At 47.2% G+C, this 121,896-nt stretch overlaps 1 protein-coding gene and 1 non-coding gene across 2 annotated transcripts; one reads left to right on the top strand and one right to left on the bottom strand.

Moving 5' to 3' along the window:
• Nucleotides 1-1,736: 1,736 nt before the first annotated feature.
• Nucleotides 1,737-64,108, bottom strand: NWD2 (NACHT and WD repeat domain containing 2). The gene is made up of 7 exons (XM_038751947.1): nt 63,853-64,108; nt 35,844-35,932; nt 25,227-25,343; nt 16,441-16,644; nt 14,303-14,447; nt 11,237-11,826; nt 1,737-7,762 (listed from the first exon to the last, which is right to left on the bottom strand). The coding sequence occupies exons 1-7, from the start codon at nt 64,106-64,108 to the stop codon at nt 3,791-3,793; spliced, it is 5,373 nt and encodes a 1,790-aa protein (XP_038607875.1). The 3' UTR covers nt 1,737-3,790.
• On the top strand, nt 10,319-10,483 carry LOC119933760. Its single transcript, XR_005452634.1, has one exon. It is a non-coding gene; the product is annotated as a U1 spliceosomal RNA (small nuclear RNA).
• Nucleotides 64,109-121,896: the final 57,788 nt, after the last annotated feature.

Below are 121,896 nucleotides of genomic sequence, written 5' to 3'. Positions count from 1 at the left end.
CTTCCAGTTTCATGGCCTCAGTCTAGATAGGGATGGGGCAGTTGAACAGAATTCCAGAGTACCAACTTAACTTTACTCTGCCCTTCCTCAGGACTGAGTAGTTTCTCTTGGACTGCTCCCCACTTTAGATTTAAAAAGAAAGAAAAGGTTCATTTCTATGAACCCGAGCTCAGCACAGATCAATCAATCAATCGATGGTATTTATTGAGCGCTTACTATGTGCAGAGCACTGTACTAATCATTTGGGAGAGTACAATACAGCAGAATTAGCAGACATGTTCCCTGCCCATAACGAGCTTACAATCTAGAGTCTAGATAAGAGGCAGTCCGGTCTAGTGGAAAGACCAAATGTCTGGGAGTCAGGAAATCTGAATTCTAATCTTGCCCCTGCCATTATGCTGCAGAGGGACCTCACTTTAGTCACTAAACCTCTTCGAATCTCTGTTTCCTAAACTGAAAAATGGAGGTTAAAATACCTCTCTCCCTATTTCAGAGGGAGGCACGACTGAGACAAGTCATGTGAAAGTGCTAGGAAAATAAAATGCTCTTAGGCAAATTCAAGGTTCACCTAGTTCCACTTCTCTTCCATTTCCTGTTACTCTGGAAATTTTCACTTGAAAGGACTACTCTCCCAGAACTAAAGAGAGGCTTGGTTGTTTTGGGGGAATGGTCCTTTACTCTTTATTCTTTGGTGTTTTCAGCTTTTTTCGTGAGAAAAAAATAAGTGAACAGAGTGGTCCGTTGGTCTTTTATTCATACAAACAATGCATCCACAAGACGGTATATTGTTTGAAGACAAATAGTTTTCTAGGTAACAACTCTGTAACAAAATTTAACTAAATTGAACATTTATGAAAATATAAATCTCTGATTGGGTCATTGCTCCCCACGATACAAAGTTTACATAAAAACATTCAGTCTGAACTATTAGTTGCAAACGAGTTAGGAAAAGTCAGTAAGTCACTTGGAATACTGGACTAGCTTAATGGAAAACAATCACCCACACACAAATGCAGCTTGGCCTTTGAATCCTGGAAATGGAGTGGCTCAGTGGTCTCACCTCCATAATGGTACTAGTACTAAGGATGACGGCGATCCTAACTGGGCTCTTAATTCCCACTGGATCCCTGGGGAGGCGGAGAGGAATGGGTCCTGGATGACCGCAGTAGAAGTCGCGGGAGAACTCCCTGTCCGAATCGGTCGAGGTGATCGGTGACCCCCCTGGATCCTGGGCACAGTGCCCATGGTTCCGGGGGGTATCTAGGGCCCCCCAGCTTCCCCCCCCTCAGGGAGGGCCAGTCCTAGCCCTCTCCTCCCTGTGCCAAGCCAGTTCCTAACCTATCCCCAGGGGCTACCCTTGGAGCTGTTCCCAGTGGGACCAACTGGGGAGCTGGAAGCAGGATATGTCATGGTCCATATGCTCTGATGGTTATCTGCGGCACAACCCCCGCTCAGATCTCGCCAGCCCCAGACTGCCACTTGGGACTCCTGGTGCAGGGAGGGCACTTGTCCTGTCCACACTTGGCTCAGGTTGTACTCTCCCCCGCATCCTCCCCAGAGCACCCCCACTATCCCCCCCAAAACTCCCCATTGACCTCAATAAATACGATTGAATGAATTGACCACCACCTGGGCAGACAGAGAAGAGGGCACTTGTCCTGTCCACACTTGGCTCAGGTTGTACTCTCCCCTGCATCCTCCCCAGATCACCCCCACTATCCCCCCCAAACTCCCCATTGACCTCAATAAATACGATTGAATGAATTGACCACCACCCGGGCAGACAGAGAATAGACTCATAAACGGTGATTTGATAATTATATGAATAATGCCTTAAGCTCATAGAGTGCTTCCTCAACTCCTTACTCTGCCCCCACTACAGACGTTGAAGGAAAGAAATGCCCTCATTTTACCCACTGGAAGCTGAACCCAGAGGAGGTTAAGAACCTTGGCACAGGGATCCTGTGGGGGGGCATAGGACTTGAACCCAGGCCTTGGGACTCCCAGGCTAGGGTTCTGCTGGGGAATGTGTCTCCTGCCATAGGCAGCTAAGTCCTTGTGCTGTTCACCTAGGACCAGCCAGGGCCAAGGGAGAGGAAGGGGTACGGTTCACCTGGAAAGACGGAAGTGCTCATTTCTTTCCATCTGATGGGAGAGGGATAAAAAGATTTCCCACTCAGTAGTATTTCCCGGCTTCTGCCTCGAAACGGATAGCCCTAGAGAGCAGAGCGGGAACAGTCTTAAAGCAGGAAGTGGAGTGGGTGCAAAGCACACTCACGGCACAAGGGAGTGAGAAACCGATGACAAATGGGAATGGCCCCAAAGGGGATAGAACATTTCAGCACAGATTACAGGCATATTCTGGTCATCCCAGAGAATTTGGTCATCTGATCTGCAGTCAGCTCAGGAATGATCGTAAGGCAAATGTTCTCAGAATCGAATCCACAGCATGTCTGAAAAGCTTCCTTGCCTCATGCCCTTTGCGGGGCTGAGGACTGACTTCTGAATGGCCGTTGGCCAGCGCCCAGGTGCCCCTTTACCTGATGGAGCCAGCCGGTGCCCGCCTGATTTTCTTCACGATGCCCTCACTGAATTCCTCAACAAAGGGGTGGTTGGAGAGTCACCGGAAAAAAACCAAAATGTATCACCCTGGGACTATGTGAAACTTGTCTGTGGTCAATCAGGGCGGGAGATACCTTTTGCTGAGAGTTCTTTGGGGAGAATCCGAGGCTGCGGATTTGGCGGTGTTAACTTCAGGAAGGCACAGGGGATCCGTGCCCGGGTCGAATGCTGGGTTAACGCGGTGCCCTCACCTTCGCCGGCCTCCAGTGCCCTTGGTCCTGCCTGCCATCTTAGGGCAAGGGGGAAGCCCGGGGCTTTTCTCCGGAGGCTCTGTGGCCCATCCCGGACCCCTGGGGGCACCTGATTTGTCCAGGAAGGAGTCCGGGCCCACGGCCCACTACCGGGGCAGGTAGGGCACGTGGCTGGGCTCCTACCTGTGGGTGGAAATAACTGGCCGAGTGGATCAAGACCAGGTTGAGAGGTCGCTCTTCGGCTTCCCCACCGAGGCTGCAGAGAAAGTGTTGTGAATGGTGGGGAAGGCACTGATGAGGATGCAGCCAGGAGTCCAGCCTGGAGAAGTCCCTTCTCGTCTCGCCCCATCCCTCCTAATCCCACCTTGATTTACCTCACCCCCCCAGGTCCGGCCAGGTCTCACCTCTTCCTGCCTCTTTCCTACACGTTGGGCCTTCTCACCCTCCTTTCCACCTCCACGCCCAGACTGTGTGTGTCTCTTTCTTTCCCCTCTCTCTCTCTTTCAGAGGGGGAGATGGTCTCTCCCGGGCCTGGGGCAGGCCGGACTGGGGCAGAGGCATCTGGGACCTCGAGCTCATCAACTGTCAGTGGGGAATCTCTCTCTCTCGCCCTCTTTTTCCCTCTCCCTTACTCTTTCTCTTCCACAACTCTCCCGGTGAGGGGACAGGGGGGTCAGCCTGGGCTGGAGCTGGAGCATCTGGGACCCTGGGCTGATCAATTGGTGGCAGGGAATCTCTCTCTCTCGCTCCTTCAGAGGGGGGCACCGTCTCTTCTGAGCTGGGGTGCAGGCTGGACTGGGGCCAGAGCTGGGGCATCAGAGACCCCGTGCTGATGAATTGTCGGTGGGGAATTCCTCTCTCTCTCCCTCTCTCTCTTCATCTCTCTCTCTTTCCTTGAGAGGGGGACACTGTCTCTCCCAAACCGGGGGTGGGGGCGAGGGGGGGCCGGGGCCGGGGTCTCTGGGACCCCGGGCCGGTCAGTCGTCAGCGGGGAAGCCAGAGGTCCCACCGTCAGGGGTGGCGCTGGCCCTGTCGCAGCCATGGCTGTGTCTCTTGGAGGGGGTGCCTTCCGGGGGTTCCCCAGGGTGGGCCACAGGGACAGGGCTGTCCCGGGCGAAGACCTCGGTGGACTCCCGCCAGACGCAGTCGGCGGCGGCCTTGAAGCCGTGCCGGCGACGCCGGGGCCGGGCGGTCTGCGTGGCACCGCCGAAGAGCTGCCGGCTGTTGGACGTGGCTATCTTGATCTTGAGGGCGGCGTCCACGCGGTCCACCACGGTGTACACGCCGAGGCTGCCGTCCTCGAAGCCCACGATGATGTTCAGGTGCCTCTGGGAGAGGGCCAGGAAGGTGGGCAGCTTGTAGAGCGAGCAGGCGCCGATGGTCTTCCCGTCGGCCAGCCTGACGACGACCAGGCTGGACGGGCCGCCCCCGTCCCCGTCCTCGTCCTCCTCAGAGTGGCGGAAGCAGACGTAGACCAGGTAGCGGCCGTCGCGGGACAGCTTCTGCCGCCAGACGCCGCCGGAGGCGGGCACCACCCGCAGTTTCCCGCTGTGCAGGTCCAGCACGTGGATCTTCTCGTCGCCGTGGGACAGGACGGCCAGCCGGCCGTTGGGCGAGACCTCGAAGTCCCCCAGGTCCCTGAGGAAGTCCCCGGGGAGCTGCACCCGGCGGCAGACCACCTCGTCGGTCAGGCTCCAGAGGGTGACGGTCTCGGCGGACGTGATGAAGGCCACCACGTCCGGGCAGTCGGGGACGGGCCTGAAGTCGACGATGGAGGCCCCGTCCTCGCAGCAGAAGCGCTTGGTGATGCTCCCGGTCCACAGGCTGACGGCCAGCACCTTGTTCTCGGCCACGCCCACCACGAAGGTGTTGGCCGCCGTGACGAAGGCGTCCCGCAGGGCGGCCAGGATGCGGCAGACCCGGTGGCCGGTGGCCAAGCGCCAGACCCGCGAGGCGCTCTCCTGGCAGAGGGAGACGACGAACTGGTCGTTGTGGGTGAGCATCAGCTGGGAGATCCTCTGCCCGCTGATGCGGAAGAGGTTCTCGCCGCTGCCCGTGCGCCAGACGTACTGGCTGCAGCGGTCATCGGCGGAGACCATGAGGTCCCCGGCGGAGGTGAGCACGCAGTGCTCCGCGGCCCCCTCGTGCCGGAACACGGCCTCCACGAACCCGTGGCCCAGGTGCCACTTGTGTACCGCCTCGGAGCCGTCCAGGGAGTAGACGGACTCGCCCCGGGCCGGCAGGACCAGCCGCCGGATGGGCCGTCCGGTCTTGTCCACGTTGGACACGGCCGTGATCAGGTCCACGTCCCAGAGGGAGAGCACCCCGCCCGTCGAGAGGGAGAGCAGCATGTCGTGCTGGGAGGACCTGACCAGCTTGACCACGTTCCCCGACACCTCCTGCAGGTTGGCCAGGCACTGGCCCGTGTCCCGCCGCCAGAAGAAGACGGCCGAGGTGTTCTCCATGGCGGCGATGATGCAGCGGCCGTCCCGGGCGAGCACGGCGCAGGCGAAGCGCTCGCCGTGCCGGGCCCGGAACTTCTCGGCCACCTTCCAGGCGCCGGTGTCCAGGAGCTCCAGGCCCAGGGCCTTGCAGATCAGCACGGCGCTCTGGTCTTCGGACAGCTCGAGGCCGACCACCTCGCCGTCCCCCCGGCGGCAGTCGAAGTCGTCGGTCAGCTGGGGGTTGCTCATCTCCTCGGTGTTCCACACGGAGAGGCTGCCCTCGTTGTCCACCATGGCCAGCTCCCGGGCGGCGTCCAGGACCAGCAGGAACTGGATGAAGCCCCCCGAGAATTCAGAGGTCACCGTGGACAGCTTCTCCCCGCTCCCCAGGTGGAAGATGGTAGTAGTGTTCAGGCACTGCCCGCAGAAGGCGTACAGCCCGTCGGGCGAGCACCGGACGCAGGTCACTTCGTACCAGCAGTGGAACTGGTAGAGGGGCCACCCGTAGAGCAGGTCGACCACGGCCACCGCCTTGCTGGCCTCCAGCCAGGCCAGGGCGTGGTGGGCGGAGAGGGCGAAGCCGTTGATGAGGCGGGTGCCGCCCCCGGGCCGGGCGCCCTTGACCTCCACCTCGGACAGCAGGCGGGAGTTGGCGTGGTCGTAGATCAGCAGCGTGTTGTGGGCCGTGGCCACCACCAGGTACCTCTCGTCGCCGCTGAGCTTCATGCCCAGGACCACCGACTGGGCCGTGGTGATGCGCCGCAGCAGTTGCCGCGTCTCCACGTCCCACGTGCTGATGGAGCCGTCCTCCAGGGCGGCCAGGACGGTGCCCGGGCGGCCCGTGGGCAGGACCTCGGTCACCTGGACGTGGCTGGCCGCCAGCGGCAGCCGCTCGGGGCTGTAGGCCACGTCCATGGAGGAGTGGAGCGGCACGATGGAGCAGTACTTGGGCCCGTCCCGGTCGCACTCGAGGAGCAGGTGGCGCAGCTTGGGCAGGGAGCCCACCACGGGCAGCAGCCGCTGCTGCAGCTCGGCCGACAGCGAGCCGGGCCGGGCCGTGACCTCGCCCTTGATGCCCCGCAGGGTGCTGGCCAGGAACCTCAGCTCCTTCTCCTGCGAGCAGCCGTAGGCCAGGTCGATGTCCGCCAGGACCCCGTCGAAGCGGCCGATCTTGATCATGGTGTACAGCCAGCTGAAGTTCATGATGACCCCGTAGAGCAGGTCGTCCGTCTTCCCGCAGCGGGTCAGGTGGTGCGACAGCTCCGTCATCTTCCGGTGGTTGACGAAGAAGATGTCGGGCTCCAGCGGGTTGCACTGGAAGACCCAGGGCTGGTCCGGGGCCTGTCGGTCGAAGGCGGCCCGCCCCGCCAACTGCTCCTCCTCCCCCTCCTCCTCCTCCTCCTCCGCCACCCGCGGGTTCCGGCTCCCCCCGGGCACGGCGGGGTTCTCGACGACCCTGCCGCTCCCGCCCCTGCCCAGGCCCTTCCTCCGCCCGCCCGCCCAGACCCCCAGGAAGTAGTCGGCCAGGACGGCGTGCATCTCCCGCAGGTCGGCCTCGTCCCTCAGGTAGCGCTTCTGGGCCACGAGCTGCAGGTGCCTGTTGGCCCACACCAGCAGCGTCACGTTCCTCACGTGGCGCTCGATCAGGTAGCCGCGCAGGCCCTCCTTGAGCCGGGCGACGTGCATGTAGGGGACGCGCAGCGGGTCGCTCGGCCCGCCGTCCCGGCGGAGCTCCGCCATGACGCCGTCGTCCAGCGCCAGGACGTCCTCCAGCTCCATCTCGCTCAGCCCCGCCTTGGCCACGGTGAGGTAGCCCAGCGCCCGGGCGATCAGCCGGGGCCCGCATGCCTCCTCCAGGGAGCGGAAGAGCTGCTCGATGCCCTCGTGCACCGTGACGCCGAGGGAGGACCCGTCCACGTCCCTGTGCGACCTCCAGCTCCTTACCTCCCGGAAGGTCAGATTGACGAACATGGGCAGGGCGCAGCGGGACAGGGCCTCGTTGACGTAGATCTGCTGGCCTGAGGTGACCTTCCTCTTGACGCGCAGCAGCTGCTGCTTCAGGACCCGGCTGCACAGCCGCCGGTCGCCGGGGACCAGCTCCAGGTAGTGGTCGGCGGCCGGGATCAGGCTCCTCAGCTTCTGCAGGAGGCCGTGCTTGTTGGGCAGGGCGGACAGGACCACGCGGACCGAGCGGGGCAGGTGGACTGGCAACCACCACAGCCTCCTGGCGTCGTCGCCCTCCGCCAGCTGCTCCAGCGCGTCCAGGACCAGGACCAGCGGACGCTGGAGCGAGGACTCGTTCAGGAGGTTGACGAACAGGTCGCGCAGGTCGTGGGGCTTCTTGGGGTAGCTCTGGACCGGGCGGCGGTAGTTGGCGGCCAGTTGTTCGCAGACGCTCTGCAGGAGGCTCTTGAGGTCCGTGCTCAGGTCCGTGGTCCCCAGGAACCGCACCACGACCACGGGGTCTGAATCCGGGCCCATTTCTTCATGCAGCCAGCTGTACGCCTAGGAGCCGGGAGCGGAGTTCAGAACGGCCACCGGCCCTGGCGCAGAGAGCAGACACGGGGACGGGGCCCCCCCTTTGCCTGCCCTCCAGGAGAACCCTGGTTAACACGTACCTCTGACCCGGCGCTTAGAACAGTGCTTGATGCACGGGAAGAGTAATTAGCAACATGGCCTCACGGATAGAGCACGGGGCCTCAGAGTCGGAAGGACACGGGGTGTAATCCCGGCTCTGCCACTTGTCTGCTATTCATGCATTCATTCATATTTATTGAGCGCTTACTGTGTGCAGTGCACTGTACTAAGCGCTTGGGAAGTACAAGTTGGCAACATACAGTGACGGCCCCTACCCAACAACAGACTCACAGTCTAGGAGGGGGAGACAGACAACAAAACAATGTGAGCCCTCCCCATCCCCATCACCTTACCTCCTTCCCCTCCCCACAGGATCTGTGTAAATGTATATATGTTTGTACATATTTATTACTCTATTTATTTATTTATTTATTTTATTTTGTTAATATGTTTTGTTTTGTTCCCTGTCTCCCCCTTCTAGCCTGTGAGCCCGCTGTTGGGTAGGGACCGTCTCTAAATGTTGCCAACTTGTACTTCAGAAGCGCTTAGTACAATGCTCTGCACACAGTAAGCACTCAATAAATACGACTGAATGAATGAATGAATAAATGAATGGATGAGTTTGGGCAAGTCACTTCACTTCCCTGTACCTCAGTGACCTCATCTAGAAAATGGGGATCAAGACTGAGGGACAATGGACTGTGTCCAGCTTGATCAGGTGGTTTCTACTCCAGCACTTAGGACAGTGCCTGGCACGTACTAAGCACTTAACAAATACCATTTAAAAAAAAAGAAAAGTAAAGTTTCACCAGTGCCACAAAAGGAAATATAAAATCTTGGCCTCCTGGAAAGACTTCCAATCCCACCAAGCAATGGCTCGATAGCATCCGTACAGGCCACTGTGTGCTAAGTGCTTTGAGAGAGGACAAGACAATGGACTTAGTGGACATGTAACCTCATCCCTCTATACTGTAAACTCATTGTGGGCAGAGTCCAGAACCCCTGGCTTCCATGTATTCATTCACTCAATCGTATTTATTGAGCACTTACTGTGTGCAGAGCACTGTACTAAGCGCTTGGGAAGTACAAGTTGGCAACATATAGAGATGGTCCCTACCCACCAGTGGGCTCACAGTCTAGAAGGGGGAGACAGACAACAAAACAAAACAAAACAAAATGTATGACTTCTTTCCAGGCTAACTCAGCCCAAATAACAGGACAGGCTGAAAGGGAAGCCAAATGATGGATGGCCCTACCAGAAAATCCTTCCATAAAGTACGGCCTCGTATTCTGAGGCTAATTCATATAGGGAAGCAGTGTGGCCCAGTGGAAAGAGCACAGGTCTAGGAGGCAAAGGCCTGGATTCTAATCCCAGCTCAGCCACTTGTCTGTTGTGTGATTGTGGACAAGTCACTTCACTTCTCTCTGCCTCAATACCTTCATCTACAAAATGACAATTCAGTACCTGTTCTCCCTATTACTGAGACTATGAGCCCCATGTAGGACCTGATTATCTCCCCCAGCACTTAGTATAATGCTTGGCACATACTAAGCGCTCAACAAAGTCCACAATCTATCTCTAGCCACATGTTCCCATTTCCCTTAAAAGGAGCAAATCCTACACTGGAGATGTAGGCAAAACCAAGATTTGGGGATTTGTTTAGGATGCTATAAACTTGATTCCGTGGCAGAGCATCCTACAGATGGCCCTGGAGTTTAGGACTCTAATTAGTGATTAATTAAAGACTTAGAGTGGGTCTCAGTCTACCCTATTTACTTGGATAATTGTCAGCTGTGATAGAGTTGGGATCTGGCTCCACCAGTTGTCAGCTGTGTGACTTTGGGCAAATCACTTCACTTGTCTGTGCCTCAGTTACCTCATCTGCAAAATGGGGATGAAGACTGTGAGCCCCATGTGGGACAATCTGATCACCTTGTATCTATCCCAGCGCTTAGAACAGTGCTTTGCACATAGTAAGCGCTTAACAAATGCCATCATCATTATTATTATTATCATCTGGGGTAGGACAACGTGGTAATTTCCAAAGAGGAGATGCCCTCTTGCAGTCTATCTTCCCCAGCATTTAGCACAGTGCTTGGCATCTGATGCTTAACAAAACACTATGATCATTATTAGTACTACTATTTAAAATGCATATGGTCCTGATAGAAAGGGTCAGAAGTTGATAAGGCAGCAGGAAGCTCACCCAGGGGAGGGGAATTACTTCTTTAAGAGCCTCCAGGAGAGGTAGAGGAGAGGGAGGTCACTCAACCAGTCAATTGTATTTATTGAGCACTTACTGTGTGCAGAGCACTGAACTAAACGCTTGGGAGAGTACAGTATAACAATATAACTGATGCATTCCCTGCCGACAATTAACCTACAGTCTAGAGGAGAGAGGTTACTGTAATGTTTATTGTTATATTGTATCCTCCCAAATGCTCTGCACACAGTAAGCCTCAGTGAATACTTACAGTGAATACATACTTACCGGGCAGGGGAGACCCCCTGATCACGTAGGTGGTTTTCCCAGGGCGAGGCTCAGCCACCGCACTTCGGCTGTATTGACCCCTGCGATTTCCCCAAATGCGGGAAACTCGACTGCATAATTTGTGGTAGTGGGGAACTGCGTTCCGCGCTCTCCCCTCGTTTATTAGTACAAGTGTAGATTAAACACCTGTTTTAATTTCTTTCAGTTTTTATCTACTGCGTGGAAGTCTGAGCTTTCCCAGATTTAGTCCCCTTCTTTTTCTTTCTCTATCCCCCCCACCCTACCATCTTTTCCTCCCCACAGCACCTCTATAGATGTTTGAACAGATTTATTACCCTATTTTACTTGGGCCTATTTACTAGTCTATGTTCCTTATTTTGTTAATATGTTTTGTTTTCTTGTCTGTCTCCCTCTTTTAGACTGTGAGCCCGTTGTCGGGTAGGGACTGTTTCTATATGTTGCCAACTTGTTCTTCCCAAACTCTTAGTACAGTGCTCTGCACACAGTAAGCGCTCAATAAATACGATTGAATGAATGAATGAATATGATCGATCAATTGGTTGTCCTCTTCTCCTTTTCCTCCTGCTCCCTTTATTGCTAGCCTTGACTCCCCTTGTAATAGCCCCTTCCCCATTTCGGGCTTGCAAAAATGTTACTCCCGAAGAGGGGCAATCCTCCCAGCAAATATGGGAAACAAAGCAATTACCCATCTATCCCGCGTTGCCTTCATTCCAAAGCCTGGCAGTGCCACTGTGGGAAATCAGTCGATCAATTAGTGGTATTTATTGAGCGCCTACTGTGTACAGAGCGCTATACTAAGCACTTGGGAGAGTACAAAACAACCGAGTTGGCAGACGCATCCCCTCTGCACTACGAGCTTACAGTGTAGGGGAAAGCGGCAGACCCTTACCTTCTTGGCCACCTCGGCTAAGAGGAGCGTTTTTCCGGTGCAGGGCCCCCCGTAAATGACCAGCGGGTGAACGGGGCCCGGTTTCCGGGGCAGGATGTATCTGTGCACGCTGGCCAGGGCGTCACACTGGTACTCGAAGAAGGACGCGTAGGTCCTGCAGAGCGATGCGTGCTGCAGGATTTCGTCGTAGAGGACGTCGGTTTCCGTGTCGAAGTTCTGCTGGACGGTGGCCTGGATGATATCGATCATGTCCTCGTAGAACTGCTTGCAGAGCCCCTCGATGTAGTGGTTCTCCACCTCCCGGGAGTAGCCTAGCTTCATGTCGCAGTGCGTCACGGACGTGTAGACCCGCAGGTTGGACGAGGCCACGATGGTGGGCACGAACGCGTCCCTGAGCCTGGTCAGCTTCTCCAGCGCTTCGGGGTCCCGGATGACCCGCGGCTCGGCCCCCGCCAGGTCCATGTACTTGCCCATCTCCGGGATCTTCACGAAGCGCTCGATGTTGGCGATCTTCCGGATGTAGCAGACGCACTTCTTCAGGAACGCCGGGGTCTGGTTTCCGAGGGCGAAGTCAAACTCGTCCTCGATCGCTGAAACAGAGCCACGGTGCAGGTAAGGGAAGTTTATTTTCCTTCTACCGGGGCAGCGACAGCAGAAATTCTCTCCGGAGAGAGGCAGATTCTTTAATCAAACAATCGATCTCACGGTAAATGCTTTGGCCTCAGGCTTCCCCTGTCGAGTGTCTGTTTTTGTGAGCGGGTGATGTGTCGCCTGCTTGATTTGGACTTCTCAGGAGCTTAGCACAGTGCACTAGATACTAAATATTACTACTACTACTAATAATTGTATTTCTTAAGCACTTACTATATGCCAATCACTGGGGTAGATACAAGATTCTAGACTGTGAGCCCGCTGTTGGGTAGGGACCGTCTCTCTATGTTGCCAGCTTGTACTTCCCAAGCTCTTAGTACAGTGCTCTGCACACAGTAAGCGCTCAATAAATACAACTGAATGAATGAATACAAGGTCATGAGGTCCCACATGGGGCTTCTAGTCTAAGTAGGAGGGAGAACAGGTATCGCACCCCCATTTTGCAGATCAATCGAATTTATTAAGCGTTTCCTGTGTGCAGAGCACTGTACTAAGCACTTGGGAGAGTACAGTGTAACAGAGTTGGTAGACATGTTCCCTGCCCACAACAAGCTTACAGTGTAGGGGGAATTTGAGGGAACACAGTAAGCGCTCAATAAATACGATTGAATGAATGAATACAAGGTCATGAGGTCCCACATGGGGCTTCCAGTCTAAGTAGGAGGGAGAACAGGTATCGCACCCCCATTTTGCAGATCAGTCAATCTAATTTACTAAGCGTTTCCTGTGTGCAGAGCACTGTACTAAGCACTTGGGAGAGTACAGTATAACAGAGTTGGTAGACATGTTCCCTGCCCACAGCAAGCTTACAGTGTAGGGGGAGTTTGAGGGAAATGAGACCCAGGGAAGTGGTGACTTGCCCAAGGTCTCACAGCAGATATGTGGCAGAACTGGGATTAGAACTCAGATACTCTGACTCCCCTGCCTGGGATGTTTATTTAGAGAAGCAGCGTGGCTAGAGAAGCAGCATGGCTCACTGGAAAGAGCACGGGCTTGGGAGTCAGAGATCATGGGTTCAAATCCCAGCTCCGCCACTTGTCAGCTGTGTGACTTTGGGCAAGTCACTTAACTTCTCTGGGCCTCAGTTCCCTCATCTGTAAAATGGGGATGAAGACCGTGAGCCCCACGTGGGACAATCTGATCACCTTGTATCCTCCCCAGTGCTTAGAGCAGTGCTTTGCACATAGTAAGCGCTTAACAAATACCATTATTATTACTACTATTAATTATTAATAATGGTATTTGTTAAGCGCTTACTATGTTTCAGGCACTGTACTAAGCATTGGGGTGGATGCAAACAAATCAGGTTGGACAGTCTCTGTCCCATGCAGGTCTCATAGTCTCAATCCCCATTTTACAGACGAGGCAACTGAGGTACAGAGAAGTGAACTGACTTGCCCAAGGTCACACAGCAGACAAGTGGCAGAGCTGGGATTAGAACCCATGCCCTTCTGACTCCCAAGTCTGTGCTCTAGCCACTATACCATGCCGCTTCCTACTAGTACTACTTCCTACTACAACTAAGCGCTTAGCACAGTGCTCTGCACACAGTAAGTGCTCAATAAAGACGATTGAATGAATGAATGAATGATTGAATGAATGAACTACTACTACTACTACTACTACTACTACTACTACTAGTAATAATAATAATAATAGGGGAAGCAGCATGGCACAGTGGAAAGAGCCTGGGCTTTGGAGTCAGAGGTCGTGAGTTCAAATCCCGTCTCTGCCACTTGTCAGCTGTGTGACTTTGGGCAAGTCACTTCACTTCTCTGGGCCTCAGTTACCTCATCTGGAAAATGGGGATTAAGACTGTGAGCCCCACATGGGACAACCTGATCACCTTGTAACCTCCCCAACGCTTAGAACGGTGCTTTGCACATACTACACGCATAACAAATACCGAAATTATTATTATTATTACTATACTGCTGCTACTACTACTACTACTACTATTGTTACTACTATTAGTACTACTACTGTCACTTCCTTATGCAAAACACTGCGCTAAGCACTTGGGAGAGTAGAAGAGAATTAGTTGACAGGGTTCTTGCCCAGAAGGAGCATACAATCTAGCTGGGGATTGTGAAATAAATTACGTGCAGGGGAAGAAATTGAGTCAGGGACATATTGGGGGATAGATGGGTACGTAGGTCGGGGGACAGACAGTGGCCAATTAGGGTTGGGGAAACAGGTTAGGGAGGAAACTCATCATCATCATCATCAATCGTATTTATTGAGCGCTTACTGTGTGCAGAGCACTGTACTAAGCACTTGGGAAGTACAAATTGGTGACATACTCGTTTTCAAAGGCTAAGTGAGTGGTTGGACCTTGGATGGGAAGGCTACGGAGCCTGGAATTTGTCTGCTATGTTGCTATCCGGTGTTCCAGAGAAAAGGTACAGCCTTTACCTGAAAAGAGGTATCTCTTGGCTTGGCCTTGCTTCATTTTCCCCTTGTCTTGCAGAAGTTTCACCGCGGTCTTAAAAATCTTCTTAATCTCTTCCGATATCTCCTGCCACTTTTTCTCCCTCTCAGTACTCCCAGGAGGATCCACCTGGAAGGGGATAGTATTGTAAACGCATATCGTGGTTTGTTTTTTTTTTTAATGGCATTTGTTAAGCACTTACTATGTGCAAAGCACTGTTCTAAGCGCTGGGGGGATACAAGGTGATCAGGTTGTCCCACGTGGGGCTCACAGTCTTAATCTCCATTTTACAGATGAGGGAACTGAGGCTCAGAGAAGTGAAGTGACTTGCCCAAGGTCACACAGCAGACATGTGGCAGAGCCGGGATTCGAACCCATGTCCTCTGACTCCAAAGCCCGGGCTCTTTCCACTGAGCCACTGGCGTTGGCAGAGGTCATCTGATCGGGCACCGTCCCTGTTCCACGTGGGGATTACAATCTAAGAAGGAGGGAGAACGGGAATCTTATTCATTCAATCGTATTTATTGAGCGCTAACTGTGTGCAGAGCACTGTACTAAGCGCCTGGGAAGTACAAGTTTGCGACATGTAGAGACGGTCCCTACCCAACAGCGGGGACAGTCTAAAAGTCCCATTTTACAGATGAGGAAACTGAGACTCAGAGAGGGTGATTGCTGAATTGTACTTTCCAAGAGCTTAGTACAGTGCTCTGCATACAGTAAGCGCTCAATAAATGCTATTGAATGAATGAATGAATGAGTGAGCTACTTGCCCGAAGACATATGAAGGGTCAAGGGCAGAGCTGGGGTTAGAATTAGGTTTCATTCATTCATTCAATCGTATTTATTGAGCGCTTATTGTGTGCAGAGCACTGTAATAAGCGCTTGGGAAGTACAAGTTGGCAACTTACAGAGACGGTCCCTACCCAACAGTGGGCTCACAGTCTAGAAGGGGGAGACAGAGAACAAAACATATTAACAAAATAAAATAAATAGAATAAATATGCACAAATAAAATAAATAAATAAATAATAGAGTAATAGTTAGTTGTCACTAACCCTGCCCCCCTTCCCCTTAACAAACACCCGGGACTGTGGTAAGTTTAGGGCCGCTTTATCACGTGCTCTCAATGAGATGGTGTTGTCCAGTGGATAGAGCACAGGCCCGAGAGTCGGAAGGATTCGGGTTCTAATTCCGGCTATGCCACTTCTCCGCTTTGTGATCTTGGGTAAGTCCACTTCTCGGTACCTCTATTTCCTCATCTGTGAAATGGGGATTAAGACTGTGAGCTCTAGGTTGGACAAGGTTGTGTCCAACTTGATCAGCTTGTATCTACCCCCGTGCTTAGTAAGCACTTAACAAATACCAGAAAAAAAAAATTAAAAACGACCCAACAGCATAATGTCCCCAGTCCATCTGACCCGCGGTGGATTTGAAAAGTAAGGAGGGCGTGGGTGGCCATCGTGTTGGGCGTGTTGCACGCCTGTGAACCTACAGGCATCGTGGTTGGACACCACCACTGTCTCGTTGCCATTTTCAAGATCCTCCTCGCTCTTGGGACAAGAACTGGAATTTTGTTCGCATTCACGTGCTCACATTCAGATTATTTCTGCAGTTCCAGGCTGCGGTTTTCTGGGTGGGCACCTGTTTTCTAGATCTGAGCTGGTTTTCTGGGCCTGCATTGGTTTTCTGTCTGTGCGCTGGTTTTCTGGGCCTGCACTGATTTTCTAGGTGTGCCCTGGTTTTCTGGTTGTGCACTGGTTTTCTAGGCCTGCACGATTTTCTGGGTGTGCACTGGTTTTCTGGATGTGCACCGTTTTTTGGGGGGGCCTGCGCTGGTTTTCTGGCAGTGCACTGGTTTTCTGGGCCTGTGCTGGTTTTCTGGGTACGTACTGGTTTTTTGGGTGTGTACCAGCTTTCTGGGGGTGTATTGGTTTCCTCAGCCTGTGCTGGCTTTCTGGGTTTGTCTGTTTTTCTGGGTGTGCACTACTTCTCTGGGTCTGCCTTGGTTTTCTAGACCCTCACCGGTTTTCTGGGCTGGCACTACAAGAGTGAGCTGAGCTGGTGAACCAGGCAGCCGGACCGGGATCTGGGATGTCCCACGGAGCGTCCGGGAGCAACTCACCGTCTTGGCGTGGGTCTTCAGCATTTCCGCCTTGGGCCGGAGGTAGTAGGCGGGGGGCACCGAGTTCTCATCCCGGCAGTACCACTCCTCTAGGAGCTTGGTCTCTAGCTTGGCCTCCACGGCCGCATCCAGAATCATTTCGAATTCCGATGCCTCCACTTCCCCCGGGATCCGGATATTCCCGTATTTCTCCCCCAACAGCCCCTGTGGATCAGCAAGGAAGCTGGTTTAGTGTTCTGCCCCGTCCCACCCCTGCCACCATATGGGAGAGGGTGGAGGATAAGACACTCTCCTGCCCGCCTGCCGCCTGCTCTCCAATTCTAATGGAACCGTCCCTTCTCCTTTACCCCGCAACCCTCAGGATTTGGTTTGAAGTCCCTAGGCATGTGAGTCCACTATGGAGATCCAAGCAACCACCTCACCGGTCAACCAGCCGGCTCAGAAGACTCGACGGGGTCACTGTCCTATTTTTCCAAAGATGACTTTGCTTTAGACCACAAAAGCTCAGGCTGTCGTTTATCTTTCCTCTTCCTGTGGCAGGAAACCACGTTAGACCGGAAGATCCTCAAGGGCAAGGATTGTGTCTCCTTAATCTATCGTACTCTCCCGAGCGCTTAGCAAAGTGCTCTGCATTCGGTAAGGGCTCAGTAAATTCCACTGATTGATTGTTCAGCCATCGTCTCTTGGCTGGTCTCAGATGGCTGAATGGTTTAATTGAAATAATGATATAAATAATTCATTCATTCAATCAATCGTATTTATTGAGCGCTTACTGTGTGCAGAGCACTGAACTAAGCACTTGGGAAGTACAAGTTGGCAACATATAGAGACAGTCCCTACCCAACAGTGGGCTCACAGTCTAGAAGGGGGAGACAGAGAAATTCATTCAGTTGTATTTATTGAGCGCTTACTGTGTGCAGAGCACTGTACTAAGCACTTGGGAAGTACAAGCTGGCAACATATAGAGACAGTCCCTATAATAATAATAATGATGGTATTTGTTAAGCGCTTACTATGTGCAAAGCACTGTTCTAAGCACTGGGGAGGTAACAAGGTGATCGCATTGTCCCGGGGGGGCTCACAGTTTTAATCCCCATTTTACAGATGAGGGAACTGAGGCACAGAGAAGTAAGTGACTTGCCCAAAGTCACGCAGCTGACAGTTGGCAGAGCCGGAATTTAAACCCATGACCTCTAACTCCAAAGCCTGTGCTCTTTCCACTGAGCCACGCTGCTTCTCTCTACCCAATAACGGGCTCACAGTCTAGAAATAATAGTAATGTGGTACCGTTGTTGGGTAGGGACCGTCTGTATATGTTGCCAACTTGTACTTCCCCAGCGCTTAGTACAGTTTTCTGCACACAGTAAGTGCTCAATAAATACGATTGAATGAATGAATGGTATTTGTTAAGTGCTTACTGTGTGTTAAGCACTGTTCCAAGCGCTGGGGTCGTTACAAGCTAATCAGGTTGGACACAGTCCCTGTCCCACATGGGGCTCCGATGAGGTAACTGAGGCACAGAGAAGTTAAGTGACTTGCCCAAGGTCATACAGCAAACAAGTGCTCAGTCCAGTGGGCCGCCCTGCTTCTCACAGTGAATGCTCACTCTATTTCCTGTTTCCCAGGCCGAGGCTTGACCACACTTTCCCGAACCCCCCGAATAGGGCAGGGGTGAACTGTCATATCTGAGGGACGACGCCCTCGGCAACATGGCCGTGCAGCACCAGACTCGTGAAACAGCTGCCGACAAGCCTCAGGAGAAGGGATTTGCATGTGGAGTCTGACTTGCATTAATCAGGAAGAGAATAAATAATCGATAAATAACCATGCCATGTTCTCCAGTTAGCCTGCATATAAGATAACCCTTGGGGCATTTTGTTAAACATGTGTTATGTTTCTTACTTGGTAGATAATCAGATAAGATTCAGTTCTTGTACCACATGGGGCTCGCAGTTGAGTTGGGGAGGGAGAACAAGGTGCCCGAGGTCACACAGCAGGTGACTGGCAGAGCTGGCATTAGGAACCAGGTGTCCCGACCCTCTGGCCTGTGGTTGTTCCATTAGACCATGCTGAGAAGCTTTCAGTTCTTGACCGTGGCCATCCCAACCCTCTCTGGTGCTGCTATCTACCATTTCGTTTCCTTGGGTCAACTTCTGGGTAACCTTTGCCCTGGAATAAGATCGAGAATGTAGCCAAATGCTGGGGGCACCCGTCCTGATCTCTGTTTGCTGCTTGCTGCAGGGTGTTCCTGCCCTAAATCCCACTAGAAAATCTGAGCACTCTCACTGTTTGCCATGAGGCAAGCACAGCAGAAAAGCAAATTCCTCTCTTATTTATTCCTTACTGATAAACTGTCACGGTCTCACATTTTCTTTTAGACTGTGAGCCCACTGTTGGCTAGGGACTGTCTCTATATGTTGCCAATTTGTACTTTCCAAGCCCTTAGTACAGTGCTCTGCACATAGTAAGTGCTCAATAAATACGATTGATGATGATTTTCCTCTCCACTTTCCCAGCCATCCCCTGATTATTTAATGGTATTTGTGAAGCTTTCTTTGTGTGCCAGGCACTGTAATAATAATAATGATGGCATTTATTAAGTGCTTACTATGTGCAAAGCACTGTTCTAAGCGCTCGGGAGAGTACAAGGTGATCAGGTCATCCCACGTGGGGCTCACAGTCTTAATCCCCATTTTACAGATGAGGTAACTGAGGCACAGAGAAGTTAAGTGACTCACCCAAAGACACACAGCTGACAAGTGGCGGAGCCGGGATTTGAACCCATGACCTCTGACTCCAAAGCCCGTGCTCTTTCCACTGAGCCACGCTGCTGTACTAATCACTGGGGTAGATACAAGCTAATCGGGTTGGACAAAGTCCACATCCCACACCGGGCTCGTAATCTTAATCCCCATTTTTACAGATGAAGTAACATCATCTTCTAGACTGTGAGCCCACTGTTGGGTAGGGCCTGTCTCTATATGTTGCCAATTTGTACTTCCCAAGCGCTTAGTACAGTGCTCTGCACACAGTAAGCGCTCAATAAATACGATTGATGATGATGATGATGATGATGAAGTAACAGAAGCATGGAGCAGTTAAGTGACTTGCCCAAAGTCACGCAGCAGACAAGCCGTGGAGCTGGGATTAGAACCCAGGACCTCTGACAAGGCCACGCCGATTCTCACTCCCTGATTACGGCTACGTTGTCTCCCACCGCATCTAGGGCCGTGGCTTGTTGGTCTGCCTTTATGAGGAGCTGTGAGATTGTCAGTTTTGTGCTTTAATCCTCATGTCCCCCATCAATCAATCAATCACTCAATGGTTTATTTATTTATTTATTGACTACTTACTGTGTGCCGAGCACTTTACTAAATGCTTGGGGAAGTACGAAAGCGTAAGTACATACAAGATCTGTCCTCAAGGAGCTCACCATCAAGCAGGGGAGAAGAACGTTAAAATATATCATAGGTGGGGGAAGCAACTGGGTATAAAGATGTACGCATAGATGCTATAGGGATGGAAGGTGAGGTGAGTGTTTAGCGGGAGAGAACTCGAGGCATAGGTGATGCCAAGAGGAGGGAAAAAATAGTGGGGAAACGAGAGATTAGTCAGGGAAGGCTTCATGGAAGGGATGTGATTTTACTAGGACTTTGGAGATGGGGAGAGTGTACTTTGGTATTAGAGTGAAATGTGTGTCACTTGATGTGTCACAACTTCTCTGTCAGTTCCCTCATCTGTAAAATGGGGATTAAGGCTGTGAGCCCCATGTAGGTAGATATGTATATATACAGATACATATATACATACCTGTATATATATATATATATGTTTGCACATATTTATTACTCTATTTATTTATTTATTTTACTTGTACATATCTATTCTATTTATTTTATTTTGTTAGTATGTTTGGTTTTGTTCTCTGTCTCCCCCTTTTAGACTGTGAGCCCACTGTTGGGTAGGGACTGTCTCTATATGTTGCCAACTTGTACTTCCCAAGCGCTTAGTACAGTGCTCTGCACACAGTAAGTGCTCAATAAATACGATTGATTGATTGATTGTATCTACCAGAGCACTTAGTAGAGTGCCTGGAACATAGTTAAATAGCTATTGTTATTAGCTTGACGATATAGCTTAACAATGCTTTTTAAAAATGAAACAAAAGAAAGTGTGCCCTAGTGAAATGAAAGTAGGACTGGGAGTCAGAGGGCCGGAGTTCTAATTGCAGCTCTGCCACTTGACTGTTGGATGGCCTTGGGAATGTCCCTTAACTTCTCTGTGCCTCAGTATCCTCATCTGTAAAATGGGAATTCAATAGCTGTTCTCCTTCTTAAGACTGTGAGCCCTATGTGGGCCAGGGACTGTGTCCATCACGGTTATCTTGTATCTACCCCAGCGCTTAGAATAGGGCTTGGCTCACTGTAAGGGCATATCAAGTACTACAATTATTAGGGGGTCGTTCGGTCCAGTGGATCGTAAGCACCTTCCCCAGTACCATCGGCAACATTTCCCGCACCAGGTGAAAACCCCCCAGCTCTGCCACTTGTCTGCTGGGTGACTTTGGGCAAGTCACATCTTTTCTCCGTGCCTCAGTTCCGTCATCTGTAAAATGGGGATTAAGACTGTGAGCCCCACGTGGGACAACTTGATCACCTTGCATCCCCCCCCAGCGCTTAGAACAGTGCTCTGCACATAGTAAGCGCTTAACAAATGCCATTATTATTATTATTATTATTATCTACCCCAGCTCTTAGAATAGTACTTGACACATAACAATAATGGTTATAATTTGTTAAGTGCTTACTATGTGCAAAGCACTGTTCTAAGTGCTGGGTGGGTACAAGGTGATTACGTAGGGCTCACAATCTTAATCCCCATTTTGCAGATGAGGTCACTGCGGCACAGAGAAGTGAAGTGACTTGTCCAAAGTCACCCAGCTGACAAGCGGCGGAGCCAGGATTAGAACCCATGACCTCGGACTCCCAAGCACGGGCTCTTTCCACTTAGCCACGCTGCTTCTCTCATAAGCGCTTAACAAATACCATTCTCATCATCCGTTTTTCCGAGAAGGATGCGTCAGTTAGATACCCGCCGTCCTTTGGTCATCGCAGACATAAATCCCTGGACAGTGAGGCCCGGGGAGCCGCGAACGGGGGCCGCCATGGACCACGAACGTGGCCACTAGATGGAACCTCAGCATTTCCAGAAAGGGATTTCAATCCACTTTCCCAGTGAAGCCTTGAAGACGTGACCCCCCGGGAAATTTTCCAACCCTGTCTGAACCTCATCAGTCAATCTTATTTATTGAGCACTTACCGTGTGCACAGCACTGTACTAAGCACTAGGGAGAGTACAGTACAGCAATAAACAGACACATACCCTGCCCACAACCAGTTTACACCCCTGGACTTTGGACTGGTAAACTCTGTGCGGGACAGGGACTGTGTCCGACTTGATTATTTGGTATCAATAAATCAATGGTACGTTTTAATTTTTTTTTTTTTTGGTATTTGCTAAGCACTTACTGTGTGCTGGGCATTGTACGACATGCTGGAATATATACAAGCTAATCAGGTTGGACACAGTCCCTGTCCCACATGGGGCTCACAGTTTTAATCCCTATTTATAGAGGACTGAACTGAGGCACGGAGAAGTTAAATGACTTGCCCCAAATCACACACGGTCTGGAATTAGGAATTAGGATCTGTATATATGTTTGTACAGATTTATTACTCTATTTATTTTACTTGTAAGTATTTACCATTCTATTTGTTTTGTTAATGATGCAATTTAGCTTTAATTCTATTTGTTCTGACGACATGACACCTGTCCACATGTTTCGTTTTGTTGTCTGTCTCCCCCTTCTAGACTGTGAGCCCGTTGTTGGGTAGGGACCGTCTCTATATGTTGCCAACTTGGACTTCCCAAGCACTTAGTACAGTGCTCTGCGCACAGTAATTGTTCAATAAATATGATTGAATGAATGAATGAATTAATTAATTAGAACCCAGATCCTTCTGAATCCTAGGCCTGTTATCTATCCACTAGGCCACATTACTTCTCTAATTTACTGTGCTGCTTGGAGTGCTGTAATAAGTGCTTTGTTCCATGCTAGACATCTAGTAAGGGCTTAACAAAGCAATCAATTATATTGAGTGCTTACTATGTGCAGAGCACTGTACTAAGCACATGGGAAAGCAGAGTACAACAGAATTAGCACACATTCCCATACCACATATTAATTGGCAAGCAATTTCCTTTCCAGGGAAAAGAGATTGCAAGGTAGAAAAAAAGAGCAGAAATGATTTAATATAGGAAATGCTGTACTGGATGTAATAATAATAATGATGGTATTTTTTAAGCGCTTACTATGTGCAAAGCACTGTTCTAAGCGCTGGGGGGGATACAAGGTGATCAAGTCGTCCCATGTGGGGCTCACAATCTTAATCCCCATTTTACGATGAGGTAACCGAGGCACGGAGAAGTTAAGTGACTTGCCCAAAGTCACACAGCTGACATTTGGCGGAGCCAGAATTTGAACCCATGACCTCTGGCTCCAAAGCCCGTGCTCTTTCCGCTGAGCCACGTTGCTTCTCTGTAGATGTAGAACTCACCCAGATTATAATAATAATTGTACCATTTGTTAGGTCCTTACTAAGTGCTGAGCACTGGAGTATATACAAGTCGGACACAGTCCCTACCCTATATTGACTCAAAGTTTAAGTAGCAGGGAGATGAGGAAATTACTCCCCATTTTACAGATTATTAAGAATTAGAACATACTCAGTGCAGAACACACCACTCCAGCTCTGTTTCTTGGTGATTTCCTGGACCATCCATGGGGCTCAGAATGACCCATGTTAAAAAGGAGCAACGTGCCTGGGAACCTGATTTACAAGAGCCTCAGGAGGGACAGGGCTCGTGCATCCCAATTATCTTATACCTTCCCCAGCACTAAGAACAAGAAGCAGTATGGTCTAATGGTTAGAGCACTGGCCTGGACTACTAATCCTGGCTTTGCCACTTGTCTGTTGCGGGACCTTGGGCAAGTCGCTTAAATTTTCTGTGCCTCAGTTACCTCATCTGTAAAATAGGGATTAAGACTGTGAGCCCCATGTGGGGCAGGGACTGTGTCCAATCTGATTAACTTGTATCTACCAGCACTTAGTATAGTGCCTGGACATAGTAAGCACTTTACAAAAACCATAAGAAAGTACAGTGCTAGGCATACAGGAAGCTCTTAACAAATACCACAACTATTATTATTATTATTATTATTGTTTCTGTTATCGTTATTACTAATACCATTGTCTGTTTGGGTTCACGTCCATCCTGTATTCCCAACTAATAATGATAATGGCATTTATTAAGCACTTACTATGTGCAATGCACTGTTTTAAGCGCTGGGGAGGTTACAAGGTGATCAGATTGTCCCATGGGGGGCTCACAGTTTTAATCCCCATTTTACAGATGAGGCAACTGAGGCCCAGAGAAGTTAAGGGACTTGCCCAAAGTCAAACAGCTGACAATTGTCAGAGCCGGGATTTGAACCCATGACCTCTGACTCCACAGACCATGCTCTTTCCCCTGAGCCACGCTGCTTCTCTATCAACTATCAAAGTCAACTAAGTTGACTTTGGGATGTCTGGTACACATCATCAACAAGCCCTCTGTTTCCACCTCACTGCTGTGTGTGACCACTCAAGTTGTAAATATTTCCATGTCCATCTCCCCCATTTAAGTGTAAGCTCACTGTGAGCAGGGAATGAGCCACTTTTTTTTTCCTGGACTTCATGATCATCTCGTGTAGTGCACCACACTCAGTAGGTGCTCAATAAATCCTGTTACTACTACTACTGCTACTACTATAATTACTACCACTATCACTGCTACTTCTTCGACTCCTACTACTGCTGCTACTATTACTACTATAATTACTATTACCACTATCACTGCTACTCTGATGCTGCTATTTCTACTACTCCCACCACTATTGCTACTACTGCCACTGGTAGGCAGCGTGGCTCAGTGGAAAGAGCCCGGGCTTTGGAGTCGGAGGTCATGGGTTCAAATCCCGGCTCCGCCACTTGTCAGCTGTGTGACTTTGGGGAAGTCACTTAACTTCTCTGGGCCTCAGTTACCTCATCTGTAAAATGGGGATTAAGACTGTGAGCCCCACGTGGGGCAACCTCATCACCTTGTAACCACCCCAGCGCTTAGAACAGTGCTTTGCACATAGTAAGTGCTTAATAAATGCCATCGTTATTATTATTATTACTACTACTGCTACTGCAACTACTATGACTATTACTACTATTATTGCTAGGGTAACTACTATGACTACCACTGCAACTATTACTATTACTATTATTACTACTGCTCCTGCTACTACTATTGCTACTACTACTACTTCTGTTACTACTTCTACACCTTCCTCACCTGGAACAGCTCCCTCTGAACCCAACATGGCAGGTGGCATCGGGCCCCCGTGCTAGAGGTGGGGACAAATTCCAACAGAAAACCCTGCAGCCCCATTCACGGCCAAGGGGACCCACTGGATGAACCCATAAAGATTGTCCAACATGGCTCCATAAAGCATCAGCCGACTTGCAGAGCTGGGCATGATAGATTCCAGGCAGGACCGGGAATATTTCACCATACAGATGAAAAGGGAGAAGACATTTTATAAATAAAACACATCTTTGCAGGAAAACACTTCAACCAGTGAACATCAATCAGCGCTATGCTAGTGAATCAATGGAAAGCATCATTTTTATACCCACAACAAAACATGGACCTGCAGAAGTTTTCAAGCAATCTTCCAGGAGCCTCATCCGTGTCTTCTGTAGCTCTGGACTGTCCCATTCTTCTGGCTCGACTCCCCAGTACAAGTCTATGACCTGAAAGTCAATGACAAAATGGTGTGGATTTAGCTTTTGGAATGATGTAAAGGAGGGGGTTTTCCTTGTGTCTTTTTTTCCTTAGCGGTAATCACATGACGATTTCCTCGGCACCTCTAGCTAAGGAGAGTCAGGTCTGGTCATGCTTCCATATGCTGCAAAAAAAGGGATGGAGTGAAGGGAAGTGTTTTACTGTGGAAAGCTTTCAGCTGAAGATTTTCCCTTTTAAAATAATGGTATTGAGATTTCAGCTTCTCAGGAGAAGCTTAGACAAGGAGCTACTTTGCACTCCTTTAGACTGCAGCTCCTTGTGGGCAGGGAAGGTGTCTACAAACTCTGTTATAGTGAACTCGCCCAAGCACTTAGTACAGTGCTCTGCACACAGTAAGCACTCAGTAAATAAGCCTGATTGCAGACGGTCTCCCTACTGCCTGAAATTTCCTCCTCCATCGAATTTGCCAAATCACATCCCTCGCCACCTCCAGAGTCTCCAGAAAAGCCACCACCTCCCTGGTGGTGCTGTCCTTAACTAAAAACGCCATCTCCCTGAGCAGGTATTTCCATCAGTCACCCTTAACACTTAAGTGCCTAACAGCTTATTTATTCCACAAGTTTAGTCATGAATTCTTTCTTTGCTTCCTTTTGTTGCTAACAAAGTCTCTATGCTTTCCTTCTTGTTCCCATTGTATATATACGATCTATGACTGTCTGTTTCTCCTACTGGATTGTAAACTCCTCAAGGGCAGGAACCTTGTCATGTCCACTGTCAGTGAAGTTCACCTATGGGGAGCAGTGTTGCCTGGGGGAAAGAGTACAGGCTTGCGATTCAGAGGCCTTGGGTTCTAATCCCAGTTCTGCCACTTGCCTGCTGTTTGACCTTGGTCAAGTCACTTAACTTTTCTGGGCCTCAGTTCCTTCAACTGTCAATTAGAATTAAATCTCATTCCCTCCTACTTAGATTGGGAGCCCCATGTGGGATAGGGACTGTGTCCTACCTGATTAATAATAATAATAATAATGATGGCATTTATTAAGCACTTACTTAAATGATGGCATTTATTAAGCGCACCGTTCTAGGCGCTGGGGAGGTTACAAGGTGATCAGGGATGTCCTCCATGGGGCTCACAGTCTTAATCCCCATTTTACAGACGAGGTCACTGAGGCACAGATAAGTTAAGTGATTTGCCCAAAGTCACACAGCTGACAATTGGCAGAGCCGGGATTTGAACCTATGACCCCTGACCCCCAAGCCCAGACTCTTTCCACTGAGCCATGCTGCTTCTCTGATTATTCATTCATTCATTCATTCAATCATATTTATTGAGCACTTACTGTGTGCAGAGCACTGTACTAAGCGCTTGGGAAGTACAAGTCGGCAACAAATAGAGACGGTCCTGGCAAATAGTAAGCGCTTAATAAATACCATTTAAAAAAAAAGAGTGCATGTAAGCATAAGGCTGAAAAGACTTATGTGGGACCTACATTTCCGAACACATTGGACACACAAAAATGTTGTTCATTGTGTTCTGGTGCTTATTATTTGTAGGGCCTGGTGCTGTTTCCTCTTTTGCCTCCTTGTCTCTCTTTAGCCCAAAGAGAATCACTCCCTTCTTGGTGGCAATGCAGGTTTATCCTCAGCCAGGAAACTCCCAGGGGCACAGCCTTTTCTGCATCTAGGGCTGCCTAGTACACAGAAGGAGTCCAGTACAGTGCTCTCTATACAGCAGGCAACCAGTACAGTATTCGGTAGTCACAAGGCACTTAGTCCAGTGTTCTGTATACGATAGGTATTCAATAATACGGGTGATGATGATGATGTCATTGATGATGTCTCACCATTCATGATGACGGCGAGGGTTTAGGAAACAAGTTTAAGAATAGCCTGGCTGATGGAGAAGGGATCAGGTACTCATATTTGAGAGGGAGAAGTCCCCTCTAGACTGTAAGCTCATTGTGGACAGGGAACGTGTCTGCTAGTTCTGTTGTATACTGCTCTGCACAGAGTAAGTGTTCAATAAATACAATTGATTGATAGAGTGGGAGCTGGGCAGACACAGCGTGGAGGGGAAAAGGTTTCAAAGTAGAAAGAGAAGCTTTACAATTGACCTGATCCCCCGGTGGGCAGCCCTGGCAGCTGAGGGCCAGAGAGAATCTGAACCTGATCCTCCTCCACCACAAACACTAGTGCAGCGGGCGATGGATCATGTGACTTCCTCACAGTCGGTATTGGACAAAAAAAGCACTTTGAATTCTTCTACCTGAGCTGTTTACTGAGACAAGATTGATGAGAACATCTTCAAACAATGCAGTTTGACTGTGTTTAATGGCTCGCTTGCATAATAGCTGAAATCCGATTCACCATCTAACTAAGGACTAAGCTGACGGCAGGACAGTTTGTGTGCCTTTGTGTGTCTCATCATTAAGCGCAAAAGCCAGAGAGAGTAATCTGATTTTGCAGCCTATTCACTGAAACCCAGCCTCTTTTGATGGCATGAAGGATGGTTTTGAGGGACCTAATTGATCATGCTCATCATTATGTGGATAAAGTGGACTGGACGACATGGTTGCTGGATTCTTAATAATAATATTGGTAACTGTTAAGCGCTTACTATTTGCCAAGCACTGTGCCAAGTGCTGGGGTAGACAAGGTAATCAGGTTGACCAAAGTGGGGCTCCAGGCTTAATCCCCGTTTTATAGATGAGGTAACTGAGGCCCAGAGAAGTTAAGTGACTTGCCCAAGGTCACACAGCTGACAAGTGGTGGAGCCGGGATTAGAACCCATGACCTCTGACTCCCAAGCCCGTGCTCTTTCTGAATCTGAGAAACAGCAGTGCAAGGATCTGCCCTCCAAACCAAGCCAAATGATTGTCCACCGGCATTTATTGATCACAAAGGACTGGAGATTGGAGGTTTCCAAAAGGTTTTTCTCTCTCAAAAATCTTCTGCCTCATAGCTTCTGAGAAACTAGCCTGGGCCAGGATTTGCCTTCAATTTCTCCCCTCTGGCACAGATAATACCATCCAGTTGCTTCTTGCCTCCATCACATGGAAAAAACCCACCACAGAAACCTCTCCTGGGATTAAGAACAGTCTTAATCCCCTTTTTACCGATGAAGTAACTGAGGCCTAGAGAAGTTAAGTGATCTGCCCAAGTTCACACAGTAGCCAAGTGGCAGAGCTGGGATGAGAACCCACGTCCTTTTGACTTTTGGCCTTTCCACTAGGCCACGCCCAATTGCCTAAAGAATACAAGTGTTATATCATTACTACTAGTGTTGTTATCATTATTATATTCAGATCTTTAGACAGTCCATTTACCAGACATCAGGCAGAAACCCTTTCACTTCTGAAAGTGGTACAGTATTGGGGAGGATGAGATCAGGGATCTGTTTAGGTTTGTGGATGAAAAATGGGGCTGTGCAGTTGAATTGAATAAAGCTCTAGGGACTAAGTCTGTTTCTCTCATGGTTTGAGTGTGACTTGCCATTCAGTGAATGAAAAACATGGCTCCAGTCCGGTGGTTAAGCTTGGCAAGGCGCATGGTGATGATGATGATGATGATAATGATATTGGTGAAGCACTCACTATGTGGTGCCAAGCACTGTACTAAGCTCTAGGGTAGGTATGGATAATCAGGTTGGACACAGTTCCTATCCCAGAGGGGCCTCAGAAGGAGAAGGGAGAATAGGGATTGAATCCCATTTTATAGATGGAAGAAACTGAGGCATGGAGCAGTTAAGTGACTCAAGGTCACACAAGAAGCCAGTGGCAGAGCCAGGATTAGAACTCAGGTCCTGCTGCTTCTTTCGCCACATCACCCGTTCCATTGCCTCTGGAGCCTCCTTCATCCAGTGTGGGAGAAAGTGCATGGAATCCATTCTCAGAGGAAAGTGTGTGGCTGGAAACTGTGGCAGATTTCAGAGTGGTTTGGGTAGACAGACACTAAAATAAATTCCAGTTAGGGGAAGTATCCGAGTTTAAAGATATGTTCCAGAAGAGCACAGGCTTGGGAATCATGGGTTCAAATCCCACTTGTCAGCTGCGTGACTTTGGGCAAGTCACTTAACTTCTTTGTGTCTCAGTTGCCTCATCTGTAAAATGGGGATTAAGACTGTGAGCCCACATGGGACAACCTGTTAACCTTGTATCTACCCCAGCACTTAGAACAGTGCTTGACACATGTAAGCACTTAACAAATACCAACATTATTATTATTCTTCTAGACTGTGAGCCCGTTGTTGGGTATGGAATGTCTCTGTTGCTGTATTGTACTTTCCAAATGCGTAGTACAGTGCTCTGCACACAGTAAGCACTCAATAAATATGATTGAATGAATGAAGGTGCTTAGAGGGATGAACTCAGGCACTCAGGGAATGAGATGAGGAGATGAGATGATTAATCAGGGAAGGCTTCTTGGAGGAGACGTGATTTTCACAGGGCTATGAAGTTGGGAGGGCAGTATTCTGCTTAGTGGAAAATGCATGGGCCTGGGAGTGAGAGGACCTGTATTCTCATCCTGGCTCTGCTGGGTAGACTTGGGCAAGTCACTTAGCTTCTCTGAACCTCACTTTCCTCATCTGTAAAGTGGGGATAATGTTGTCTCTTCAGTCCCAGTGTGAAACAGGGATTGTGCTTAATCTTATTTTGTCTCCACCCCAGTGCTAAATTCAGTGTTCGGCACACAGTAAGCACCGAACAAGTACAATTACTGTCATTATTATTCTGCAGGATGTGAAAGGGGAGGGATTCCCTGTCTGGAAGACTCTCAGGGGTGTTTATTTGTTCCAGGGTTCCCTGTAGATAGCTGAAGTCGGCAGAACCCCAAATCCAGGGCAAATGAGAAGCCAAGCCCTGTGATGACTGTCCTGATGGGAATCAGTCTCCTGGACTCCTTTCCCTGCCAAATGGGCATTGCTCAGTGGTTTGACTTTGTGCCCAGTGAATTCACGCACCCTGGAACACATGAACCAATTAACAGTTTGACCAAACATCCTGAGGAAATACATTGTTATAAATGAGCTTCTCACTTCTGGAAAAACCCAGAATAGTACAAATAGTCCCAAATAGCCCCTAAGCGAATGATGAATAAAATGTGCCGAATTAAAACCTACAACCACCATATTTCGGTCATTCTAACCGTTTCTTCTTAATCCTAAATAGGGCTCTGTTTTTACCCAGGTTTTTGACTATAGTTCAAGGGCAAAACATATTAATGAATGACATGAAGGAAAATTAAATCAGAAATGGGATTAATGTAGTCTGAGTTGTTTCCCTAACTTCGGTGTCTGAGTCCTATAGGAGTATATTTGACACTTTGGGAAAGCTGACAGATCTGATGTTTTAGAACAATTGAGATCCAGTTATCAGCAGCCCCAGATGCTGGGGCCCCAGACATATTGTAATGGATTAAATTTAAGTTGCCGATTTATCAAATAAATGGGGACTAGTGATGGGCCGTTCAATATGCTTTTCATGATAACTGTTCACTGGAGGATGATCTGGGAATCTGGTTCACAATTTTGTAAATATTATTTAAGCCAGCAAACTGGAAAATGTCAGGAGTTAGCGTGAAGTTGAGACACTTCCCTGGAAAGACACATACTGACTTCTGGGCAAGTTTTTCTTTTTAAAGTATTTGTCAAGGGGTTCTTTCTTGTCTTATGCTGTCGACCATAGCGACACCATGGGCAAATAATAATGATGGCATTTGTTAAGCGCTTGCTATGTGCAAAGCACTGTTCTAAGTGCTGGCGGGGGGGGCCTACAAGGTGATCAAGTTGTCACCTGATCCCAGGTTGTCATCATTGTCATCGTTCCCAAAACGCCCCACCTCCACATGCAATCGTTCTAGTGGTGTATCCATAGAGTTTTCCTCGTAAAAATACGGAAGTGATTTGCCACTGCCTCCTTCTACGCAGTAAACGAGTCTCTGCCCTCGACTCTCTCCCACGTTGCTGCTGCCCAGCACAGGGGAGTTTTGACTTGTAGCATTCATTCATTCATTCAATCGTATTTATTGAGCGCTTACTGTGTGCAGAGCACTGTATTAAGCACTTGGGAAGTACAAGTTGGCAACATATAGAGACGGTCCCTACCCAACAACGGGCTCACAGATTGCCTTCCTCTCTCTAGCCACTGCCCAAGCTAGGAATGGAATGGACAGGCCTCTGCTTGACTCTCCCTCCCATAGTCGAGACTGGTAGAGAACTGGAAATTCTGCAGATGCGACCCTGAGTGGTTAGTCAAAGGCTTACTAGGTGTCAAACACTGTTCTAAGCGCTGGGATAGGTACAGGTTAAATTGGTTGGACCCAGTCCCTGTCCCGCATGGGGCTCGTAGGCTAAATAGGAGAGAGAGTAGACATTTAATCCCCATTTTACCAGTGAGGGAATTGAGGCACAGAAAAATTAGGTGACTTGCCCAAGGTCACACAGCAAGCAAATGGGAGAGCCAGGATTAGGACCCAAGTTCTTTCCTCTGGGTCACGCTCCTGTCCAAACTCCAAGGGCATTTTTGTCCTCACAACTGTGGCCTTTGCACTTTGCATTAAGTAGCCGGGCGGAGGGGATCTTAGGGAACATGTGAGATCTACATGTGGATCAGGCAGGAGACAGCATGGCCTGGTGGATAGAGCACAGTCCTGGGAGTCAGAAGGACCTGGGTTCTAATCCCAGCTCTGCCACTTGTCTGCCGTCACTTCACTTCTCTGTGCCTCAGTTACCTCATCTATAAAATGGGGATTAAAACTGTGAGCCCCACGTGGGACAGGGACTGTGTTCAACCTGATTAGCTTGCATTAACCTCAGTGCTTAGTACAGTGCCTGGCTCATAGTAAGCGCTTAACAAATACCATAAAAAAGGCTGCAATTGGTTTCAGGTCTGCTTTTCTTTATGAAATAAGTATATCAGGTGTCTTTGGACTCCAAATATATGCTCGGAGTTTGTGGGCCATATTTGTCCACTGGCAAGCTGAATTATTGATGGAAACTAGTGTCATCTCTGCCTGAACTCTGAGCTCTTAAATCCCAAACCACCTCCTTTGGCTGACATTTCCTTGATGAATGAAAGAGCTTTATATTACTTTGACATTAAAGCCTTTCCTCTCCTTCCAAGCCTCCTAAAAGGTCACCTCCTCCAGGAGGTCTTCCTTATTTAATGCCCCTTCCACCCGCTCCATGCTCCTTAGCCACTTCAGATTCCCTGTTCACAAATTTTTTATTTGTTACTGGTTTATTCATCTACTTGGGCTCTTCCTGCTCTTATAACTTTTATGTTTTCATCTATTTCTGCCTCCTCATCTCTCCCTTTAGACTGCAATCTCCCAGAGGGTCTGGGATAATAATAACTGTGGCGTTTGTTTAGCGCTTTACTAAGCGCTGGGGTGAATACAAGACCATCAGGTCCCATATGGGGCTCAAATTCTAAGTAGCAGGGAACACAGATCTTGAACCCCCATTTTGCAGATGAGGGACAGAGGCACAGGGAAATTAAGTGACTTGGCCAAGGCCACACAGCAGATATGTAGTGGAGCCAGGATTAGAACCAAGGTCCTCTGACTCCCAAGCCCATGCTCTTTCCCCTAGGCCATGCTACGTCTAAGTTTTGTTATTTTTATCAATTCCCCAAATGCCTTCTTGAGCACTTCAGGACTAGGTTAGGACTGCTGTGATAAGGATGGGAATGATGAAGAAAAGCTGGATGATACAGAAATAACACTTCACAGGAAAAACAAAATGGGATGGAAGCATTACCCTAGTTAGGCTAGGAAAGTGGGTGATTTCGTGTTTGGAAGAAAGATTCCTATTTACGCTTTCTCCTCTCTTGTTTTTCCAATCTGTCAGATTACAGCTCTCCCCACATCTAAAACCTTCCTAAAATCCCACCTCTTCCAACAAGCCCTTCCGCAATTAATTTCCCAGCACCTTTAGCCAGCTGTAGTACTTAAGAACTTATTTACCCTCTACTTTGTACTCATATACACGTGTTCCCAATTAGTACATATGTGTTCTTAATTAAACCACTTGAGTTGAATACATTTTTATGTTTGTCTCCCCTGTTAGAGTTAGCTCCTTGTGGGTAGGGAACATGTCACTTCATCATTTTGTTCTTCCCAAGCACCTAGTACAGTGCACCACACCAAGTGGACACGCAATGAATGCTATCAATAATGACAGTGATATCTTGGCTTTTGTATGGCATTTTTATTGCTAAAGCGCTCTCATATTACTTACCTCATTTTTGCTCATACCACAACCCTGTGAGGTAGGTAGGAAGGCAGGTGCTATTATCCCTATTTTACAGATGAATAAAGTGGGGTCCTGAGGGGTTTAGTGATTTGGCTGTGGTCACACAGCAGGAAAGAGGCAAAGGTCTGCCACTACACCATCAATCAATCAATTAATAAATTGTATTTATTGAGCCCTTACTGTGCTCAGAGCACTGTACTAAGTGCTAAGGAGAGTACAATATAACAGAGTTGGTAGACATGTTCTCTACCCACAAAAACCATGTTCTCTCTATAGCAGTAGCAACAGCAGCAGTAGAACTACTACTACTACTACTATTACTACTACTACTACAACTACACCAGGGGCCAGTGTGAGTATCACTTTGGGTCAGTTCAATTCTTCAGTGCTCCAATCAATCAGTCAGTGCCCACTGAGTGTCCTCTCCTGGTTCTCCTCTTAACTCTCTGGCTGTTCATTCTCAGTCTCCTTCGAGGGCACCTCCTCTGCTTCCCACCAACTATGGGGGTCCCTCAAGGTTCAGTTCTGTGCCCCCTTCTATTCTCCATCTCCCACTCCCACTCCCTTGGAGAACTCATTCAGCTATCACCTCTAGGCAGATGCTACCCAAATCTACCACTCCAGCCCTGTTCTCTCTCCCTCTCCAGTCTCGCATCCCCTCCTGACTTCAAAACAGCTCTACATGGATGTTCTCCCGAAACCTCAAACTTAACATGTCCAAAATAGAACTCTTTATCTTCCCACCCAAAACCTGTCCTTCCCTGGACTTTCCCATCATTGTAGATGGCACCACCTTCCTTCCTGTCTCACGGGCCCATAACCTTGGTGTTATCCTTAGAGAAGCAGCGTGGCTCAGTGGAAAGAGCCCAGGCTTGGGAGTCAGAGGTCATGGGTTCAAATCCCGGCTCCGCCACTTGTCAGCTGGGTGACTTTGGGCAAGTCACTTCACTTCTCTGTGCCTCAGTTACCTCATCTGTAAAATGGGGATTAAGACTGTGAGCCCCAAGTGGGATGACCTGATCACCTTGTACCCTCCCCAGCACTTAGAACAGTGCTTTGCACATAGTAAGCACTTAATAAATGCCATTATTATTATTATTATTATCCTTGACTCTCTCACTCATTCAATCCATGTATTCAACCCATCATTAAATCCTGTCAGTCCCACCTTCACAACATACCTTTAATCCACCCTTTCCTCTTCATCCAAACTGTTACCACATTAATACAGTCAGTCATCCTGTCTTGCCTAGATTACTGCATCAGCCTCATTGCTGACCTCTCAATCTCCTGCCTCTCCCTACTCCAGTCCATACTTCACTCCGCAACCCAGATCATTTTTCTGCAAAAACACTCAGGACATGTCATCCTGCTCCTCAAAAAACTCCGGTGGTTGCCCATCCACCTCCGTATCAAACAAAAACTCCTCACCCTTGGCTTTAAAGCATTCCACCAACTTGCCCCCTCCTACCTCACCTCACTTCTCTCCTGCAACCCAGGCCACACACTTTGCTCCTTTAGTGCTAAGCTTCTTAATGTGCCTCTATCTCGCCTGTCTTGTCACAGACCCCTAGCCCAGTTCTGCCTCCGGCCTGGAACGTCCTCTGTCCTCTAATCCGACAGACAATGGCTCTCCCCCACTTCAAAGCCTTACTGAAGGCACATCTCATTCAAGAGGCCTTCCCAGATTCAGCCCCACTTTTCCTCATCTCCCACTCTCTTCTGTATTGCCCTGATTTGCCTACTTTGCTCTTCCCCCTCCCAGCCCCACAGCACTTACGTGCATAGCTGTAATATCATTTATTTGTCTTAATGTCTGTCTCCCCCACTCTAGAATGTAAGCCCATTGTGGGCAGGGAATGTGACTGTTTATTACATTGTACTTTCCAAGCGCTTAGTATAATGCTTTGCACACCATAAGCACTCAATAAATACAACTGAATGAATGAATGAATTGATTGAGCACTTACTATGTGCAGAGCACTGTACTAAGTGCTTGCGAGAGTACAATACAAAAGAGTTAGCAGATGTGTTCCCTGCCTATAACGAGCATACAGTCTAGAGGGGGGGGACAGACATTGATATGAATAAATTAGTAATTACTCATATAAAATTTAAAGATATGTACATAAGTGCTATAGGGTTGGGAGCAGGGTGACTAACTAATATAAGGCATTGCCTTTTACTGCCCCAAATCACTACAGGAAATACAGTCAGTTGTCGGAGTGGAATGAGGGGATGACATCACATCTACCTGGAATTCCAAGCCATAGTTTTCCCTGCAGAATTCTCTCAGCTTAGGGTAGACATTTTCTCTCAGGGCTTGTCTTTCAGCTCCTGTATCTGAGTAGAGAAGAAGAAACACAATTAGCCGGCCAGTGAAGCAATGTGACCTAACAGTGAACTATCTGTTGAACACTGAGGTGAACAGACCAGCATCTTGGGCAGCAACGGGAGGTTCCCCCTCTAAACTGTAAACTCATTATGAGCAGGGAATGTGTCTGTTATATTGTTATATTGTACGCTCCCAAGCTCTTAGTACCATGCTCTGCACAAAGTAAGTGCTCAATAAATATAATTGACTGACTGACTGAGAGGAGTTACCCCTCAAGCCAAGCTTTCGTGAAGATGGGGAAACCAAGAGACCGGCTTTGGAAAGATTGGCAGGTGTCTGTGAGGGACAAAGGTCTACCTTTTGGTACACAAAATGTTGAAGGGAGTTTTTCTGGTCATGCCTCAGGCTTTTCAGCCACATGAATGGGTTCTCATGGTCAGGAATGTCATCTTCAAAATAGGAAGTCTGGTGGAGATGTGTCACACATATCAATCAATCACATTTCTTGAGCACCTACTATGTGTACTGTGTGCTCTGCACATGTACTAAGCACTTGGGAGAGTATAATACAACAATATAACAGAACTGGTAGACACATTCCCTGCCCAGGCTAAAACATATAGGTAGATTCCTGTGGCAAAGTAGAACAATGCAAGTCAGTCAATCGTATTTAATGAGGGCTTACTGTGTGCAGAACACTGTAGTAAGTGCTTGGAAGGGTACAATACAATAATATAACAGACACATTCCCTGCCCACAACGAGCTTACAGTCTAGATGGGGAGGAGAATAAATAAACAGAAACCACAAACACACTTTTCCTTGGTTTATGCATTCAACTTTTGGTTTTCAAATGTTTGACATATCTCCTGGAATGGTCAGAGAAACATCCAGGCTAATAAAAACATCACTAGCTGGAGAGACAATAGACAAAAGAGATGTGAGCAAATGGATAAAACAAGTTCAAATAATTTGGGTTTCCACTGAGGTTCCCAGTCAGCCAAGCGAGAGCTCCAATAAATCTTTTCCCTGAAGGCTCCTTCAAATGCTGTTGGGCTTGAAGTTTAGTGTAACAAAGCCAAACGAGGAAGGCAAAATTGCTTCATTGTTTTTATCTTTTTTTTTTTTCCAAAAACGGTTCCACAGGTCATTCAACAGTGGGGCTGGGGATGGTTTGGCCTAGTAGAAAGAGCAATCAACAAGGGGAGAAAGACATTAAAATAGAATACGGGTAGGGGAAATAGCAGAGTCTAACAATATTTACATAAGTATTGTGGGGTTGGGGTCAGTATCAAAATGTTTTACCTTATCAACTTTAACTCTAGTGAAAAGAGCACAGGAGGATCTGGGAGCCAAAGGACCTGGGTTCTAATTCCAATTCTGCCTCTTGTCTTCTGTGTGACCTTGGGTAAATCACATCCCTTCTCTGTACCTCGGTTTTCTCATCTGTAAGATGGGGGCTACGTCCGACTCCCTCCATGTTAGAATGGGAGCCCCGAGTGGGACAGGGACTACGTATGTCCTGAATGTCTTGAATTTACCCTAGTGCTTAGTACATAGGATGTGCCTAATAAGTACAATGATGATGATATAGAAGCAGCATGGCTCAGTGGCAAGAGCCCAGATTTGGGAATCAGAGGCTATGGGTTCTAATCCCAGCTCTGTCACATGTCTGCTGTGTGACCTTGGGCAAGTCACTTAAATTCTCTGTGCCTCAGTTCCCTCATATGTAAAATGGGGATGAAGCCTGTGAGCCCCACGTGGGGTAACCTGATCACCTTGTATCCCCCAGCGCTTAGAACTGTGCTTTGCACATAGTAAGTGCTTAACAAATGCCATTATTATTATTATTATCATTATTTAATGGGATTACTGGGAAAACTGCACAAAATGAATCTGGGGAGTGAACTGGGCTGTTTTAGTTACTGAGTCAGTGATAACTTGTTTAAAGCTCAGATTTTTCATAGTTTTTTTAAAATGAATAGTTTGTCGACCATTTTAACAACAGAACAAATTTAAAATGGAAATGCTATTTAGAGTATATCTGGGTCAATGTGCAAATGATGGTGACAGCCTATTCTTGTCTTGTTTTTCTGCCCTTCTCTGCATTTCTAGGGAGAATGTGTACTTTTTTGTGTGGTATTTGTTAAGAGTTTACTATGTGCCAGGCACTGTTCTAAGTGCTGGTATATACAAGCTAATCAGGTTGGGCGCAGTCCCTATCCCACAATGTACTACAGTCTTAATCCCCATTTTACAGAGGCACAGAGAAGTGAAGTGACTTGCCCAAGGTCTCACAGCAGACAAGTGGCAGAGCCAGGTTTAGAACCCAGGTCCTTCTCACTCCCAGGCCTGTGCTCTATCCACTAACCCACACTGCTTTCCTGTCACAAATACATCATAAATATTTTTGTGCATCTGTGTGTGTGCCTCCCCAGGTGTTCTTCGTGTATTTCCAGAGTGCCTAAATGTGTGTGAATCTGTGTATACTTGGCATAGGTCACGGTCTGCTTTACTATGGAGAGGGAAGGCAGGAACAGAGCTAAGAGTCTAAAGAAAACAGTCGGTCTTAAGCCTCGACCTTCCTAAAGAAGTGGGTGAACAGTAAGTGCCAGCTGGGTACTGTGGAAAGCAACTAAATCAATGGCATTTACTGAGCATCTACTCTGTGCCGAGCCCTGTATTCAATCTTTGGGAGGGTTCAATCGAGGAAGTAGGCATGAGCCCTCCCCTCAAGAAGCTGACAGTCTTGTGGTCTGGAAACCATGGAACTAGGTGACAATTTTTTAAAAATGGTATTTGTTAAGCGCTTTACTATGTTCCAAGCACTGTACTACATGCTGGGGTAGATGGAAGCTAATCAAGTTGGACACAGTCCATGTCCCACATGGGGATCACAGTATTAATCCCCATTTTACAGGTGAGGGAACTGAGGCCCAGAGAAGTGGAGTGATTTGCCCAAAGTCGCACAGCAGACAAATGGCAGAGTCGGGATTAGAACCCAGTATCTTCTGAACCCAGGGAAGTAGCATGGTGTAGTGGATAGAGCTTGGGCCTGGGAATCAGAAGGTCCTGGGTTCTAATCCTGGCTCTGCCACTTGCTTGCTGTGTGACCTTGGGCAAGCCACTTTGCTTCTCTGGGCTCGGTTAGCTCATCTGTAAAATGGGGATGAAGATTGTGAGACCCACGTGGGACAGGGACTGTGTCCTACCTGATTTGATCATATCCACTCCAGTGCTTAGTACAGTAGCTGGCATATAGTCATTGCTTAACATATACCACAATTATCAGTATTATTATTGTGACTCCCAAGCCGTGTGGCTTCTCAGGATTGGCATCACCTCCACTGGGTAGGGTCACAAGAGTCACCGTGCCTGGGGAAATGGCTTGACTGTGGGCAGAGTGTTCTGGCTCACCTGGGGGTGCTCGGGTCCTTGCCAGCCTGCCTGGTTCCAGCAGAAAGACACTCCCTGTGCCCCCCACCCACTTTCCATCCCCGCTTTCCACCTCCGAGAACTCCAGTAGGAAGGTTTCACGTCTGCCTCGCTGGGTTTCTGGGCTACCTGAGACATCAAAGGATGACTCAGAAATCCCTATATTTGTGTTAGTGGATGATGCCCGGCTTGGAAATGGAAAAGTAATTAAGATAGAATGGATTAATTAGGATGGATGACAGATTGCTGGTTTAATTAAATAAACTATAACCTGATTCATAGCAACAACAAGTCTGGATGAGGGAAAGAATAATGTGTTTAAAACCGGACTGAACTGGGCAGAGAAACATGATCTCACAGGAAGCCACAGGGGCAAAGGGTCGTCTTTCTGGGGCTAAAGATGACAGTGCCAGGGGCAGGTCGAAGAGGATGGTAATGCATTTGTTCCAGTAAGCGGGAGCTGTCGGTCGGTCTGTCCTTAGAGGGTCTTGCCACGTTCAAGGCCTTTATTAGTATGACACTAGGCGTTTAGTACATTGCTTTGCACATAGTAAGGACTCGGTCGATACCACTGATTGATCGGGATGATGGGGTTGTTCTTCCCTGCTTCTCAAGTGCTCCTTAGTGCTCCCAGTCTCCTGAAGTACAGACAGGAGAACTAACTTGTCTTCCCACACTGCCTGCACTGGTTTTCTTCATCAATCAATCAAAAATATTGAGCACTTAATAGGTGCAGAGCACTGTACTAAGTCCTTGGGAAAGTACAATACAGCAGAGATGCTAGACACAGTCGCTGCCCACGAGGAGCTTACAGTCTAGAGCAGGAGACAGACATTATGAGAAGCAGCGTGGCTCAGTGGAAAGAGTGCCGGCTATGGAGTCAGAGGTCATGGGTTCAAATCCCAGCTCCGCCAATTGTCAGCTGTGTGACTTTGGGCAAGTCACTTAACTTCCCTGGGCCTCGGTTCCCTCATCTGTAAAATGGGGATTAAGACTGTGAGCCCCCCATGGGACAACCGGATCACTTTGTAACCTCCCCAGCGCTTAGAACAGTGCTTTGCACATAGTAAGTGCTTAATATATGCCATTATTATTATTATTTATTATTAAAATAGATTAGGGGTAGGGAAAACAGTAGAGTGTAAAGATATTCACAAAAGTACTGCGGAGCTGGGGTAAATATCAAGATTCTTAAGGGGTACACAACCAAGTGCATAGTTGATACAGAGGAGAGGACAAATGGGGAAATGAGGGCCTAGTCTGGGAAATTCTCAATTTCTCAAAAATGGTGTTCTCAATTCTGAAAAAATCGTATTTAGAGAAGCAGCATGGCCTAGATGATAGAGCCCGGGACCGGGAGCCTGAAGGACCTGGGTTCTAATCCCAGCCCTGGCACTTGTCTGCTGTGTGAATTTGAGTAAGTCACTCCACTTCCTGTGCCTCAGTTCCCTCATCTGTAAAATGGGGGTTAAGACTGTGAGCCCCATGTGGGACAAGGACTGTGTTCAACCTGATTTGCTTGTATCCACGCCAGTGGTTAGTACAGTGCTCAGCACATAGTAAGCATTCAACAAATACCATTATTATTATTATTGTTATTCATTGAGTCCTTACTGTGCCCAGAGCACTGTACTAAGGGCTTGGTAGAGCACAATATGATAGAAAGTAGATGCAATCCCTGCCCACAGGAAGCTTACAGTTTACAGCGTGGGTTAGTGGATAGAGCAAGGGCCTGGAACTCAGAAAGTCTTGGTTTATAATTCCAGCTCCACCACTTGCCCCTTCACTTCTCTGTGCCTCAGTTACCTCATCTGCTCAGAGAAGCAGCATGGCTCAGTGGAAAGAGCACAGGCTTTGGAGTCAGAGGTCATGGGTTCAAATCCCGGCTTTGTCAATTGTCAGCTGTGTGACTTTGGGCAAGTCACTTAACTTCTCTGTGCCTCAGTTCCCTCATCTAAAATGGAGATTAAGACTGTGAGCCCCCTTTGGGACAACCTGATGATAATAATAATGATAATGGCATTTGTTAAGCACTTACTATGTGCAAAGCACTGTTCTAAGCGCTGGGGAGGTTACAAGGTGATCAGGTTGTCCCACAGGGGGCTCACAGTCAATTCTCATTTTACAGATGAGGGAACTGAGGCACAGAGAAGTGAAGTGATTTGCCCAAAGTCACACAGATGACAATTGGCGGAGCCGTGATCTGCCTGATCACCTTGTAACCTCCCCAGCGCTTAGAACAGTGCTTTGCACATAGTAAGTGCTTAATAAATGCCATTATTATTATTATTATTATTGTTGTTATTATTATCTGTAAAATGGGGATTAAGATTGTGAGCCCCTGTTGGGGCAGGACCCGTGTCCAAACTGATTACCTTGTATCTACACCAGTGCTCAGAACAGCATCTGACTCAGAGAAAACGCTTAACAAATATGATTATTATAATTACAGGGAAAGCTTATAGTCTATAGGATATGATGGGGGAGGAACGATGTCGAAGATGAAGTCAGAGTGGCTTCCTCAAGCCTTCTTCAGGTGAAGTGCTGTCATGCAGGGCTGTGCCTCTCTGGTCTGCGTTTTGTGCAGCCCTGGACCCGAGGCAGGGGAGATGTGGGATTTGTGGCTGGGGATGAGGCAGAAAAGGGCAAGGCCCAGGCTCGGATCAGTGAGAAGAGCTGAGGGAAACTGAAGGTGAACACCCCAGTCATCACAGAGAACCTCCTATATCCTCAGGAAGGACCCCAGCTGTGGTCGCCTGCTACTGTTTCCCTTCTCTGCTAGTCGGGGCTTCGGGGTTGAAGGAGAAAGCTCTTGATTACTTTAAGGACTTTTGTGATGTGCTGTTGCGGGTCATAATTCTCTTACTGACTGACTTACTTTAGCACCACAGGCTGCTGACATTTTTTTTAGTGACATTTGTTAAGCGCTCACTATGTGCCAGGCACTATACTAAGCGCTGGAGTAGGTACAAACTAATCAGGTTGGACACAGTCCATGTCCCACTTGGGGCTCACAATATTAATTTCCATTTTACAGATGTGGCAACTGAGGCACAGAGAAGTGAAGTGACTTGCTCGAGGTCACATAGCTGACAGGTCGAAGAGTCAGAATTAGTACTCAAGTCCTGACTCCCAAGGCCTGTGCTCTTTTCACTAGGCCATGTTGTTTCTCGAAATGAAATGAGAATCAGTCAGGGCCTCAGCGCCATGCTCAACAGTGTTATTATGTAATAATTATTATTATTATTGTGAAATTTGTTACGCTCTTACTTTGGGTCAAGCACTGTTCTAAATTGGGGGTAGATATAAGGTATGCAGATCAGACCCAGTCCCTGTTCCACATGGGGCTCAGAGTCTAAGTAGGAGGGAGAACAAGTATTGAATCCCCATCTTGCAGATGTGGAAACAGGCAAAGAGGAAGTGAAATAACATGCCCAAGGTCACACAGAAGACATGTGGCAGAGGTGGGATTAGAATCCAGGTCCTCTGACTCCCAGTTCTGTGCTCTTTCCACAAGGCCATGCTACTTCTCAGTGTTAATTGTTCACTCCTTATCATTTGCCAAATGCTTGAGTTAATATAGGATTATCAGACTAGGCACAGTTCTGGGGGGAGAACAAGTATTTAGTCTCCATTTTACAAGTAAGATCATGGCGGTCCAAAGAGGTGAAGTGGCTTACCCAAGGTCACACAGCAAGCAGGTGGAGAAGTCGGAATTACAATTCAGGCCTCCCCGATTCCCAATCCTGTGCTCTCACCACAGGGCCACACATATGAACAGTCATGAGATCACTCAGTCCAGCCAGCCCATGGGCAAAATGCTGTCTGCACAGATCTTGGGTACACCTTTCACCGGACAGGAGAAACCCAGTGGATATTTGGATTTCATTCATTCATTCATTCAATCGTATTTATTGAGTGCTTACTGTGTGCAGGGCACTGTACTAAGCGCTTGGGAAGTACAAGTTCGCAACATATAGAGACGGTCTCTACCCAACAGCGGGCTCACAGTCTAGAAGGGGGAGACAGAGAACAAAACAAAACATACTAACAAAATAAATAAATAGAATAAATATGTACAAATAAAATAGAGTAATAAATAGGTACAAACATATATACATATATACAGGTGATGTGGGGAGGGGAAGGAGGTAAGGCGGGGGGGATGGGGATGGGGTTTCTCTGAGCAGTAGTAAACCACGATTCTTTTGTTTTCCAATCAATCAATCAATCAATCAATCAATCAATCAATGTGCGCACAGCACTGTACTAAGCCCTTGGAAGAGTACAAGACAACAGAGTTGGTAGAAAAGTTCCCTGCCCTCAATGAGCTTACAGGCTAGAGACAGTCTACAATCCTGCAGAGTCTGAGTCTCTGTGTCTCCAGGGTTTCTGCCCTCTTGTGCATTCAATTCTCCCCTGACAATTAACTTCTTTGCTATTGAATTTGTGGGATGAGTTTGTTTCTATCTTCATACACTCTCTCTGCGTTGGTAACCCGCCCATGGCTGGCCCCAGGGCCGAGGGTCAAATGGCCAGGTCACTGGTGCCCAGCTCTTCATTCATTCATTCATTCAATCATATTTACTGAGCACTTACTGTGTGCAGAGCACTGTACTAAGCGCTTGGGAAGTACAAGTCGGCAACATATAGAGACAGGTCCTACCCAACAACAGGCTCACAGTCTAGAAGGGGGAGACAGACAACAAAACCAAACATGTAGACAGGTGTCAAAATCGTCAGAACAAATAGAATTAAAGCTATATGCACATCATTAACAAAATAAAAAGAATAGTAAATATGTACTAAACGTTTTCCAATGGCTGTTAACACTGTCCAAATATTTCCTAACAGTGTTGTGATGACCCAGCCAAGAGGAAAAAGTCTCAATCATATTTTCAACACAGTCTTATAGATGTCTCTTAAATTTCTTCTGTATTAGAACTCAGCTCCAGGGATCTCTTCGGTCAGAGTGGGGAAGACCTTCCAGAAACAGACGGTTGCGATATTTCTTTCTTGGCCTGGGGAAGACTTGTTTCACCACACAAAAAAGATCCATGACTCCTTCCTAACTTGTGTTTGACTAATACACCATTCCAGTTCTCAGACAGCAGGGAGCCTCGTTAAACCCAAAGATGGCCTAGAAAAACATTCTTACAGCACAATTGGCCGGAATGGATTCCGATTTTCAGCCCCATCACCACAGCCGCTCCCTGAAAATATGAACGGAGCCTTCTCTCCCAATCGCTTCCCATAGAAGGGCTATCCCCATGTCTCCCGGAAGAAAGCCAATCCCAAACCGGGCACAAAGCATGGCTCTCCTGGTGCTTGTTGGTACAAAAAATGGAGAAACCCTAAGCTCAGCTTTCCTACCACCAAGAACCCATCAGTCGATCAATGGTATTATGGTATTTATCGAGCACTTACTGTATGCAGAGCATTGTTCTAAGTGCTTGTGATTAGAACAATAGAATTAATGGACCAGTTCCTGCCTTCGAGGAGCTTATATAGCTGTTTAGTGGACTGCAACCCTTTCTCACAGAACCCTATGCTGATTTTCTGATTCCATAATTTTGACTTATTTTCTCTACTTCAGAAGGCTTCCCCCTCATTGGTGGAAGGCATGGTTAGAAAAATTACTAGAGTGAGCTTGCCTTCTGTCAAGATTATAGCTTTGAGATATTGATGGGTTCATCACCCAATATCACCCAACTTGTACTTCCCAAGCGCTTAGTACAGTACTCTGCACACTGTAAGCGCTCAATTAATATGATTGATTGATTGATTGATTGATCTGCACTCTTTGGTGGTGCTGAAGTTTTTTTTCAAATGGCATTTGTTAAATGCTTACTATGTGTCAAGTATCACTCTGAGTACTGGGGTAGATACAAGATAATCAGATTGGACAGAGTCCCTGTCCCACTTAGGACTCACAATTCAAGTTGGAAGGAGGAGGATTTAATCGCCATTTTACAGATGAGGTAACTGAGTCACGGAAAAATTAAGTGAGTTGCCCAAGGTCACACAGCAGACAAGTTAATTGTATAGAGACTCCTCTGGCCCGCTTCTGGCTTGACCTTCCCGGCATCTTTCCTCTTCAGCCTCACTAGAAAAAGTTGTTTTAATAATAATAGTGATAATTATGGTATTTGTTAAGCGCTTACTACGTGCCAGACACTTTTGTGTGCAGCCTGACAGAAGGCCAAAATTTCAAAGAGAAATGAGAGTCAATTATGTCTCCAACCAGCCAGTCAATCAGTCAGTCACTCAATGGCCTCCACTGAGCACCTGTGTGGCAAGCACTGTACTGGACTCTTGGGATTCAAGAGTAAATGACATGGGCTCTGCCCTCAAGGAATTTATAATCTAAGGGAAAAACAGACAGACACAAATTATCTACAAATAATGGAAGAAGTGGGAAGAATAAAGAGATGGCACTTGTAAGCACTTAACAAGTACCATAAAATAGCAAGTGCATAGACTAGGCAATCCAGAAGGTTGTAAGTTCCTTGTGGCTCTATTGTATTCACTCCCAAGTGCTTAGTACAGTGCTCTGCACCCAGTAAGTACTTAATAAATACCATTGATTGACTACTATAGACAGACAAGTAGATGAACCAACAAGTGAATTATTAAGTTGTGCATGTGAATCAAAATAAAATTCTAGACTGTAAGCTCCTTGGGGGCAGGGATGGTGTCTACCAACTTTATTGTGTTGTTCTCTCCCAAGCACCTAGTACAACGAGAAGCAGCGTGGCTCAGTGGAAAGAGCCCGGGGTTGGGAGTCAGAGGTCATGAGTTCTAATCCCGCCTCCGCCGCTTGTCGGCTGTGTGACTTCGGGCAAGTCACTTAAGTTCTCTGTGCTTCCGTTACCTCATCTGTAAAATGGGAATTAAGACTGCGAGCCCCACATGGGACAACCTGATCACCTTGTATCCACCCCAGTGCTTGCACATAGTAAGCACTTAACAAATGCCATTATTATTGTTATTATTACAATGCTCGGCATACAGTGAGTGCTCAATGAATACCCTTCATTGATCCAATTAATTCCCAGTCTCTCTGCTGACCTCAAAATGGATGTCAGGGGCAGTCCAACTGTAACGACAATTTCTAGGGACAAATCTATTTGGGAACATCTGCTTCCTTGGCACTGATGAGGCAGGTTTGAAGTGATTCTTTCACCCAACCAGTCAGTCAGTCAGGCCACCCCAGGCCAAGTTCGTCTCACCTCTTCACTGCACCTCTATGGCCCTCTCCCACAGAGCAATCTGAACCCAGCAGGGCCCATTAATCATTTTGTAAATCCCTTTTGAAAGAAAAATTCATTCAGGCATAAATTGCCCATTTTCAGTGAATCCATGAATACGAAATCACCCTCAATGAATAATAAAATCAACATACATATAATGCCGCTTTAGCTTAAAGATGACTGGGGTGACACAGTGGGCATTGACCATTGTTGAGTTCCATCCTTCCTTCCATTGCTTCATTGTGGGTAATGCATCCCGGCTGCAGTTACAACACATTTATGGCAAATGCAGATGGAGCACTGAAACATGGCTGTAATGGTGTCTTATTTCAAAGAAGGGAGAGACACAGAAGATGGCAGGTTGAAGATATAAAAATTAGCAGCAAATTGCAATTACGGTGTGCTCTCCTGCAGGAAAAATTGACTCCGCTGGTATCAGAGTGTTATCTCCCTTACCTCCCCATCAATGACTGTTACAGACTTCCAGTGGGCCTCAGAAGGGGGTAAATCAATCAATACATCAGTGGTGTTTATTGAGTGCTTACTGTGTGCAGAGCATGGTACTAAGTGCCTGAGAGACTACAATATGAGAGAGTAGGTAGGTGTGATTTCTTCCCATGAAGTTTCGAGGAGAGAAGTTTTCCCGATGCACATCTGTGTAGACACACTTCTTTAGCCTCCTGTTTCCTCTCTCCCAGATCTACACAGTCACCATTATGCAAAGAGTTGCCAAAAGCCCCAGACAGACTTGCTACTCCGAAAAACACAGAGTTGCTTGTCTGAATTATATCAATGCCCTCCCATCACTGCGAGCTCAGCTTCACATTCCCCTTGGTCTGAGTAGAACTGCAACCGGTCCCAGTTTGATTCACACCCAGGTCATTGGATGTTCCGAAGCTGGAGGGAGGTGGGGGCTGGCTTTGCGCAGAGTGGGGAAGGATAGGGATTTTGGCCAATGCGGGGCTCTGTGCTGCAGAATCCAGTGCTGCTGAATTCCCCTCTGAAGTAACGGAGCTCAAGCTCTCCTGGCCTTGGCGATGACCGTGATTCTCTGTGCTTGGCAGAGAGCCCGGGATGCAGGAGATGCAAAAATCAGTGCTGCTCGTCGGCACTCCTAGAACTCTGCAGCTTTTCAGACCCAGCCCCAGCTCAGCCTGTGCCCACACCGGGGCTCCGGAACAGGGTCCCAGAGAGCCCCTCTAGAATGTAAGCTCACTGTGGACAGGGAACGTGTCTATTATATCGTTGTGTTGTGCTCTCCCGAGTGCTTAGTACAGTGCTATGCACACAGTAAGCTCTCAATGAATGCGATTGATTGATTGACTCATTTTCAGATCTTAAGGGCTACAGTTGGCGGGTGACTTCCTGGGTCTGTTCTGCCCCCACTGAAAGGGACGAACCCTTCTTGGCAACTAGGGGACTTCAGGTCTACACCAGGACCGCTCACCGGGGGAAGGACCACAGAGAAGGCCAATGACTCCTATTCCTTGATAATGATAACTGTGGTATCTGCTCAGAACTTACTATGTACTAAGCGCTAGGGGGGATGCAAGCAAATTGGGTTGGACACAGTCCTTGTCTCACAATGGAGTTCACAGTCTTTATCTCCATTTTGCAGATGAGATAACTGAGGTTCGGAGAAGTAAAATGACTTGCCCAAGGTCACACAGTAGACGGGTGGCAGAGCCGGAATTAGAAACAAGGTCCTTCTGACTTCTAGGCCCTATCCACTAGGCCATGATGCTTCTCAATTCCTTCTGGGGCCTGAACAATTGCTTGGCTGCTTCAAGTGCTTGGCACATTGTAAGCACTTAACAAATGCCACATAATTTGTATTATTGTTAAACCTACCGTGGGTTTGAACTAAGCAGACCCCAGATCCAGCCGCACAAATCAGACTGTAGAATAAAAACCGGGGGAACAAGGTTGTGGTCTTGGTTTCTGCAGTGGAAGTGGTCGTCTAGGCTACTGAGCATCTAGGTGACGTCAGCTCCATTCTGCTCACAGAATCTTCCGGCTGGATCGAGATACATCTCTAACCTGTGGCTTACCATGTTCCTAGTCCAGCTTCCAGGCAGACTCCTAAGCAGCATGGCTCAGTGGAAAGAGCCCAGGCATTGGAGTCAGAGGTCATGGGTTCAAATCCCAGCTCCGCCAACTGTCAGCTGTGTGACTTTGGACAAGTCACTTAACTTCTCTGTGCATCAGTGACCTCACCTGTAAAATGGGGATGAAGACTGTGAGCCCCCCGTGGGACAACCTGTTCACCTTGTAACTTCCTCAGTGCTTAGAACAGTGCTTTGCACATAGTAAGTACTTAATAAATGCCATCATCATCATGATCATCCTAAAAATAATAAGATTTGTGGTATTTGTTAAGTATTTACTGAGTGCCACCCAACACTTGCTAAGCACTGGGGTTGATATGGTACAATCAGATCAAGGTCTTCTTGACCAGATCAGATCCTTCTAGACCGTGAGCTCTTTGTGGGCAGAGAACCTGTCTACCAATTCTGTTGTTTGTATTCTGCCAAGTGTTTAGTACAGTGCTCTGCACATAATAACTCTTAACAAATGACACTGACTGACTGATTGAAATGCCTAATTGAAACACAAGGTCGGGCTTAGCATTTTACTGTGGCAAAATGGGACTTAATAGTGCAGAACCCAACTATTGGTTGTAGAATATTAGGCCTGAAAAATGACTGAACACGAATAAGAGTTTTAGCTACCCTGTTCATGTCCTGATAAGTTATTGGCCAGGATAGTTTAAATGCATTTCTTCCTGGGGACAGGAAGGGTGGCCTCTGGGGCTTCTTCTGGCAGTTTGATTCTCAGGCGCTCCATGGAGCGTATCAGGGTAATAAAATTCCTTGATAGAAGTCTTTTGGTGTTTCCACTTCATTTTGATTCTGGGCCCTCGTTCCCCACTGTGAGGGTGGTGATGGGGAGGGCAGCCTCATGTAGCTCCTTTGTTCAAAACCTTCCGATGCTCAGGGCTGTTTCATTCTGGGAAGAGAATTGGGAGTTCCAGAGTTATGCTAGCCTGGTCCTTCTTGGGGCCACCTGTGCTGTTCAAACCATTCATGAGGCAAGGAAAGGCTTTGGTTTTACTCTTCTAGACTGTAAGCTCTCTGTGGGCTACCCGGCAACTCTGTAATATTGTGATATTGTTCTCTCCAAAACGCTTAGTACAGTGGCCTGCACCATCATCATCATCATCAATCGTATTTAGTAAGCGGTCAATAAATACGATTTATTGATTGATCGATTGCTCAGCTCACCTCCTCCAAGAAGCCTTCCCAGACTGAGCCCCCTTTTTCCTCTCCTCCTCCCCATCTCCCCGCCCTACCTCCTTTCCCTCCCCACAGCACCTGCATATATGTTTGTACAGATTTATTACTCTATTTATTTTACTTGTACATATTTACTATTCTGTTTATTTTGTTAATGATGTGCATTTAGCTTTAATTCTATTTGTCCTGACGACTTGACACCTGTCCCCATGTTTTGTTTGGTTGTCCGTCTCCCCCTTCTAGACTGTGAGCCCGTTGTTGGGTAGGGACCATCTCAATATGTTGCCAACTTGTACTTCCCAAGCGCTTAGTCCAGTGCTCTGCACACAGTAAGTGCTCAATAAATACGATTGAATGAATGAAGGAATGAATGAATATAGATTCTGCTCTGAAGTCATTAGAGGTAGGGTGATGATATGGCCTATTGCTAAGGGAACAGGTTGGTGATAAAACCCAGGTGTCACCTCAGGAATCGGGGCCATGTTTTCTAGCAGTGCTTGGATGCTGGTGAGGGTAGCAGAATCAATCAATCAATCGTATTTATTGAGTGCTTACTATGTGCAGTGCACTCTACTAAGTGCTTGGCAGAATTGAGCTCTCTGTGGGAGAATGTGCCCAGCACCAAGCGCTGGTTGCTTTGGCAACAGCTCCAAAACAGTCTTGGGCTGGTTGTCGGGGGGCTGGAGTGAAAAGGTGGAGGGAAGAGGAGGTAGAGGAGGAGGAGATGGCAGGACCAGAACTGAGCATCTGGAGCAGTTGAGAAAGCCAGGGTGGGAAGTCCACTGCTTGACTGGGTAAGCCAGAGGCACCTGGGAATATCCCACTTGTCTACATACACACACAAATGCATACTTATTATACATTTACATCTAAACAGCATCTTTGCCTCCAGAGTTTCAAAGGGAAGAGAAAAATTATTGATGTAGTTTGGAGTTTTCCTAAGGAAAAGAGGATTTGTTCCATTCAGAGTTTTACTTCCCATTGTATTTCATGGTGTTGGAAAACCTTGTTTCTCCTAATCCTATTTACATTTTAACCTTTTTATTACTGGCTCTAAATCGGGATCTGTTATTGCATTATTTGATTTCTCCTCCATTGGACTGTGGCCTTGAAGGTTTGCAGCTACAGGCTGAAATGCCCGCTTGACATATGGGCTCATCCAGATCAAAACACATTCAAGGTCCTTGGGCTAAAATCTCCGGAACACAAAGGTTTTTGGCTGCTCAATGAAATGACCTATTTAGGAGAAAGGTCATCAGTTATGACAATGTCAAAATGGAAAACAGTTCAAATCCCAGAAATCCTGGAAAAAGAGGAGACATTTGGAGTTCTGCCCGGAGAAAAATGCCACTGAAGGCTGGGAAAGAGCTCTGATTCAACACATTCTGGAGCTATGGGCAGGGAACGGGCATATCAAATCTGCTCTGTTGTTCTCTCCCAGGCACTTAGTACAGTGCTCTGCACCCAGTAAGTGCTCAATAAAAATTGATTAAGCAGTATGGCCTAGTGGATACAGCACAGACCTGGGAGACCGTAAGACCTGAGTTCTAAGCCCAGCTCTGCCACTTGTCTGCTGTGAGATCTTGTGCAAGTCACTTAGCCTCACTGACCGCATAATAATAATAATGGCATTTGTTAAGCACTTACTATGTGCAATGCACTGTGCTAAGCACTGGGGAGGATACAAGGTGATCAGATTGTCCCATGTGGGGCTCACAGTCTTAATCCCTATTTTACAGATGAGGTAACTGAGGCCCAGAGAAGTAAAGTGACTTGTCCAAAGTCACACAGCTGACAATTGACAGAGCCGGGATTCGAACCCGTGACCTCTGACTCCCAAGCCCGTGCTCTTTCCACTGAGCCACGCTGCTTCTCTCATCTGGAAAATGGGGATTAAGATTGTGTGTCCCATTTAGGACATGGACTTTGTCCAACCTGATTAATTCATATCTACCCCAGTGCTTAGTACAGTGCCTGGCACATAGTAAGTCCTCAACAAATACCTGAAAAAAGTAATATAATAATAGTGATATTTGTTAAGGGCTTTCTCTGTGCCAAGCACTGTACTAAGCGATGGGGTAGGTACTAGGTGATTGAGTTGGACACAGTCCCTGTCCCAAATAGGGCTCTCAAGCCCAGGGTGTGGCTGCCTAGGTGAGTCAAGTTAAACACAGCCTTGTCTCCCCTGACTCCGTTCTCCCCTTCTCTCCCACCCCTCATCCCCATCTTCCCCATTCCTAATCATCCCGCTCTATTTGGAAATCTCTGTTCCCCCTATCTCTCCTGTCCCCCTTCCTGTAACCTATGGATGACCCCTGCCCAAATCAACATCAGTTATGAACCAAACTGGACTTTAACTTTCTGAGGGAGGGATGGAAGGAGGCCGGTGGTGGTGGTGAAAGAGATTAACAGAAAAAGAGACAGATCCTGCCAAGTCCAAAAGACGGATCTTTAATGCAAAGTCTTTGTGACCATCACTCCCCAGGCCTCCCTTCCCTAGGAGAAACAGCAGAGGGGAAACTCCCAGAGCAGGATTCATTCCACCTGGACTTCTGTCCCCTCTCCTGCCCATCTCTCCAGTGTGATGGCCAGGATTTCCAGGGCCCGTTCAAACCCCCTGATCATAGAGAGCAACTTTGATCTCCCAAGCACTGCCCTGATAGTTGAACCTGGCAGGATGGGTTCATGAAACAATAATAGCATCTGGAATTTGAACCACCCTTTTGCTTTCCAGACAGCTGTAACATTGCTTATCTCCTTTTATCAGTGGTATTTATTGAGTGCTTACTATGCGCAGAGCACTGTACTAAGAGCTTGGGAGAATACAATAGAATTAGCAGACATGTTCCCTGCCCATAACGAGCTTACTTTCATCCTGGTAACAGAGTCAGGTATTATCATCCCCAGTTTTACATTAGATAGAGGTCCAGAGAGGGACTTGCCCAGGATCACACAGCTGGTCATTGGCCATGCTGGGATTAGAACCCGGGTCCTGTAACTTCTAGAGGCATCAATCAATCAGTGGTATTTATTGAGCCCTGACTACTTGCAGAGCACAGTACTAAGCATTTAGGAGAGTACAACACAACAGAATTAAGAGACAGGTTCCCTGCCTAAAGTGCACTTCCAGCCTAGTGATGCTCCTTTCCTTGGGCCACGCTGTTTCTCACCTGGTCTGGGGAATTTCCTGTTATCTCCCGGGAATGTCCCTGGAATGTCCTAGCCCCGGACTCCTGGGTCGGGCTTACAATCTTTCCTAACAAGGATGTGGCAGGACAAAGCTCACTTAGGACCTTGATGTCAGCAAGGGGCTGCTTGATTTCTAAGAAGGAAGGTGACTCCTCCAATGTAGAGGAGTTCACGCTGTTCAAACATCTGTGGCAGACACACGCTGCATTGACGTCTGGGAGATCAGACAGTCCTGGCGTACAAACGCTTCTGCAGAGAGCGAGAGCTGGAGTAAAGGGGATTGTGGGGCAGGAAGGGAAATGACTCAAAGATTCACGTGACCTCAGAGCAGCCCTGAGCCAGAGATACCTGCTTCTGAAATCTGCCCCTGGCTCTACAAATAAGTTGGGGACAGGTTGTCTCTGAACGCCTGTTGGTAGTTAATTCTGTTTGTCTATTTATGATCAGTGTCTGCAGGAAAACCTTGGTTCCAGTTCAATTCCCCCTCAATCAATCCATTAATTGTATTTATTGCGTTCTTACTATGTGCAGAGAACTGTACTAAGAACTTGGGAGAGTATAAGACAACAGAGTTGCTAGACACGTCCCCTGCCCACCATAAAGAGCAGTGTGGTCTAGAGGATAGAGCACCGGCCTGGGAATCAGAAGTCCCTGGTTCCTAATCCCCGCTCCGTCACTTATCTGCAGTGTGACCCTGGGCAAGTCACTTCACTTCTCTGTGCTGCAGTTACCTCAATTGTAAAATGGGGATTAAGACAGAGAGCCATATGGGTCCTGAACTGTTTTCAACCTGATTAGTTTGTAGCTACCTCAATATTTAGTACAGTGTCTGGCACAAGGCAAGTGCTTAACAGATACTATAAAAAACAAACAGACAAACTAAACGCCACCCCCTCCAAGCCCAACACATACAGTCCCTTTCCACTGCCTTCGGAGAGGGAGGTTTGGGAAGCAGCGAAGAGACGGATTGACTTGCTTGTGTGGGTTTTTACAGGGGCAAGAATAGGCTTCCCAGGTACCAGAGACACCTAATAAAAGGACTGCTACTATTGCCACTAATAATAATAGGAATACTCCTGCAACCACTCATGATAATCATTCTAATACTACTAATACCACTAATAATAATGATGGTATTTGTTAAGCGCTTACTATATGCCAAGCACTGTTCTAAGCACTGGGGTAGATACAAGGTAATCAGGTTGTCCCACTGGGGCTCGCAGTCTTAATTCCCATTTTACAGATGAGATAACTGAGGCCCAGAGAAGTTAAGTGACTTGCCCAAGGTCACACAGCAGACAAGTGGGATTAGAACCCATGACCTCTGACTCCCAAGCCTGTGTTCTTTACACTTAGCCATGCTGCTTCTCTAGCCACGCAAGCAATGCAACAACCACAGCGCTTGAACATCTAGGCTGTAAGCTCGTTATTAGCAGGGAACACGTCTACCAACCCTGTTGTATCATACTTTCCCAAGTGCTTAGAACAGTGCTCTGCATACAGTAAGGGCTCAATAAATACCAATGATAATGATAATAATAACAATGATGTCATTTATTATTATTATTAATAATAATAATAATAATGTTGGTATTTGTTAAGCGCTTACTATGTGCCAAGCAGTGTTCTAAGCACTAGGGTAGCTACAAGGTAATCAGATTGTCCCACGTGGGGCTCACAGTCTTCACCCCGATTTTACAGATGAGGGAACTGAGGCCCAGAAAAGTTAAGTGACTTGCCCAAGGTCACCCAGCTGACACGTGGCAGAGCCAGGATTTGAACCCACGAGCTCTGACTCCAAAGCCCGTACTCTTTTTTAAGCACTTACTATGTGCAAAGCACTATTCTAAATGCTAGGGAGGTTACAAGGTGATCAGGTTGTCCCAAGGGGGGCTCACAGTCTTAATCCCCATTTTCCAGATGATGTAACTGAGGCACAGAGAAGTTAAGTGACTTGCCCAAAGTCACACAGCTGACAATTGGCGGAGCTCATGTGGTAGTGGGATCTTGTCCAACCCACGTGGCTTATAATTGATGATGAACCTGTCTTTACTTGTCAAGCCAGGGACCAGGAAGGGCTTGGGAAAATTTTCTCGCATCTAGTTCTTGTCCAGGAGTCCCTCTCCTGAAGTTCAGGCTTCTCGTACCCTTCTTCTGAATCCAGGAGGGTGGGGAGAGGGGCTGCCAAGGGTGGGGATTCGGGAAGATGCTGCAGCATTGTGCCTGTGAATTTTCCACAGAATGTGGGTTGGTAGAGCCGAAGGCCAACAGCATGTTTGGGGAACCTATACACTAACACCTGCAGACCTGCAGTTCTCACCTGCAGTGGCAACTTTCAAGGGAAAGGTGTGGAAGAGGAGAAACGTGATTATTGAGGAGAAAAATGGTGAAATCTCTCTTGTATCACATTACACTGCGAGCCCCATGTGGGACAGGGACTGTATCAGGTCTGATTACTGTGTACCCACCCCAGTGCTTAGAACAGTGTTTGACATGCAGTGAGCGCTTAATGTAATAATAATAATAAGATGAATTTCACTATTTCACCAATCATCATTCTGCAACTTTGGAAATTGCAAGTCTTGGGCTTTTCCATGGCCATTAATGCTTGACCTCACATGTTCACGTCTCTTTCTTATCTCATCTCTTCTATATTTCATCAAAGTGCTCCTTTGAGAAGCTCTGTGTCCTTGTGGAAAGAGCGCAGGTCTTTTTTCCAAAGACCCGAGTTCTAATTCAACGTTCAGGACTTGCCTGCTGTGTGACCTTGGGAGAGTCATTTAATTTATCTGTACCTCAGTTTCCTCATCGGTAAAATGAGCATCAAGTATCTATTCTCCCTTCTGTTGAGACTATGAGGCCCGTGTGGGACAGGGATACCTCAGTGTTTGGCACGTAGGAAGTACCTAACAAATACCATTATTATTTCAAAAACGGATGCTGTAATTCCCACAGTGAAATGGGACTGGAAAAGAAAGCATAGTTTGCCTTCATATTAATAGTGCAAGCACACCTGTGGGCCAAGCTACCATTTTTTTTTTTTACATTTCCTCAAAATAAACCCATTCACCACATCCCACGCCCAAACCAACACCCTAGAATCTTAGAACTGAATAAACCCAAGAGATGAATGATCTGCTGGAGAATGAATGCTGAACTTCACCCTCCCTGTGAATCTACTATCATTGTAAGCTCATTGTGGACAGCGAACATGTCTACCAACTCTGCTATACTTTAATAATGATGATAATAATAATAATGATGGTATTTGTTAAGCGCTTACCATGTGCCACGCACTGTTCAAAGTGCTGGGGTAGATACAAGGTAATCAGGTTGTCCCATGTGGGGCTCACAGTCTTAATCCCCATGTTACAGATGAGGTAACTGAGGCACAGAGAAGTTAAGTGACTGGCCCAAGGTCACACAGCAGACATATAATGGAGCCGGGATTGGAAACCAGGTCTTCTGGCTCCTAGGCCTGTGCTCTTTCTGCTAGGGGACAATCGGTCACCCATTTGCAAAATTCCTCATTGTACTGTGGGGGCCACGGTTGGAGGATAAGCAACTGGTCTGAAGTCACCATCGAAAATAATGCAGGTGAAGATGAGGAGGATGGTGGATTTGGAGATGGTATTGGGGGTGATGATGATGAGGAGGAGGAGGAGGAGGAGGGAGGTGGTGGTTATTATGACAGTGGTACATCAGACAATTAATCAGTCATATTTATTGAGGGCCTGGTGTGTGCAGAGCACTGTACTAAATGCTTGGGAGAGTAAACTACAGAAGCAGAGTGGCTTAGTGGGAAGAGCCCAGGCTTGAGAGTCAGAAGTCATGGGTTCTAATCCCGGCTCCACCACTTGTCAGCTCTGTGACTTTGGACAAGTCACTTAACTTCTCTGTGCCTCAGTTACCTCATCTGTAACATGGGGCGTGGACTGTGTCCAACCTGATTAGCTTGTATCTACCCCACCACTTAGTAAAGTTCCTGGTACATAGTAAGTGCTTAAGAAATGCCACTGAAAACAACAACGACCACAATAACAAAGGAAACCAATCCAACATCAACACTAAATTCAAAGCTGGGTCTGGGCTGTAACTGTCTTCCCTGGGCTCTGCTGAATTGACCTTCCCTTTCCGTGGAGAGAGTGAAATGGTGAGTCTGCCCAGGCAGGGAGATTGCTTTGCTTGGTCCATTTGTTTAGGGATTTATGGTCTTTTCTTTGGGACTGTGTCGCTTCCCAGGAATCTATGAAGAAAGGCTATTTAGCATCCCCACAATGACTCGGGCTCAGAACAGAGAGGTGAGGGAGCTGGGTCTGCCCAAAATCTTTTAGAGGGGTTGAGAGGTGTTGAGGGGAGGGGTTATTATTCCCCTCACCCGGTTCCTGTGCCTTGTGCAATGGGGCCACAGACCTCAGGCAGATGCCGGGCTGCAGAGTGGGAAAAGAACGGGATTCCAGGCCCGCTTGCTGGTTCTTCGGCTCCCTCTCGAAGAGCTCCCCTCTCAACTCTGCCCCCCGGGGTCCCTGGCCTGCCAGAGTCCTTCTGGACACCTTGTCTACTGGTCACTACAGAGTGAAAACCCTGACTCCTCCCTCAGCCCCCACCACGCCCCAAGTTCATCTCTATTAGTAGCCCCGACAGGGGCTGGGGACTGTTGCATTGTGAGCTGCTAAGGATCCTGAACAACTGATCTTCCAGTTTTGGTACCCTGCTGTTTTTTTTATTTTTTGTGTTTATCCCCATCTCCATTTTTATATGTATTTGTGTTTGTACTGTTTTATCTTTCCCTATGTTTCTGTGGCCAGTCCTCTTCATACTTAGTACAGTGCTCTGCACACAATACAATTGAACGAAATACTTAAATGTGAACCCCTAGGGGTGAGAGACTGTGTCCAACTCCTACCTGTGTATTCTTTCCCAACTCTTAGTAAGCTGTTCTGCACACAAGAAGGGCTTAATAAATATTATTACTACTGCACTATCAATCAATCAATGGTATTTATTGAGCACTTACTGTGTGAGGAGCACTGTACTAAGGTCTTGGGAAGAGTACAATACAGCAGAGTTGGTAGACACGTTCTCTGCCCGAAAGTGTCTGCCGTGTGATCCTGTTCTAGTTCCCTATATTCTCTTTGCCTTAGTCTCCTCATCTGTAAAATGAGGATTAAATACCTGTTTTTCTGTCACCCTTGCCCAAAGTGAACCCAGTGTAGGACAGGGACTGGGTCTGATCTGACTGTCTTGTCTCAATCGCAGCGCTTAGCCCCAGGGCTTGGCACAGAGTAAGCACATGACAGAGCAATCAATCAATCAATCAAGGGTAGTTATTGAGCTCTTACAGTGTACAGAGCACTGTACTGAATGCTCGGAAGAGTACAATCCAACAGTGCCGGTAGACCCTCTCCCTGACCACAACGAGCTATTGTTATTATTACCATTATTATTCTTAGTAGTATCACTAATAGTCTGTTTCAGAGCATGGGCCCAGGATGCTCACCATCTTGTATAGCAGGTTTTTATGCTCCCATCTAGACCACGAGGGAAAGATGGTACCTTCTTCTTGGGCTTGACACCCATTTCCCTGGCAAATCAACATTCCCCCCACCCCCCACCCCCCACCTGCTCCCCTCTAAAACGTGACCCTCACTCCCTCCACCAGGAGAGACCCAATTCCAACTGGACAGTGGAACGGGCTGCTTGGAACAGGAAGAGACTACGTTTGGTTTCATTTGACAGAAGAGACTACTTTCCTCATCTGCCAAGAAATCAGATATCAGATCCTAACAAGTACATGAACATTTGTTTACTGAAATGTCCTCAGCGAATTTCTGCAGGCTGTTTCGGTGGGGAGTTACTCAGAAAGCCTGCCAGATTTTCTACTCAATCTGGAAGGGCCGGAATCCCTGCTGGGCTGATCGTCTCGTACAGTGTTTTAACATAACCCCCTCGCCCATACAGAGCACCGAAGCCTTCTCCTGTTTATCTCATCAGTTCTGCCCAATGTGGACCAAAGGGGAGCTGGGCATATCTGGCTACTGTTGCAATTTCTGTGACTCTGGGGCTACCAGAAGATTGAATGTGGTTCACAAACTGTTACGGCAACAACCCACTGGGCACAGCCAGGGTCAGGACTCCAGGTCCGGCTAGGATGGGTTTCAGTGACCAGAGAGATGCATTTCACGGGTGGGCAAGACTTTGGCGGCCAGTGTCTGGAGAAGTCTTCTTTGATGTTCATGAGATCCACCCCTCCTCCTCCTCCTCCTCCTCCCCAACCCCGCCCAGGGAAGCCAAGAGCACAGGGAAGACAGACAGACAGACACCACTGTCTCTTCATTAGTTCTGGAGAGTCTAAGGAATCCTACATTGATTGAAAATGGATTCTGCCATGTACCTGTATTTCTTCATTTAGTCTAACCAGTTTACTGCCTATCAGCCACCAATTACTTGAAACTCCGGGGGAATTAACGCATTACTGTCTTTCAGCGCTACAGCAAACCTAACATCTGTTCTCCCTGCTCCTTTTCCTCCTGCCGGAGCAGCTTCTTGCACTCAGCAGAGGTTAAAGAGCTAATTTCATTTAGCTAGCAAAGCAGCAGCAAATTTTAAGCCCCGGCCTTTTCTCCAGACTCTTCTAAAGCTCTGATTTCTATTCAATTAAAGGGACTCTACGTTTCCAAGGTCACACGCGTTTTAATACTTGGGAGATGGCTCACTAATTCAAAAACTATTTCCTCTCAAACCGGGAAGAAATCAAATCCCGGAGCCTTGTAGCCGACGCGCTCCTTCGGGGTTCACATTTGTTTTTCCAAGATCCGGAGACTGTATCTGTCAAGTTTGTACTTGGAAGGAATCGCCCGGCTGGGTTGAACGGTGCGATTTGGCGATCGCTTCCTGAGGACAACCTTAGCCTGCTGTTTCTGGGGAGGAGTCCCGTTCCCCAAAAGCAACCCTTTTCCTGGGCACTGGACCGGCTCCAGCTCCTCCCCAAGCCAGCCGGCACTTTCCCATTTGGGCCCATAAATGAAACATCTTTGGAAACCGAACTGGTCCGTGCATCAGCGGGCCGGGTGGCATCCACGAGGCCCCACCCTGAGCCTGCAAGTTAGAGGAAACTTTCTTCCCATAAGAGGGGATGGGGAGCCCATTCATTCATTCATTCAATCGTATTTATTGAGTGCTTACTGTGTGCAGAGCACTGTACCAAGTGCTTGGGAAGTACACGTTGGCAACTTATAGAGACGGTCCCTACCCAACAACGGGCTCACAGTCTAGAAGGGGGAGACAGACAACAAAACAAAACATGTGGACAGGTGTCAAGTCATCAAAATAAACAGAAATAAAGCTAGATGCACATCATTAACAAAATAAATAGTATAGTAAATATGTACAAGTAATGAGTAATAAATCCGTGCAAACATATATACAGGTGCTGTGGGGAGGGGAAGGAGGCAGGGCAGGGGGGATGGGGAAGAGGAGAGGAAAAAGGGGGCTCAGTCTGGGAAGGCCTTCTGGAGGAGGTGAGCTCTCAGTAGGGCTTGCTCGGGGGGTCGCGTAACTAGTTCTTTTGGGTCTTCAAGCCCACCCTGAAGACCCAGAAGTTTGCAGGCACCCGAGCAGGGCAGAACAGAGCTCTCCTGCTCTCAGGGTGGCCCGCTGCCAACCTCTCTCCCACCGCCGGTGGAAGTGGGCAGGACATCTTGGCAAGGGCGAGGTGAGGCTGGAGCGGGAGAGAGAACATGCAGACAGGACCCTCCCCTTATTCATTCATTCATTCAGTTGTATTTATTGAGCGGAGCACTGGACTAAGCACTTGGGAAGTACAAATCAGCCACAGTTAGAGACGGTCCCTACCCAACAACGGGCTCACAGTCTAGAAGGGGGAGACAGACAACACAACAAGAGAAGCAGCATGGTCCAGTGAAAAGAGCCCGGGCTTTGGAGTCAGAGGTCACGGGTTCAAATCCCGGCTCCGCCAGCTGTCAGCTGTGTGACTTTGGGCAGCTCGCTTAACTTCTCTGTGCCTCAGTTACCTCATCTGTAAAATGGGGATGAAGACTGTGAGCCCCCCATGGGACAACCTGATCATCTTGGAACCTCCCCAGCGCTTAGAACAGTGCTTTGCACAGAGTAAGCGCATAACCTCCCCAGCGCTTAGAACAGTGCTTGGCACACAGTAAGCGCTTAATAAATGTTATCATTATTATTATTAACAAATACCATTATGATTATTATTATTAAAACAAGTAGACAGGTGTCAATGCCATCAGAATAAATAGAATTATAGCTATATACACATCATTAATAAAATTAATATAGTAAATATTTACACACACACACACACACACACACACACACACACACACACACACACACACACACACACACACACACACACACACACAGGAACACCGCTCCTCCGTGCCCAGGTGGAGCTGGCACCGCAGTTGGGGACTGGGGGAGGGGAGGGGCAACATACTGACCCAAAAGAGATTTTCCACTTGGAAATTTGGGCCAAGGACACCCACCACTGCCGGGCCCAAGCCTCAGGTCCCCACCCCGACCCTTCTCCGGGGTGCAAGCGCTTAGTACAGTGCTCTGCACACAGTAAGCACAAGACTGTAAGCCCACTCTTGGGTAGGGACTGTCTCTAAATGTTGCCAACTTGTACTTCCCAAGCGCTTAGTACAGTGCTCTGCACACGGTAAGTGCTCAATAAATACGATTGATCAATTAAATACGATTGAATGAATGAATGGATGTGAAAGAAGGAGTGTGCTAATGCACTTTTGGGAAACTGTGATGGTGCGTGAGAGTGTGTGACTGTAATAATAATGATAATAATGATATTTGTTAAGTGCCAAGCACTGCTGTAAGCGTTGGGGTAGCTACAAGGTAATCAGGTTGTCCCACGCGGGGCTCACGGTCTTGATCCCCATTTTACAGATGAGGTCACTGAGGCCCAGAGACGTTGAGTGGCTTGCCCAAAGTCACGCAACAGGCAAGTGGCAGAGCCGGAATTAGAACCCACGACCTCTGACCCCGGAGCCCGTGCTCTTTGGGATGGAGAAGCAGTGTGGGTCAGTGGAAAGAGCCCAGGCTTGGGAGTCAGAGGTCTTGGGTTCTAATCCCGACGCCTCCACTCGTCTGCTGTGTGGCTTTGGGCGTGGCACTTAATTTCTCTGGGCCTCAGTTCCCTCATCTGTAAAATGGGGATGAATACCGTGAGCCCCCGCGTGGGACAACCTGACTACCCTGTATCCACCCCAGTGCTTAGAAAAGTGCTTGGCACGTAGTAAGTGCTCAACAAATACCAACATTATTTTTATTACGTGAGAGTGTGCATAAACGAGTATGGGTGAGTGTGAGTGTGTGTGTGAGCCCGTTGATGGGCAGGGACCGTCTCTATATGTTGCCGACTTGTGGTTCCTAAGCGTTTAGTACAGTGTTCTGCACACAGTAAGCGCTCAATAAATACGATTGAATGAATGTGTGAGTGTGAGTGTGAATGCGGATATGTGTGTGTGAGCCCGTTGTTGGGTAGGGACCGTCTCTATATGTTGCCGACTTGTACTTCCCAGGCGCTTAGTCCAGTCCTCTGCACGCACTAAGCGCTCAATAAATGCGATTGAATGAATGAGTGTGTGCGTGTGTATGTGAATGTGTGTGCGCGCGCCCGTTGTTGGGTAGGGATCGTCTCTACATGTTGCCGAACTGTACTTCCCAAGCGCTTAGTACCGTGCTGTGCACACGGTAAGCGCTCAATAAATACGATTGAATGAATGAGTGTGTGTGTGTGTGTGTGTGTGTGTGTGAGTGTGTATGTGAATGTGTGTGAGCCCGTTGTTGGGTAGGGACCGTCTCTACATGTTGCCGACTTGTACTTCCTAAGCGCTTAGTACCGTGCTCTGCACGCGGTAAGCGCTCAATAAATACGATTGAATGAATGAGTGTGTGTGTGTGAGTGTGAGTGTGCATGTGAATATGTGTGAGCCCGTTGTTGGGTAGGGACCGTCTCTACATGTTGCCAACTTGTACTTCCTAAGCGCTTAGTACGGTGCTCTGCACAGGGTAAGCGCTCAATAAATACGATTGAATGAATCTGTGTGTGAGTGTGTGTGAGTGTGTGTGTGTGTGTGAGTGTGTGTGAGTGTGTGTATGTATGTGTGAGTGTGTGTGTATGTGAGTATGTGTGAGTGTGTGAGAATCCCGCCACGGCCAACTGTCAGCTGTGTGACTGTGGGCAAGTCGCTTAACTTCTCTGTGCCTCAATTACCTCATCTGTAAAATGGGGATTGAAACTGTGATCCCCCCCATGGGACAACCTGATCGCCTTGTAACCTCCCCAGTGCTTAGAACAGTGCTTTGCACATAGTAAGCGCTTAACAAATACCATTATTATTATTATTATTCTTATGTGTGAGCGTGTGTATGTATGTCAGTGTGAATACGCGTGAGTGTGTGTGTATGTGAGCATGTGTGAGTGTGAGTACGTGTGAGTGTGTGTATGTGTGAGTAAGTGAGTGAGTGTGTGTGTGTGTGTGTGTGTGTGTGTGTGTGTGTGTGTGAGGTGGCCGGGAGCATCAGCCTGGGTCCCGGAGAAACGCCCCTGTGGGCGGGCGGGGAGGGGGCGAGGGGAGCCCGGGGGGTCCGATCCGGGGGTCCGGATCCGGGGGGCGGGGGGGGGTGGGTCCCGATCCGGGGGGGGGGTCCCGATCCGGGGGTGGGGGGGGGTCCCGATCCGGGGGCGGGTTACCTTCGGGGTTGGCGCTGATGAAGATCCGGACGCTCCTGCCGGCCGGGACCAGGTGCGGGGGCAGCGCCCACAGGTGCCCGCCCAGGGCCGCCCGCCGCAGGAGCCCCGCCGACTCCCGCGCCCACGGCCCTCGGACCCCCGGGCCCGGAGACGCCGACCCCCCGGGACCCCCGGGACCCCCGGGCCCCCCGGGGCCCCCCGACGACGACGCCAAGGGGCCCGGACCCGGACCCGGACCCGGACCCGCCGGCCACATCGCCGGCCCACGCCTCGGCCCTTCTCCTCCTCCTCCTCCTCCTCCTCCTCCTCCTTCTCCTCCTCCTCCTCCCGCCGCCGCTACGGCTCCGGTCCCGGCAACGGGCCTGGGGAGTCCTGTCCTGCCCCGGTCCTAGCCCGGTCCTAGTCTGGTCCTGGGTCCGGTCCTAGTCACGTTCTGGGCCGGTCCTAGTCCGGTCCTGGGTCCGGTCCTAGTCAGGTTCTGATCCTGTACTGGTCCGGTCCTAGTCCGGTCCTGGTCCGGTCCTAGTCTGGTCCTGGGTCCGGTCCTAGTCAGGTTCTGGTCCGGTCCTGGGCCGGTCCTAGTCAGTTTCTGGTCCGGTCCCGGGCCGGTCCTGGTCTGGTCCTGGGTCCGGTCCTAGTCAGGTTCTGGTCCGGTCCTAGTCTAGTCCTGGGTCCGGTCCTAGTCAAGTTCTGGTCCGGTCCTGGGCCGGTCCCGGGCCGGTCCTAGTCTACTCCTGGGTCCGGTCCTAGTCAGGTTCTGGTCCGGTCCTGGGCCGGTCCTAGTCAGGTTCTGGTCCGGTCCCGGGCCGGTCCTAGTCTAGTCCTGGGTCCGGTCCTAGTCAGGTTCTGGTCCGGTCCTGGGCAGGTCCTAGTCTAGTCCTGGGTCCGGTCCTAGTAAGGTCCTGGTCCTGTCCCGGTCCAGTCCTAGTCTAGTCCTGGGTCCGGTCCTGGGTCCGGTCCCGGTCCGGCCCCGGGTCCGGTCCTGGGCGCGGCTCCCCCGGAGGCGGCCGGTCGGTGCAGGCGGCCCGGCTCGGCTCGGCTCGGCTCAGAGCAGTCCCCGGGGCCCGGCGGCGCGGGCACAGCGGGCACAGCGGGCACGGCGGGCAGCCCGGGCACCGCCAGGCACCGCCACCGCCACCGGACCCCGCAAGGGCACCCAAACCACGTTCGCCCCGCGACACTCGAGACCAGCCATGCGGCCCCTCCCCTCCTTTCCCCTCCGCTTCCTCCTCCTCTCTTCTCTCCTCTTCTTCTCCTGTTCCTCTCTCCTCCCCTCCTCCTCTTCTTTCTCTCTCCTCCTCCTGCTCCTCCTCCTCCCCTCCTCCTCTTCTCCTGTTCCTCTCCTCCTCTGTCCTCCTCCCCTCTTCCTCCTCTCTCCTGTTCTTTCTGTCCTCCGTCTGCGCCTCTTCTTCTGTTCCTCTCCTCCTCCTCTACTCTCCTCCCCTCCTCTTCTCTCTCCTGCTCCTCCTCTTCTTTGTCCTCCTCCCCTCTTGCTCCTCTCTCTTCTTCTTTCTCTCCTCCTTCTGCTCCTCCTCTTCTGTTCCTCTCCTCCTCCTCTGCCCTCCTCTCCTGCTCCTCTTCTTTCTCTCTTGTTCCTCTTCTCTCTCCTCCTGCTCCTCCTCTCCTCCTCTGCCCTCCTCTCCTGCTCCTCTTCTTTCTCTCTCTTGTTCCTCTTCTTTCTCTCTTCTTCCTCCTTCTTTTCCTCCTCTTCCTGCTCCTCCTCTCCTCCTCTTCTTCTTTCTCTCTTGTTCCTCCTTCTTTTCCTCTTCTTCCTCCTCCTCTTCTTTCTCTCTTGTTCCTCCTTCTTTTCCTCCTCTTCCTCCTCCTCCTCCTTCTCTTCCTCTCCCCCTCCTCCTCATTCTCCCTCCTCCTCCTCCCCCTCCTCCCCCTGCTCATCAGGGTGTGGTCTCCCCGGGGTGCAGGGGAAGGGGGGACAGTCCTGGGGAGCCCCCAGCCTAGGTAATAATAATAATAATGTTGGTGTTTGTTAAGCGCTTACTATGTGCCACACACTGTTCTAAGTGCTGGGGGAGGAGGGGATACAAGGTAATCTAAATTGTCTCACGTGGGGCTCACAGTCTTAATCCCCATTTTACAGATAAGGGAACTGAGGCCCAGAGAAGTGAAGTGACTTGCCCGAAGTCACACAGCAGACATGTGGCGGAGCCGGGATATTCAATCGTATTTATTGAGCACTTACTGTGTGCAGAGCACTGTACTAAGTGCTCGGGAAGTACAAGTTGGCAACTGAGGGGGCTCAGTCTGGAGATTAGAACCCATGACCTCTGACTCCCAAGCCCGTGCTCTTTCTACTGAGCCACGCTGCTTCCCTGCCAACTGAGGGGCAGTTCTAGCCCACTCTCTGCCACAGGGGTCTTCCAGCATCCCTTTCTCCTAGCCCCCTCCTCTGTCCTGGACAGTGGCTAGTGTGCAGAAAGCCAGGAGTGGGCAGTACCAGTCCTGCTTTATATTAAACCCCTCTCTATCTTAGGAGTCTGGACCCAGTTGATCCGGCCCCTCGGACCCATATGCCGGGACTGTGGTCGTTCTTTGAGTCGCAGCAGTTGGGGGTCTGACTGAAGCGGGGAGAACCAGCTTGGCAGCAGTTATGTCCACCATCTCTGGCCTGAGTTTCGGTCAGTGATCCCTGTCAGGGCCTGGCACCCACTCCCCTCATTCCTCCGCTCCCCCATTCATTCCTTCATTCATTCAATCGTATTTATTGAGCGCTTACTGTGTGCAGAGCACTGGACTAAGCGCTTGGGAAGTACAAATTGGCAACGTATAGAAACGCTCCCTACCCAACAACCGGGTCGCAGTCTAGACGGGGGAGACAGACAACAAAATAAAACATGTAGACAGGTGTCAGAATCATCAGAACAAATATAATTATAGCTATATTCACATCGTTAACAAAATAAATAGAATAGTAAATATGTACAAGTTAAATAGAGTAATAAATCTGTACAAATACAGGGCTGTGGGGAGGGGGAAGGAGGTAGGGCATCACCCCCTCCTGCCCGACACCTGGTTGGGGTCAACTGGGCAGTCATGACTTCAGGGGACCGTCCAGAGCTTCAGTGGCCTGCTGATGCTGCCCAGCCCAGCCCACCCAGGGCCACCCACTTAGAATCCCCCACTCGGGACCCCCAATGTGCTACAGCCTACCTGGAGCAGCCCATCAGGGGCCTCTTATCTAGGACACCCCTCACCTTGGGGTCTACCATCCGGGGCTTTAGCCCAGATGGGGTGACCGGGTGGGCTGTCCAAAGTGGGTTGTCCTTCATGGGGTGTTCCTGGTGGGCTGTCCAAGGCTGGACTCTCTTTGCACCCAGGCCCCTGACTGCAGGCCCACCCAGCGGCGATTCCTCCTGTCTAGCGACCGAGGCCCAAGGCAGTGTCCACCCCGTCCAGGGCAAGGGGAGTCTGAGGACTCCCGGCTCTGGCCAGAGGCCCTTCGACTGGGTTCTTCCACTCTGGAGTGCATTTCTCCCTTTGCTTAGGCTAGCTACACCCTCTGTCCTCGGACCGGAAAGTTTTCCGGTGTTTCAGGGAGTGGAGGGCGCAGGCCACGGGAGGTGGTGTCGGCACCAGAAAGTGCCAGCATGGATGGTTGAGGTGTGGGTATAATAATAATAATGGCATTTATTAAGCGCTTACTATGTGCAAAGCACTGTTCTAAGTGCTGGGGAGGTTACAAGGTGATCAGGTTGTCCCACTTTACAGATCTCATTTTACAGATGAGGTCACTGAGGCTCAGAGAAGTTAAGTGACTTGCCCAGTGTCACACAGCAGACATGTGGCGGAGCCGGGATTCGAGCCCATGACCTCTGACTCCAAAGCCCGGGCTCTCTCCTTGGAGCCACGCTGCTTCTCTGTGGCGCTGGTTGGAGCAGCAGAGAATCGCCAGCGCTCAGTGTAAAATGCAAAGTTGCACCTTCGGGAGATGGCTCTCTGCTGCCTCCATTACTCAGACATTCTAACTCTGCATCCGCCCCCCCTAGAAATCTGTTAAATGTGTTTTTTTTTTTTCATCAGCCCCAACAAGTGCTGTTTAGGGACCCTCCCATGGTCACAGCAGGCCCTGAGAATTACCGGAGTGTTGTCAGAGCAGAATGCCCGGTGCACTTTGTTGTGAAGGCTCTAGCCTGTAAGCTCCTTGTGGGCCAGGAACGTCTGCTCAGTTGCATTGTGCTCTCCCCAGGCTTTGCCCAGTGTTCTGCACACAGTAAGTCCTCAATAAATACCGCTGATTGATTCAGCTCTGTGACTTAAAATGAAGAAATCTGCCTGCCTGTCTGTCTGATGATAATGCTTTTAGTTAGTAGAAGTGCTTAATTCCCATGGAAGAACCATTATCAAGGGTACAGATTATGGCAGAAGATAGGACGTTCTGGAGAAAATATTGAGAGTTGCTGTGAATCGGAAATGTCTCAATGGCATTTGATAATAAATGTGCCAAGCACTGTGCTTAACTCTGGGGAAGATGCAAAGTAATCAGGTAGCACACAGTCTCCATCCCTCATCAGGTTCACAGTCTGTCTGTCCTTGTGTCTCTCTCTCTCTTTCTCTGCCTGTCTCTCATCTGTCTCTCTCTCTCTGTCTGTCTCTTTCCTGCCTCCCTCTCTCTCTTTCTCTGTGATTCCCAATCTCTACCTTCTCTACATGATATTCCACTAACAACATCGATTTCTGCTCCATATCAAGTTTGGTTTGTGGTTTCATTTTAAGCATCTTGAATGTTTTCCGCGTCTCCCTTTCTGTTTGCTCCAGCTCAGAGTCTGAGAAAGTTAGGCATCTTTTAAACGCACATTGATTTTTACATTTATATCTCAGAGGTTTGGACAGCGGTTATTATGAGGTTCGCTAGGGTTCTTGTTTTCCAGGCTGAATGACCAAGATTAGCTTGCCTAGGGGTCTTTCTCAGCATACTCCCCCAGCCCACCGTGAGTCCATATCCACATCACTTCCATCTCATGGCTCAGATTTTGATCAGTTTCAAAGATATTTTCCCCTTAAATCAATTTACACCAGCCGCCTGATGTAAATTAGCTCTTTTAGATCCAGGGTTACAGACTGCAGTTTCTGACAAAATGTTTAATAAATGCAAGTCATACTGTGTTCCAAACTGAGAAGCGGCATGATCTAGTGGCTAGAGCACAGGCCTCAGAATCAGAAGAACGTGGGTTCCAATAATAATAATGGTATTTGTTAAGCACTTACTATGTGCAAAGCACTGTTCTAAGCACTGGGGAGGTTACAAGATGATCAGGTTGTCCCACGGGGGGCTCACAGTTTTTAATCCCCATTTTTCAGATGAGGTAACTGAGGCATAGAGAAGTTAAGTGACTTGCCCAGAGTCACACAGCTGACAGTTGGCGGAGCCGGGATTTGAACCCATGACCTCTGACTCCAAAGCCCGGGCTCTTTCCACTGAGCCACGCTGCTTCTCCAAAGTCAGGCCAAAGCCATCCATCTGCCTATTAGCCCATCTGTAAGTCCTTCTGCTGGTCCGTTAGTCAGTTGGTCTACCAGTCTGTCAGTCCATCTGCCAATTCATTCATTCATTCATTCATTCATTCATTCATTCGTATTTTCTGAAGGCTTACTGAGTGCAAGCGCTTAGGAGAGTACAATACAACAGCAGACCACAACGACCCTGCCCACAACGAACTCACAGTCAGTCTTTCTGTCAGTCAATCCAACTCCCCATCAGTCTCTTAGTCTTTCTGTCAGTCAGCCCACCTGCCAGTCAGTATCTCATGTTTCTCCACATTGATTGATTAATTGATTGAAATTGATCTTCAAAGCCCCTGCTGCCTAGTGCAGACCCAGGAAAGCCAAGCTACCCCAGGGAGGGGTTGCTTCCTGTTGGACAGTTCATTTGTCTCTCCATTCCTCCGGCAGGGAGGTGAGACTGTGGCCACCGCTCAGGCCCTCATTTGGGAAAACCACCCTGTCCTTACCTTCTGCCACTCACAGCACAGCTGATCCGTCCCACCACTACTGTCATCCCCAAAGAGTCTGTGGCCAGGCCCTGAAGATGGGGAAGGGAGAGTGTTTCCTGGGGATGGCTGGGTCGTAGACCATGAGCGCCAGAAGGCAGGGAGCCCACGGAGGGTCAAACTGAGTAACTGATCCTTGGCTGAAAGTCTCAACATCCAGGTGCCGGACGGCAGAGGGTTGAAGCCACTGCCACCCTCCTCTGGAGCCAAGAGGCAACCTGAAATTTCCCTGAAAAGAATATGTCTATCAGCATTAGGAGTAGATCAAGGTAATCACCAACAACTAAGAAGGAAATTTCTTCCAGAGGATTTATTTTGAAACATTGCTTTTCGGCTAAATCCATTTTGGTTGTTGTTAGTTTTTTGATGGTAGATTGCAAAATTCGTGTTGTCCTTTTTCTCTTAAAAGCTAGAAATCTAGAAAGCTCATGGAGTTATTCTTTTCCTCCAGTATCTCTTATTTAGCACTTCGTAGTGATCATCTGTCAATTGCAGTCCTAAATGAGGAATAGTTGTTTTGGACCAATTTTATTTGTATCAATCAATCGATCAATCAACCAATCAGTTAATCAATAGTATTTATTGAGAAGATAGTGGAATTAATCAGCATGATCTCTGCCCTGGGTGAGCTTACAATCCACCAATCAGTGGTATTTACTGAGAAGATGTAGAATTAGCATGATCTCTACCCTCAAAGAGCTTACAATCAACAATGGCATTTATTGAGTGTCAACTGTGTGCAGAGCACTGTACACTAAGGGCTAGAGAGAGTATAACACAACCAGGTTGGTAGACATAGTCCATGCCCAAAAGGAGCTTACAGTGTAGAGAGGAGCTTATGGTTTGAAGGGGCAGGTTTAACAGATTCTATGGACCTGTGATGATGATGATGATGATGGTATTTATTAAACACTTACTATGTGCAAAGGCACTGTTCTAAGCACTGGGGTGGTTACAAAGTGATCAGGTTGTCCCAAGGGGGGACTCACAGTCTTAATCCCCATTTTACAGATGAGGAAACTGAGGCACAGAGAAATTAAGTGACTTGCCCAAAGTCACACAACAGACAATTGGCAGAGCTGGGATTTGAACCCATGACCTCTGACTCCAAAGCCCGTGCTCTTTCCACTGAGCCACGACCTGTGGGCATCTTAACCAACTGCAGTCTTCAGTCAATCAGTCATATTTATTGAACACTTACTGTGTGCAGAGCACTGTATTAAGCACTTGGGAAAGTACAATAGACTGTGAGCCTGTCGTGGGCAGGATTGTTGCTGAACTTTCCAAGCACTTAGTACAGGGCTCTGCATACAGTAAGCGCTCAATAAATATGATTGAATGAATGAATGAGTACAATTTAACATTATAACAGAAATATTCCCTGCCTACAGTGAGCTTACAGTCTAGAGAGGGAGCCAGACACTAACAGAAATAAACAAAATTGCAGATATGTATGTAAGTGCTGTGGGGCCTGGAGGGGGGAAGAATAAAGGGAGCAAGTCAGGGAGATGCAGAAGGGAGTCGGAGAAGAGGAAAGGAGGTGAAGATGTGGATGATAAGCAGGGCCTTGGCTCTGGGTTTCTCATTATCTCAGGAGCTGGATGGGTTTCAGCATTCGTTCATTCATTCATTCAATCTTATTTCTTGAGCGCTTACTGTGTGCAGAGCAAAGTAGTAAGCACTTGGGGAGTACAAGTTGGCAACATATAAAGATGGTCCCTACCCAACAACGGGCTCACAGTCTAGAAGGGGGAGACAGACAACAAAACAAAACATGTGGACAGGTGTCAAGTATTCAGAACAGATAGAATGAAAGCTAAATGCACATCATTAATAAAATAAATAGAATAGTAAATGTGTTCAAGTAAAATAGAGTAATAAATCTGTGCAAACATATATACAGGTGTTGTGGGGAGGGGAAGGAGGAAGGGTGTGGGGGATGGGGAGGAGGAGAGGAAAAGGGGGCTCAGTCTGGGAAGGCCTCTTGGAGGAGGTGAGCTCTCAGTAGGGCTTTGAAGGGAGGAAGAGAGTGCTCGGGAACATCTGGGTTGGGTAGAGCACAGTCCCAGGGTTCGGGTCAAGGTCCCTGGTTGGGTGTTGGGGAGGGGGACGGTGAAGGACAAGGACTGCGTCCGACCTAGCGCTTAGGTCAGTTTTTGACACATAGTAAGTGCTTAACAAATATAATAATAATAATGAAGGACGGCAAGGCATCCAAAGTGTCCAGGAGCAGCTTGACCCAATGCTATGGTGGACACTGTGACAAACTCCTCTCCTGGAGCAGGCAGGGTCCGGGGGAGGGCAGGGATGGGGGCTTCTCAAGGATGCCCCTGGAGACCCGGTCGGTGGAGATGGGGGTCTGGAGCTGCCTCTGCCTTCTCAGCCTCTCTCCACGCTGCAGGCACCTCCTGGCCGATACCTGGACCCAGAGGGCCCGATTCGTCTTCGTGGGATTGCGATGCACTGCACTAGATGCTTGGGAAGTACAGAATATGATGGAAGTGACACAACGCCCCGCCCACAGGAAGCCTCTGTTCTAATAGAAAAACAAACATATTTACCAGCATCCCCTCAGCTCTGCTGGGTCCTGGAACTTGAATCTCTCTTGGATCATTTTCTTTATTATATTTATTAAGTGCTTACTATTTGCCAGGCACCATTCGAAGTGCTGGGGTGGATACAAGGTAATCAGGTTGGACACAGTCCATGGCCCACATGGGGCTCATAGTTTTCATCCCTATTTTACGGACGAGAGAACTGGGGCCCAGAAAAGTTAAACGACTGGCCCAAGGTCACACAACAGGCATGGGTCAGTGCTGGGATTAGAATCCAGGTCTTTCTGACTCCGAGGTCCAAGTTTTTATCCATTAGGCCATGCTGCTTCATCCTGAGTCCCCCACGGTCACTGCGTCCTGGAATGGGTTCCCAGAGTTTTCCTAGAGAACCCCTAGTCCTTCTTGGAGTTTGAGGAGTCCATGGGGCTGGGGGAAGGTGGTACTGACTTTGGGGAATATGGTGACTGACCTGGTCTCTCCCGGGGCCCCAGACCACTGGAGTGAGTTTTGTTTCCAGCCAACACTGACCATCGCTTTCCCTCTAGACTGTATGCTGGTTGTGTGCAGGGAATGAGTCTACCAACTTGGGTTGGACTCTTCCAAATGTTTAGTTCAGTGCCCTACATACAGCAAGTGCTCAGTCAATACGATTGATTAATTGATTGATTGGCTTTCAGCTTCCACGGACAGCAGTGATGGGTCATTTTTCAGGGGCACTGTTCCAGGGGTGGCCATGGGGAAAAGTGCCCCCATAGCAACTTTAAATATAAGAAAACCACGGAAGGCTATGTACCATCTCCTTCCCAGTCCTTCAAGTCCCCCAGATTGCAGACTCCTCCCCTGGGGAGGTTCCCCAACCCACCTGGGAAGGCAAATGCATGATTTCCCCTCAAGACAAAATCCCACTAGACTGTAGTGAACTCCTTAGGACCAAGGATCTTTTCTACCTGTTTCTTTTTATTGAATCTCTCAAGCTCTTAGTACAGTGCTCTGCCCCCAGAAAGTACTTAATAATAACAATAATAATGATAGTGGTATTTCTTAAGCCAGGCATAGAACTAAATGCTGTGGTGGATACAAGCAAATTGGGTTGAACAAAGTCCCTGTCCTAGGTAGAGATCACAGTCTTAATCCCCATTTTATAGATGAGATAACTGAGGCCCAGAGAAAACGAAGTGACTTTCCCAAGGTCACACAGCAGACATGTGGGGGAGCAGAGACTAGAACCCAGGTGCTTCTGACTCCTGGGCCTGTGCACTCTCCACTAGGCCACTGAGAGATCAATTAGCCCTATTTTCCAGATGAGTAAATTGAGGCAACAATAAATTAAATGACTTGCCCAAACTCACATAGCAGTCAAGTGGCAGAACCAGGATTAGAACTCAGGGTTCTTGACTCTCGGTGCTCAATTCACTGCTACCTCTTTGGGTTGCCAAGTCTCAAGTGGGATTGAGCTTGGTTCTCTCTTTGGGACAATCACTACAAAATCGACATTGTCTGCTGAGAGAGATAGAGTGGCAGAAATAGGCTTCATCACGCTTGGCTGGAACAAGGATAGCAAGATGAGAATGGCAGAGGTAAGCCACCCAGTGTGGCTTGTGAGATCTGATGAGATTTTATGTTCCCAGGGCAGTGGCTTTGAGGAGTCAAAGAGCTGTCTTTGAAGCCCAGGTACTCATGTTAGACAGAGATGAGCAGAGATCAGAAAAAGTGGAAATTGAGCTGACAGGGTAGTTTCTTTTTCTACTTTTCCATTTGTTTTGGGCACCTTGTTGATTTCATGAATACTTAAGTGGATGCTTCTCTGATTGCAGTTTTCATCACCTTTTGGGCTTAAGTAAAAGGAAGAATCGTTTATCACCAAGATTCTGAATCTGCTTTCCTTGCCCCTGAGCTGAGAAGCAACTTGGCCTAGGGGGTAGAGCCTGGGCCGGAGAGTCAGTGGACCTGGGTTCTGATCCTAGGTCTGCCTTTTGTTTGCTGTGTGACTTCAGGCAAGTCTCTCAATTTCTCTGGTCCTCCGTTTCCTAGTCTATGAAATGGGGATTAAATCCTATTCCCTTTTACATAGACTGTGAGCCTCATGTGGGAGAGGAACTATGTTCATCCTGATTCTTTTGTATCCACTCCTGCATATAGAACAGTGCTTGGCAGATAGTAAGTGCTTAACAAATACTGAAACAGAAAAGAAAAAGAAGGAAAAAAAGCTGCAGAGAATACTTGCTTCCCTAGTGTGCTTAATCTCCATCATGAACAGCATTGCACAGAATGTTTTTTGCCACTGCGGTTGCTTCTGCTGATGATATTTGTTCAACATTTACTATGTGCCTAACACTGTCCTGAGCACTGGGGTGGATACAAGTTAATCATTCCCTGACCCACATTTGGGCTCACAGTCCAAGGGAGAGGGAGAATGGACATTTTATCCCCATTTTACAGATGAGGAAACTGAGGCGCAGAGAAGTTAAGTGATTTGTCTACAGTCACAAAGTAAGAAAGTGGCAGATGTGGGATTAGAACCCAGGTCTCTTGTCTTCCAGTCCCAGGGGAACAATGCTGGGAGCAGAGTACTATGCAGGAAATGTACTGTAAATAATTTTATCTCCATCTCTCCCATGAGAGTGTAAACTCTTTGTGGGTAGGAAGTGCCAACTTTCTGTTTTGCACTTCCCAAATCCTAAATTTTTGTGGTATTTTATGGTATTTATTTTTATGGTATAAAGCACTGATACCATAGTCTAGTCTAGTACTTCTAGATGGAGAGCGTGTTGTGGGCAGGGATTGTCTCTCTTTGTTGCTGAATTGTACTTTCCAAGCACTTAGTACAGTGCTCTATACACAATAAGCACTCAATAAATATGACTGAATGAAGCATTGCTCTAAGCACTGGGGCAGATACAGGATATTCAGGATATCCAATCCCTGTCCCACATAGGGCTCACAGTCTAAACTAGAGGGAAGATAATTTAATCCCCCCCCACCATTTTACAGGTGACCTAACTGAGGCACAGAGAAGTTGAATGACCTGCCCATGGTCACACAGCAGAAGCGGCATTAGAACCCAGGTCCTGTGACTCTCATGCCAGTGCTCTTTCCATTCGACCACACTTCTCTTAATTCAGTGCAATGCATCCAAAAGTCACTGAGTACATGCTATCACAATGACTGCACACCTGTGTACTATGCACTGTACTAGGTGGTTGGAAGCAAAGACAGTAGAAGACACGGTCCCTGCCCCTGAGGGGTTTACAAATGAAATGTGGCCCATTTCTAGAATGTTAAGTACCAATGGGGTTGACATTCTTGAGAGGTGGACTTGTGTCCTTCTTGAGGGGTGGGAGGGATAGGAGGAGGTGGTCCCCATTTGACTGCTCTCCACACTTTGAAAGCATCCAATGGAGGAGCGGGACCATGGATATCAAGGGGAGTACCATCCTCATCCTCTCTCCCTGATGGTGCAGTCAGTCAATCGTATTTCCTGTGAGCTCATCGTGGAGTGGGAATGTGTCTGATGTTATACTGTATATTGATGGCATTTGTTAAGCGCTTCCTATGTGCAAAGCACTGTTCTAAGTGCTGAAAAACACTATTATTATTATTACATGGTGATCAGGTTGTCCCACGTGGGGCTCACAGTCTTCATCCCTGTTTTACAGATGAGGTCACTGAGGCCCGGAGAAGTGAAGTAACACGTGCAAAATCACACAGCTGACAGTTGGCAAAGCCAGGATTTGAACCCATGACCTCTGACTCCCAAACCTGTGATCTTTCCATTGAGCCATGCTGCTTCTTGTACTCTCCCAAGCACTCAGTACAGTGCTTTGCACACGGTAAGCACTCAGTAATTACTATTGAATGAATGAATGAATTGAGCACTTACTGTGTGCAGAGCACTGCACCAAGCACATGGGAGAGTAAAATATAACAATAAGCAGACACATTTCCTGCCCACAATGAGTTTACAGTTTAGAGGGGTAACAACCTTGCACTGCTCAGGCAGCCGAGGGTTGGCTGTGGAGGAGACACTTCACCCAAAGGGAACACAAGCCCAGCCATTCACGCAAGCCGCCAGCGACTTCTCCCTCCCCAAAGTGGGGAAATTCAGGTCCATCTCCCCCTCAGCCCCACACTCCTCAACCCCAAAGTGCTCCAGCAGGAGACTCCCTGTCTTGGCGATTCTGCTCTGGTCCACCATCACTGCGGAGGAAAGATGAGATGTTGAGCAGGGTGAGGCCACCCCTTGAGCCTGCTCTGCTGGTTTCCTGACCTCACAGCCTGTTGCGGTCAGTGCCATCCACTGCCCTTCCCCTCCTTTGGTTTGTAGATGCTTCCTGGACTCAGCTCTGTGCTCCTGGATGGATTCCATGCTTTTTTTTTCCACCTTCCTGTTCTACCCATCCCTTGCCTCGCTCCTCGGGGATCTCGACATTCACATCGATGAGCCCGCTGACCACTGGCCCGCCCTCTCCCAGTCTCCACTCCACCACACATAGACCACACAGCCACATGGACACGCCTTGAAACCTTCCTACCCCCTCTGATCGCCCAAGCTCCAACCTTTCCACCCCCAACTCTGCATTAATGCTTTCTGAAAATAACTTCCTCGCTTGCCTCCACACCCACACCCTTTCCTCTTCCAACACCTCCTGTCCCAAACTACTCACAGCCTCACTCACACCTTGACTCTCCCACTTCCAACCCATCGCTCAAAAGCAGCATGGTCTAGTGGGCAGGGCTTTGTTTGGGAGGCAGAGGATCTGAGTTCTAATCCTGACTCCACCACTGGCCTGCTGTATGAACTTGGGCAAGTCATTTAATTTCTCTGTGCTTCAGTATTTGTCTTTGTAAAAGGGGATGAAATACTTGTTCTCCCTTCTCCTTAGCCTGTGAGTGCCATGTGGGACAGGGACTGTGTCTGACCTGATTATCCTGTATCAATCCTAGCACTTAGTGCTCAACAAATACTACTGTCGTTACTTTTCCCTGGGATTCTCCAGTTCCATCATACGGGGTTCAGCTGCAGCTCCTTGGCACCCAGTAAGTACTTAACATATACCTTGGATTGATTGATGATTTATGTGCCCAGCAGCCCCCACCTGGCTGACTAATCAACCAATCAATCAATCAGTGGTATTTATCGAGCATTTACTGAGTGCAGACTGCTGGGGAGAGTACAGTGCAGCAGAACTGGTAGACACATTCCCTGGCCACAGTGAGATTACGGTCTAGGGAAGAGAGAACTCAATCCATCAGTGGTATTGATTGAGCTCTTACTATGTGCTACACACTGTACTAAGTGCTTGGGAGAGTACAGAGAAGAGAAGCAGCGTGGCTCAGTGGAAAGAGCCTGGGCTTTGGAGTCAGAGGTCGTGGGTTTGAATCCCGGCTCCACCACTTGTCAGCTGTGTGACTTTGGGCACGTCACTTCACTTCTCTGGGTCTCAGTTCCCGCATCTGGAAAATGGGGATGAAGACTGTGAGCCCCCCGTGGGACAACCTGATCACCTTGTAACCTCCCCAGCGCTTAGAACAGTGCTTTGCACATAGTAAGTGCTTAATAAATGCCATTATTATTATTATTATTATTATTACAGTGCAACAGAGTTGGTAGACAGGGTCCCTTCAGGATGGCGACCCTGACCAAATGACTCCCATTGGAGAGAAATGTGCAAGGATGGAGAGGCAGAATCATTTGGTTTGGTGGAATTTCCCAGCAAGCTCCAGGCATCAACACAGGTGAGTTTTTATCCACTGCAGTGGAACCAGCTCCATACACTTACCGACACACATAGCCCTGGGGCCTGTTTTAAAAGAGGAAGGGACCCCCTGATCCTGTAACCACAGGCTTTTCCAAGAGGGCTGTTCCCCGAGGAGAAAAGTGAATCTATTTTTAGCTTCTCTGGGATACATTGACAGGGAAATGATGAATGGACCCCCTCTCCAGAACTGTCAGCAGGAATCTGCCACAGCTTTGACCCAGCCTGAGTAACCGAAAGGAAGCAGTGAGGCTGCTAGCATTAGTTAGAGCAGGAGAGAGGAGCGTCCAACTTGTCTTCCTGGTCTGCCTCACTGAGACCTCTTGTACAAATCCTTTAACTCCGCTGCTTCTCCCTACCTGTAATTTATTCTATAGTCTCTCTCCCCTACAGTAGTGCCAGTTTCTGTAGGGCAGAGATTGTGTCTCCAAACTGCATTGGACTCTCCCAAATGCTTAGTACTGTGCTTTGCACACAGTAAGTGCTTAATAAATTCAATTGAATGAATGAATGCTTAGAGTGCAGTACATGCCCAATAAATACCATTAATTACCTGATTGATAATGGATATAGGAAAAGTGGACCGAGTTCTCATTGATTCCTGGAAGAAATCAAAGAAATCCCACTCCCAGGAGACTCATCACTCTGGTTAAGATTGATGCCCAGTTCTTAAAATGACAGGAATGGAAATTAGTTATCGTTTTGAGCACTGACTGTGTGCAGAGCACTGTAGTAAGCACCTAGGAGAGTAAAGTAAACAATATAATAGAGTTGTAGACACATTCCTTATCCACAAAAGTAAAGCCCCATTTGCCTACTTTTGTGTGAATGAGATAGAAAGTTACTGGACGGTACGTTGACTGGGACACTCTTTCTACCGGTTACTTTGCATGTAGCAATAATAATTATTACTATGGTATTTGTCAAGCACTTACTATGTGCCAAGCACTGTACTAAGCGCTGGGGTAGATACAAGGTAATCAGGATGGGCTCAGTCCCTGTCCCACATGAGGCTCACAGTCTTAATCCTCATTTTGCAGATGAGGTAACTGAGGCGTAGAGGAGTTAAGTGACTTGCCCAGGGTCACACAGCAGACAAGTGGAAGAGTCGGAATTAGAACCCATGACTTCTGTCTCCCAGGCCCACGTTCTTGCCACTAGGCCACACTGCTTCTCAATGATAATGATAATGGCAATGATAATTGTAGGTGTGATAGAGAAAGTGTCAGGAGTCCAAGTGTCAAAGGCCACACTAGGTTTCATGCAATATGGCATCATGTGGACTTCTGGGAAGCACTACTGGTTTTTCCCATTGAATCTAGCATTCTGAGGAGGGGGGAAGGGAAAAGAAAAGACAGAAAAGACCAGGGAGAGCCGAGGGAGGTAAAATCTGGCAAGATGAAACTAAAAACAACCCTTCGAGGGAATCGGATCACCCTCAGCGAAAGACAATATCTTATTGACTGATCATCAAGGGAACATGATAAATTGGAGATCAGCAAAATTAAGGATGGGCGCTTTGGAATGGATCTTGAAATAGCAACCTTCAGTCTCCTGCTTACATTCTGAGAAAGAGTAATTTAGGGAATTGTTCTTCCTCAGAGCCTAAAAATTACAGGGCACTTCAGAAAGCTAAAACCATTTCCCAGATGTATCAAACGATTAAAATACCTCCCGTAAGAGTGCACAGATTCTGAAGGTTTGAAGAAAGCCTGAAATGAGGACATACAGTTGGCTTGCAGCAAGGATCAAAATGGAAATGATGAACTCGATCCAGAGACCAGATAAGAGACTAAGTCCCACTTTTCCTCATCACCTTCTGCATTGCCCTGACTTGCTCCCTTTGCTCTTCCCTCACCTCCCAGTCCCACAGCATTTATGTATATATCTGTAATTTTGCTTATTTATGTCGATGTCTGTCTCCCCACTCTAGGCTGTGAGCTCGTTGTGGAGAGGGAATGTCACTGTTTGTTGTCATATTGTACTTCCCCAAGCGCTTAGTACAGCGGTCTGCACACCGTCCTAAGCGCTTAATAAATACAACTGAATGAATGAATGAATAAATGGGGCTCTGAAGGCAGAGCATGGGAACTTTCAGGAAATGATGGGGTCCAGGTCTCACAAAATACCATTATTTGATTAAGCTTTGCTCTATGGAGGTAAATAAGGAAAACTTAAGACTTTGTTTTCACCCAGAACTTGAGCAGAACTTGTCTGTTGCAGTAATAGCGTGAGTAGTTCTAGTAGTAGTAGCAGCGGCATTTATTATGCACCCTCTTGGTAGTGGCACCCTACTAGGTGCTTGGGAAGTACAGAATAATAAAGTGATTTGTTCCCTGCCCAAAGGGAGCTTACAGTCCAAAGGAAGACATATTTTAAAATATTTAAGCACTGTAGATATAAATTCATACGAAAGGACACGTACTTGAGAGTTCAGGAGAGTGTAAATAAGTTAATAAGTAGGGAGGAAGGGATGATAGGGCTGAGAGTCCTGGGAAATCAGTCAGGGAGAGTTTTTCAGGAGGTGGATCTAGGACTGGGGCTGGTCTTCTCTGACTTTCTGCTCCTTCTTTTAAGCTAGACTTCCTCCATCTGGGGGTCAGGTCCTCTTGGGGGGCTGAGGGTGTGCGGTAAAGAGAGGACAGAGGTCATAGAGAAAAAACTCCATTAATCAACCAATAGTATTCATTGAGTATTTATTCTAGGCAGAGCCCTGTGATAAGTGCTTGGGAGAGTATGAAAGAGTCCGGGTTCAGCTCTGTGCTCTGTTCCCTGTCCTCTTGTTTCCCCCTGGAGCATTCCCTTCCTGAAATACTCCTCTGACTCTTGGCTCCCATGCTCCCATCCTCCTGATCAGTCAGTCAGCCAGTTAATCATATTTATTGAGTGCTCACGGTGTGCAGAGCACTGTACTAAGCACTTGGAAAAATACAATATACCACAACAGTCTGGCAGATCAATGCTCACCCCATCTTCTAGCCCCTTCTGAAATCCCATCTCCTCCTGGAAGCCTTCCCTGATTAAATGCTCATCTTGATACCCTATTCCCTCCCCCACAACTGTCACTTCAGCACTTCCGCATCACCTACATATTTGAGTGCTCATCGCCCTGCAAACCTTACACATTTGTACAGACATTTATTTATCCCTGATTGCTTCCTCCTGTCCGCAATTCATTTCTGGGTTGGTCTCCCCGGCTAGATTATAAATTCCTCGAAGGCACAGGTCATGTCTATTTTATTGTCCCAAGCCCTTTGCGATTGATCGATTGATTGCCCTCAAGTAGCTTACGATCTAGTCGAATTGAGCATTAATCAGCAGATTAATAACTCCCTTCCATTGCACTGGTGGAGCACCTCTTGGATACCAAGGGGAGTGGTGCCCTATTGGGAGCTGAAGGAGGAAAAGACAGGAACAGCCGGTAGGAACTGAGAATCTACCAGATCACAGAAATTATGAAATCGACATAAAAGCATGTCTAATAAGATGCTTTCATCGAACAAATTCAAATTCGAGTTTATCAATCAATTAGTGGTATTATTGAGTGTTTACTCTGTGATGTACATTGACCTAAGCTCTTGGGAGAATACCACAGCATTAGAAGACATGATCTCTATTGAGAAGCAGCCTGGCTTAGTGGAAAGAACCCGGGCTTGGGAGTCAGAGGTCATGGGTTCTAATCCCGGCTCTGCCACTTATCAGCTATGTAATTTTGGGCAAGTCACTTCACTTCTCTGTGCCTCAGTTTCCTCATGTGTAAATTGGGGATTACGATTGTAAGCCCCATACGGGACAGCTTGATTACCCTGAATCTACCCCAGTGCTTAGAACAGTGCTTGGCACATAGTAAGCGCCAAACAAATAAGAAGATAAGAAGCAGCATGGCGTAGTGGATAGAGCAGAGGCCTGGAAATCAGAAGGTCATGGTTTCTAATCCTGGCTCAGCCACTTGTCTGCTATGTGACCTTGGGGAAATCACTTCACTTCTCTGTATGTAATTTCCTCATCTGGAAAATGGGGATGGAGACTGTGAGCCTCACATGGGACAGGAACTCTGTCTAACGTGATTTCCTTGTATCCACCCCACTGTTTAGTTAAGTGTCTGGTAGATAGTAAGCGCTTAACAAATACCATCATTACTATTCCCATCTAGACTGTGAGCCCGTTGTTGGGTAGGGACTGTCTCTATATGTTGCCGATTTGTACTTTCCAAGCACTTAGTAGAGTGCTCTGCACACAGTAAGTACTCAATAAATATGATTGAATGAATGAGCAAATACTATTATTGTTATTATTATATTGCTATTATATTGGACTGAGTACTTGGGAGAGTTCAGCAGCATAGAGTCAGTAGACATGATCCCTGCCTTCAAGTAGTTTACAATCCAGTGGAGGAATATTTGGAAGCAATGCCATTCATTTGTTCAATCGTATTTATTGAGCACTTACTGTGTGTTGTGCACTGTACTAAGCGCTTGGAAAGTACAATGTCAGAAAGCTACAATTTTTCTTACCCACCCCTTAATGTCCACCTAGCATATAATTGCCTCCATTCTAATAGATGCGGACATTCTCCTGAACTAATAATTTCAGAGCCGTATCCACGGAAGGAACCTGGTTTCACGCTTCCCGTCTTGATTCCACCGACCCCCAATTTCTCTGTCTTTCCTGTAGCTAATGGCCTAAAGCCTTTCTATAAAAAGATTGGCTCGTTAATAAGGGATTTCTATAGAAACGGTGGAGGTGTCTGGGTGCCTTCCTAGGGAGAAGACATCCTGTCGAAGGGAAACAAAAGATCACACACCCTCAGAGTAGCTTCAGGCTGAGGAAAGTTTCCCCATGGCTTTTACTGATGAGTTTCCCCCAGATTTTCTTTCAATTAAAATGGCAGGAAGTTTAGTGTGGGTGGCGTGGGTAGCCCAGAAGCTTGTAGCCTTTCATTTTGCAAGGGGCCCCAACTTCAGGACGTGAGATCTATTCTTTAAGTGCAACTCAGGCAGGCTGGCCAGAGGAGGGAAGACAGAGATAATTTTTTTGCAGAGATAAGTCCTGGCTCCTTGATGCTGGACTGAAATCATAATGATAATGATAACGATGCTATTCGTTAAGCATTTACTATGTGCCAGGGACTGTACTAAGCACTGGTGTGGAGATGAGTAAATCAGCTTGGACACAGTCCCTGTCCCACATGGGGCTTCCAGTCTCAATCCCCATTTTACAGATGAGATGACTGAGGCCCAGAGAAGTGAAGTGACTTATTCAAGTTCACACAGCAGACATGTGGCAGAGCTGGGATTAGAAACCATGACCTTCTGATTCCCAGGCCCATGCTCTATCCACTATGCCATGCTGCTTGTACTGCGCCTTGCAGCTTCCAGAACTCTCCAGGATGATGCCACTCACAGTGGGGCAGGAGAGGGGGTTGAGAGGGTGAACCTGGGGGCAGAGGGAGGGGAGCAGGTAGCTGGCAGGACAGAGGGCAAAGTTAATTTTTAAACTGGGCACTGACAAAAATAATTATGATGTGCATCAAGTGCTTACTATGTGTTGAGCACTGTCCTAAACATTAGGGTAGATGCAAATTGACCAGGTTGGACACAGTCCCGGTCTCTCATAATAATAATAATGATGGCATTTGTTAAGCGCTTACTATGTGCGAAGCACTGTTCTAAGCACTGGGGGGGAATACAAGGTGATCAGGTTGTCCCACGTGGGGCTCACAGTCTTAGTCCCCATTTTACAGATGAGGTAACTGAGGCTCAGAGAAGTTAACTGACTTGTTGCCAACTTGTACTTCCCAAGCGCTTAGTACAGTGCTCTGCACACAGTAAGCGCTCAATAAATACGATTGATTGATTGATTGACTTGCCCAAAGTCACACAACAGACAAGTGGCAGAGCCGGGATTAGAACCCATGACCTCTGACTCCTAAACCCGGGCTCTTTCCACTGAGCCACGCTGCTTCTCTGTGAGCCTCATGGGGCTCACAGTCTAAGAAGGAAGGAGAACAGTTATTGAATCCCTATTTTTCACAATTCAGTGAAGTGATTTGCCCAAGGTCAGACAGCAAGGAGGTGGTGGAGCTGGGATTAGAGTCCAGGCCCTCTGTCTCCCAAACCCGTACTCTTTCTGATAGGCAGTAATCTCCAGACAAGTTCTTCCGGTACTTGCTGCGCCCAGGTTGCTGAAGAGCAGCGTGCCTCAGTGGAAATAGCATGGACTTTGGAGTCAGAGGTCATGGGTTCAAATCCCGACTCTGCCAACTGTCAGCTGTGTGACTTTGGGCAAGTCACTTAAGTTCTCTGGGCCTCAGTTACCTCATCTGTAGAATGGGGATTAAAACTGTGAGCCCCCTGTGGGACAACCTGATCACCTTGTAACCTCCCCAACGCTTAGAACAGTGCTTTGTACATACTAAATGCTTAATAAATGCCATTATTGTTATTATGAGGCAGACTGGAGGGCAAGTAGGAGGCGCCAATGGCCCATGGGGTAGTCCCAAGCCCTTGGAAGCTGGTGAGCCATGCTTTTTGCAGAGGACATGATCGTGAGAGGGCATAAGAGCCCGGGCTCTTCTTTGGGCCTCTTCACTCAGGTCTTGTAGACTCTAAGCTCATGAGCACAGGCCTGAGAGTCAGAGGATCTGGGTTCGAATCCTAGCTCTGCCACTTACCTGCTGTGTTACCTTCCTTTAAGTCACTTCTCTGTGCCTCAGTTCTTTCATATGCAAAATGGGGATTCAATACCTGCTCTCCCTGCTACTTAGAATGTGAGCCCCATGTGAGACCTGATTATCTTCTGTCTACCCCAGGGCTTAGTTCAGTGTTTGGCACATAGTAACATGCTTAACAAAAATTATTAATTTTATTATGATTATGTTATATTGTACTCTCCCAAGCACTGATTGATTGATTGATCGTTAGGTCTTTTATTCTGTCAGTGACTACCTGAGTCCCGAGGGCCACGGCTCAATAAATACGATTGATTGATTGATTTCTACCACAGCTGCTGTCATCTGCCAATCATAGTGACCCTGTGTGGGACAGGGACTATGTTAGATCTGATAATCTCGTATCTGCCCCAGCTCTTGTTAGAGTGCTTGGCACATAGGAAGCGCTTAACAAATACCATCAAGCCCTGTTCTACCAAAGAGTTGAAGTGCCCCCTAAGGGATGAACTTGCTGTTAACTTGTGTCCCAAATGGTGAAACAAGGTAATAAAATAAAATAAAATAATGATGGCATTTATTAAGCGCTTACTACGTGCAAAGCATTGTTCTAAGCGCTGGGGTGGCTACAGAGTGATCAGGTTGTCCCAAGGAGGGCTCACAGTCAATCCCCATTTTACAGATGAGGTAATTGTGGCACAGAGAAGTTAAGTGACTTGCCCAAAGTCACACAGCTGACAATTGGCGGACCCGGGATTTTAACCCATGACCACTGACTCCAAAGCCAGCCAGCTTTGGCTGGTAGGTAGCCAGGTAGCCAGGTAGCCAAAGGTGGCCAGGCCAGTGTGTGGGGAGTCGTTCTTGGTGGCCAGAGAGGTGCCCCCTCCCCCCCCGCCCCACCCAACCTTCTCCCTGTATAGCAGGCCAAGGCCGAGAAAAGCTTCCTACGCATCAGTTGGCAACTTCATAAGCCCGGAAGTTCACAAACAGTCAGAAGGCTTGATGTGTTTTTCTGGGGAGGCTGCCAAGCCCTGTCTTTGTGCTGATGCCGTTTTCGAGGAATGACAAGGCGCGGGCTGAGTGTCATTTCAGGAAGACGATCCAGGAAGCCGGCTGAAGTGTGGGGGGAGGATGAAGGCTGGAAGGTCGGGGAGAAAGCTGATCCAGTAACCTAAAAGGGTAACAATTACAACAACAACAACAATAATAATGGTAATAATAATATTTGTTAAGCACTTATGTTGTGCCAAACACTTTATGAAGTGCTGGGGGTAGTTACAAGATAATCAGGTTGGACCCAGTCCCTGTCCCACATGGAGATCACATTCTAAGTAGGAAGGAGACCAGATATTGAATCCCTATCTTTCAATTGAGGAAACCGAGGCACAGAGAAGTGAAGTGACTTGCCCAACGTCAGACAGAAGGCAAGTTGTAGAGTCAGGACTGTAGTGAGAGCTTGAATCAAAGTGATGGCTGTCTGTGTAAAGTGGAAAAGAAAGAAGTTGGGGGGTTCTGGAAATAAATCTATTAATTAGTCAATAGTGTTTATTGAGCAATTAACTGTATACAGAACACTCGCAATAATAATAATGGCATTTATTAAGCACTTACTATGTGCAAAGCACTGTTCTAAGCACTGAGGAGGTTACAAGATGATCAGGTTGTCCCACAATGGGCTCACAGTCTTCATCCCTATTTTACTGAGGCCCAGAGAAGTGAAGTGGCTTGCCCAAATTCACACAGCGGACAGTTGGCGGAGTCAGGATTTGAACCCATGACCTCTGACTCCAAAGCCCGGGCTCTTTCCACTGAGCCACACTGCTTCTCCATGGCAGGTGATATTTGCCTAATGCTGTAATAATAATAATAATGATGATGATGGTATTTGTTAAGTGCTTACTATGTACCAAGCACTGTTCTAAGCGCTGGGAGAGATACAAGGTAATCAGGTTGTTCCAAATGGGGCTCGCAGTGTGACGGTAGATACAGGTTAATCAGGTTGAACACAGTCCGTGTCCCACCTGAGGCTCACCAGTCTTAATCCCAATTTTACAGATGAGGTAATTGAGGGACACTGAGAAGTCAAGTGATGGAGCCAGGATTAGAACCCAGGTCCTTCTAACTTCCAGGCCCATGTTGTATCTACTAGGCCACATTGCTTCTCCTAGGCCAAGTTGATACCTTATGCGTGGATGAGGTCTCCCAAGGGAGTGAATGTGAATAATAATAATGATAATAATAATAATGGCATTTATTAAGCACTTACTATGTGCAAAGCACTGTTGTAAGCACTGGGGAGGCTACAATAATAATAATGATAGCATTTATTAAGTGCTTACTATGTGCAAAGCACTGTTCTAAGCGCTGGGGAGGTTACAAGGTGATCAGATTGTCCCACGGGGGGCTCACAGTCTTAATCCCCATTTTACAGATGAGGTAACTGAGGCACAGAGAAGTTAAGTGACTTGCCCAAAGTCACACAGCTGGCACTTGGCAGAGCCGGGATGTGAACCCATGACCTCTGACTCCAAAGCCCAGGCTCTTTTCACTGAGCCATGCTGCTTCTCTGAAGCAAGCAGAGCAGTGGGAGCCAGTTCAGACAGGTCCTGGGGCAGACACCCACAGTTGTGAGAGACGGGGGGGGAGATGGTGGATGGAAATGAGAAGGAGCAGGCTGAGAAGCTAGAGCAGGAGGAGGAGGAGGTTAATTTTGGGTCAGCAATAGCTAGATCTGATAGCATTTCACATGGGTGGAAGGGTCAGCGGTGTTGAAGGTGTCTGAGAAATCAAGCAGTTTGTATCAGTTAGCATGTATCTACCCCAGCGCTTAGTACACTGCATGGCATATAGTAAGCGCTTAACAAATACCATAAAAAGAAAAACAACAAAGAAAAAAGAAAATAGTTAAAGCCTTCCCACTATGAACTGACTCTGGGGTCTTGGGCCAGAGATACCGCCATTCCTTTCCCTTTCGTTGGAAGCAACTCGGACCTTCTCAAAACGTGGAAAAGTTGCAGAAGTCACAGAACTTGACCGGGCCCGGTGGGGGAATGTTCCGGTGACACGGAATGGATCAGTACCAGCAGGGATGTGCTGAAGTGCTTCTGCCATCTCTGGCCCGGAAACTCTGACCCCAGCTCCCTCTGCTCCTAATGATGGCACAACCTGAGGAGCAGCTTTGGGCTCAGAGCCCAGAATAATGGGCCCCTTCTCACACTCTCCCTGACCCAAGCTCCCCTTAGACCTCAAGGAATCACTTCCACCAACACTGGGAGGCATCAAACAGAAACTCCTTACCATCAGCTTTAAAGCAGTCAATCATCTTACCTCACTTCACTGCTCTCCTACTACAACCCAGTTCACTCATGCTGCTCCCCTAATGCCAATCTACTCACTTTTCCTCTATCTCCTCTGTCCCACCGCTGACCTCTCGCCCACATCTTCTAGACTGTGAGCCCGCTGTTGGGTAGGGACCGTCTCTATATGTTGCCAACTTGTACTTCCCAAGCGCTTAGTACAGTGCTCTGCACACAGTAAGCGCTCAATAAATACGATTGAATGAATGAATGAATGAATGAACATCCTGTCTCTGGTCTGGAATGCCCCCCCATATCATATCTGACATGCAATTAACTTCCCCACCTTCTAAGCGTTATTGAAGGCACAATCTCCAAGAGGCCTTCCCTGAATAACCCCTCATTTTCCCTTCTCCCACTCCCTTCTTCATTACCCCGATTTAATAACAATAATGATGGCATTTATTAAGCACTTACTATGTACAAAGCACTGTTCTAAGCTCTGGTTTACTCCCCTCCCTCAGCCCCACAGAACTTATGTACATATGTGTCATTTATTTATTCATATTCATGTCTGTCTCCCCCTCTAGACTTTATGTTCACCGTGGGCAGGGAATGTTATATCGTTATACGTACTCTCCCCAGCGCTTAGTACAGTGCCCTGCAAGCTATAAGCCCTCCACAAGATTGAATGAAAATCCCACTGGGCAGAATGCCTTGCTCTAAGCCTGAATTATTTATTTATTGATTGATTGTTTCTTTGATTGTTATGGCCATCCCCTGAGCTGTAATTGCGGATGGTAAGGATGTCTCTAGTTCCTTCGTGTTGTTGCTTTAAAAACTTTTAAATTTCCCATTAACATTACCTGTGCAAAAGGGTTAGTATTCATCATTTCGAGTAATGATTTAAAGTCCTATTTTGGCTGTGTCTTCTCCAAGTAATCTTAGATCGGTGTGTTTGCATCTCTCAGCAGTACAGACTCGCAAATGGAGAGATACAACTATCTATTTTATCATTCCCTTGGGAAGCAACAACAAAGTTATTAAATAGAAGCATGCTTTACAAGTCAGTTTTTCAGAACATAAGTAAATGTCATTGTTCCTGCTCATGGAAAATTCTTCTCTGGGCTAACAGACTGAAGAAAAGAACCTGTTATTGGAGGTGGTAGTAGCAGTAGTAGAAATAGTAGAAGTACTAAAGGTATTTATTAAGCACCTACTGTGAGAAAAGCACTGTGCCCAGATCTGGGAAAAAATACACTGTACCCGAACTGGGAAAAAAAATACACAGGTGAAAATTAGGCACGATTTCTGGCTACAAAGGGACTCACAATCTAAGAATAGAAGAGAAGGGCCCGGCAGCAGACATATAACGAAAGATGAAACAAGAGCAGTGCTAAAATATCCGGACAAAGATAAATATGAAAAATTATAACAAAAAAAGCAGCTAGCTACTGTGGTTAGAGAATAAAAATTGTAGGTACCTCAAACCTCGGTTTGACAGTCACAACCACACAGTAATTGGGACAGGATCTGTGTCTGACCTGATTATCTTGGACTTACCCCAGTGCTTGATGTAGTAAGCACTTAACAAATACCATAATAGTAATAATAATTAATAATAATAATGAAACAGAGTGGCCCTAGTGGAAAAAGCACAGGCCTAAGATTCAGGAGACCTGAGTTCTAGTTTCAGCTCCGCCACTTATCTGCAGCGTATCACTGGGTAAATCACTTAACTTCTCTCTGCCTCAGTTTCCTTCTCTGTAAAATGGGAACTGAATACTTGTTCTCCCTCCCCCTTAGACGGTGAACTCTATGTGGGACAGTGATTGGGTCTGACCTGATTATCTTGTATCTGTCCCAGTGCTTAGTACAGTGCTGATACATAATAAGGGCCTAACAAATAGCATTATTACCATTAATGGCAACCACAAAAGCCTCCCTTGTTTCAACCTCCTAAAGTTCTAAGTTTTAGAGACATCTTTAGGAAGTGCTATTCTCACCTGTACTCTTCAAAATGCCCATGGTTTTGTTTTCTATTGTTATTTCTTGATTGCAGCTGTTAATCAATTACCAGGATCAGTCCCTTTGGCCGATGTTTTCAGCTTATGAATGAAAAGGACAGTGTCCTTTTTTTTTTTTCTTTTTCCATCCACTCTTCTAGAATACCACAGTGACTGGGTAGGAAGCTCCATTCTTCAAGCCCACATCAATTTGAGATCCTTCATTTCACAGAACATAAAGATGACCACCCTGACTATCCCATCATCCTGTAGTGTCAGGCAAATCTGTATTTCCCTTTCATTCATTCAATCGTATTTATTGAGCATTTACTGTGTGCAGAGCACTGTACTAAGTGCTTGGAAGAGTACATGACAACAATAGAGAGTCACATTTCCTTGGCCACAATGAGGTTACAGTGTAGAGGAAAGGATGGCCTAGGTCAGGTGTGAAGGAAAAAATAGGAGGAATAACATCTATGACAGTGAGAAGCAGTGTGGTCTAGTGGATTGTGCAAGGGCCCTGGAGTCAGAAGGATCTGGGTTCTAATCGTGGCTCTGTCACTTGTCTGCAGTGTGACCTTGGGTGAGTTATAATGGGTGATTCTGGTCTCCAGGGGGAGAGCTAAGCCCTGGGGAAAGAGCCCTCCCTAGAAAGAGATGATTGTCAACTGCTCTGAGGCCCAGGAATAAGAAACAGCAGGCAGAATCAATCCACCTGCCAATCTTTGGCTCCAGGGGCTAGATCGGGTTGGGGTAGAAGGCGAAAAAGAGGCCATAAAAGGTGGAACCATTGCAGCATTAAATAATTCTGCTCTTCCTCCTTACCTCCCTTCTCTTGATGCCCCGAAACCTGTAACCATCTGGGAATGACCCCGTGACTCAGCATGGGCTTTGGAGTCAGAGGTCATCATCATCATCAATCGTATTTATTGAGCACTTACTGTGTGCAGAGCACTGTACTAAGCGAGGTCATGGGTTCAAATCCCAGCTCGGCCACTTGTCAGCTGTGTGACTATGGGCAAATCACTTAACTTTTCTGTGCCTCAGTTACCTCATCTGTAAAATAGGGATAAAGACTGTGAGCCCCTTGTGGGACAACCTGATCACCTTGTAAAGTCCCCAGTGCTTAGAACAGTGCTTTGCACATAGTAAGCACTTGATAAATGCTATTATTATTATTATTATTATTATAACTGACCCATGGAAAATGGCAGGTGGGGCTCAGAAGACTCAGGGAAGGATTTCTGGGAGGGATTTCTGGAGACGCCATATGAGGAACCTCGAAACACTGCTGGATTTCCACGGAGGCTTTTCCCTACCCGTTAACTGCAAAATTATCTTTTTGTCTTGTCTGGGAGATGCATTTTCCTCAGGGAGCGAGATTAAAGCAACCTTTTCTATTACTTAATAATCCGGCTTTCGATACTGAGAGATTTCCCACTGCACTGAATGGGCATTAATCAAAGTATTTAGTGGCTCTATAGTGTAGAAGAGGAAGGGCGCAAATTGTTTTTAAAATGCTACATTGTCAAGAGAGACTCTTCTTATAATTCCAGCTCTGGAATCCTGCCCTCCAAGCCTACTATTTAATAGTTCACATGAGGCAGGTGTGGAGGTGGTGAGGATGGAAATATTTAATTCCAAATGGTTTACTCTTACCTGCCAAGAGAGTTTTATGACAGACCCAAGAGCGAGGAAGAGAGACGAAGTGCAGAGGCTAAATCTCTGACATACGTTTTGGGTTAGGCAGCCTGCTCGCTGACAGCCTGCCGGAGGTTCCCAGTTATCTTTTAAGGATTTTGCTCTAGGTAAGACAGAATGGAAGAGCTGCCAATAAATTAACCTTACACTACACTGTTCTTCAGTCTCCTTTGCTGAGACCTGGATTATGGCATCCTATTTAAACGAGTGTGTCCCAGAAGCGCCTTATGACAGCCAAAGCCGCCTAGGGATGGCAAAAGAGAATAGAGAAAAGGAATTATTCTTCGAGGGGATGTGGTGTGACCTAGGTGGAAGAGTACAGGCTTGAGAGTCAGAAGACCTGGGTTCTAATCCTGGCTCTGCCACCTGTCTGTTGCATGATATTGTGAAAGTCATTGAATTGCTCTGTGCCTCAGTTTCCTCAGCTATAAAATGAGGGTAAAGATCTATGTTTCCCTTTCTTCTAGAGTGTGAATCCATTTGACGTAGAGAGGGCAACCACTGGGGGATTTTGAGGAGTGGGGAGGTGTGGGCAGATGTTTTAGGGAAATAAACCAATAGTCAATCAAGCACATTTGATTCTGCACCTGCCCAAATGAAGCAGAATGAGAAGCAGCGTGGCCCAGTGGAAAAAGCATGTGCCTAGGAGTCAGAGTACCTGGGTTCTAATCCCACCCCTGCCACCTGCTTGCTGTGTTACCTTGGGTAAGTCACTTATCTTCTCAGTGCCTCAGTTACCTCATCTGTAAAATGGGAATTAAGACTGTGAGCCCTATGTGGGACAGGGACTCTGTCCAACCTGATGGTCTTCCATCTACCCCGGTGCTTAATACAGTGCCTGACACATGATAAATGCTTAACAAACACCATTCAAAAACCCCAAACAATAACAACAAACCTGAAAAAGTGGAATGAAAATCTGTGGCAGAGAAACAATTTGGTTTCATGTCAAAGTGCATTGCGGTTAGGTCAAATAGGCAGAGGTAGTAAAATCTGCATTTCTGTCCTTCCCTGGATGGGTTGAAGGGGCAAATCTGAAGGAGTATTTGAAAAGGTGGGGCAATGGAGTCAAGCTAGTTTAACTCACAACTTGTAAATCTATTACTTGTGCTCCGAGGGGCAGATTGGTTTTTTCCTTGTTAGCTTTGACTCTTTCGGAAAAACTTCTGGATTTTCATGGGATGGATCAAATTACCTAAATTTCAGGGCCTTTTCAGCAGTTCGCTGAGGGTTCTCTGCTCTGCCTTCTTGAGCTGCAGTTACTTTTTCAGCCAAAGAGAAATTCCTTCATAGGCAAAATCTGTCATCAAAACCCAGGTTGGGTAACATTTCTAGTGTAGGGGAGTGATCACTGGTGTCAAATGCAGCCCAGAGACCAAGGAGGTATCAGAAGAGTAGAATCCATTAGAATAGGCCAAGAGGAGGCCATCGGTTACCTTGTTGAGTTTGGTCTCCATGTCGTCCTCTAGACTGTAAGCTCATTATGGGCAGGGAATGTGTCTTGTACTCTCCCAAGTGCTTAGTATAGTACTCTACACACAGTAAGCACTCAATAAATGTGACTGGCTGATTGACTGACTGAAGGTGGTGAAAACCTAGCTAGAAGATCACACAAGCATGGAAATTGAACTGTTCTGAGACCAGGGTTTCCAAACATAAGTCTCTCAAAATGAATGGTCACCCAATGCCTTTCATCTCTTCCCAACATCATCATCATCAGCGGCATTTAAAGAGTCCTTCCTGTGTGCAGAACACTGTACTAAGTGCTTGGAAGAGTACAACGCAACAGCGTTAGTAGACATTGCCCCTGCCCACAGCAAGTTTACAATCTAGAAGAATCAAATCAATCCATCTGCACCCTCAACTGGGAGTAGTCAGAGGATTGATGAAGTGATTACTAGATGCAAAGCACTGCACTAAAGCTCTGGGAAAAGATGCACTGGTGAGGAAAAGGCAGGGACCCTGAACAAGAATCTAGATTTAGCTGGATTAATTGCTAAATTCCTCAAACAGATAACCTTCCCTAGCCTCTCCTCTCTAGCAGCATGGCCTTGTGGAAGCAGTGTGGTCTAATGGATAAAGGCCTGGGAATTAGGAGGACCTGGGTTCTAATCTTGGCTCCACCACTTTTCTGCTGTGTGACTTGACTTCCTTGTGCTTCAGTTACCTCATCTGTAAAATGGGGATTAAGACTGTGAGCCCCATATGGGACAAGGAACATGTCCAACCCAATTTGCTCGAATCCACTACAGTGCCCGGCACATAGTAAGCAGTTAACAAATATCACAATAATAATAATAATAATAATTAGCAGGGGGACTGTACAGCTGGGAGCCAGGGAGCCTTCTTCCGCCATGTGCTGTTGAGGGTAAGAGACTTCGAATGCTGACAGGGAACCCCTGAAGGTTTCCACGGAAACAGAATTGGATACTGACATCTGTCCCCATCTTGCCCCGCAGGATTAAATTGGAAATATTCTTTCGTGTTTGCAAAGCATGTTGGAGAGTCTGACACTCCCCACGGGAACCAAACTTGAGAAAGACAGACGAGATAGGGTTTGGGGCTGATCCTCACCAGACTAAACTCCTCCAGGAAGAGATTGCGCCTACCTACATTACTGAACTCTCTAAAGCAACTAGTACAGCACTGGCCCAGAGTAAATGCTCATTAAATGTTACTGATGATTGATTGATGGATGCTGTGACAGTGCTCTCAGGTGGAAATGATTCCCTAGGCTAAGCCTTTGTCCAACCCAGAGCGCTATTCAAGCTACACCCTCTAGCCCTCAGCTGGAGCTCTGTAGTATTCTGCACACAGTAAGCATTCAATAAATATGATTGACTGACTGGAGCTAGGGGACTACTTGAAGCTCTTTTTAGTCTTTTCTCTTGGCCTTTTCTTCCAGGGTTAGGTAGCCAGAGTTTCCAAGCCCATTCCCTCACTCTGCCCTTGAACCGCCACCTCATGGGAATCTGGAATTCAACTGGGGCTCACAGTCTAAGAAGGAGGGAGAACAGATATTTTATCCCCCTTTTACAGATGAGCAAACTGAGGCACAGAGAAGTTAAGTGACTTGCCCAAGGTCACACAGCAGGAAAGGGGCTGAGCAGGGATTAGAACTCAGGTCCCCTGGCTCTCAGGCCTCTTCTCTTTCCAGTAGAACATTCTGTTTCTCTGTGAAAGAAACTGTCAAGGGCCTAAAATGAATGATTCCAAGATGGGTTACTATCTTGCTCTGCACATAGTAAGCGCTCAATAAATATGATTGATGATGATGATGGGTTTTAGGTGAAGACTGACATTTTTCCCTATTGTTTTTGTTGCTATTTTATGCCTTTGGTCCTCAGCATACCATCCCCTGGAATTGTGCCTGAATCATTTAGTATTTATTCTGCACCTGCTGTGTGTAAGACTTTGAAAAACGAATTCTCCACAGTCCTGTCTTCTTCCTTAACTCAAAAAGTTTTCAATCTTAAAGGGAAGTCTGCTAACTTCTTCAAGTTATGGTTATTTACTTGAAATGATCACCTTGTAACCTCCCCAGTGCTTAGAACAGTGCTTTGCACAAAGTAAGCGCTTAATAAATGCCATCATCATCATCATTTATACCTTCATTTGCCCTCTTGGGTTTGTTTGTATTCAATTAATCACTTTTGACCACCCTAGCCAAAAATCTTTTTATGTTTTTCTCCCCTATTAGAGTGTAAGCTCCTTGTGGGCAGGGAATGGGTCACTTCATTATACTGTGGTGATGATAATAATAATAATGATAATTACAATAATAGTGTTTGTTTAGCACTTTTGATGTACCAAGCTCTGTACTAAATGCAGGAGTAGATACATGATCATCAGGTCCCACAAAGGGCTCACAGTCTAAGTAGAAGGGAGAACAGGTATTGAATCCCCATTTTGCAGATGAGGGAACTGAGGTAGAGAGAAGTGATTTGCCCAAGGTCAGGCAGAAGTTTCATGGCAGAGCTGGGATTAGAGCCCAGGTTCACTCACCCCCAGGCCTGTGCTGTATTTACTAGGCAACATTGCTTCTCTGCATTGTTTCCCAAGGTTTGAGTGTAATTGGAAATCTTACCCCCGATGCACCACAAATTTCAGAATAGTCAATCCAAGCTCTGATGTTTTTCTCATTTTAAAAGAACCCTAGAATGGGCACATCTTAGAATCAGAACGTGGTGGTATCCTCAAAAAGTGGTGAGGGGGGAATCCAGTAATCGGATAAAGAAAGACTTGCTGGTATTTTTTCACATAAGAAAAAACTTGCTTAAGTTGTTCTCATTCTGTGGAGTTATGCCACAAGTTGCTTGCTCCAGACTCCTGAGGGAATTAGGTAAACGTTACCTCACGGCCCACACTCTCGCTCTATCGATTGTTGCTGACGAGTAGCCCGTCGGGGGCTATTGATCGAGTGAACAGTGCGTTTACTTCTCAAGAAACAAAATAAGATACTTTTAAAACCAGAGGGATGTTCAAATCCTGAAACCATCTGGAAACTCTAGATTGCAAAGCATATCCTCTGCCCCTCTCTACCCCAGCACCTCCAAGCTCCTATACCCCGACCTCTTCAGAATGTAAGTCAGGTGGGAGAAGAGAGGAGATAGTGAAAGCATGGTGGGCTAAGGTAGGGCCCTCCTCTTCTTCTGCAATGGAGATGCTTTTCTTAATAATACTAATACTAATGACAATATCTGTTAAGTGCTTACTATGTACTAAGCTCAGGGGTGGATACAAACAAAATGGATTGGATGCAATCTCTGTCCCTCATGGGGCTCACAGACTCAATCCCCATTTTATAGATGAGGTAACTGAGGACCAGAGAAGTGAAGTGACTTTCCCAAGGACACCCAGGAGACAAATGCCAGAGATGGGATTAGAACTCAGGACCTTCGGAATCCCAGGCCCATGCTCCAGGGATTCTTCTCTGCCCAGAGTGACACATGTGGAAAGTACTGGCAGATGGCCAACACCCAAAAATGCTCACTGATAGGACATGTAGGGACTGTCTCTATATGTTGCCGACTTGTACTTCCCAAGCGCTTAGTACAGTGCTCTGAACCCACTAAGCACTCAGTAAATACGATTGATTGAATGAATGATGACATGCTGGCCTGAGGTCAGGGGTCACTCAGTAGTACAGCTACCAACACCACCTCTGCGATAGACAAGAGTTTTGACCAACAGAGACCCCGCTCTGGACCCTTTCTGTTTCCGAAGAGGCAACATATTGTCCCCTACCTCTGGGTCCCCTTCTTTCCTGCTACTTCTGCCCATCTCCTCTCTTCCCTTCCTTCCCCCATCAGTTGGGAGATTGTGTGGTTCCATGCTGGATTCTTCTCTGTTGCAAAGTCGGACAAGTTTGCTTAGAGGCATAAAATGGTAGTAAGTGGGAAAACATATTGCAAGCAGTTTGTTCGATTTCAAGCTCTCTGTGGGTGGGATTTGTGTCGACTAACTCTGTAGTACTCTCCCAGATGCTTTGTATCGCGCTCTGCACAGAGTAAGTGCTCAATAAATACCACTGATTGATGAAAAACAGGACAAATGGACATGAAAGAGCAGGGTTGACTAGCCAGCCGTATTCCATTTGTTTATAGAGAAGAAAACCAAGACTAGAATTTGGTCTTCATCACTTGCTCCATCTGATGTGGCCTCTGTGGGTGGCAGGAAGCAGGGAAAGATTCTCCCCTGTAGACCTGGGCAATTTGGACAGTTGAGGTAGAGAAGTAGCATGGCCTAATGGATAGAGCACGGGCCAAGGAGTAAGAAGGGTCTGGGTTCTAAACCCGGCTCTGCTACACATCTGCTGTGTGACCTTGGGCAAGTCACTTCACTTCTCTGTGCCACAGTTCCCTCATCTGTAAAATGGGGATGAAAACTGAGAGCCCCACGTGGGACAACCTGATGACCTTGTATCTACCCCAGCGCTTAGAACAGTGCTTGGCACATAGTAAGCGCTTAACAAATACCATCATTATTATTATTATTTTGCCAGATGCAGACAATGGTAGCCATTTGCATGTTAAGGAGAGACACAAGAATAAAAAGTCCTGCTGCCTCAAATCCCACCTAACAGCAAAGGGTGGTACATTTCTTCGGACCATGTTTGACTCCTGAAACCTTCTGAGCTGTCGACGCATTGACCTAACTCCCACCCCAAAGTAGTAGTCAGAGTTACCAGTCATTAACAGATCACTTCAGTCTCTCTGCGGGTGGAATGGAGAAACAGACCTTGATTAACTCTCTCTAAAATGGCAGAGTCCGTAATGAGGCAGAGTTCGAGGATGTGAAGATAAATCCCAGTGAAATAACCAAACACCAAAAGGAGAGGCAGCCAAATCAGTGCCCTGCAGGGTGATTAGAGAGTTCTTTTCTCCTGCCCAGATGAATGTGTGATCTAATGAGGGAATGGATATTTCAAAGGTGTTTTTAGTTTCAATCAGAGAGTGTCCAAAAAGTCTAGGTGCCGGTTTGATATTTCTGGCCCAATCAGCCTTCAAAGTCACCCAGCATGGAGCATTGGTGGATTGGTGCTACTACCCGCTCCGTCCGTTTTTCTCACACTCCCTATCTGTAAATTACTTTTGTCTGCCCGTCACCCCCATCAAAGCATAAGCACTATGAGGGCGGGGAATGTGTCACAGCTCTGTTGTACTCTCCTCATTCCTTAGTGTAGTGTTTTATTTATTTGTAAAATGGGGATAGGGACTGTGACCAACCCAATTTGCTTATATCCACCCCAGTGCTTAGTACAGTACCTGACACACATTAATTCCTTAACAAATACCAATTATTATTAGTATTATTGACATTCAATAGCCTCTCAATAAGTTGACTGCTGCCAGGTAACAATTGGTGACCCCCAACAGGCTTTATCTGAGACTATTTGGTGGAACGAACAAATGAAGGGAAATTATTCTGAGAGCATTTCATGTCTCTCTGCAGAGGTGCTTGAATGGCATGTGCACTTAAAAAGTAGAAACCGTTTAGCTCTGGGTGTGGGAATGTCAGTCTTTTTCATTGGAAGTGTCTTCCACAACCCTTCTGACCTGATGCCATTTTCTAGACAATCATATTTGTTCAACGTCATCCCGTTATTTACCTTTCTGAGGCTTCTTTCCTCTGTAATTTTCCTCTCTAACCTTTGCAATGTTCGGGGATCATTAATTAATTCAACTTCAGCAAGACACTTACGGTGAGGGTGTTTATGTCTTCCTTGCCGCCCACGGTGATTTTCAACACTTTCCAAAGGTCAGTTCTTCAAAGACACCTTCCAAATTGTGGCTCGCTTCCTTGCACTCAGATTCTCGAGGTGACTTTCAGATTCTGTATCAATAGATCAAAGGCATTTAATTTACTGAGGGCTTACTTTGTGCAGACTGCTTTGCTAAGTGCTTGAGAGGAACAATCCATCAGAATTGGTAGACATGATCTCTGCCCTCAGTGGGTTTATAATCTAGTGGGGGAGACAGACGTTAAAGTAAATTACACATAGGGGAAGGAAGCCCGTTGTTGGGTACTTGTACTTCCCAAGCACTTAGCACAGTGCTCTGCGCACAGTAAGCGCTCAATAAATACGACTGAATGAATGAAAGATATGTACATAAGTACCGTGGGGCTGCAGGTAGGGTACATAGACAGCGCTGAAGGGAGGGTGAATAGGGTGGGAGGATGAAAGACTGGTCAAGGACGACTTCCTGGAGGAGATATCAATTAATCAATCAATCAATGGTATTTATTGAGTGCCTATTGTGTTCTACTATTCTAAGCACTTGGGTGAGTACAATACAACAGAGTTGGTAGACATGCTCCCCTAGAGAGATGATTTTAATAAGACTTTGAAGATGGGGAGAGTAATAGTCTGTCAGATATGAAGTGGGAGTCCCAGGCAGGAGGGAGACTGAGAGCAAAACCATCTTTTATGGATGGGAACCCCCATGTGGCCGATTTGTACTTCCTAAGTGCTTAGTACAGTGCTCTGCACACAGTAAGCGCTCAATAAATATGATTGAATGAATGAATGAATGAATGAATGATACTGAATCTGTTTAGGATACCCAACTACGTGTTTCACCAAACTCCCTCCCAGTTGCCACGGTCCTGTGTGAGTTCTTGAAGCATTAGCTGGAGTTGGGATGTGGTGAGACCTTTACCCTCTACCCTGAGATTTTCCCCTGAGTGGGTCCTGGACCCCTGGGCAGGGAACAGGGGGAAAAATTGGAGCGGAGGAGGCTGCAGACTGCAGGCAGCAGGGGAGAGATGCAGAGAAGAGAGCACGGAGAGAAGAGGAGAGAGGGCATATCTGACAGTGACGGCTCCAGGGAGGAGACCCACTGCTTTAAGCGCTTAGTACGGTGCTCTGCACACAGTAAGTGCTCAATAAATACAATTGAATGAATGAATGCTTTGGGAGGGACCTAGGGGTCAAAGCCAGGAGTGTTGTTTGCTCTGAGGCTCGAGATGGGGCTGGGCCTAGTTCAGCAGCCCAGGGGAGAGGAGGTTAGTAGCCCGAGGTGAAGTTGGGGGTAGCCCCACAGCCCAGGAGAGAGAAGGGCTAGAGTTAGGGTTGTGGGGAGCAGACTAAGTCTGGAAATCACGGATTCGGTGCCATCCCAGGCCAGCCGGTATCAGGTCATCATGCTGCATCCTCAGTGCTTTCACCTGGAATTCCCTCCCACCTCGAGGCCCAGGATGGGCTGGAGCCGGCCCTGATCTCCAGGCTTCAGGCCTGTCGGGGTGCCCGGGGCGGGGCCTTGGGGTGCACCCTAGCCAGTGGAGGGAAGCAGGAAGCGGGTGCAGGGTTTTCTACTGTCCTGGAGGTGCGACACAACCTCGATGAGAATTAATGGGGTCCTGGGAGAAGCCGCTTTCCTCCAGCTCACGTCTGCCCCATGCAGACCCCTCCTCTCCCCTCTGACTGCCCGGCCCTCTGTGAACAGGGACCTGGAAGAGAACACCCCAACCTGGGGGCCAAGGGAGAGTCTGCTCAGGGGTCTTTCAAGGGAAACACACTAGGGTCGGGCGGTTTGGGCAGACTTCTGTCTGATGTCATGCCCCGCACGACAGACACTGTTTACAACCTAACCCAATGGCATCACATTGCCTTGGGCTGGGACAGAAAAAAATTTCCTTCTTCATGGTGGCAAATGTTTTAGGTACTGGGAGTCAGAAGACCTGGGTTCTAATCTTGGCTTCATCACTTGTCTGCTGCTTGATCTTGGGCAAGTCACTTTATGTCCCTGTTCCTCAATTTCCTCATCTATAAAATGGGGATTGACAGTCTAAATGGCTGTTCTCCCTCTCCTTTAGACTGTGAACACCACATGGGACAGGGACTCTATCCGACTCGATTATCTTGTATCTTCCCCAGAGCTTCGTAGAGTGCTTGGCACATAGTAAGTGCATAACAAATCCCACAACTATTATTATTATTTGCTCTCTTGTTCACCCCACACATCCAATCCATCACCAAAACCTGCTGGTCTCACCTCCACAACATCACCAAGATCCACCCGTTCCTCTCCATCCAAACCACTACCTTGCTGGTTCAATCTCTCATCCTATCCCGACTGGATGACTGCATCAGCCTCCTCTCTGATCTCCCATCCTCCTGTCTCTCCTCACTTCAGTCTATATTTCATTCTGCTGCCGAATCATCTTTGTGCAGAAATGCTCTGGGCATGTTACTCCCCTCCTCAAAAATCTCCAGTGGCTGCTTGTCAACCTAAGAATCAAGCAAAAACTCCTCACTCTTGGCTTCAAGGCTCTACATCATCTCGCCTCCTCCTACCTCACCTCCCTTCTCTCCTTCTCAAGCCCAGCCTACACCCTCCACTCCTCTGCTGCTAATCTCCTCACTGTACCTTGTTCTCACCTGTCCTGCTGTTGACCCCCGGCCCATGTCTTTCCCCTGGCCTGGAATGCCCTCCCTCCACACATCCACTAAGCTAGCTCTCTTTCCCCCTTGAAGGCCCTACTGAGAGCTCACCTCCTCCGGGAGGCCTTCCCAGACTAAGCCCCCCCTTTTCCTCTCCTTGTCCCCCGCCACCCTACCTCCTTCCCCTCCCCACAGCACTTATATATATATTTGTACAGATTTATTACTCTATTTTACTTGTACATATTTACTATTCTATTTATTTTGTTAATGATGTACATATAGATTTAATTCTATTTATTCTGACTATTTTGACACCTGTCTACATGTTTTGTCTTATTGTCTGTCTCCCCCTTCTAGACTGTGAGCCCGATGTTGGGGAGGGACCGTCTTTATATGTTGCTGACTTGTACTTCCCAAGCACTTAGTACAGTGCTCTGCACACAGTAAGCACTCAGTAAATGTGATTGAAAGAATTATCATTGTTATTATTATTACTAGACACAGCATGCCTGAGTGGAAAGAGCATAGGCCTCGGAGTCTGAGGACCTGGTTTCTAATCCCAGTTATGCCAGTTACCTATTGTGTAACCTTGGGCAAATCACTTCGCTTCTCTGTGCCTCAGTTTCCTCATCTGTAAAATGACGATTCAATGCCTGGTCTCCCTTCTAGTTAAACTATGAGCCCCATGTGGGACAGGGACCACATATGACCTGAATGACTTGTATCTACCCCAGACCTTGCAATGGTTCTTGACACATTGTAAGTGCATAATCATCATCATCACCAATCAGTCATTTATTGAGCACTTACTATGTGCAGCACACTGTACCAAGCTCTTGGGAGACGATGATGATGATGATGATGGTAATAATAGGACCCTGTCCATAACCTGACCTGATCATGGAGAGACCAGCAGGGGACAGTGAGGGAATAATAATAATAATAATAATAATAGCATTTATTAAGCACTTACTATGTGCAAAACACTGTTCTAAGCGCTGGGGAAGTTACAAGGTGAACAGGTTGTCCCACGAGGGTCTCACAGTCTTAACCCCCATTTTACAGATGAGGTAGAGTCCCAAATCCTGGTTTTCTCAGGTTCCGGTCATCACAGCTCCTTACAACCGTCATTCCAGGACCATCCTTGTGTCGTCCATGGCCAGCTGGGAATCATGATTCCTCCATTGTATGAGATCCCAGTTTGGGCTTGAAGGGAGCTTCCATGATCCATTTCTTAACCCAATACTGCTCACTTCCTCTCTGCTGGTGACTGGATGTTGGGCATGTCAGCAGGTTTATTTTGCTCACAAACAGGTAAATGTTCCACTTAACCGTGACCCAAAATAGTAAAAAAGTAGCACATCTCTCCTCATGAGTCTGAGCCTAACGCCCGAGGGAATGCTGTAAAGTTAAGTAGGTTACAAGGCCTTATCAGAGTGTCTGAGCACTGTTTCTGGATGGATTTTAATAACGTTTTTAAATAAAACACAAATCATTATCTATAAGCAACATTGGTGGATCAATAGAAGTCCCATTATTGCAGGATGGATAGCAACAGACACAGTGTTCTTGCCTTTTGGAAGTCAAAGTCTTCAGAGTTGGAGACGCTAAACTGATTGAATTTAGATTTTAGCTATGAATGAATTTCCCAATATGCATCATTTCTTCAAAAGCATCAATTTTTTTCATTCAATTCCATTCCCTTTGAAATATCCACTTTTGATCTGAAGAACCAAAGGGGAATTTTCAAGGACCTGACCATCCGAGACAACCGTATTCAAGTATTCATGTGATTTTCTCATCTGGCTTTGATTTTTCTGTTTTTTTAATTGTATTTGTTAAGCATTTATTACATGCCAAGCACTGTACTAAGTTCTGGGATAGATACAAGCTAATAAAGTTGGAGACAGTCCAACCCCGAAGTGGCTCTCACAGTCTTAATCCCCATTTGACAGGTGGGGTAACTGAGGGGCAGAGAAGTTAAGTGACTTGCCCAACGTATCACAGCAGACAAGTGGCAGAGCCAGGATTAGAACCCAGGCCCTTACTAGTCTACACTGGCCACATGCCCACAATAGCAAACGAAGATTCTGTGCCTGGGTGGATGTCACTCAATCAATCAATCAATCATTGGTGTTTATTCAGCATTTTCAGAATGCAGAACACTGTACTAGGCACTTAGGAAACTGAATAGAAATAGTGTCCATTAATCAACGGTATTTATTGAGTGCTTAGTGTTTACAGTGCAGAGCACTGTACTAAGCGCTTAGCTCTGTAGTTGATGCTTAACACTCTATAGTTCATTCATTCAGTCAGTCGTATTTATTGAGAACTTACTATGTGCAGAGCACTGTGCCAAGTGCTTGGAAAGTACAATTCAGCAATAAAGAGAGACAATCCCTGCCCACACCAGGCTTACATTCAAGAAGGGGGAGAAAGACATCAAAGCAAGTAAACAGACATCAATATAAATAAATAGAATTATAGATCTATTCCAACGGGGTTGGACCAGAGCTCTTTTCTACCTCTAAAACAGCTTAGGCACACACGGGCAACCTTCCTGCCATAGTCAAGCGATTCCTCTTCAGCTCTGAGACTCCAGGGCCGACTGCAGGTTCTGGTTTTCATTTCAGCTAAACCACACAGTTCTGAGGGTCAGAATGAAGCCAAGATAAAATGCTTCTTTTGTGGCTGTAGTTTATAGTTCCTCGGAGTGAGACTTTCTATACATCACATCACAGAGGACCGGAGAAGGGCAAGGAATTTGATTTCATTACCTTTGATTGTCAAGAGCCTGGAGGTTGGTGATGGATGATTCAGAGCACTGGTAGAGTCTCCTTGTCGCTGCCAAGGAATGTGACCATCCGGGACCCGGATGTGGTGTTGAAAGCCATTAAAAGGCTCAAACGAGAAGCAGCGTGGCTCAGTGGAAAGAGCATGGTCTTGGGAGTCAGAAGTCAAGGGTTCTAATCCCGGCTCCTCCACTTGTCAACTGTGTGACTTTGGGCAAGTCACTTAACTTTTCTGTGCCTCAGTTACCTCATCTGTAAAATGGGGACTAAGAGTGTGAGCCCCATGTGGGACAACCTGATTACCTTGTTCCCGCCCCAGCGCTTAGAACAGTGCTTGGCACATAGTAAGTGCTTAACAAATGCCATCATCATTATTATTATTAAACTAGCTTCCTGAGGGTAAAGTCTCTCTCCTTGCCAGGTCTAAATGAAGCATCCTTGGTGCTAATCTAGGCTCATGGACTCCGTGAATACTACAGGCTCCAAACTGCCATCTGTGAGATGGCAACGAAGTCGAATAATTTTCTGGAAAACAATATGTCTCCCAAAGAGCCTTTTAGCTAAAGCAGAGAGGCTTGGAGCAGCCCTGAAGATGGTGATTTTCTCCTGGCTCAAAGCAAGGCCAAGGTGCCTCCCGGGTATTTCTAGGGATGCTAAGTCACGGAGAACGGTTCCTCCCTGAGCACTTTGTTGACAAAAATAGGCTAGATAGAGCTGGGATGGCCATTGGATCCTGGGAGACTATCTTTCTGGAACTCAGGCTGGCATTTGAAGAGCAGGACTGTGATGATCGTATGGAATCAAGAATCCCAGCTATCAGCCGAATTGCTCAAGAGAAACAGATGCTTGTATGGGGAAGGGGTAGGAGAATAAAGAAAAAGTCAAAATGATAAATCAAGGTGAAAGCCTTCAGAAATGAAGAGCGCTAACCAGAGAGGGAGTTGAATAAGTCACTGGAGGAGAGGGCAGGTCAATTTTCCCTCTAGACTGTAAGTTCACTGTGGGCGGGGAACCTGTCAACCAACTCTGTTGTACTATAATAATAATAATGGCATGTATTAAGCACTTTCTATGTGCAAAGCACTGTTCTAATCTCTGGGGGGATAGAAGAGATTGTCCCACGTGGGGCTCAGAGTCTTCATCCCCATTTTACAGATGAGGTAACTGAGGCACAGAGAAGTTAAATGGCTTGTCCAAGGTCACACAGCAGACAAGTGGTGGAGCCAGGATTCAAACCCTTGACCTTTACTCTCCAGGGTACATAGTACAGCACTTCTCCCATATTAAGCACTCAACAAGTGCCTCTGATGGATGGATTGAATGATTTCCACAATGAAGGAGGAAGTGAATGCATCCCTGCTCTGTATAGAAGGGTCCAGCACTAAGAGCCCTGATTAATCTCTTTTCTCTGAATCCCAAATCTCCCTTCTGCCCCCAACTACCATTCTGGCACTGAAACATCTCTCAAGGACTTGGGTACCACATCTCCCCTGCCCATAACTCTTCCGTACAATAGCAGGGTCTATATGAACCAGGGAGGGGGGCACAGTCACTCTGAAGCAAGGGATGCAGAAACTCCTCTTTACCCGGTAGGCCCCTGCAACTTTTAGCTACCTACCTTTACTATTGCTTCCCTCCTATCATTCATTTTAGTGTCTGTCTCTTTGCTAAATTGTAAGCTCCTTGAGGGCAGGGATACTGCCACTTTCTCATAGTGCTTAGTATGGTGCTTTGCTCAGCATAAATGCTCACTAAATACCATTGATGGCTTGACTAGAAACACTCTAGCCATTAAAAACACTTCTTCTCCAGGAGACCTTCCCTGACAAAGTCCTCTTTTCCTCTTCTTCCACTCCCTTCTGTGTCGCCCTGACTCGTTCCCTTTATTCAACTCCCATCCCAGCCCCATAGCACTTATGTATATAGCAGTACTTTTATTTATTTCTATCAGTGTCTATCTCCCCCTCTAGACTATGAGCTCATTGTGGGCAAGGAATGTGTCTGCTTTTGTTATATTGTACTCTCCCAAGCGCTTAGCACAGTGCTCTGCAGACAGTAAGCAATCAATAAATACGATCGACTGACTGACCATTTGGAGCTCTGAGATCCTTCCCTGTGTGTCTTCCTGGGATGGGACTCCCGGATGGGCAGCAGAGTGGGGCGGGAGAAGGGAAAAGGGCAAAGCAGCAGAAACAGAAACACAGGGAACTGTTGAGGTGACACAGAACACCTCATTATGTTGTTGTTAATGGTATTTGTTAAGCGCTTACTACATGCCAGGCACTGTACTAAGCTCCGGGATAGATACAAGTTAATCAGATTGGACGCAGTCCATGTCCACGTGGGCCTCACAGTCTTAACCCCCATTTTACAGATGAAGTAACTGAGGTTACTACTGAGGTTAAGCGCTCAATAAATACAATTGATTGATACTATGTTGCCAACTTGTACTTCCCAAGCGCTTAGTCCAGTGCTCTGCACAAAGTAAGCGCTCAATAAATGCGATTGATTGATAGTAGCCCTCCCTCTGCCCATCCGCCAAGCTAGCTCTCTTCCTCCCTTCAAGGCCCTGCTGAAAGCTCACCTCCTCCTGGAGGCCTTCCCACACTGAGCCCCTTCCTTCCTCTCCCCCTCGTCCCCCTCTCCATCCCCCCCATCTTACCTCCTTCCCTTCCCCACAGCACCTGTATATATGTACATATGTTTGTACATATTTATTATTCTATTTATTTTATTTGTACATATCTATTCTATTTATTTTATTTTGTTAGTACATTTGGTTTTGTTCTCTGCCTCCCCCTTTTAGACTGTGAGCCCACTGTTGGGTAGGGACCGTCTCTATATGTTGCCAATTTGTACTTCCCAAGCGCTTAGTCCAGTGCTCTGCACATAGTAAGCGCTCAATAAATACGATTGATGATGATGATGATGATGAGGTGGAGAGAAGTGAAGTTTTTGCCTAAGGTCACCCAGCAGACAAGTGGCAGAGCTGCGATTAGAATACAAGTCACTATGCTGTGTTCTGTATTTGCCCCAGTGCTAGAGAAGCAGCATGGCTCAATGGAAAGAGCACGGGCTTTGGAGTCCATGGTCATGGGTTCAAATCCTAACCCTGCCAATTGTCAGCTGTGGGACTTTGGGCAAGTCACTTAACTTTCTGGGCCTCAGTTACCTCATCTGTAAAATGGGGATTGACTGTGAACCCCCAGGGGACAACCTGATCACCTTGTACCCCCACCCCCCCAGCACTTAGAATAGTGCCTTGCATATAGTAAGCACTTAATAAATGCCATTATTATTATTTTATGATGTGTCACTGTAGGGGGCTGCTGTTTGAACTCTCAACTTGGGTGAACAGATGGCAGAAAACGGCTTCTTGGTTGGTAGAGTGTCAGGGCATGGGCTTTCTGGTCCTGGCTGGGTTATCCGCAGTAGGCTTGGGGTGTAGGTGGGCAGGGTAATCCCAAACCAACCCAGCTGTGCCACCTCTCTCTCCCACATCTGTTGCTGGCCCAGAGCTGCTACAGCTCATGAACGAGGAGTCTGGTGGTTGGAGACTTTGGTCTTTGAGGTGTACGGATCCAGACTGTGGACCCAGGGAAGGTCCCAGGAGAGAACTGGAGAAGCTGGCCTTCCCAGAGGTGGCTGTGTTCAGCAGGGAGAACACCTATGAGCCTGACGGATCATGATAGACCTGCTAGACGAGGGGTTCACATTCACTGATGGCTGGCAAACCCAGAAAGAGGAGCAATTAGACCTTTGCCATTTCAACAGGATTGCTCGAGTTGTCGAGGGGATGATTACTTTCTCTTTTCCCTCCTCTCTCTCTCCCTTTCTTCCCTCTGTCCCATAATTGAAATTCCCCAATATTCTCCAGTCTTTGGAGGTCATAGCCACTCACCCACTCTCCCTGGTTCTAGCCCACTAGCACTTGCTGGCTGTGTGACCCTGGGCAAGTCACTCAATCCTTCTGTACCTCAGTTCGTTCATCTTCTCCCCCAGCTCCCTCTCCCTTCTGCATTATCTGCACACTTGTATCTGAGACCCCTGGGCATTTGATATTCACCCCACGTTCAGCACTTCCGTACATACCTATAAATTACATATTATAAATGATTTATTTATATTAATGTCTTTCTCCCCCTCTGGACTGTAAGCTCATCGTGGGTGGGGAAAATATCTACTAACACTGTTGTATTGTGTTCTCTCAAGCACTTAGTACAGTGTCCTGCATAGAGTAAGCACTCAAAAATACTATTGAACATGATGAATGGGGATAAAATGCTCATTCTCCTTCCCTCTTGAGACCGTGCATCTCTTGTGAGGCAGGGGCTGTGTCTGATCTGTTTATCTTATATCTCTGCCAGTCCTTCACACGTAGTAACTGCTTAAGGAATATAATAATAATAATAATGACATTTACTATGTGTAAAACACTGTTCTAAGTGCTGGGGAGGTTACAAGTTGATCAGGTTGTCCCATGGGGGGCTCACAGTCTTAATCCCCATTTTACAGATGAGGTAACTGGAGCACAGAGAAGTGAAGTGACTTGCCCAAAGTCACACAGCTGACAATTGGTGGAGCCGGGATTTGAACCCGTGACCTCTGACTCCAAAGCCCGTGCTCTTTCCACTGAGCTATGCTGCATCTCTAATATGATCTTGAGGCCCCAACTTCACCCTTTCTTGGTGGCAGGGGTCTCTGCCCTAGTCTCTGTTCTATCCTCCTCCTGAAAGGCCTTCAAAAGTTTGCTTTTCCCATTCAGGTGCCTGGATCCACGGGCCCTCACTAGCTCCCTAGTGAGCCGTTCGTAGGATACCAACCCAATTAATAATGACGTTTGCTTTGCTCTATAAATAGCTTTAGTGAAAATGAAACCCTAAACTAGAATGCAGGGATCTGTGGAGTTTGGCCAGAAAGAAAACAAACTATTTTGGGACTTCACCCCGACAGGGCTGGTGTGGTCAGGGAGGAAGCTGTAGCCGTCGACCTTCTCACTATTTTCTCCATTAGAAAACCGCCCGTTTTCATGTATCAACTGACCTTGATCCCTGAATCAATAGAAGGGGCTTCACTTGGACCGACTTGGAGAGAGAGCCTGACTCCAAACTGGCCTGGCCTCTCGTTTTCCAGGCGCTTGGATTTCCAGGCCCCCTCTGGAGATCCATGCAGGGAGCCCACCCCTGCTTCACACATGTGCTCCAGGCACAGTTTCCCTACTTTATAATTAGAGATCGCTTCACGGTGATTTTCTGCACAAGATAAAATCTGGCTCCCTTAAGCTCTGACAGCCGTCATCACTTATTTTCATTAAACATGTGCTGGAGCGGGCGGTTAGAGCAATAAGATGGGAATTAAAATCTGAAAGCTTGAAGGCGGTCGCAAAATCTCTTTCTTGGAAAATTATGGGCTTTGCTTTGTGCAAAATGGATCCCAGGACTGAGCCTAGGATAGAAATGAGTGGGGTGCTGTCTGAGGTGACACCCCTAGGAGGCGCTTCTTTTCACTGTAGGGGGGACTTTGGGGAGCTGTCCCTTTTGTTCTTGGGAGATGTCACAGGTCTGAATTCAAAGCTCCACTCCTCTCCACCCCCAGCTCCCTCCTCCTCCTCCTCCTTCCCCTCCTTCTTCTCCTCCTTCTCCTCCTCCTCCTTCCCCTCCTTCTTCTCCTCCTTCTCCTCCTCCTCCTTCCCCTCCTGCTTCTCCTCCTTCTCCTCCTCCTCCTTCCCCTCCTCCTTCTCCTCTTCCTCTTCCCCCTCCTCCTTCCACTCTTCCTCCTCCTCCTCCTCCTCCTTCTCCTCTTCCTCCTCCTCCTCCTCCTTCTCCTCCTCTTCCTCCTCCTTCTCCTCCTCTTCCTCCTCTGTCTTCTCCTCCTTCTTCTCCTTCTCCTCCTCCTTCTCCTCCTCCTCCTTCTCCTCCTCCTCCTTCTCCTCCTCCTCCTTCCCCTCCTGCTTCTCCTCCTTCTCCTCCTTCTCCTCCTCCTCCTTCCCCTCCTGCTTCTCCTCCTTCTCCTCCTTCTCCTCCTTCTCCTCCTCCTCCTTCCCCTCCTCCTTCCCCTCTTCCTCCTCCTCCTCCTCCTCCTCCTCCTTCTCCTCTTCCTCCTCCTCCTCCTCCTCCTTCTTCTCCTCTTCCTCCTCCTTCTCCTCCTCTTCCTCCTCCTTCTTCTCCTCCTTCTTCTCCTTCTCCTCCTCCTCCTCCTTCTTCTTTCTAGATCCTTATTATCTCTAGGTTCAGGGCTTTATAGATTAAGAAGCAGCATGACCTTTACACCTGTATATATACATATATATATATACATATATATACATATATATACATATATGTATATATATGTTTTTACATATTTATTATTCTATTTATTTTACCTGTACATATCTATTCTATTTATTTTATTTTGTTAGTATGTTTGGTTTTGTTCTCTGTCTCCCCCTTTTAGACTGTGAGCCCACTGTTGGGTAGGGACTGTCTCTATATGTTGCCAACTTGTACTTCCCAAGCGCTTAGTACAGTGCTCTGCACACAGTAAGCGCTCAATAAATACAATTGATTGATTGATTGATTGATTGATGACCTAGGAGAAAGAGCCCAGAACTTCCACTCAGGAGTCCTGGGTTCTTATTCGAGCTCTGCCACTTGTCTTCTGCTTTGCACATAGTAAGCGCTTAATAAATGCCATCATTATTATTATTCTGCGTCAGCTTGGGCAAGTCACTTCACTTCCCTGTTCCTCGGTTACCTCGTCCGTAAAATGGGGATGAATACTGTGAGCCCCAAGCGGGTCATGGACTGGGTTCAACCTGATTGGCTTGTATCTACCCCAGTGCTTAGTATAGTGCTTGGCACTTAGTAAGCGCTTAACAAATACCATAAAAAATTGTCCCAGACTCTTGCTCCCTAGGTTCTACACTCTCTGGATGGGAGATGACGCTGGCCTGATAGGCTGGAGGGGAAATTTAAGATATTGTTCCTGATTTCTCTCTGGGAAATCGGGGTCCAATTCCCCGGGCCAAGATGCTACCAGGCCATAAGGAACTTCAGATTTTTTTCTCCCTCCCTGCATGCTCTGTGCTGTTCCAAGGCCAGTTGTATTAGTGTCTCCATCTGATGAAACACTCCGTTGAGCACATCAGAAGGAAATCATCCCTCTTCTCCAATTTGTGAGTGAAGGAGAGACCTGGGGTAGGGTTAGTAGAGTCACAGAGAGGGTGCAGATTGGAACTCCTGAGCCAGGGAGCAAGTGAGATAATTTGCCTGGGAGGAGTGGAGGGCCTGCCTGGGGCATGGAAGAAGTGGAACGGGTCATGTCCTGATTGATCCACTTCCCTGAAGCTTTGGGACTCCCACAGTCTTGTCAGGATACCTCCAGGGGCAAACAGAGGAGGGGGAAAGTTGGGTAAAGAACTAGTCTGCTTCAAGCCTCATCTCCTTGAGCCCCTGTCTCTGGGGCCAATTGCCCTCCTCTTCCCCACCCAACTCCATGATGCCCGAAGCCCCACAGCCAGGCTATATCCTGGTAAATGATAATTCTGTGAAAAAATTCCAGAAAAAATCCCACTATGAGCCAGCCTGAACTGCTGGTTCATGGATCTAACCAAACCCCTCTGGAATAGGCTGGTGTTTGCAGCTGCCCAGCTTCCTGCAGGAACATATTCCATGTGCTCCTCTCCTAGTGAGGGAGGAAGTGTTTCCTGTTTGACTGGTGGTCCAAATGCAGATTTCCCTGAAGGAGATGCTTCCAGACTTCAGTGTCTTTTCCTTCCCACAGACTGTCCTCAGTTGGTTAGTGAGTTATATAACTCTGGCCCCCTGTCTAGACTGTAAGCTCATCACGGACAGGGAAAGTGTCTACCAACTCTGTTGTATTGTACTCTCCCAAGCACTTAGTACAGTGCTCTGCACATACTTAGCACTTAATAAATACCATTGATTAATGGGCTGGTTGATGCAAGCAGGTGGAAATTTTGTCTCTCTAAACAGCCACTTAGCCTTTTCAAATGTTGGTCACACCTGTTGCTGTCTCCTGACTCTGCTTCTGGGCTGAGCCGGGCAGATAATTCATGACTCTGGCAAGCTGGCATTATTTTATTCTAACATTTGTATCCCAACTCTGACAGGCAGGGCCAAAGGTAGATGCATCCTGCTCATCTGCATGTCTGCATTCCCCCAGCACCTCATTTGAACATGCACAAATACCAAGAGTTCCTAAATCTGCCTGCGACAAAATGTTTGTAAGATATTTTGGGCTAAATATAAAGAGCTGTACTCCCACTCAGCTTAATTATTATTTTATACATCTCCTCAGATCTTTTAATAGCTTTTTCATTTAATTTCCAAGGGAACGGGGGTAAAACTGCTTTTCCTTTTGAGGCTTTCAAAATTAGACCTGAAAAGCCTATGCCTTAGGAAGAGCCTCACTCTGTGGGGGAGAAATCACCTTCGATGAGCAAGGGATTCTTTTTCTATATCCAATTCCTAGGGGTCACTGAAAGTATTGAACAGTTACCTGACCTTGGGCTTGAAAACACTACTTTTCAGGGTGTCTAATTGCGTTCTAATAGCCATAACTATCTCTCTTCTACCTATACCTATTGTCCCTATTGTACAGTGGGTGATATGTATTTGCTTATCTTCCCCTTTGCACTGCAGACCCCTCTAAGTCAGGGATCACATCTTCTATTTCTTTTCAATGTTCCCAAAATGCCGAGTAGACACCAGTGTAGTGCTCTGTACATAGTAATCACCCTGTACAATAATTACATCACTTTAGGCACTGGTACAGTGGTATTCTCCGCAGCAGACACCCAGAACAGTGCTCTGTGTACAGTAGACACCCAGTACAGTGCTCTGCATTCATTATTAGGCACCCAGTACAGTACTCTGCACACAAAAAGGACCCAGTATATTGCTTTGCACCCAGAAAGAGTCAAAGGAAAGAAGTGGAGTGGGCAAAGGGAAGAGGGAAGGAGACATTTTCTCCAGGAAACATGACAGTTCGAAGCTGAAAGTTTAAGCATGTTTTTGTTTTATTTCACCTTTAGCTTTTCTGGCCACTCACTGTTTCTGGATATGGAATCAGGGAATGCCGGCTTTCATCGAAGACCGTGAGTATTGGACTTCAGGACTGGACTGTACTTGGCAGAACTGGAGGTAACGGTCAGGGCATCTGGAACAAAACGATTGAATGAATGAAAGAACGAATGAACTGATGGCAGCAATGAAAGTAAATGAGCACTCTTCACGTTGCTAATCCAGTATTACAAGTTGGGAAATGGCCCTAGCATTCTGGCATCTATAAGTAGACAAAACAAGGAAGCAGTGTGGCCTAATGGAAAGTGCACAGCCAGGGGACTCAAAAGACCTGGGTTTTAATACTGACTCTGTTACTTGCCTGCTGTGTGGCTTTGGGCAAGTCATGTCACGTCTCTGAACTACAGTTTCCTCATCTGTAAAATGGGACTTAAATAGCTGTTCACCCACCTCCTTGGACTGTAAGCCCCTTGTGGGGCAAGGACTCTGTTCAGCCTATTTTGTATTGGCTTAGTATCATGCTTGGAATGTAGAAAATGCTTAACGGATACCATGATTACCATATGTTGCCAACTTGTACTTCCCAAGCGCTTAGTACAGTGCTCTGCACACAGTAAGTGCTCAATAAATACGATTGAATTGAATTGAATTGATAATTATTATTAAGACCGTGGAGGTGCCAGTCGGCTCACATTCGATAACTAGCTCTGCTTTGAATCCACATTTGTGAATGAACTGGGAAATCCCCGTTTACTGAGCAGGCGAAGAGAGCATGGGACAATGGGTTAATAGGCCTGAGAGGAGTGAAACATGCAAGCTGGGTTGTAATGGCAGAGAAGCAAGGATAAGAAGAGGGAACAGAGCTGAATGGGGAACTGAAATAAGCATGTGAACCATGAAATGGAGCTGGTAATATATTTGTAAATGCTACGAGTGTCTGTTGAGATGAGAAGCAGCCTGGACTAGTGGAAAGAGCCTGGGCTTGGGAGCCAGAGGACCTAGTTTCTAACTCTGCCTCTTGTCTGTTGTATGATTTTGGGCAGGGCACTTCACTTCTCTGTGCCTCAGTTCCCTCATTTGCAAAATGAGGATTTGATGTCTATTCTCCCTCCTCCTTTGAATGTGAGCCCCATGTGGGACCTGATTAGCTTGTACAGTGTACAGTTTAGCTGCATTTAGCTCAGTCTTAATATGGAGTTAGGCACATTAGTAAGTGCTAAACAAATAACATAATTACTACTATTCTTTTTATTATGACTGTCTGAGAATGCCTGAAATTAGGCAGGAAATATCTTCTGGAGGCGATAGGAGTTTAGGATGACTTTGAAGATTGGGAAGGCTGTCGTCTGGCAGATTTGAATAGGTTGGGAAGTTCTGCACAGAAGAAAAGGTAAGAACAAGGGGCAACAGCAACAGGGGAGAGATAGAATAATCAAGAAGAAAGCAGTGTATAGTGGATAAAGAGAGAAAGGAGGCAATCAATCCATCAAAGGAATTTATTCATTCAATCGTATTTATTGAGCGCTTACTGTGTGCAGAGCACTGTACTAAGCACTTGGGAGAGTACACTACAAAGACTTGGTCATCACCATCCGTGACCTCAAGTAAGGGCAGAAGCGAGGCCTAGTGGAAAGAGCATGGGCCTGAGAATCAGAGCACCTAGGTTCTAATCCCAGCTTTCAAGCTTGTCTCCTGGGTGACCTTGAGAAGAGACTTTAACTTCTCTAGGCCTCAGTTTTATCATCAACAAAATGGGGATTAAGACTGTGAGCCCCATTTGGGACATGCATGGGCTGTGTCCAGCTTGATTATCTTGTATCTACTCCAGTGCTTAATACAGTTTGTCACATATATAAGTGCTTACCAAATATGATTTTTTTTTTAAAAGAACATACAATAAAGTGGGTTAGACAGACATTGAAATTAAATACAGATATGGGAAATAGGAGTACTGTGGGGCTGGGATAATATGAATACCAAATACTTAAGAGGTACAGACCTAAGAGCATTGTCGATGCAGAAAGGAGAAAGAGAGAACTGGTGTAAACCCTTGAAGTCACTTGAAGTTTCAGTCTGATGTAGAGAAAAATGGGTGGTCATTGGAGGTTTTTGAAGAGTGGAGTGATGCCTTGGGAGGATCATTTTAGGAAGATGATGAGGATAGCAGAGTGTACTTCATTCTGAAGAGGGGAGAGGCTGGAGGTAACAGAAGTGAGGAAGCTGATTCAGTAGTTTTTTGCCATTTCAGTCCCCAGCTGCACACCTCTGCGCCATCTGAGCACTTTTATCCTCACAATATTCTTCAGGACTTAAGACCTTTACACTCTTATTGCTTCCTCCTTCCTATCTGAAATTTATTTTACTGTGGGTCTCCCCTGCTTCATTCAATCGTATTTATTGAGCGCTTACTGTGTGCAGAGCACTGTTGACTATAAGCTCCTTATGGGCAGGGATCATATCTACCAACTCTGTTTTATTGTACTCTCCCAAGTGCTTAGTATAGTGTTCTGCACAAAGTTAGCACTCAATAAATACCGTTGATTCATCGATAGATCGTAGGTCTTGGTAGATACCTACGAATCAAGCAAAAGCTCCTCACTCTTGGCCTCAAGGCTCTCCATCATCTCGCCCCCTTTTACCTCACCTCCCTTCTCTCCTTCTAAAGCCCAGCCCATACCCTTAGCTCTTCTGCCACAAACCTCCTCACTGTACCTCATTCTCGCCTGTCCCGCCGTTGACCCCCAGCCCACGTCCTTCCCCTCGCCGGGAATGCCCTCCCTCCACACATCTGCCAAGCTAGCTCTCTTCCTCCCTTCAAAGCCCTACTGAGAGCTCACCTCCTCCAGGAGGCCTTCCCAGACTGAGCCCCCTTTTTCCTCTCCTCCTCTCCATCCCCCCGCCCTACCTCCTTCCCCTCCCCTCAGCAACTGTATATATATTTGTACAGATTTATTACTTTATTTTACTTGTACTATTTCTTTTGTTAATGATGTGCATATAGCTTTAATTCTATTTGTGCTGACGATTTTGACACCTGTCTACATGTTTTGCTTTGTTGTCTGTCTCCCCCTTCTAGACTGTGAGCCCGTTGTTGGGTAGGGACCGTCTCTATATGTTGCTGACTTGTACTTCCCAAGTGCTTGGTCCAGTGCTCTGCACATAGTAAGCGCTCAATAAATACGATTGAATGAATCAATGAATGATTACTTCATCTGTAAAAAGGGGTTTAAGACTGTGAGCCCCATGTAGGGCGGGGACTGTGTCCAACCTGATTAGTGTGTAACTACCCCAGCATTTAGAATAGTGCTTGACACATGGCAAATGCTGAGCAAATACCATCATTGTTATTCTTCTTTTAATTATTATTAATAATAGTAATTAGAGCTTTTTTCTCTATGGAAAGTCCCTGTAGTTGTAAAACTCAGCATCATCTGGAAGGGGGAAACTCTGTAACAACTCATCTCTGCAGCGTGATCTTCTCCTGCCCTCTCCCCTCTGACTAGATTCAGTGCTGTTCATCTGGTACTTTCATAATAACTGTGGTTTTTAATTGTGGTATTTGTTAAGTGCTTACTATGTGCCAGGCACTGTACTAAACACTGGGGTTAGTAAGCTAACAGTTTTAATCCCCGTTTTACAGATGAGAGAACTGAAGCACAGAGAAGCAAAGTGATCCGCTGTAAAGAGCACGGGCCCGGGAGTAAGGAGACCTGGGTTCTAATCCCACTCTGCCTCTTGAATGCTGTGTGATCTGGGGCAATCACTACTTCATTTCTCTATGCCTCAGTTTCCTTATCTGCCATTCCCCATGAGTGGTAGGGATTGTGTCTGATCTGTGCTGTGCTTAACAAATACCTCGATTATTATTATTATCAGGAAACCCAGGAGTCGTCAAGCACATCATGTATGTGGCCAGAGAGGAACTGGTACCCTGTCAGGACATGTCCAACAGCTCCGATTAGAAGGATCTGAGAGCTGTAATGCTGGAAATGAGTTTCCATCCCAACCCTTGCCAGCGTCCATAAAAGCCTTCCTGCTCTTCTGTTTTTCCCACAGACAGTACCGCCCCATCCAGAGGGATCCCAGAGTAGTTGGTACTGACGGATGTTGACTTGATGGGGGGACGGCAGGAATGCTACAAAAGTGGGCTGCTTTGCCAAGTGTGTTACCCAATGTAATTATTGGTTGTTTGGAATCTAATTGCTTCAGGGAAACTGTTTAATTGTTTGCTAAATGGCTCCTAATTGTGTCCTGCGGAGGCAGTGGGTGTGATCATCCCGCAGTGGCTTTAGCTGGGGGCGGGGAGCTGTTTAGACTCCTGTTTAGACGCCTCCATGACCTCTGATCCTGCAACTGCACTTCAGGGGATTGAAGGGAGGCATGTCCGGCGGCTCAGGGGATAATAATAACGGCATTTGTTAAGCGCTTACTATGTGCAGAGCACTGTTCTACCAAACCCTGTCATCCCAAGATTTACTGAAGAGTCCGGGGGTTCAAAAAGGTCACAGGCTTCTTCTAAAAGGGCACTAGGGTTCTAATCTTGACTTTTCCACACTTCTGTTGTTACTTAACTTCTCTGTGCCTCAGTTTTTCCTCATCTGTAAAGTGGGGATTCAATGTTAACTTCCCCACTTCCTCCCCTACCCTCCCTTAGACTGTGAGCCCATGGGACTGTCCATACTGATTATTTTGAATCCACTCTACTGTTTAGTACCGTGCTTGGCACATAGTAAGCACTTAAATCAGCCAGTTATTTATTATTATGCCACTACTATTGTATTTTTAAAAGGACACACAGTAAGTGCTTAGTATATATGATTGAATGAATGAATGAAAAGGGGATTTGGAGAATGCAGGCTGGAAAAGTGTCCTTGTGTGTTTGGAGAACTCTTAGATTCTTTGGAAAACAAGAAGTAGTTTAGCTCGGTGGATAGAGCCTGGGCTTGGAAGTCAGAAGGGCCTGGGTTCTAATCCCAACTATACCGTGTATCTGCTGTGTGACTTTAAAAATAATGATAATAATAATTTATTATTATTATTACGATACTTGTTAAGCAATTATTATGTGCCAAGCACTGTTCTAATTGCTGAGGTAGATACAAGTTAATCAGTTTCAACACAGTCTCTGTTCCACATGGGGCTTACAGTCTTAATCCCCAATTCACAGATGAGGTAACTGAGGCACAGAGAAGAGAAGTGACTTGCCAAGATAATAATAATAATAATGGTATTTGTTAAGCACTTACTATGTGTCAGTCACTGCAGCAAGCACTGGATGACACAGAGGACAGAAGGCAGAGCCAGGATTCGATCCCAGGTCTAATTCTTTCACTAAAGTCCTTGGGCCACTGGAGCTAGGATTTTTGGACCCCTGTGCTATCCTGAAGGGACAGTACTTGTCCATATTTACTATTCTATTTATTTTGTTAAGGATGTGCATATAGCTTTAATTCTATTTGTTCTGACGACTTTGACATCTGTCTACATGCTTTGTTTTGTTGTCTGTCTCCCCCTTCTAGACTGTGAGCCCGTTGTTGGGTAGGGACTGTCTTTATATGTTGCCAACTTGTGCTTCCCACGTGCTTAGTACAGTGCTCTGCACACAGTAAGCACTCAATAAATATGATTGAATGAATGAATGAAACATAGGTGAGGAGGGCTGGGGCCACTGCAGTGGATTTCCATGGCTTTGAGGCTGCTTGAAGGTGGCATGTGTGGCTTACAGCTGGCCTTCCCCTGACCCTTCAATACAAATGGCTCCTGTATAGAAACCCGACAACCCAGTCGGTCAATCGTATTTATTGAGCACTTACTGTGTGCAGAACACTGTACTGTGTGTTTGGGAGTATAACAATATAACAATAAACACATTCTCTGCCCATAACGAGTTTATAGTCTAGAGCATACAGCATCTTTGCACGGCAACCATGCTCCCACTTGGCCTTGTGTTTAAGCAACAGCTGCAGCCTGTGGGATTGAGGCCTGTTTGTTTATTTGTCTTATGGTATTTGTTAAACACGTACTATGTATCAAACACTGTTTTGAGTAGTTATACATTAAGTAGGTTGGACAAAATCCCTGTCCCACATGGGGCTCACTAAGTAGGAGTAAGATCAGGCACTTACCCCCATTTTAAGGTTGAGGAAACTGAAGCACAGAGAAATAAAGTGACTTGTCCAAGGTCACACAGCAGTCAATTGGCAGATCTGGTGTTAGATCCCGACTCCTCCGACTCCAAGGCCCGTACTCTACCCACTCGCCCATGCTGCCTGCCATAGCTTCCCCGCACTGAGCTGGCAAAGGGCAGCTGTGAACTCCAAGGTTTTTATGAAGACATAGACCAAAAACCATCTGTCTCCATCCATCAATTCGGCTACCTTGTACAACTTGATCTCCAAATCCAATTTTGTGAAATAATCCTGCTTGCCTGTTAACATGAATAGGCTATTTTTCTGCTAAGGGAAATTTGCTCTGAGTGGTGAAATACTGATCCCTGAGGAACATCTGAGACCATTTATGACCCTTTGACTCTATGTTTTCTTCTCCCATCCCCAGCCTTTCATTAGGAGGGGAACCTCAATTAAGATTAGTTTCTCATCTCATAAAGAATCGATGAGGAAAAAAAAAGTAATCATTCACTTAGGACAACATTTCATTGAAAACCCCAGATTGGTAATCAATAAGTGCTTACTGCAATGCTCTGCACATAGTAAGTGCTCAATAAAAACGATTGACTGTCTAGGTGTAACTTGAGACACTATGGTCTAGTGGAATGAGCACAGGCTGGGAGTTAGGAGGTCTGGGTTCTTGTCCCAGATCCCCCATTTGTCAGCTGCGTGATCTTGGGCAAATCACCTAGCTTCTCTGCATCTCAATTTTCTTATCTGCAGAAGAAGGCTTCAGTACATATTCTCCTGCACTTTTAGACTGTGAGCCTCATGTAAGACAAGGACGGTGTCTGTTATGATTATCTGGAACCTATTCCAGTGCTTCGCACATCAACCAGTCATTTAATCAGTGGCATTTATTGTGCACTTATTGTATACAGAGCACTGTACTAAGCATTTGGGAGAGTAAAATACCAGAGATGGTAGACACATTCCCTGCCTACAAGGAATTTACAATTTAAAGTCTAGCGTATACGTGCTTAACTGATATCACAGTTATTATTACTATAATTACTAGTATGAATAATTATTATTACTCCTGACCTTGCCACTTGCATACTGTGTGATCTTGGTCAAGTCACTTAACTTCTCTTGACTGGAAAATAGGTATAAAATGACCTGTTTGCCCCTTTCATAGTCCACTTGTGAGACAGGGACTGTGTCCACACCGATGAACTTGGATCTACCCCAGTACTCAGTGCTTGGCACATAGCAAGTGCTTAATATCATTTTCATTTTTCTGATCATTCACCTTCCCTACATCATCGTAATGGCAGGGCTAACACTGATGGGAATAGAAATTTCTCCCTGGCTGACCCATGACCCACCCTCCTCTGTCCTGACAGCAGGAAACTATTCAGACCTACAGTGGAACTTCTCATCTTCCATCCTAATTCCAGTCCTTTTCCTAACTTTCCATCCACTGTCAAAGTGAAGCAGTGCTATGTGATTGGCTTGATTATGTTCTACAGCAGGGAGGAAATACATGGTCTAAACAGGAAGTATGTTCAATTCTTGCCTATGACATTTCCTATCAAATATTATGTGGAGCTGGCTTAATTTTTCTAATGGCATTTTTAAAGCACTTACTATGTGCCAGGCACTGTTCTAAGCACTGGGATAGATACAAGGTAATCAGCTTGGACAGAGTCCCTGTCCCCACATGGGGCTTACACTCTTAATCCTCATTTTACAGATAAGGTAACTGAGTCACAGAGAAGTGAAGTGACTTTCCCAAGATCACACAGCAGACAAGTGGCAGAGCCAGGACTAGAACCTGGGTCCTTCTCGGGCTTAATTAAGTCATTTATTCAATCGAATTCATTGAGCACTTACTGTGTGCAGAACACTGTACTAAGCACTTGGAAAATATCCCCTAGGCCATGCTGCTTAATAATTGAAAGGCCTACAATACCAAATTCAGCAAGTTTAGATGAAGTCCTTGGGGGCTTCATTATGGATTTGCTTGTCTATCTTGGGTGTCCTTGAGGAGCTGGGTATCCATTATAAATTTGCTTGTGGTTTTGAGGCACATATCAAACCAGGAAAGATAATAATGATAATGACATTAACAAAAATACTACTACTGCTACTAATAACATCTATTAAGTAGATGGAAAGAGCAGTGGGAGTAGAAGTGGTCTAATCCCGGCTCCACCTTTTTACCTGCTGTGTGACCTCGGG

This window comes from Tachyglossus aculeatus, chromosome 10 (genome assembly GCF_015852505.1).
Source record: "Tachyglossus aculeatus isolate mTacAcu1 chromosome 10, mTacAcu1.pri, whole genome shotgun sequence".
NCBI classification, from domain to species: domain Eukaryota; kingdom Metazoa; phylum Chordata; class Mammalia; order Monotremata; family Tachyglossidae; genus Tachyglossus; species Tachyglossus aculeatus.
Note: the sequence above shows the minus strand (reverse complement) of the source record. Positions and strands in the feature narration are given on the sequence as shown.

What these genes read in the sequence shown, in the direction of transcription:
- NWD2 (XM_038751947.1), bottom strand. Translation starts at nt 64,108, where the DNA reads ATGTGGCCGGCGGGTCCGGGTCCGGGTCCGGGTCCGGGCCCCTTGGCG. An exon ending in ACTATGGCTTGGAATTCCAG is followed by an intron (nt 25,344 to 35,843) that starts GTAGATGTGATG and finishes ATTGACTTTCAG; the next exon opens with GTCATAGACTTGTACTGGGG. An exon ending in CTGCAGGTCCATGTTTTGTT is followed by an intron (nt 16,645 to 25,226) that starts GTGGGTATAAAA and finishes GCTGATCCACAG; the next exon opens with GGGCTGTTGGGGGAGAAATA.